Source organism: Saccoglossus kowalevskii, chromosome 19 (assembly GCF_978046115.1).
Source record: "Saccoglossus kowalevskii chromosome 19, keSacKowa6.1, whole genome shotgun sequence".
Taxonomy (NCBI): domain Eukaryota; kingdom Metazoa; phylum Hemichordata; class Enteropneusta; family Harrimaniidae; genus Saccoglossus; species Saccoglossus kowalevskii.
In genome coordinates, this window is record NC_140659.1 from 15550641 (window position 1) to 15694819 (window position 144179).

The 144179-nt window shown below is 34.9% G+C and overlaps 3 protein-coding genes and 1 long non-coding RNA gene across 5 annotated transcripts; 3 read left to right on the forward strand and 1 right to left on the reverse strand.

Moving 5' to 3' along the window:
- Positions 1 to 20566: 20566 nt before the first annotated feature.
- LOC100372756 (RYamide receptor-like) lies at positions 20567 to 65745 on the forward strand. 2 transcript variants are annotated; one of them, XM_085494088.1, is made up of 3 exons: positions 20567 to 20652; positions 45364 to 46476; positions 63478 to 65745. In XM_085494088.1, the coding sequence occupies exons 2-3, from the start codon at positions 45697 to 45699 to the stop codon at positions 63850 to 63852; spliced, it is 1155 nt and encodes a 384-aa protein (XP_085350214.1). In that variant the 5' UTR covers positions 20567 to 20652; positions 45364 to 45696; the 3' UTR covers positions 63853 to 65745. The 2 variants fall into 2 exon arrangements, with proteins under 2 accessions (XP_085350214.1, XP_085350213.1); XM_085494087.1 differs by lacking the exon at positions 20567 to 20652 and adding an exon at positions 35366 to 35476.
- A 23724-nt stretch (positions 65746 to 89469) lies between these two features.
- Positions 89470 to 89802, reverse strand: LOC146730315 (uncharacterized). The gene has a single exon (XM_085493717.1). It carries the CDS (start codon positions 89800 to 89802, stop codon positions 89470 to 89472), a length of 333 nt encoding a protein of 110 aa, XP_085349843.1.
- Positions 89803 to 107035: 17233 nt separating this feature from the next.
- On the forward strand, positions 107036 to 120460 carry LOC144345429 (uncharacterized). The gene is made up of 2 exons (XR_013419360.2): positions 107036 to 107165; positions 120359 to 120460. It is a non-coding gene; the product is annotated as an uncharacterized LOC144345429 (long non-coding RNA).
- A 2470-nt stretch (positions 120461 to 122930) lies between these two features.
- LOC100372605 (RYamide receptor-like) lies at positions 122931 to 130251 on the forward strand. Its single transcript, XM_002731958.2, has 2 exons — positions 122931 to 123909; positions 129815 to 130251. Exons 1-2 carry the CDS (start codon positions 123133 to 123135, stop codon positions 130187 to 130189), a joined length of 1152 nt encoding a protein of 383 aa, XP_002732004.1. The 5' UTR covers positions 122931 to 123132; the 3' UTR covers positions 130190 to 130251.
- Positions 130252 to 144179: the final 13928 nt, after the last annotated feature.

The window sequence follows — 144179 nt, forward strand, 5'->3', positions numbered from 1 at the left end:
AACTTGCACAAGACGATCGGTATTAATGAAAATAATCATCTCTAATCTTTTATATCAAATCACTCATAATTGGATCATTTTAAAAGTAATCTACAGGTAACAGAGAACAGAACTATATATAGCGCGTAAGAAAGAGTGACATCATTTATAAAAAAACTAAAAATTGAGTAGGCAATTACCTTTACATACTTTTTTCCATTATTGCTTATTGCAAAAAACTAAAACATTGATTGGTATATCGGACTTTCTGATTACTTACGATGAAAGACTAATGTGTTTAGTAGCATTAGAACTCATAAATTGACCACGTAACATCACTTGTGTAGCATATGATGTATATTTTTCAGGTTAGATTAATGATTAATATTTTGTTTTACTGTATTCCGTAATAAAGTGATGAATAACAGGTACATTGCGATCATTCAAACACGGAATGCGAACCCACGAAATCAAATCTACGTCACACTAAATTTCCAACGTGTATACTCTTATGGCACTAATCAACCAATGGCTTCTCGTAGCTCAATTTAAATGCCTTGGAAGAACCAATGACATTTTTTAAATATTTTTTTTTCAGGTGCTCGCTGTTTGAGGGCGTGATCATCTGGGTCAAAGGTCAGACCGACATGTTGTCTTTTGTTTACTACTTACCGACTGTGTACCTGTGGGTTTATTCTGTGTGTATTTGGATGTTCTAATCTTGATGTTTTTCCTGTGATTTCTCTAGGTGCAATCCAAATACAGTAGGTGTGTTTTGTTTACCTGAGATTTGCAAGAGTTTGAGCTGGCAAACATGTTTTTTCAGGTGGTTGATTACTGGCATGTTGATTTCCCAGTTTTGGGACATGTTTTCAACTTTGTTCATCATTTTCATATAGCAATCTCGTCATATAATAATATTGTCGTCTATGGAGTTTCAATTAGTGGTATAAGTCTATACTAAACGCGCACAAAAAGTGACGAAATGGACATGCGCAATTAAAATTGCAGATGTCACAAACAATTTAGCGCAGTGAAGAATGTCATTTATATATATATATAATCCCACGATATTTTATCTTAGTTTGATGTCAGCAGAGAGATTACCGCCAGAGTTTTGAATCAATCCAAGCCACAGTCACAGCCGGAATTTGTGAAACGGCGAGGCATTGTTAATCGAACTAGTGGCGCGCGCCTCATATGCTAATTTTCTTCACGCCCCTATTTCTTTATTAATTTCAACCGTTTGTTGTGTTGAATTATAGCCAATAACACCATGACGTGTCTTTCATTCATGAAATAAATCACCAGTTGCAACGCGGTCGCTGATTAGCTATTCGCGCTGTCAGTCATTTGGCCGTAGTATAATACGCGGACACTACGCGACTCAATATCACTTTGGTTCACTGTCACATATGGCAATGATGCTTCAAAAATATCTTGTATTCGCCATATTTAATATCGTATTGGTTGGTAACTACCGATACTCAGTCTCGTAGGATACACTTTCTATACTTTGAGATAATTGACATTTTGTCTAACGACTGAATATTTACCAGGCTATATAATAGGCTGTCAGGAGTCAGCGCCAGGGTCAGCGCTCGTAGATTTTGATGTCCATCTGAATTATGATATCAGTCTTTGAAATTTCACAGAGAATCTATTTTATGTCTATATGAAAGTGCCACTCTGCCATCGCTTCGATCGGAAATTTCCCATGCTAGATTTCGCTTTAATGTTAGGTTTTTAAAAAAAATCCTTTTTTGGATGTTACTATAGCGTCATGTTGTTTTTTGGTAAATTACCCACAATCCTATATTGTTATAGTTACAACTCCGGTGTATAAATTACATGAAGTAAACACTTAGTAAAACTGTCCATACGTATTAATTTAGCATATTTGTGACGTCAATCTCGACGGAACTGTTCGTATTGGGCATGCGCATTAAAAATGTTTAAAAATAAGAATACGCTTGATATAAGAGTCATAACATGGAATGTTTACTGAAGTATCCACGTACTAAGTAGTACATGTTAAGCCGCATGTACAAATTTATTCAGTGTTCCAAATGACCGAGCAAAGGTTTTTAAAGAAACATGCACTTGTCAGAATCCGACAGACAATTATATCCACTTTTTCTTTTTTTCCTCGAGTCAATACAACAGTGTATCATGCCTAGTTTGCAGTACGCTATGGTCTGTTTGAGGGAGTACTGACATTCAGATTTGGTATAATCCTACCAAGTGTATGAATTTTCACGTTCTTTAATCCGATGCTTGCAAATACAACCACGTTTTGAGTTTCAGACAAGATGTCGGTATAAAGAAACACAATGCTGTCGTGCGAGAAGTTAAAAACTTTACATATATCATGAATTGGTAAGCCTTGTCCTTCTGTGTTCGCATGTTTACTCTATTGTTTACCGAGTCCTCCGGTCTATTGAGCGCGACCAGCGTGGGTCACCTCGGACGTTAGGTTCAGTAGTTGAAAATACTGGTCATTGTATACCAACTGCTAATGTATTCCACGGACAAGGTTTGACTGTGAGTTTGTTTAACTGGAATGCAGGTAATGGATTGACAACCACTACATCAATAGGGAAAGTGCTTACTAATATGAACAGTGTATATGACATTAGTTTTAAGTGCACGACACATTTCCAATGTCCCTTGGGCCAAGCGGGTTTGGTACACATTAATAGGATAAGCGATACGTTCAAGACTGTTTAGATTGTTGCTGATTTTTTTGTATTTCGCTCATCTCCACAAATCGCGGCTGGACAAGGTTTGCTTTCGCAAAAAAGGAAAGCTGAAGGTATGTTGAAAACGTTTATTTGTATTTATACGCGCTGACATCGACAGTAACCATGGCACAAGTGATTGCAGCACGCGTGTTGAGCTCGCTGCAAAATATATGTGACACAATGTGTGCCTGTGTTCTGATTTAGTACTATTGAAATATTTTATGGTGGAAAACATGCCAGGATAGAACGTCACATGGACGCTCCTATCTTATTATTGAATACCTTGATTTTCAACTAATTTCACTTTCATTACACAGTAACAGTAACCGGAGGTATCAAATGTTTGAAACAGTGCTACAATAGTCCATTGTATGATTTTTTTCCACAACACACCGAAACTTTCTACATCAAATTATAATGTACTTTTATATTCCGTATCATTAATTCATTGATAAAGTTGGGGTCAAAATAGTGTAAAAAAATATAGGCCAAGGTCTGAAACTATCGTGAAGTCAAGTTCGAATAACAACCATTTATTTCATTGATTGACGTTAATGGGTGTGGTACAACTGTCATTATTTTATACTTGTTATTTCCAATCAGAAATGCAATTACTGCATTCGTTGTTTTAACCTTTGGCGTGACTGCTTTTAAACTTATCTCGTAGAAGTGACTTGATTTTGAGATCAGCGCGATTAGCTGCAATCTGCCGCCGGTACACAGTTTAAGGAATGGCATATCGGACACTTGGTCTATTCAATGGAGCACGGGTGGAATAACAATATCAACAACATTACCAAAACGCTCAACAGCAAAGAGCGGCGACAGCATACGCATTTTTACCGCACCAGAGGTCAATAGATATACTGTTGTGCCGTTCAAAAAGAAAACGTTGTTAGTGGAGGCGAATCTTTAAAGCAAGTGATGGAGAATAATAAATGTGTGCAACGGAATATGATAAATTAGTACAGCAATCGTTGGTTTTAAGAAGCGCTAAACCAAAGTGAAATAAACACAAACTCGTGTATATTTGTGTATAAACAGTGACATCCGTGAATTTGACTATACTAATGTATAAATTACACACGTACGGCGTCCGAGTTGATCGACACGACCACGGTTTGATTCAGAGTCACCCCAAGAATATTCTCTTCAGAAATATGCATGGCATCAATCGTTAAAATACGCAAACGAATCAAAGACACTATATAACGCAACACGATGTGCAACTCATAATCAGAATGCATAAAATATGCGCGTGTACTTCAGTAGAACGCTATGTTGTGTATGTGCAGCTTCGGAGCGGATTAGTAGTGCGCATGCGTAGATATAAATCATTGGACATCGCCGCAACATCAATTGAAGCATGGATAACGGTAAAACGGCAAGTAATTACACTGAGCACAATGCTCAGATCAAGCGAATTCCGATCGTAAATAGGTATACAAGCATCTCGCGTAGTCAACTGAATTAGTAAGGCATGCTCATACGTTTGCAATTGAATGAAAGGGTCAGTGGGTCAATCTACGAGAATATTAAAAACACAAGATATGTTGAAGTCAAGCGAGAGATAGTTGAAGGGAAAGTCTGGGACTAACAGCATGATACTCCCAGATGAAAAAGACCAATAAGTAACGGGGAATACAATTCCTAGTTTTTATAACTAACTTCTCGTTCTATACATACATGTATTCAACTTTTCAATTACTGTACGTCCTCGCCCTTGTATTATCCAACAACAAAATTTGGGTAAAATAGGACATCGAATCAATGATGCAATTCATCGGGGGGGGGGGTAATAGTGACGTTCATCTATGATAGTTGAAACAGTTGGATTTTGAAAAATCTTAGAAAACATAGTCAATGTACTATATGCGTTGTTATCATACGGGTTGCCCGCCTTACATAATGTAACCATGTAGATTTCATCTTATGCAATAACGATAATTAAAGCTCATATAACGACAATTGTCATGGCAATAATCATATATACCTATTTATAATCTTCCCAGTATGACAACAAAATCTCGAAGTGAGACGTAAGGATCCTAGAATTATGATAGGAATATTTAACAGCACCATGTTGCAAAATCACCGACTGTCAAAAATTACGAGATTTGTTCCATGTGCGCGTTCTGACACGTTGCTTACTCTGAAGGTATAAAGTCAGAACATGACGATAGCTGACTCATTTGGCGCTGGCAGCTCATTTTAAATATATATTTGCGACAAAAAATCAATAAAATGTGTAATTAAATGTGTAATTTCATAGACAAAAAATATAAATATATGCAAATTGCAGTTCATCAGAACGTCGGTATTTGACCAATAACCGATATTAAACATCAATAAACTTAGAAATGGTGTTTGGAAATGCGCATGCGTCATGCGAGTCACAAAAAGACCAACCGAGTGAATACAGCCGCTAAAACAACGAGTATGTATTTACAGACACGCTAATTACAATGAATTCTAACCAATACGCACATCGAGGTCTATAATGACGCACGCGTCTTGTTAGTTACAGGGTACTCTGCAAAATTGAGTTCGAATAAGCCGTGAGTCACGACGCAGCTAAAGAAACAATGGAGGATAAGACCAATATGATAACAGAAGAATGCGAACATGCACTTTTTAAAAGTAATTTTACAAAGACGTTTTCTCCCGACTGTGGTAACTGAATTTACGATGTGGCATGCTAATTACGCGAGGATATTGGTTCCTTATTTTATAGCAGTTGAGTTGGTCGTAGTCAGCGTGTATTACTTATTTGGCTACACACTCAATTACGTTGATATTTACAACGATTGACGTAAGCGTGCATGACCTTACGTAAAACCTTTGTCATTCGCATTTTAGATACATAATGCCACCACAAAACAAATGTCGCTGACATTAACATCCCAATAATAAATATGCAAAGGAATGAAAAATTGTCCCAATGCTTCGCCAATGCCGAATTTGAAAGCGTTGAATTCGATTTGAGTTGAATACTTGCTTGTTGTGTATTTCATGCTACGTTTGCCTTCCGATCAAAGTTCATTATACAAATATGTTGTTACGGAATGAATTCATTTGTGTATGATATTGACATTACAATGTTCGTCATAGACTTCAACTCAGTGGTGACTGTGACCAAGTAAAGTAGGCTATTTACAGTATTGATTATACTGCATACACTGACAGTATGGATTAGGGCTCACTATACAACGTCTATTGAATTATGAGTAATGGTGAACCGGCAGGTAATTACTCTGAGCACAATGCTGTGATCAGAAGAATCCTGGTCGTAAATAGGTATATATGCATTGTACGTGTTGAACTAAATTAGTAAGGCATACTCAAACATTTGCATAGGTCAGTGGGTCAATCAGCACTTGTATTACAACAAAAAGATCATAACTATTCTGCATGTTTTAGTTTTAAATCCCCACCCACAAGACAAAACGTTAGTAATATAATGACTACATGTTGCTAAATTGTCGATACTCAGAAATTTTATAGTTAGATCTGTTCGCATTCCATATACGTTCTGACACGTTGGTGAGTTCCTACTTATAGCTTTGTTCAAGGCGTTTCACATTTTATCAGAACACAGACACAACGAAAGTTATACGTTTTTTGATTTTGTTCACTATTATTTCTTTTAGTACTGAGGTTTATCTTACCAAACTAAGTTACGTAAAACGATGATATCGGAGAAACGCACCGTTATGATTAAAGTGGTCATTTAATAAATATGATTTTAAATGAACGTTTTTCCTCTATTGTGATAACCCAAAAAAAAAGAAAAAAAAAAGAAAACTTGATGTGGTATGGTGATATCGTCAAAATGCTGACGTTTATTTATTATATTTTAATATCGCATACCGGCCACATCTGAGTGTGTCGTAGGCAACATTTAGTTCTAATTCATCTACCACGGTGATTTTATCGACATTTAGCGAAAACGTGCAAAGTCTTACGTAACACTTACGTCATTAAAATAAAAGTGCTCATTTCAGATATATAAAACCATTGCAAAGTACATTTCGATGACATTAACATCCCAATAATACCTACGCAACGGAATTACGAATTGTCCTAAATACTTTGCCAATGACGAAGTTGAAAGCAATTTGATTTGAATACTTCCTTGGGGTGAGCTTTATGCTGCGTTTGCCGTTCGATCAGAATCCATCATAAACAGATGCAACACAGAGAATGTAACAAGTAGAATACAGTATGATTCATGCTACACACGGTTTACATGCTATGTGATAATTTGACAGTATGTTTATTGCGTGCAAAATTAAATGTGCTACATGCAGTATGAACTATAATGGTTTAAACATTCAGTATACATTATGGTATTTTGACACTTTTCATTATGCACATACAAACGCTGTAAATAATATACAGTATGCTACATACAAACACTGTAAACAGTATACAGTATGCTACATACAAACACTGTAAACAGTATACAGTATGCTACATACAAACACTGTAAACAATATACAGTATGCTACATACAAACACTGTAAACAGTATACAGTATGCTACATAGAAACACTGTAAACAGTATACAGTATGCTACATACAAACGCTGTAAATAATATACAGTATGCTACATACAAACACTGTAAACAGTATACAGTATGCTACATACAAACACTGTAAACAGTATACAGTATGCTACATACAAACACTGTAAACAATATACAGTATGCTACATACAAACATTGTAAACAGTATGCTACATACAAACACTGTAAACAATATACAGTATGCTACATACAAACATTGTAAACAATATACAGTATGCTACATACAAACATTGTAAACAGTATACAGTATGCTACATACAAACATTGTAAACAGTATGCTACATACAAACACTGTAAACAGTATACAGTATGCTACATACAAACATTGTAAACAGTATGCTACATACAAACAATGTAAACAATATACAGTATGCTACATACAAACATTGTAAACAGTATACAGTATGCTACATACAAACATTGTAAACAGTATGCTACATACAAACACTGTAAACAATATACAGTATTCTACATACAAACACTGTAAACAATATACAGTATGCTACATACAAACACTGTAAACAGTATACAGTATGCTACATACAACACTGTAAACAATATACAGTATGCTACATACAAACACTGTAAACAATATACAGTATGCTACATACAAACACTGTAAACAATATACAGTATGCTACATACAAACACTGTAAACAGTATACAGTTGTTACATACAAACACTGTAAACAATATACAGTATGCTACATACAAACACTGTAAACAGTATACAGTATGCTACATACAAACACTGTAAACAGTATACAGTATGCTACATACAAACATTGTAAACAGTATACAGTATACTACATACAAACACTGTAAACAATATACAATATGCTACATACAAACACTGTAAACAGTATACAGTATGCTACATACAAACACTGTAAACAGTATACAGTATGCTACATACAAACACTGTAAACAATATACAGTATTCTACATACAAACACTGTAAACAGTATACAGTTGTTACATACAAACACTGTAAACAATATACAGTATGCTACATACAAACACTGTAAACAGTATACAGTATGCTACATACAAACACTGTAAACAATATACAGTATGCTACATACAAACACTGTAAACAGTATACAGTATGCTACATACACACACTGTAAACAGTATACAGTATGCTACATACAAACACTGTAAACAATATACAGTATGCTACATACACACACTGTAAACAGTATACAGTATGCTACATACAAACATTGTAAACAGTATACAGTATGCTACATACAAACACTGTAAATAATATACAGTATGCTACATACACACACTGTAAACAGTATACAGTATGCTACATACAAACACTGTAAACAGTATACAGTATGCTACATACAAACACTGTAAACAGTATACAGTATGCTACATACAAACACTGTAAACAGTATACAGTATGCTACATACAAACACTGTAAACAGTATACAGTATGCTACATACAAACACTGTAAACAGTATACAGTATGCTACATACAAACACTGTAAACAATATACAGTATGCTACATACAAACACTGTAAACAATATACAGTATGCTACATACAAACACTGTAAACAATATACAGTATGCTACATACAAACACTGTAAACAATATACAGTATGCTACATAGAAACACTGTAAACAGTATACAGTATGCTACATACAAACACTGTAAACAGTATACAGTATGCTACATACAAACACTGTAAACAGTATACAGTATGCTACATAGAAACACTGTAAACAGTATACAGTATGCTACATACAAACGCTGTAAACAGTATACAGTATGCTACATAGAAACACTGTAAACAATATACAGTATGCTACATACAAACACTGTAAACAATATACAGTATGCTACATACAAACACTGTAAACAATATACAGTATGCTACATACAAACACTGTAAACAGTATACAGTATGCTACATACAAACACTGTAAACAGTATACAGTATGCTACATACAAACACTGTAAACAGTATACAGTATACTACATACAAACATTGTAAACAGTATACAGTATGCTACATACAAACACTGTAAACAGTATACAGTATGCTACATACAAACACTGTAAACAGTATACAGTATGCTAAATACAAACACTGTAAACAGTATACAGTATGCTACATACAAACACTGTAAACAGTATACAGTATGCTACATACAAACATTGTAAACAGTATACAGTATGCTACATACAAACACTGTAAACAGTATACAGTATGCTACATGCAAACACTGTAAACAGTATACAGTATGCTACATAAAAACGTTGTACACAGTATAAAATATGCTACATACAAACACTGTAAACATGCTACATAGAAACACTTTAAACAGTATACAGTATGCTACATAGAAACACTGTAAACAGTATACAGTATGCTACATAGAAACACTGTAAACAGTATACAGTATGCTACATAGAAACACTGTAAACAGTATACAGTATGCTACATAGAAACACTGTAAACAGTATACAGTATGCTACATAGAAACACTGTAAACAGTATACAGTATGCTACATACAAACACTGTAAACAGTATACAGTATGCTACATACAGACACTGTAAACAGTATGCTACATACAAACACTGTAAACAGTATACAGTATGCTACATACAAACATTGTAAACAGTATACAGTATGCTACATAGAAACACTGTAAACAGTATACAGTATGCTACATACAAACACTGTAAACAGTATACAGTATGCTACATACAAACACTGTAAACAGTATGCTACATACAAACACTGTAAACAGTATACAGTATGCTACATACAAACACTGTAAACAGTATACAGTATGCTACATACAAACACTGTAAACAGTATACAGTATGCTACATACAAACACTGTAAACAGTATACAGTATGCTACATGCAAACACTGTAAACAGTATACAGTATGCTACATACAAACACTGTAAACAGTATACAGTTGTTACATACAAACACTGTAAACAGTATACAGTATGCTACATACAAACACTGTAAACAGTATACAGTATGCTACATACAAACACTGTAAACAATATACAGTATGCTGCATACAAACACTGTAAACAGTATACAGTTGTTACATACAAACAATGTAAACAGTATACAGTATGCTACATACAAACACTGTAAACAGTATACAGTATGCTACATACAAACACTGTAAACAGTATACAGTATGCTACATACAAACACTGTAAACAATATACAGTATGCTACATAGAAACACTGTAAACAGTATACAGTATGCTACATACAAACACTGTAAACAGTATACAGTATGCTACATACAAACATTGTAAACAGTATACAGTATGCTACATACAAACACTGTAAACAGTATACAGTATGCTACATAGAAACACTGTAAACAGTATACAGTATGCTACATGCAAACGCTGTAAACAGTATACAGTATGCTACATACAAACACTGTAAACAATATACAGTATGCTACATACAAACACTGTAAACAATATACAGTATGCTACATACAAACATTGTAAACAATATACAGTATGCTACATGCAAACACTGTAAACAATATACAGCATGCTACATGCAAACACTGTAAACAATATAGTATGCTACATACAAACGCTGTAAACAGTATACAGTATGCTACATACAAACACTGTAAATAGTATACAGTATGCTACATACAAACACTGTAAACAGTATACAGTATGCTACATACAAACGCTGTAAACAGTATACAGTATGCTACATAGAAACACTGTAAACAGTATACAGTATGCTACATACAAACACTGTAAACAGTATACAGTATGCTACATAGAAACACTGTAAACAGTATACAGTATGCTACATACAAACACTGTAAACAGTATACAGTATGCTACATACAAACATTGTAAACAGTATACAGTATGCTACATAGAAACACTGTAAACAGTATACAGTATGCTACATACAAACGCTGTAAACAGTATACAGTATGCTACATACAAACACTGTAAACAGTATACAGTATGCTACATAGAAACACTGTAAACAATATACAGCATGCTACATACAAATACTGTAAACAATATTCAGTATGCTACATACAAACACTGTAAACAATATACTGTATGCTACATACAAACATTGTAAACAATATACAGTATGCTACATGCAAACACTGTAAACAATATACAGTATGCTACATGCAAACACTGTAAACAATATACAGTATGCTACATACAAACGCTGTAAACAGTATACAGTATGCTACATACAAACACTGTAAATAGTATACAGTATGCTACATGCAAACACTGTAAACAGTATACAGTATGCTACATACAAACACTGTAAACAGTATACAGTATGCTACATACAAACACTGTAAACAGTATACAGTATGCTACATACAAACACTGTAAACAGTATACAGTATGCTACATACAAACACTGTAAACAGTATACAGAATGCTACATACAAACACTGTAAACAGTATACAGTATGCTACATACAAACACTGTAAACAGTATACAGTATGCTACATACAAACACTGTAAACAGTATACAGTATGCTACATACAAACACTGTAAACAGTATACAGTATGCTACATACAAACACTGTAAACAGTATACAGTATGCTACATACAAACACTGTAAACAGTATACAGTATGCTACATACAAACACTGTAAACAGCATACAGTATGCTACATACACACACTGTAAACAGTATACAGTATGCTACATACAAACGCTGTAAACAGTATACAGTATGCTACATACAAACGCTGTAAACAGTATACAGTATGCTACATACAAACACTGTAAACAGTATACAGTATGCTACATACAAACACTGTAAACAGTATACAGTATGCTACATACAAACGCTGTAAACAGTATACAGTATGCTACATACAAACACTGTAAACAGTATACAGTATGCTACATACATACACTGTAAACAGTATACAGTATGCTACATACAAACGCTGTAAACAGTATTCAGTATGCTACATACAAACGCTGTAAACAGTATACAGTATGCTACATACAAACACTGTAAACATGCTACATACAAACACTGTAAACAGTATACAGTATGCTACATACAAACACTGTAAACAGTATACAGTATGCTACATACAAACACTGTAAACAGTATACAGTATGCTACATACAAACGCCGTAAACAGTATACAGTATGCTACATACAAACGCTGTAAACAGTATACAGTATGCTACATACAAACACTGTAAACAGTATACAGTATGCTACATACAAACACTGTAAACAGTATACAGTATGCTACATACAAACACTGTAAACAGTATACAGTATGCTACATACAAACACTGTAAACAGTATACAGTATGCTACATACAAACACTGTAAACAGTATATAGTATGCTACATACAAACACTGTAAACAGTATACAGTATGCTACATACAAACACTGTAAACAGTATACAGTATGCTACATACAAACATTGTAAACAGTATACAGTATGCTGCATACAAACATTGTAAACAGTATACACTATGCTGCATACAAACACTGTAAACAGTATACAGTATGCTACATACAAACATTGTAAACAGTATACAGTATGCTACATAGAAACACTGTAAACAGTATACAGTATGCTACATACAAACATTGTAAACAGTATACAGTATGCTACATAGAAACACTGTAAACAGTATACAGTATGCTACATAGAAACACTGTAAACAGTATACAGTATGCTACATACAAACGCTGTAAACAGTATACAGTATGCTACATACAAACACTGTAAACAGTATACAGTATGCTACATAGAAACACTGTAAACAATATACAGCATGCTACATACAAATACTGTAAACAATATTCAGTATGCTACATACAAACACTGTAAACAATATACAGTATGCTACATGCAAACACTGTAAACAATATACAGTATGCTACATGCAAACACTGTAAACAATATACAGTATGCTACATACAAACACTGTAAACAGTATACAGTATGCTACATACAAACACTGTAAACAATATACAGTATGCTACATACAAACTCTGTAAACAGTATACAGTATGCTACATACAAACGCTGTAAACAGTATACAGTATGCTACATACAAACACTGTAAACAGTATACAGTATGCTACATACAAACACTGTAAACAGTATACAGTATGCTACATACAAACACTGTAAACAGTATACAGTATGCTACATACAAACACTGTAAACAATATACAGTATGCTACATACAAACACTGTAAACAGTATACAGTATGCTACATACAAACACTGTAAACAGTATACAGTATGCTACATACAAACACTGTAAACAATATACAGTATGCTACATACAAACACTGTAAACAATATACAGTATGCTACATACAAACACTGTAAACAATATACAGTATGCTACATACAAACACTGTAAACAATATACAGTATGCTACATACAAACACTGTAAACAGTATACAGTATGCTACATACAAACACTGTAAACAGTATACAGTATGCTACATACAAACACTGTAAACAGCATACAGTATGCTACGTACACACACTGTAAACAGTATACAGTATGCTACATACAAACGCTGTAAACAGTATACAGTATGCTACATACAAACGCTGTAAACAGTATACAGTATGCTACATACAAACGCTGTAAACAGTATACAGTATGCTACATACAAACGCTGTAAACAGTATACAGTATGCTACATACAAACGCTGTAAACAGTATACAGTATGCTACATACAAACACTGTAAACAGTATACAGTATGCTACATATAAACACTGTAAACAGTATACAGTATGCTACATACAAACGCTGTAAACAGTATACAGTATGCTACATACAAACACTGTAAACAGTATACAGTATGCTACATACAAACGCTGTAAACAGTATACAGTATGCTACATACAAACGCTGTAAACAGTATACAGTATGCTACATACAAACACTGTAAACAGTATACAGTATGCTACATACAAACACTGTAAACAGTATACAGTATGCTACATACAAACGCTGTAAACAGTATACAGTATGCTACATACAAACGCTGTAAACAGTATACAGTATGCTACATACAAACACTGTAAACATGCTACATACAAACACTGTAAACAGTATACAGTATGCTACATACAAACACTGTAAACAGTATACAGTATGCCACATACAAACACTGTAAACAGTATACAGTATGCTACATACACACACTGTAAACAGTATACAGTATGCTACATACAAACACTGTAAACATGCTACATACAAACACTGTAAACAGTATACAGTATGCTACATACTAACACTGTAAACAGTATACAGTATGCTACATACAAACGCTGTAAACAGTATACAGTATGCTACATACAAACGCTGTAAACAGTATACAGTGTGCTACATACAAACACTGTAAACAGTATACAGTATGCTACATACAAACACTGTAAACAGTATACAGTATGCTACATACAAACACTGTAAACAGTATACAGTATGCTACATACAAACACTGTAAACAGTATACAGTATGCTACATACAAACACTGTAAACAGTATACAGTATGCTACATACAAACGCTGTAAACAGTATACAGTATGCTACATACAAACACTGTAAACACTATACAGTATGCTACATACAAACGCTGTAAACAGGATACAGTATGCTACATACAAACGCTGTAAACAGTATACAGTATGCTACATACAAACACTGTAAATATGCTACATACAAACACTGTAAACAGTATACAGTATGCTACATACAAACACTGTAAACAGTATACAGTATGCTACATACAAACACTGTAAACAGTATACAGTATGCTACGTACAAACACTGTAAACAGTATACAGTATGCTACATACAAACGCTGTAAACAGTATACAGTATGCTACATACAAACACTGTAAACAGTATACAGTATGCTACATACAAACACTGTAAACAATATACAGTATGCTACATACAAACACTGTAAACAGTATACAGTATGCTACATACAAACACTGTAAACAGTATACAGTATGCTACATACAAACACTGTAAACAGTATACAGTATGCTACATACAAACACTGTAAACAGTATAAAGTATGCTACATACAAACACTGTAAACAGTATACAGTATGCTACATACAAACACTGTAAACAGTATACAGTATGCTACATAAAAACACTGTAAACAATATACAGTATGCTACATACAAACACTGTAAACAGTATACAGTATGCTATATACAAACACTGTAAACAGTATACAGTATGCTACATAAAAACACTGTAAACAGTATACAGTATGCTACATAAAAACACTGTAAACAGTATACAGTATGCTACATACAAACACTGTAAACAGTATACAGTATGCTACATACAAACACTGTAAACAGTATACAGTATGCTACATACAAACACTGTAAACAATATACAGTATGCTACATACAAACACTGTAAACAGTATACAGTATGCTACATAAAAACACTGTAAACAGTATGCTACATAAAAACACTGTAAACAGTATACAGTATGCTACATACAAACACTGTAAACAGTATACAGTATGCTACATACAAACACTGTAAACAATATACAGTATGCTACATACAAACACTGTAAACAATATACAGTATGCTACATACAAACGCTGTAAACAGTATACAGTATGCTACATACAAACACTGTAAACAGTATACAGTATGCTACATACAAACACTGTAAACAGTATACAGTATGCTACATACAAACACTGTAAACAGTATACAGTATGCTACATACAAACGCTGTAAACAGTATACAGTTGTTACATACAAACGCTGTAAACAGGGCCGGGGAAACTTTTCAAAAAAAGTATGTTGGACAGGAACAACACAAAATATATGAGGAGTGGGTCAAACAAATTCAAAAAAAAAAATGTTGAAGAGAGTTGACCATTTTTCTTGCCGGAGGACAATTTATAAATAGTTGAAGTTTCCCTTCTTTAATCTAATTTAGTCAGGCCTACATGTTAGACTTGTTAGACTGTATTCCGCCATGAAAAAGAAAAGTTTTAAAGTACGTCTTTCTTTAGCTGCGCCCCATGTTCGAGATATTCGTAGAACAGCACGCTCATCATAGAGGGTGTAAATCTGTCTATTCCATTTGTTGTTTCTGTACATTTTTGCTGGTAAGAAGTATTGCATGGCACCGACATCGATGACAGCCTTCAAACATTCAGAACAAAAAATATCTGCAATATCTTTGATAATAAATAATAACTAATATCGCTGCATTTTCGCAAGTAAAATATCAAGTGCTGAGATAGAAACCATATTGTTTACAAATCTAGTTCAATCCAGTTTAGATGTGCTGATGAGAATAGCTGATAGATAAGAAAACATATTGTCATAAGATTATTGTATTTCCATCCACTTACGTATATTGAAGATATACCCTAAGGCGTAAATGAAAAAAAACGCACTTTTATATAGCAAAACAAATTTGATGATATTTTCAGTGAAACGAATTCTATATGAAAATAAATTTTGAATCGAAATATTTACCACCCATGTGCTCGCAATTAATAAAGGTGATATTTTTTAAATCCTGTTTGAAATATATGAATGAATGAATGAAATTTGTATTACCAACAAAACAAAACAATATTAAACATATAAAGTAATTTAATGTAATGCAATGTAATGTAATGTAATGTAATGTAATGTAATGTAATGTAATGTACGTAATAACTATTAATAATTAATGCTTCATATAATATATATCAGAAAATCATTTCAATCAAATAAATTTTCAAATAAAAAAAAAACAAAAAAAAAAAACAAATGTTGAAAGAAAATGTTTAAACTACTTTAAATATGCGTTTGTTTTATCATAGTTTTATGAAAGATTCATTTTTTAGTATAATAATTCCAGATATTGGCTAATTATAATGATTTTTAGAAAATATGTAATGTGTGGAAGAATCAGACGGAAAGTTGTATAAATGAATAAGATTATGTTTAACTATAAAATGGCAAAGTTGTGAAATTAGTTCAATTTTTGGTTCAATAACTTTACAAATTTGATCAATAAAGGTTTTCATATCATATTCTGGTCAATATAGACGCCAAGGCAATTGACTGCGCATATGCCCTCTATCGATGACCCTTGTGATGTGATATCCAGGCTGCCCTCAGTAGCGACCGATCGTTGTGATGCTTTATTTATCGTCTTTTTTATTTTCTCAGCATTAATAGTAACATGGTGAAATCGTCTAGGGTTGTCATACGCGAGTTTAAATCTGATATTGGTGAACAAGTGGTCAAACTCTTCAGAAATATCAGTTGTTTCTGTCATGATTTTTTTGCTGGACAACTAACTAAAATAATTCAATGTATTAGTCATGATCTTTCTGTATGCTTTATAATTGGTTTGTTACCATGGTTTTGTTTTCACCTTAGCATATCTGAGTGAATCATTGAATCATCAACCGACTTTTAAATGGATGTTTTAATTAACTCTTTTAATTAATTTGACCTGCAAATGTTTGCACAAAACCATATAAAATAAGTCATGAAAAGATCGGAGTAATTATACATACATTGGTCGCCATGATATCTCGTTCAAGTCCGCAAGAAACGCGCTTTGCTCGTAAATAGTGTAGTCATATTTCAAGACAGTATCCTCTTTTTAAAAAGCGAATTGTAAACTGTTAAAAATACAAAAAGAAGAAAAAACAAACAAAGCAACAAACAAAACAAAACAAAAATAATCGGCTGCTGTAAGCACGTGATCAATGCCAGTACTGGAATTATCAGTGACTCTTTTAGGGGATGGTTCAACTTGGACAATTTTACGAATTGAGGATAGGATGGTAGTGAGTGGCAGGCGGGGAATCAGTAGAAGTATCAATGTTTACGTCGCAAAGTATAATATAATCAATACCCTTTGCTGACAACTAGTGTAGATATTTATGATATAGGATGATAATCGCTTTGTTGTTTATGCGGGACTCCATGGGTAAAAAATGTAATTAAATTATAGGATGGTAAATTATACCGAGAACAGTTAGAATTAGAATTCACCCATGTATAAGTCAAGCTAGGGAAAAGAAAATTATGTTTTAAGACACTTAAAAAAAGCAACACGTTCGTCGAAATGTGTAGACAGTGAACTGATGTTGAAAAAGATTAAGTTATGTGAGTGATTGGTGAAGTTAGAATGTGAATTGAATTGGTCAACTGAATAAGAACTATGGTTATACATAACAGTCGAAATGTCATATTCTGTATCTCTAATAGCTCAGATTGTAACTCATATATATTCATGTCGCTCGTTGATTTTTATTTTTTATATAGTTTCTTGCGATGTATTACTGTAACACGATAATATTAGGCGCTGGTCGCGAGCCTGGTTATATATTCCGGACAATCAACAGTGAGCATTCAACACAACAGTGGTCAACACAATTCAATTTATAATTACAATAATATTAGTCGTTTGGATTACGTATTTCAGCGTAAACGCTGCGTAGAAACACGGAACGTTCGGTTCGGTTCGACTTACTTACTCGACGCTTCCTACAGGAGTGCAAACTCAACATTGATGCAGTAGTTAAACAATGTAGTTAAAGTCAAGGATTTAAAAACAAATATATTTGAAAGTGTTCCTAGTCCGCTGTGAATTCTTGTCGGATTCTCAATGCTTCTTACGGGAGTGCAAACTCAACTTCGATGCAGTAGTTAAACAATGTAGTTAAAAGCCAATGATTTAAAAACAAATATTTGGGTTTTCTTTCTCCGTTGTCAATCCTTGTCGGAAACTAGGTCAGCCAATTTTTTGCCTGTCAGAGTCAGAATCTCCTCATCGTATTTGCTTTCAAAATGCGTATGTAAAGCCGTCTTTTGTAAACAAATCTCAGCGCATGGGAGGTGACTATTCATAAAGTGACGTCACTTTATGCGCAGTTTGCGAAACTATTCCCAAAATGACGCTACTTTGTAAAAAGTATGTTGACTATTCCCAAAGTGACGTCACTTTATAAGCAGTTTGCGAAACTATTCCCACATCGACGTCAGTTTGTAAATGGGCTGTTTACTTTTCCCAAAGTTACGCAAACCCACATGACTGTATCAATTTGTCCTGGTGCAAATAGTAAACAGTAAACAGTTAAAACGATTCCGTGTATTCAAATGCATATTGTAAACCCAAATTGATGTTTTGTAAATTGCTACTCCTGTATTCATATGCAGATTGTAAATCGCTATGGCTGTATTCATATGCAGATTGTGAATCGCTATGGCTGTATTCATATGCAGATTGTGAATCACTATGGCTGTATTCATATGCAGATTGTAAATCGCTATGGCTGTATTCATATGCAGATTGTAAATCGCTATGGCTGTATTCATATGCAGATTGTAAATCGCTATGGCTGTATTCATATGCAGATTGTAAATCGATATGGCTGTATTCATATGCAGATTGTAAATCTCTATGGCTGTATTCATATGCAGATTGTAAATCGCTATGGCTGTATTTATGTGCAGATTGTAAATCGCTATGGCTGTATTCATATGCAGATTGTAAATCGCATGGCTGTATTCATATGCAGATTGTAAATCGCTATGGCTGTATGCATATGCAGATTGTAAATCGCTATGGCTGTATTCATATGCAGATTGTAAATCGCTATGGCTGTATTCATATGCAGATTGTAAATCGCTAAGGCTGTATTCATATGCAGATTGTAAATCGCTATGGCTGTATTCATATGCAGATTGTAAATCGCTATGGCTGTATGCATATGCAGATTGTAAATCGCTATGGCTGTATTCATGTGCAGATTGTAAATCGCTATGGCTGTATTCATGTGCAGATTGTAAATCGCTATGGCTGTATTCATATGCAGATTGTAAATCGCTAAGGCTGTATTCATATGCAGATTGTAAATCGCTATGGTTGTATTCATATGCAGATTGTAAATCGCTATGGCTGTATTCATGTGCAGATTGTAAATTGCCTTGCTTATCGAAAATCACACATATAAAAGAACTTGACGTAGAATGCTCAACATAACTGTTGTTGGTGTTTACACCCGCAATCACGCTCAAACAGTGTAATTCATGAGTGAACGCAACTTACGTTAGCTTGCCATGAATGTTGAAATGATAGCTATGTAACCTGATCGAGTAACACAAATTAAACATTTCACTATTGGTTAGCTTACTGTAGAAGTAACCAACTGAAGATCCCTCACTCCACCATAACTACCGTACTCGTACTCACCATCCATTAGGTATGGTGTGTAATGTTCACGCATATCTCGTAAGGTCACACAACAGGTATGTCCACTATTTTCTCTCCTTGTCACAAAACTAGCCGGATAATAAACTGCCGACCCCTTTTCATGTGCTGTCTGACCTTCATTCGTGTCTCGGCGGAGCACAACTTACGCGTTGTCATTTTTCAGTGTCAACTCTATAACATCCATACATTTATTCAATACTACGAACACAGCAGAGATTAGTTTTGATAATTTCCGCTGCACGGTGCACTGGACATGAGAATGTCGTATTTTCAATTCATTGCTTGATAGTAATTGATGTGAAAGCTGTACGTACATCTTCGACCTTTTCCTATAATAACTAGCAATTAAAGGAACTGATACGGCAATACTCAACAATTTAAGCCCGACCGCGGATCAGAGCCTAACATAACAGTTTACTGCGAGGCGATCGAGTGGCGACTGTGTCGGGAAAACGTATGTATATATCAGTATATAGAAATATTGTCTAGAATAATGTTCTACTAACTGACGCAAATTTTGAATATAAATCATGTACATATTTATAATATTACACATACCATAATTCGTATATTGCATTCTATGTACTCAATGGCCGTATGTATAATGCTACGATAGTTATAGGTAGGCGAAATATTCGGTTTGATATACCATTTGGTTGCACCGATTTGCTGTGGATCTAAACGTTAAAATTAAGTGTTGGCGTAGTTTACTCTGCCAGTGAATATTTCATTGTAGGTGACTCACGACTGAGTCACATACTTATTATATGTTCTCATATAAGTACATCACAAGTTGGCGTGTAATACGGGTCACTTTAATACATGTCGTCCCGTTTTGTAGTGAGTTGCGCGTTATTGTTGAGTGACGTGGCTATAATCTGTTGCCATGGTGAGGGTCCAAACGTCCAGTTTGTTCACCTAATATATTATCTCCATAGTTGAATATTGTTGTCTTCGTCAAAAGGACCTAAATTTTGTTTTTCACTTTCCAAACTCAAAGCTTTTGTTTATTGCAAAACAATCCAGCAATGTCTGGTTATCATTTGACTGATGACCACGCATTGTTTTCGACTGAATATAATGGGTGTGAATTTCTGAAAATTGTTGCTAGTTAGGCCAACTGAATCTTGAGAATAACAGAATAATACGTCCGTATTACCATGGACAACACAACGCATTGACATTTACAACGCAACTCACCAGACAAATATGGCGCCACCCATAAACATACCGACCCGAGTCAGACACGAACGTCTTCGGAAAGCTCCGGAAATAAGGGGACGTCCCATAAATAAAGTTTGCAGGGGCAAAAGGTAAACCATAGTTATCACAGAATACAACGTATCCCCACAATATATGTTTATTGCGTTGGACATTTTTTGTTTTTCCGCCATTGTAATTATTGAGTAATGACGTCATTGTCATACATTCATCTTAGCCTATAACCCAGGTTTACAAAAGCAATACACTTGATGTTGATTCTACATTCAATTCCATGAACTCAAATCAAACAAATACCAGAAGGAAAACCAGTACTATGTACGGACAGCCGAGCAATTAATTAATTAATTAATTTATACTATATATTAATAATAATATAGTTCGAAAACTGAAAATAAAATAGGCATGGCAAATATTTTGATGCAAAACGTGACAGACAAACAAGAACTGTAGTAATAGACACACTTTGTACTCAATGAAGTAAGATTCGCAGGATAGATATTTTAACATTAATTTTAAAATTAATTCCACTCACGAAAACATTAACATATTTCGTATAATCCACGTCTGCTTCCTGTCTATATAGAAAGGAAATTGAGTGTTAAACACACAACCAGTATGATCTTAAATAGATCAAAACAGCTGCAGTTCGATTTAGCAATATACCGATACTTATCGCTAGTGTGTGAGTTTCAAGGATACTGTCTGCTTTGATTTCACGCATTACAATCGTTAATTATTCGGTTTCCGTTGTGACGCACATATCTTCGATTGTATAGCCTGTCTAAAGTTAATATAACCCTTCAAGTAAAACACGTAGTAATAAAACTTATTGAAACGTATGAGTTGAAAGTACATGGTAGTTTTAACATGTGTAATTACACCCATTAAATGAACCATTCCCCCAGGGTTAAATGTCACGGCAATGCATTCATTAGAGGTGAAAACGGCATGTATTTAGTAATATAACCTATATTACCTAGGGTGGATCTGATACTAGAACGTCACTAGCAGTGCACTATGCATTTGCAATTCTGCGGAACACGGCGCACGTTTAATTACATGTCAGCCACTGTTTTCTAGAGTGTGACTACATTGGAAATCTTCCAGCTACACTCATGAAGATCGACCTATGATTGTCAGTGAATGCAAGGAATAAACACAGATATCCCCCTCTGTTCTGTGTTTATTGACAGGCCTTTCAAGTGATTGCATACTTAAGGAAGCTGTAGAATAATCAGCAGCGAGATCTCTATAAATTGTACTGAGATTTGTGACAGTTATTGATAACACGATCATCGTTAGACCGCAGCTCCACATTCCCCGTGATTTCAACAGTGCGTAGTGGAACGCATAATTTGAATGACCCGCCCATTCTTGACTATGTTTACGAACCTTACCGGGTGTGGTATGTGTGGTATCCTACATGTCACATGTCTCGAACGGACGTGTTATCACTTATTGTTTGATGTGAATAAGCTTTATTATTTATACCATTCAGACTTTCCAAATTTCGTTGAACAATCGAGTGTGATTTAAATACTGGTCGTCATCTTTATTTTTCTACACCCGAAACAACGAGCTAAACCTGAAATCACGTTGCAGTTTTGATGGCGCCCTGGCTGGGTTATTTTGCATGATGATGCATTTTTTTTCATTCCTAAATATTCTCGTTATCCATGCTGAAATACGAGTGTGTCTTATTAGCAGAAGCCAGAAATCACCACTTTTGCAGTTATGATTCCGTGTATATTCGATATTGCAAAAATCAAATTAGTTATGTTATATATATCTGTACTAATAGGATCAGTTAACAATAATACAGATATAATTGGGAATGTAAGGCAGAAACATAATCGGTTGGACAACGTCAATAAGATATTTACTGAAACGTAATGTACGGGAGATCACTCCAGTGGGTATTGAATTGTTATAGAGACGGATTGATGACCCGTTAACCAGGTAAACTGTTAATGTAAATTGATTTTTATTATGAGAGACTTTGAATGAATCAAAACTTTTTTTAACACTCTCTTATGTGTTTTTCTAAAGTAAAGTTAGGCAATATATGATTTCTATCAATTTGCAACAGCTTAGGTGAGTTAGTGCAGAGTATTTTGTCAGTATATGCTTGAGTGACAACTCGTATTTTAAAATGAATCTTGCAGCGGGACATGGAGAATAATTATTTCACAACACATTCTTTTAGAGCAAACTCGTTCACTTTCAATGTGTGATTGACAAGATGTAATTAGATGCATCGCGTTCAAACTGATACTGATGTACATGATTACTCATTTGTGTGACAGTTTGTACTTTCTGGCACCCCAGGGGGTGTGACATTTATCAATTGATCGCTGATAGAAATTTAATCAGTTTGGAATTAGTAATTTTTCTACAAACACAAGTGACATTGAACAAATGCATATGTCATATTAGTAGCTTTAGCTACGGCTGATTTATTTAAATTAAGATAGATTCATTGATTGTTCATCATCATTGTCTTGGATACTCGGCTCGAAATGAATTACAATTGAGAAGTGGTCTAACGTTATGGGAAGAGGGAAAACGTCCGGTTGACATGTCTAAATTTGACGCTCTGTTAGCTTGACGTTCGAGGCAGACGCACGGTAACCCGAATTGCTTGAGGCTACTTAGGGCCATATGGTATTTGGAAATTATCATTAAATATAGTGCAGAACGCTATACACAAAGGATTCGATCAGTAATACCTTGAAGATCACCACTTTCTCATTTCACTAAATTGTTATTAGTATTGATTAACTGTGTCAACAATTGTCTGCCTCCCGTCTCCCCACATGTGCATAATTGGAAATTCAAACATATCTCCCTATTTTCACTACGGAATTAGAAAGGCTATAATGAGAATTCCAACAAAGGATTTTGAATAGCAATAAAAAAATATTGGCATTCTCACGCACTAAACATGCGAATTATATTATTAGTGCATTGAATGTCCAGAAGGTATAGCAGATTTAAAACTAATACTCAAATCCTAAATTGCTTTTGCCCGAGGAGGACATTTTAAAGTGCATTAGTTAAGGTATTGATGAATTGCTAAACACAGGGATAACAAGAATGTTTTATATATATGTATATACATAACATAGAATAGTTGCGTTTTACTTGAGACATATTAAGGTATACGTGTCACCATGTGTTACAGCGTGCCAGGGTGTGTACATCCTACCATATTAGTAAAAAAATCAAATTTCACATATGGTCCGACGCACCTCTACGTTCTCGAATAAATATCAATACTGCTTCTCGCAATACCGCACGTTATCTTCAATATTAGCCGCGAATAATCTTTAGTTATGCTCTCAGGCAGTGCACGACCGAATACCCCATCGCCGTATTCGAAAGCGAGCCATCACACAGACAGGTCTGTTTAAAGCATTCAATCAGAGTAAGTTTTCTTTTGTCATTTATTCATTCATTCTGGTTGACTTTGTTAGATATGAAGTTGAATCAACATTTTCCATTGAATTTGAACAATCCAATGATTGGGTGAATCATTCCACGTGACGAAATTCCTCTTTCAGTACAGCGTTGTACTTCCTCTTGTTGGACCTTGGACAATATGTCCAGTAACATCAAACACAGCCTGCAATATGTCTGTTCTTTTCTTGCAAGTGACATTCTTCTAGCAGATCAGGTTTCAACTTCACATGGTTGTGGCGCTACTTGGCATATATTTCCATCGTAGAACGGGGAGGTGGGGTGAAATCAGCAAACATGGGCAAATCAGGATTTCCATGGAAAACAACTTGAAAACATTTGTAGCTCAATTCCCCATATAATTAATCGTAATTTGCAATGGGACCAAGCGCTGGAAAATATCTTTATTTTTATCATCTCAAAAAAAAAAAAAAAAAATAGACAAGTTGACAGATGTGAGATTGTAATTAAACGAATAAATAATGCCAGTTTATTAAAACGCGACATTGTTGTTGTAGTGGAATTTATAGCCAATAGCAGCAAATCCATTAATTATATTTTCATATGCAAATATGTCTATGTCTATATGTTATAATTATGGTTTCAAATGCATTGATCTAAAGAAATGATCACTGAATTGAATTTGGAGACTAATAACAACGCACATGCACATGCATATGCTCAAATCTGTGGTCGTTTGAATCACGTATTTTTCGAGAATTAGTCAATTTACGACTTCCAACAGTGTTTCATATTACACTTTTTAATGAATCCAAATTAATAATGAATTATTGGTATATATGGTGAGATATCTTTGACGCATTATATAGCATAGTTTCTCAAGAAGTTGATTTAAGTTTTTTGTTGAAAACATAATTTATGTTTTTTTTAACGTTACTAAATTGAACAAATAGTTTGTAGGCATAGACACCATCTTTGATTTCATTACATTTTTAAAAACAATACTAAAATGTTTACATCATCATTAACAGTAAACCTAATTAAGGTTATGCGTAGAACCATATACAATTTATGTCAACTTTTGAGTAATGTTAAGACTATTGCATTTTAGAAAGTACAAATACTGAATTGTCGATTTGCGTAAACTTCTTGGTTGCTAATATCACATCTATTTGTTTGAAATGCAGTTAATATGCAGCCGAACCACATTCTGTAACTGTCGAACAATTTTTCATTCCTGCTTAGCACATACAGCATCTCGCCAAATACACCATTCTTAATACTCGGGCATATGGATTCCCCAAGGGTATGATTTCCCTAGAAGATATAGTGTCTTTATTGAATTCGAAGATCACTTTCACGTGAAATACAGTTATATGCACTTGCCATTAGGCCCTTGCTAATCCGCGCATTATAACAATCCCTGTATTATCTGAATGTGTAAGGCGTTGATTTGTTGTCATGGAAATATCCACGATAATCTCCATTCTAGATATTCCCAGGAACCATGCTTCACTATCTGAATAATCACACACAACACAAAGCCGGATTTATTTGTGAATTCACCTACATAATTATGTTACCATGGCAATCAAACATTAATGACAAATGTTGGATGTTGTTTAATGTATAGTAGTATAGTAGTATTTGGATCTAGTAAAGCATTTAAACCCAGTGATACAGAACAAATATATTACATTTGTTACTGACCTCGAATTAATGTGTAGGATACCCACACACATACAGGGGTCAAAACAGTTCCTATAACACAACGGAAAAACGTCGATTGCATGTTTTCAACAGAACTGACGGAAATGAATAAGCCCAGAATTAATATGACCACTTGTATCGCATACTGCGTCCCCTGTAATAAGTCAATAATTTGAATTAATTTTGAAACATATTTGTCATTTTAATACTTATTCGAGGTAGAAAATATTAGATGCAGCCAACCAGAAATCTTCTTAAACAAGTTAAGCAATTTTTTCACAGTTTATTTGCCTGAATATCTTCTAGCCTATGTATATATATAATCCCCCTGTGCCTTTAAGAAGCTGATAATGGAAAAGCTATTTCGATGACCAGTTTTATCGCTTCTATTCGAAACTTGAATTTCACTAATCCTTCTTCTTAGAAAAACAAATGTTGAATTCAAGGCCAATTATATGGAGTATTGATATATACTTATGCACACAAAGAGGGCGTATATTGAGTGTATCATTACAGACCAAATGTGTACAATGTAGTAATTGCATATGTGAATTTAAGAATACGGTTGGCCAAATAATAACTAAAATAATGAGAATTTAACTAAACCATTGATTGACACCGCGGTGCAGTGTAGCGAGATTGATTCGTCCTACATTGATGCCACATAAACAACATTAACTCTCTCTTATCACGTGGTGACAGCCGAAGATAAATAAAGTGAGTACAATGGTTAGGTTTGACTACTAAAAATAATGCGTTGGTAATATATAATAACCTTTCACTTATTTACTGTTAAAGACGGCCAAAGCACCGCATGGATTATACCACAGACAACCAATAATAGTTAAGTATTGTTACGTCTTGTTAAAATGTATAATCTAGTCGAATCTCACAGGTGTGGTACGTATAACCACCATGTTTATTACAGTTGACATGCACATGGGAAAAATGCATCATGGACCAAATGACATGATTAAACTGGGCAGAGAACATGGTTATATCTTTGTGTTTCCTGGCTATCCCACTGAAATATTATTATAACATGAAACATTATTATGTGTTATTTTCTCTGTACAAACCGTGACACTTGTGAACGAGCTTTATTAGAATAAATAGTATCACGTCAGCTATGAAATACGTTTCCAGAACCTCTAATTATTGTCTCTATCATTACATTATGCTATTGCTATGATACTGTGGATATTTATGCTTCGAATTCGAATATAACATTTTACACAATTCACATGTTAGGTTTTTGTAAATACAACATCCATTGCTAAAGAATTCATCTTATAAACCATGCTAGGACACAGGGAATCAAATAGATAGGCGTATCATCCAAACCATGCTGGAAAACAGAGCTACAACCAGATGGCGTGCTGTTTACAGCATATCATTCTGCATGTATAAAATGTTGATCTATTAATATCTGGTTCAATCTCACGACCTTCAGTCTTCGCTGTGACTATGTCAGTGTATCACATACATGCACCGCTACACCGAATTTACCCAATGGATACACCAGTCGGTATGGTACCGCAGCAATGCATCTGACAATTGTCGATGCATATATTGAATTTCCATCACGCTCTTTGAATGAAAAAAGCCTCCCGCTGAATACACCCCGTCTAAGCTGCAGACCATCACGCAATAGTGTAAAGAAACGTATTTGTACTTTGGAGTATTTAGCAACACGTAGCGCGAAAACTGTCTAGGCGTATCAAGTTTCACGTGAGTACTTTTGACTTAACATCAGCAATGAAAACGCATTACATAAAGTAGAATACACGTAAGTCGTATTTAAAATCCAATTCAGAGACAATCGATCCATACACGCCGCTGTATCATTTAATCGTATTTTTCTAACACTGACAGGGACATTAATCACTATTTTAATTGGCGTAACCTCATAAAACTATACTGACATTTAGTTGCCATGTCTTCGTACATCACACAAATCTAATTATATAATTACCACTTTCCCCTGTGGCGATTGAATCGCATTTGTCAAAACAGAAACGCACAGACACGCAATGATTAAACATCAAACCGAGACGTCGGGTAGACATAGTCATTCAATTCTACATCGGGGATAACAGGATTCTGAATGATTAACCTCCCAGTGAAAATATGCCTCAAAACAGGCAAGCTATAACAAACAAATAAACTATCAATGTTATCACTGTGTTAGTACGACCAACTTGAGTTGAACAACGATATTATGCAGCAATTTGTGTGCATTCATAAAATGGTGTAACATAAGGTAATGTTACGTGGCGTGACACAACTTACACAAGCGACAATTGGGATTAATTAAAATTGAGCGGAAACGCTTTTCTCATCTGGTTCCGTTTCGCCAATAATGTAATTTAGGACATACTGATAAGTTAAAACTATCACATGTTAACACCATGAGTTACATGAACCTTTTGTTATACTATGAGGTTATTACGAGGATACCGAAAAGTATGCACTAAGACAGTACAGCGGGAGTATCATATGTGGTTCGTACTAAATTATAATCAGAATTGTATAGTGTCTTTGAGCAGCACGTAAATGATAGTAGTCTTGTCATCTGTATTGTGTAAACTACAAAGAAAACCAAGGACAAATGCTTTGTACATTTGCTATATGCAACACGTCAAATTGTGTTAACAGCCATAAAACGATAAAACGAACTGACTCCAAAAGTGGATTCAATAAATTCGACGTGACATCAATGTTTTGGTCGGTAGGTCTGACTTCGTATAATGTTCCATTCATCGACCTGTTGCACCTCGAGCTGGTGCAATAAACGGCCTCTAGCGAAGGATTTGTGTACAGGACGCCGTTTGCAGAGTCGATATTGGTCAAATCTGTGGGCGTTCGTCAATACTAATACCGCATTTAACAATTTGTTTACGTTCTAAATGACGTCCGGCTACTCAACCAAACACAAGTGTTCATTCGAAGGACAATGGGTAACTCATATACGTGATTTTGACGTCACAGGCATGCCTCGTTTCCTACTCATTTGATGTGTACAATTTGATGCTGATATATTAATGTATTTGCTTATGTTTAATTGGTCGATGGATACTACGCAGAGCACGGTTAACAGAAGATAGCCATTCAATCGTTTAGGCAAATGTGAAAACAATGTCTATTCCAACATTTTGAAGGATGTCTAAACAACAAACTCACCATGAATCCAGAATCGTGGCGTTTCTGCGTGTTGCTTGCTCGCTCGTGTGTGAGATACAATAGCCCTCAACGCGCTCAAAATTCGAATATTTCGACATTTTTGGATATTATTTGGATATAACGAATGCTGCCCATTATTACATAACAATAGAACGCGGGTGAGATATTCGCTTGAAATGGGGGTGATATTTGCTTTAAATAATAGGCACCTTATTTAACACAAAATAACAGGAATGCGTGTCGTCTTCAATTGACTATATTCCACTTGCCCGAAATAACGACCAGTACGTGGCCATTTGCATTTTTAATTATTATGACTTGAAATGTTTCGTTGTGTAATTACGACCACAAACTACATCTACATAGACAGAACGCCAAAAATGGAATGACCCTTGTCGACTGGCATAGCTAACACAAACAAATTATAATACCCAATCAGATGTATTCGAGGAAGGCTCTCTACTACGCATGCACGCAATGTTATACAGTTGGTGCATCTTACTAGCTCTTAGTCACCAAGGGAACGCCATTACTACAAATGCGTATCTATACTTTCGGGCTATCATTTCATTTCTAACTTTACATGTCATATTCTTATTAGTGCCAGTTTTGCTGAGAAACCCCCACGATACGACCATGTACTGAAGGCTGTTTGTCGACAGAATGTAAACGTGACTAAAGTATTGAACTATGGACGCAGTGACCACTTAAAATATAAGACATGCAAACCTGACTTGAGCCTCGTCTCGTGTTTATCCGGGATTTAATCTCAGTTTAGTGCAATAGAATACAAATAACACCATCTATCGTCACAATATCTATATTTTGCCATCTTATATATTCAACCTGACACCGCCCTCTAGTTTGCATGTAAATATTAGAACAGTAATTGAGATTTCAATACGAGCGTAATAATTTCATTTGCTATTGAATCACGCACAATGGTATTTTGGTGAATATACTGGAAAAAGGAAATTGTATTTTGATTTGTCTAACCAGACATCGCCCAGTGCAGTTAGCAATCAGTGTTATTTAGTTAGAAATATTGATTATTAATAAACAAATATTCATAAGCTGTTTTACTTGTTATATAGCTTATATGTTTTAAAGTGTCATGCGGTGCGTGTTATCTTCATCTGAATGCTCTCAATAATATAATATAGCACTCCGCGTTTTAAGTAGCCAATAACACGACAACATATCAATCAGATACTTAGGGAGACCCACTTAGAAACTAGATCCCATGGATACTTATCAAACCCCTTAAGATTACGATAATTGTTACTTCGGAGTGGATGGTATATAACCCGTACGACAAAGGCGTGGGATAGGTATTATACGTGCTAATATTACAGCTTAACCGACTCCATCCGTCAGTTGGCTAGAAGAACTCGTAAGGCAAGTACTAATTTTAACATGCTACATGTCGCAGAGCATCGACTTTGTTTATTCACATATGTCCAACATGTTTATTCAATTACTCGGTACATGTAATCTGAGTGATGAATGAATGGTATTTTAATTACAATATTATTAATATTTTGAACCTCATGGCAGTGGCAGAAAACACACGAATACATTAATCATATTAGGAATGCTGTTTTTTTAATATTATTATTATTATATGTCTGACATTGAGTATGTTCCCAGTAAAAGCATTGTGTGTGAATTGTAAATTGGATTTTAATGGTATCACCATATTGAAACGGCACATATTAATTTCATAAATAATAAAAATGTGTCGATGTGAGTTTCTAACATTACAAAAATTTTATTTGCCCGTCCCGGTGCAATCATACACTGATACCGAACATATGTTGTTGTTGTATTTGAACCGTATCGAACTGTTTGTTTAAAATTAATGTTGTCACATGATTGTGATACAGCTTTTTTTGGATGGAATATAGTCGAGTGTTACTTTGCGCTCTCGCACCTTATCTTTAATTATTAACCGTGTGATAGTATCATGTCTGTCGTCCAGGGAAATCATTTTAATGTTTCCTTTAAATAAATATCATTTTGTCAATTAGTCAATACTAAAGTGTAACAATAATATAACATAAAATGATAGTAAGGTTATGAATGTTGTTTTACAATAGGACTAAAGGATACAACTGGAAAAAGTGGACGTTTCATCCTTTTTTTTTTCTCTGGATCACATCCAATGTTTACTACTATTGCATCATAATTGTACACAGTATTCTTCGTCATTTAGGCTGTCAAAGTAAACGACTTTGTGATTTCTATTTTTTGTCCGGTATTAATTTTGGAACGCTCTTGCATGGTTACCTAATCATTGGTCATACAATTCGTATTATTGACAATTTTTCATATTCTGTAGAGATTTCTGTTTTGTAAAACAGCAGTTGCCATGACAATAAATGTGGCAGTGCACAGTGGTGTGCAGACGCATTACTACTTATTGCATGTCTAATATTATTTATTTCAAGTTTTCCTTCAAGAAAATAGAGGGCGCCACCCAGTAAGCAACAATGACCATACCGTCTTCCTACGACCCGTAGTCTTGCTTTGATTTTATGAATAATAATATTACTAGCAAGGATGCTTCTAATATGTTATATGTTATTGCGTTTTCTACCTAACCTAACGAGTGCGTGAAATAGAGCGTGAAATCTCTAAAAATGTGTTTCATAACTTGTAAATTCCAGCTTATTGTAGCTGATTAGTTTGTAGCCATCTTATTGCTCCGAAGCACCGAGTGTCGCAGGCATGAGGCGATTCAAAAACCATAAACGTCAAAGGGATCTTGTTTTACTAACCTTTACTACGATATTGCTAACGTTTACTACGATATTACTAACGTTTACTACGATAATACTAACGTTTACTACGATATTAATAACGTTTACTACGATAATACTAACGTTTACTACGATATTACTAACGTTTACTACGATATTACTAACGTTTACTACGATATTACTAACCTTTACTACGATATTACTAACGTTTACTACGATATTACTAACCTTTACTACGATATTACTAACGTTTACTACGATATTACTAACCTTTACTACGATATTACTAACCTTTACTACGATATTACTAACGTTTACTACGATATTACTAACGTTTACTACGATATTACTAACCTTTACTACGATATTACTAACGTTTACATCACGCTCTAATACTCTAAAAGATTTAATTCTGCTTATTGGTGTTTACGTTTTGAATTATACTACTTAAAAAATATTGGTAATATGCCATTTATAGAGTTTTGTAGAACTCCCTTACTTGATTCAGTACCGGCTGTTATGCATATTGTCCGGTTTGATCATTGCTTCATAAGTGTGTTATGTTATTTTATGTGTGCAGATACACAATTAGTGAAGTGAGCAGCGATAATGATCCGGATAAACACGACACGGCACGCCTGATATGTGCGCGGGATACTTGCTGAATTCTCTCAACAGTTATCTGCTCGATCCAGGCAGTACTATGATCACTCCATGTATTGGCTGACCTAATGAAATAGGATTTGAGTCCCGAGTCTTTCCAACGGGCTCTTGAGGAGGACGTTGTACTCTAAGTTTCATTGCCTACACAATCATAATAACCAATAACCCTCATTAATGTAAAACACCACACGTAACTACAACCAGACCATACATAAACACGCAAGAAATTTTACACCGGTACAATAACTATTAAATAATTGTAGGAGCCGCACATGTGCAAAGTTTATGTCTATGTAGGATATCGTGTTGTGCGTCTATCATAGCTAGCTGTGGTGAGAATTGCGTATTATGTATCCATATGTTATGAAACAGTTTATATAGGTGGGGTTGTTTCGGACATTCCTTGACTTATCTTATTTTATCAGGATACGTACAGTACATAATGGTTCCATAGACATTTGACCAACCTGTGGCAATTGTCCAACGGAACACAATCACTCATTTACACACATCTCAGCGCGTAATCAAAAGTCTGTCAAGCATGCCTGGACATATTTCATTAAAAACTCAATCAGGCTGATAGTGCTTTACCTACACCTAATGTCTTAACTCTGACATTGACTCGTGCCCCCAATATTATTAACAATAGATCGTTATACAAAAGGCGTATGGGAAAATCTAAAAGTCCACAAACTTCTTATCGAATGGGCGATGGAATACACGCACTGTTCCTTGATCTATCTTGAACTCGATGTCGGACAATGGCTTTTTAATTCAAATATTGTCCAATCAGGAATCTGAACTTCCCAATCGGGAACTTTTTCAAAGCGAGGCAGCGACGCTTCTGAACATTTAATGCATTGTTGGTAAACTTTAGCGACAATGACCCATTGTACTCATTTCTTTGATCACAAAAAGACGGACGTACAAATAATTCGTCTATAGTAGACGGAGGAATAAAATAAAATATGTCTCTTATGTATAATCAATGACATATGTGATTTTTTATTTCCACGTAACTGTTCACACCTAGTTTAATCACTCGTGAATACGTTTTTAGAATCTCAAACAGTGGGTGACAACTGTGTGTTGTAAAACACGTAAAAACATGGAAACAATTTGACAGTACATTCTAACCCAATATATTAAAATTTAAGGCGAGGCATTTCCTACACATAAAAAAGTAACAGATGAAAAAATTAACTATATACATCAAATAAATTGGAACGATACAACATTCAAAATGCAGCCTGCTGTCTGGTTTGTCAGACTGGGACAACTGAGCATGATGGCAAAAGCCACATTAGCTACGTGTGTGCATTTCAATCTCTCAACTCATTTATTTGTTATAAGCTCATTATAGATTCATAAATATATAAATATTAATGAGAAGGAAGATACCTTCGAAAGCCTATACAAAATCAAACAGTTGCTTGTAGTGCTTTTGGTTAGTTATATTATGAATATTCATTAGGTGGCCATTAGGCAACTCTAGAATATACTGTCCACTTCATTATTTAAATTTTATGAGAACAATGACACTGCACTCTCGCATAATACATGTTCACTGGCTTTAACACGTATTCAATATTGGAACAGGGATGTAATGCCTTACCTCAGAACGAAATCTCTCGATATATAGCGCGTGATAACACCCACAACTGTGATGCGTCGCGTCACATACTGTGTAGATAGAACGGACCAAATCCGTCACACTAGGCCGATAGTCACGAAAACGTCAATTATTTTATTTATAAACAAACTAAGCAACCATTTTAAATATAAACCTCTGCCTATATTGGGTCACCGGCCTGTCAATGGCGCACGTATTGGTTGTGGCCAGTCGACGTCTAAGTGATGAGTGCGGTCGAATGGCAGTTGTTTCTTTAATAATCAGGTAAATACGATGTACATTATTCACATGTAGCGAAGGATTGTAAAATATCATCGGTTGGTGGAATTCAGATCTACGTGCGCATCTCGCTAATGTGATGACCTAATATGAGCTGGTCGGAATATTTTAATGAATACGTGGTTCTGTGCGTTGTGTGTCGCTCATATTCATTTGATTGCTAGATGGATGTCACTATTATACAGCGATAATATTGGATAACAAACTGATCATCTTCATCACTAATATAAAATAAACCAATTGATATATAGTAGCAACCTAGTAATCCTATTTAGAGAATCGATGGCGTTTATAATATTAAGAAGAAACACGTAGAAAATAAGCACAATGTGAAAAAAAAATGAACGTAATGCAGGCTCATATTTCAACATAACATCTAGCCATGTAATTTCGTTCGATGGCTAATATTAAACGGTATTTTAATCCAGCAAATCATATCATGTTCTACAATTGATTATAAGTATATGATGTGTATTCAATCTGCCACAGCCGCTTAGATATCCTTAGTGATAAACTACCACGAGTAATCTACGAACACGAATACAGACAATTAGATTCACTGTGACACACTAAATGTAAATCATCAGTTGTTCCCAATGATATGAGTACGTTGTGATTGTAATTAACACCGGCTCTATAAAGCTATCTATGTCATATGTGACGCAGTGTTATTCCACGAACCACCGTATACCAATATGAGTAAATCTTCAACTCATAATCGAGACACATTTATTCAAGGGGTAAACTAACTTAAAGTTGCAACCACTGGCAGAGAAATTATACTATTTATTACGTAAGCATTGTAAAATAACAAAACGCATAACAAAAAATATTAACGTTTATGAATTACATTACACCATATGACACTCATAACATGTTATTTTTGATATGATTTGTTGTTTATGTACACTGTATGACGTATCATTTTTAGATATTACTAGCATGCCTACGTCACGCAATACACCGATAGCATATGGTTTGCTGCCGTCTTTTTTTTTTCAAGCACCAGTAGTTCAGTGGTCACGTCCGCCACTTTAAACAGACAGTATGTTCTGGGGATATGTGCACGCATGATGTATACTCATTTAGCATGATTCTAGATATGTTCCATTGCATGCCATCACGTGATCTTTGTTGATCAAAGTACACAACTATATGTCTGGCATGGAATATTGTAGCGTTCTTCGTGTATATTCTCTATTTTATGCTCTACACCAACATACAGACATATTAGTTTTTTTGGAAAATGCTATAGTAGTAATATATTGTATGACGTTCCAGTAAACAGCACCATATGACATTATTGTGTTAAGCTCTTTGATGTGCAAAACCTGCTTGAACAGTTTGTTGACACAGTTGATCAAAATTGGTACATATGTCAACACATTTAATAATAGTGATAACAAATATATATAAAATAAAAATTCGATGTTATTGTCACCAGCCTTGATATGTCATGGACAATATGAGTGACTGACAATACCATTTAAAATGAAGTCAGTTTTTAAAATTATCCGGCATGAAAATATTGAAAGCCCAGTTGGTCGAATACGAATGTTATTTTAAGCAATAATGTTATTTTAAGCTGATTACACAAATGCAAATATTTAAATATTCATGACAGGGATTTGTTACTGTATTATGTTATACTACTAACATTCTAACCACAGAAAATAGTTATTTAACAAAATCTAAACATTTTAGATAACTTATACAGTTACTTGTTCACATTATTTTAATATATACGATGTATGTTGATTACATTGGTGACAAAAACTCCAAATACTCTACGTGTTCAATGAATATGAATATATACCGGACAATAACACTCTAATCCTCACATGTTAATTGTAACAAAATTTGTACACCAACAAAATACTGTATATTCTTATTTTCTGACGATACCAATTCCCCCAGCCGCATACCTATAGTGGGGTATAGCTGAAAATAAATATTTAAAACTGACACTACAGGCGGATTTATAAGTATGCTATTTTTTGACACGACACGCAAAGATTTGATAGGTATGAATAAAATATGGTGATGAATCATGCTTAGCCAATTTAACTTGTATTTTCCCATGTACATTTGAGAACAGGAAAGTCAATTTAATTAATTTATTTCTCCTACTAATATATTTTAATATGAATTCCACTAATGATATTAAATAGAACGGAATATGTAAATACCGATAGTGTGGAAATACTTATCATCTGTCAGAACATGAACGAGTACGAAATATAAATAATGACTTTACTTTTGACGTTCACATTCATGTGTGGAGTGCAGTCTTAATGATTCTATCGATTCATAATCATGTCTTCGACACAGAAGTGAGTGTCAGTTTTAAATGATGGGAAATCCGTGCGAAAATACAAAGGTTCCCATTAAAAGGCGATGTTTTAGCATGTTAGATATAAACTCGTTGTCATAATATTTTGGAAACTTGCACATGGCTATAGTATTCACATATCTGTGCCATTTTTTAATAATAAACTGTTTAATTCGCCAGCCTTGAAGTATTTTAAATTATCAGTGTTCCAGTAGTTGTTGGAACACTTTTTGAGTATTTTAAATTGACATTAATTACAATATTGTGTGAATATTTGCCTGTTATTAAAACAGTGTATTGTCACGTGTTACTGTTCATATATTAGTGATACACAGCTGTATACGTTAAGGCGACTTGTTTTATTATATGTCTTGTAATTCGTTTCAAGTGTTAAACACATATATACTCATCGTAAAACGTTTTCTAACACGTCAAGCCGACAAGTCCTGTAGTACAAATATAATTGTCACACATACATTATTTACTATGCGACTTGCTTAATGACGATAGAGCTTTGCTGCATAAACTTGGCTCTGATATACTCTTAAGAAGAAATTTCTCATTTCATTTGTTTTGTATTCTTTTATAATTGCTGATGACTATAGTAATTTGTTGAATGTGTAATGAATTATTTTTTCATGGGTGTTAATATACATGTACATCTAACTGTACATTCAGTAGAAATTCATTACGCATATTGAATCATTAACTTCAAGTTCATTGTTGGTTGTCTTACATTATCTCATTGTATATACAAAGTGTATTATTTAATATAAACACTGATTGTTCTCCCTTTCTATTGTCACGGGCGTTTCCGAAATTTTGACTATGAACGTATAGTCATAATACTGTACAGTACAATTATTTGGGTACAACAATTTTGCTGAAAACAAATTATGTTAATAATTAAGACAAAATTAAACAGCACATTAACAGTCATCGGGTCCTCCAACTTTATATACACAAACTTCATGTTTCGGTGTACTACTTTTTTAACATTACCTTTTGCCTCAACTTTCACCGTAACATCGTACTACAAATGACACGTAATTGTCACAGTAATTGATATAAGCATAAGATACATCGTTTTTGCATGTGACAGTTGCCTTTGCATGAAAATAAAAAAAATAAAATCGTAATTATGTGGTAAATCAAATGGGCGTACGCGAAAAGGTTGTTCACCCTGGCTTACCAGCTGGTTAATTGTATGTACTACAGTTTCAGAACAACATTCAATAATAACATAGTAGATTAATATTATATTATTTTTTTAGTTATTGTTATTAACACAGCTTGCCTGTGCAATCAGTGCACTGTTCGTTATTTTGTGTTAACGGCATAATTACCGATGGCACTCTACTACTTGGCCTGAATATGTTCGGTCAACGCGAACGTGATTTTTCTATCGTGACAGGTTGTCAGGCAAGGGTTGCTTATTATCCTTGCACACCACTAATAAAATATACAACGAGGGCAGGTTTTTAATTTAGTTTACATGCCGAACGCATTGAGGTTTGTCACGCAATGGGAAACATCACAAAGAAGGGAACGTGAAAGTAAAATGAACTTTATACATTCATTTAAATGCGCGGCCAATAAATTTCTCAGAGAGACAAATAACTAGAATTAATCCGTGAAGCGGCACTTTATCGATTCTACAGTTGCACCTAATAAAACGTTATTACTGGCATTTTACGGAAAGACCCCGAAACACGGATGCCGATAAGTGCTACATTTCACGTCACATGTTGTGTGTATATATTGGTAATTAATGACAAGTATTAGGTATTACGTACTTCAAACCAAGGTCCCTGATTAACAGTGAATATTGCTGTATCCAGGCACAGACCCACATTGTTAGTAGAAACCTTGACGTAAATCTACTCACTGAATCATGGAGGATGTGTAACTATTTATCAATCAATGACGCACATTATATTATGAGATAAATAATGTTTACTTATCCACTTATCCACTGCCATACTTTGCAGTAGTATTTCCATGAATCATAGTTTGTATACACTTGTTCAGAAATGTGTGTTGCGTTGATGGAACTGCGGAAATGGTTTCCGAACCACTGAAAAAATAATAATAATAACAGTGCGAACGCGTAATTCTACCGAACACCAAGTACGCGCATAGACATACCATTCACCGACACTCGGTACTGTCTCTTTTCACTGTGACACACTAAATGTAAATCATCATTTTCCGGGAAGTCGTTCGCTCCAAGGCAGGAAATTACAAAGCTAGATGTTATTCAGATTTTAGAAAAACCTGACAATGTTTATTGATTTTGTCACTGTTCACTTCTATATATAAATAATAAGTTAGTGATAGACAATCAATAAATGCTATTGTTTTTATTATTATTATCATCATTATCATCATTATCATCATTATCATATTGAAACTATCAAATTATATTGTATGATAATTGCGTATAAAATATAAACATGTTAATAAACTGACATCACATTCACTGTGGTAATAAGTAGCGTTAATAGACACGTATTATAAAGAAATAGGGTTTTAGTATATTTGTCAATCAATAACGACAGAGTTAGGTTTACAGAGATGCTGGGAAACGTGCTGAAATCAAAACAATGAGATAATCTAGTGAAATTTTGAAATTTCATTCAGACGTATTCAAGGTGATGAAAAAAATTACTGTAACTGTCTGCTTGAACTACATCACTATTGTACACACCAGTAGATACTTCTGATTTAATAACATGACATTGTTTTTTTCCTTATTGGAGCTTGAAGGGCGGTAGTCGTCGCGCCACACATGTGCGACATTTGTGTCCATAAACAATGATCTCCCACAATCCAATGCGCTATTCTAACGGAAATCACAAAAATGGGGATTGACCTGGGCGCGATTTGCACTAATTACAGCCGATGACTCTTCCGATATCTTCCAATCACCTAAAAATACCTAATTAATGCTTGGTAATGACTCAGTTTGTACTCGCTGATCTGCGCAACAGTCAAAGCCGCCATCTTTGTTTATATGAGAACCATGTATCTCGCGCATGCGTGGCGCGACGACTACCGCTCTTTAAATGAGCATGGTCTATGTGTTATTATATTTACAACACCAACAAAGACAACTGCGGCAAATGAGACGACATTTATCATTTTTAAAGACCGACGACTCTCGTTCGTCATAGTTTAATGTAATTGCAGATCACAGAAATATATGAAAATGTATTTTTTTTTAAATTATAATAATCGGCATTCAAATTAAAATTTTGTGAAATTACGAAATTTGTGCCATTTTTTATTACGCGTGAAGGTAAACAATCCAGTTAAAGCACTAACTTGTTTTTTAAGTTTATTGTATTTTTATCGACCTTTAAATAATTAAATTCTATCTCACCTAATAATATTTGAACATGCTGCTTGGTTATAAATTATTCACTGTGCCAGGTGGTATACTTCCACGCCTCAAATTACCTTGATAGTGCGTTCTACCATTTCGAAGCGCTGCGAACAGAGGCGGCAAGATCCGTGAAATATTTTTAATAGTATACATGGCGAGTGATGCATGGGGAGGCAGACATGCTCATTTTCTTCGAAACAAAAGTGACCTCGTTATGTTTACCTTGAGGTACATATTATATTTTATTGATCACTGGTTTGACGTCCTATTGTGTACTCTTCAGTTTATTTGTGTGTATTGTCTGTCAGTCATTATTGTTGTGTTCTTGGGGTTTCTGTTGTAGAATTGTGCCGCGAAGTGCTTGTTAGTCTGTTGGTTTGTTTTGGGGGAATATTTTGGCGTTTAAATATGTGATGTTGTGTAGATCCAGATTGATATATCACTTTTTTCCAAAAATCTGAAATCATTTCATTTATACCATGTTTTAACAATTCGGAAATTTTCGCTTTTTATGTAAACTTGTATTTCCCTGAACAGGAAATCATATGACGTAATCACCAAGCTTATTAGGCGAAGGGGGAGGATGTTTCTAAGTTATTGTCATGGTGCATGTTTATCTCAATCAGCGACTAAATTCAAAATGGCCGCTCTACACCGTCAAAAGTACCCGGATGTAAATACACCGGGGTCAAGCAAAGGTCACGGGAATGGTCTATTCTGTGGTGACAATCGTCATCGGTGAGTGTTTGGTAAACACTGATCGTGGCTTTGACACTATGTAGAATTGCATCACAAAACGACAATTGTGCAAATATCATATTTAAAGTTTTATGTAGTTTACTACAATTTTTTTTTCTGCACGTCTTTCCAGGGCTTGACGAAATCAACATCAGATTAAATTTGTATTATTTATTAACTAGTTCATAGGCCTATAACTTGTTAAACAGTTTTAAAAGTCTTGGTGTTTGTCATATAAACTACTGTATACCGAACCAAATATTCGGCGACCATATTTGATTTTGTATATATTTTCTGTTTTTCTTTGATCTAAGCTCTTTAAATATTACGTTCATTAAATATGTCGATTCCTTGTAAACTCTATTATCATACGGTCAATTGCTTATGTATGTATGTATGTATTCCGTAAAATATACAAGTGACTGAATTCCCATATGTAAATTTGCATTAATTAAAATCAAATAATGTACACAGTGGTTTAACTGCATAACTAATTAAGTAAGTAATTTACGTAATTTCCGGGCATATTTTTAGTAAACCATGTTGTCATATAAGGTAACCCGAATTTCCAATATCATTCTATATTTTAATGAGAAAACTCGCTGTTGCAATTACTGTGAATTGCCCTATTTTTATATAAGTTATTTTTACCATCTGTTTTTTTTATTTTGATTGATATTTGGTGATATTTTAATGACATCGGATTGGATATAATGATACAATTCAAATCTCCTTATTTCGGACATATAATTGAAACTCCCGTCGTCTCTAAAACAGTGAATTCGATGACTTAAATACATAAATGCAAGCGTATGGACGCAGTCTCCCCGTTTGCCAATTTCAAGCTGCATGGTGCAGCATTATCCATTTCACAAAAGTAATCAATTACTGTATGTGCGCATATGACGCGCTGTGTGAGCAAGAAAACGTAAAACATGCGCAATAAACTTTTTAAGTGTAATTGTGGTTCGCGAATTAGCTTCACTGTTTACGTCACCCGACAACCGACTATCTGTCAATGCAGCTAAATAAATCAAACAAAGCGTTAACATGCAGTATTCCATCACACCGTGGAATAAAATCACGCACACGAAGCGCTGTTCATTATCTTATTCAGCTTATTCAATTCATTCGCATTATAAATTCTTGTCTGGAACCGAATGTATGAAAAACAATATAGTGACGTGAATCGTCATTATATGCTGCATATTATGATTAGAGCGGACTTCTTTCTATTGATTTTATAACGATTAATTTCTATCTTAATAATCCTTTGCAAAATACACTGCGTACATTGTCACACGTGCGAGTCAATCCCAAACTCATCGCGCCAATGTTTATGAAACCATTTGATGCAATCAGATTTCAATTTCCCTCAAACTCATCATGTATCCTTGGTATAAAACAAACGACCGTCCTGTCACATTGACTGCTGATTTCTATAGCCATATCTACTAAAGAACATGACACAAAGGCTGTTCATGCCGTTGTTAATTTGGCGGATCTGGTCCGGGTTATGGTACAGGTGATATGCTTACAGGTAGTCTGAATGTCACACTGCTGGCAACAGAGTACGTTCGTCACATTTCGATACTAAATAGTATACTGATCATTTTGTTGTATGAATGCAATATGGCAATATAAGTCAGCCATCTTGTAAGTGATTATTTTCGTCGTGGTAAATGTATTTTCCTGTTTTGGGATTACCAAACCTTATTATATCATATATTTTATCTATACACACACACCCTGAATATATTATTCTAGTGTTTCATCCGAGCCTATCGTCATACAATTACATCCCGATCTGTTTTTATCTGGCGACGTTTTATTAAGTACATATTAACCTTGATTTGAGTGGAATATTGCGAAAAGTAAATTACCATCTGATGCGCACCAACTAAGACGCTACCAACATTAGAAATAATAGTCTGATGAAATAGCGGGATTGCGGGGATTCGTGTAGTTTATAGACGGCTGCACTCATTAACTGTGTTCGTTATCGAGATGGGAATTGTTCGATTTGTGCTCATCGTGGGAACCATGCAGACTTAATGATGTGGTAATGTACACTCCAATAATGAATGCTCTACAATTTTGCAGCAATGCGAATTATGTTGGTGTACGTCGTATTTTTGTGGGCATGAAAACAAAACTTAACGAATTAAAACTAAAATAATCAAGAGATTATTGTTACCAGTTGTAAACTTATAAATTGTCAACCATATATGTGCATGGCAATCATGATTGCATTCATTCGAAACATACACGGAAATAGACAACATGATGACATATTCTTATAGGCTCGTAAGAAGAAGTTCCATTTCTATTATGTGTTACTATTATGAATGGCACGAATCACAGCGACGCATTAGTCCAATTTGCTAATGACGATGAAACCAGAAATAATATTATCATCATTCGACATATTGCCCAGATTGAGTCACTGTGTAGATGTTGCATGACGTAATGACTTAGGTGCATTCAACCTCAATCAAATGCTCCCAAAATTGAATACACAAGCGGAGATGCATGGTTGAATCGCGATGTATAATCAATACATGCATGGGTATATCAAATCGAAAAAAAAATCGTCTTATTCCAAGTAGAAATAATATTATCTATGCGATCAATCAAACGTTGTCATTATCATTATCATTAGCTCGGCGATTTCTGAATGAATAGTACTATAATCAGATGACTTACTCGTGTATACGAAATAATAATTGAATTAGTGGTTATATTATACCAACAAAAATAAGATTAGTATCCATTGTTGTTAAAGTATTGCACGTGCCACGAGCTGCCAATGTGTATTTAAAAAAAATACAGGGTCATGGCTTTTTAATTTGTTCGTGACAGTGATATAGTGGGCGGGAATGGCTGGTAATTGCAATGTTATTATATTATATTTGGCTACAGAATTTGCGACAGTTGTTTGAATTACCACAACGGGATAACAGTTGTATATCGTGCTGCAAGGCATTCATTTCTATAGAATGGTTTATATGTGTGCACATAAGATACACTAGTCGTTCATTTCATTCAATATACGTATCCACAAAGGAATAACCACGTTTCCAAGCAACGATGACTACGGCTCTGATACACTATTTTGAGAGGACGCGTACAGCGTCTATGCTGGTACTAGGGACATGTCACTCAACCTGCCTCATTTCCTGTCCATCTATGTGAATGTCACTGAAATTAAACATTGCATACATATGGTATCCAATTTACCTACATGGTTACGCCATGGAAACATATTTTATGAACGGGAATACATTAAAATGCTTAGAAATCTCGTAAATATTATATCTATATATAAATTTCATCTTCTATTTAGAACGTCAGTTGCAGGCTGTTCAGTTTTCAACTCCGTGTTGAACTCATAACAATTTATACTTTTCACAGATTATTCTGATAAGACTAAGTACAGAATAACAGTGGCAGAAGACAATTTTCATCACCAACGTGCAAGATTCAATCGCCGGAATCCTCAATCAATATCAGAGGCGACGGTAGACCCCCCGGAATATTAACTCCTGTATTATCGCAATTGAATTCACGTGCTCAAAATCTAGAACGATATGTTTCATCTACTTGCGGTTTATTTGTTGTGCTGACGTCACGTTGTATTTCCTTCGTGAGGATTTAATCATTACGATACGTAGTGAGTCGGGCATAAGTGAACAGAGCTTAGTTCCAGCAGATTGTCGCGATAACCTCATCATAGCACAGCCCAATATGGAGACGTCACTTCGGATTGCGCTGCAGCAGTACAACTTTTCCAACTACTCCTTTCTAGACAACGTTACATATGAGATTACTGGAAATGAGAACCAGCAGCAACCTGTAATGGACCTGTATCTACCGATATGGCTGCAAGTTATACTGGCTATATTATATGCATGTACGTCGGCACTCGCTGTTATCGGCAATCTTGTCGTATGTTACATAGTACTTGGAAATCGACGTATGCGTACGGTGACCAACTATTTCATCGTTAATCTAGCCATTAGCGATTTCCTAATGGCAGTAATATGCGTCAATCTGACTTTTTACTACAGTATAAACTTTCACTGGCCGTTTGGGTACGTTATGTGTGCTCTGGTGCAGTATATACAAATGGTATCCGTCTCGATCAGTATATTTACATTGGTTGCTATTAGCTTGGACCGATACGTCGCAATTATACATCCTCTACGACCCAGAATGACCAAGAAACAAGCTTTCATCGTGATAATCATAATCTGGGTGTTAGCAGGTGGGATAAGCCTTCCAGCTGCCATCAACAGTGAAATAGACACCTCGTACAACTCAACGGACATTATTTGCAAGGAAACATGGCAAACTGAAAAACAGCGATCGATTTATACAATCACTCTGATGATCCTACAATACTTTTTGCCACTGGTGATACTTTCTATTACGTATTCCATCATTGGATATGCTATTTGGGGTCGAAAACCACCAGGAGAGAGGGAGAGACACCGAGATGCCAGACAAGCGGAATCTAAGAAAAAGGTAAGTACTTGCTTTTAAATGTGCATTCCAACTTAGTTCCATATGCAGATAACCTCCCACTGCAGGTTAATATGAACACTGAAGAACGATAAAATCAGTTTGTATGGCATTATATCCTGGAATACTGGTACACTGATTCTAGTCTATATTTAGTTTTGTCTAACGCCCAGTTAAAAAATACCCTCATTGTCGTCACTCAAGGCCAATTAACATATTTTAAGCGATTCTTCTAATTTGATTACAATATTTTCTTAGATATGGTTTCTCGTGAAATGCACAAAATTCAAATCACTTTGGATGCCTATAGGGGTCAGTAAAAGGTGCCCTGCAGTTCACGAGAAGTGCGAATGAAGCGAAAGAAAATTTAAAAAAAAACACACACACACACACACATTACACTGATTACAATATCGTTTATTTCTTAAATGCAAGCTGTTACGACAGAATGAGCAATATATCTCAGAGTAAATCCTAATTAATTGAATATTTTAATTTTATTTGGTTAAACATAATAATTTGGACAGTAAATATACATAACGAGATAATATATTTAATTAATATATCTTAAAATTTGTTAATGCAATTTGTCGAGACAGAATATAATGAACAATTGCTTTGTATTAGGCCCCAACTGTGTTATTTTGAATCTGACGTTAATTTTATTCATGAATGCATCTATGATGTCCTGTAACCCAGTCGCCCGTCATTTTGAAAAGCGGCCGACTCCTTGCATTATATTTGAAACTTATTTTATTTCAACTGGATAGACAACAAAATGCAAACTTCGATTAACTAATAATGTTAATAATGAGAGTATTATTATTATTATTATTGTTATAGTAATAAGAATAGAAAGGTTGTACGTATAAATTGACCACAATCTACCATCGATCAATTTAGAGAATAAACCTCTGGCGCTAGATAAACGTAATATTTGTGTGAATGGTGTCTGGCTAAGATATTTATGAAACGTACTTGTATAGCCGAATAGTACATTACACAGCACATTGTTACTGCCACCCAATATATTATACAACAGACTAGTACACTGCCCAGCGCACTGGTATGACCAACTAGTATGTCACACAACATAGTGGTATGACCAACTAGTACATTACACAGCGTACTGTTATGATCGACGAGTACATTACACAACACACTGGTATGACCGACTAGTACATTACACAGCGTACTGGTATGACCGACTAGTACATTATACAACGTACTGGTATGACCGACTAGTACATTACCCAGCACACTTGAATGACCGACTAGTACATTGCACAGTGTACTGGTATGACCGACTAGTACATTATACAACGTACTGGTATGACCGACTAGTACATTGCACAGCACACTGGTATGACCGACTAGTACATTACCCAGCACACTTGTATGACCGTCTAGTACATTACACAATACACTGGTATGACCGACTAGTACATTACACATCGTACTGGTAAGACCAACTGGTACATTATACAACATACTGGTATGAATAACTAATACATTAAACAATGTACCGGTATGACCAACTAATACATTATACAACGTACTGGTATGACCAACTAGTACATTATACAACGTACTTGTATGATCGACTAGTATGTTACACGACACACTGGTATGACCAACTTGTACATTGCATAACGTACTGGTATGACCAACTAGTATGTTACACAATGTACTGGTATGACCAACTAGTACATTACACAACGTACTGGTATGACCGACTAGTGCATTATACAACGTACTGATATGACCGACTAGTACATTGCACAATGTACTGGGATGACTGACTAGTGCATTACACAACGCACTGGTATGGTCGACTAGTGCATTGCACAATGTACTGGGCTGGCCAAATAGTGCATTACACAACGTACATGTGTGATCGATTAGAACATTACACAATGCACTATGATGACCGACTAGTGCATTACACAATGTATTGGGATGACCCACTAGAACATTACACAACGCACTGGTATGACCAACTAGTATGTTACACAATATACTGGTATGATCGACTAGTACATTACATAATATACTTGTATGTCCGACTAGTACATTACACAGCACACTAGTATGACAAACTAGTACATTACACAACGTACTGGTATGACCGACTAGTACATTTTCCAACGTACTGGTATGACTGACTAGTACATTATACAACGTACTGGTATGACCGACTAGTACATTACACAGCACACTGGTATGACCGACTAGTACATTACACAGCATACTGGTATGACCAACTAGTACACTATACAACGTACTGGTATGACCAACTAATACATTAAACAATGTACCGGTATGACCAACTAATACATTATACAACGTACTGGTATGACCAACTAGTACATTATACAACGTACTTGTATGATCGACTATTATGTTACACGACACACTGGTATGACCAACTTGTACATTGCATAACGTACTGGTATGACCAACTAGTATGTTACACAATGTACTGGTATGACAAACTAGTACATTACACAACGTACTGGTATGACCGACTAGTATATTACACAATGTACTGGGATGACCGACTAGTACATTACACAATGTTCTAGACGACCGACTAGTGCATTACACAATGTACTGGGATGACCGTCTAGTGCATTTCACAACGTGCTGGTATGATCGACTAGAACATTACACAATGTACTGGACGACCGACTAGTGCATTACACAATGTACTGGGATGACCGTCAAGTGCATTTCACAACGTGCTGGTATGATCGACTAGAACATTACACAATGTACTGGGATGACTGACTAGTGTATTACACAACGTACTGGTATGGTCGACTAGTGCATTACACAATGTACTGGGCTGGCCGAATAGTGCATAACACAACGTACTGGTATGGTCGATTAGAACATTACACAATGCACTAGGATGACCGACTAGTGCATTACACAATGTATTGGGATGACCCACTGGTACATTACACAACGCACTGGTATGACCAACTAGTATGTTACACAATATACTGGTATGATCGACTAGTACATTACATAATATACTTGTATGACCGACTATTACAATATACAGCACACTAGTATGACAAACTAGTACATTACACAACGTACTGGTATGACCGACTAGTACATTTTACAACGTACTGGTATGACTGACTAGTACATTGCACAATGTACTGGGATGACTGACTAGTGCATTACACAACGCACTGGTATGATCATCTAGTACATTATACAACGTACTGGGATGACCAACTAGCACATTACACAATGTACTGGTATGACCGAATAGTACATTACACAACGTACTGGTATGACTGACTAGTACATTACACAACGTACTGGTATGGCCGACTAGTGCATTATACGACGTACTAGTATGATCGACTAGTGCATTACACAATGTACTGGGATGACCGTCTAGTGTATTACACAACGTACTGGTATGACTGACTAGTACATTACACAACGTACTGGTATGACTGACTAGTGCAATATACAACGTACTAGTATGATCGACTAGCACATAACACAATGTACTGGGATGACCGACTAGTGCATTACACAACGCACTGGTATGATCGACTAGAACATTACACAGTGTACTGGGATGACTAACTAGTGTATTACACAATGTACTGGGTTGACCGTCTAGTGTATTACACAACGTAGTGGTATGACTAACTAGTGCAGTACACAATGTACTGGGATGACTGTCTAGTGTATTACACAACGTACTGGTGTGGTCGACTAGTGCATTGCGCAATGTACTGGGCTGACCGAATAGTGCATTACACAACGTACTGCTAAGATCGATTAAAACATTACACAATGCACTAGGATGACCGACAAGTGCATTACACAATGTATTGGGATGACCCACTAGTACATTGCACAATGCACTAGGATGAACAAATAGTACATTACAAAATATACTGGTGTGACCGACTGTATGTTACACAATATACTGGTATGATCGACTAGTACATTACACAATATACTCGTATGATCGACTCGTACATTACACAATATAATGGTATGATCGACTAGTACATTACACAATGTACTGAGATGGCCAACTAGTACATTACACAATGTACTGGGACGACCGACTAGTGCATTACACAATGTACCGGGATGACCGACTAGTACATTACACAATGTACTCGTATGATCGACTAGTACATTACAAAATATAATGGTATGACCGACTATCACATTACACAATGTACTGGTTTGATCGACTAGTACATTACACAATGTACTGAGATGGCCAACTAGTACATTACACAATGTGCTAGGATGAACAAATAGTACATTACAAAATATACTGGTGTGACCGACTGGTATGTTACACAATATACTGGTATGATCGACTAGTACATTACACAATATACTCGTATGATCGACTAGTACATTACACAATATAATGGTATGATCGACTAGTACATTACACAATGTACTGAGATGGCCAACTAGTACATTACACAATGTACTGGGACGACCGACTAGTGCATTACACAATGTACCGGGATGACCGTCTAGTGCATTACACAACGTACTGGGATGACCGTCTAGTGCATTTCACAACGTGCTGGTATGATCGACTAGAACATTACACAATGTACTGGGATGACTGACTAGTGCATTACACAAAGTACTGGTATGGTCGACTAGTGCATTACACAATGTACTGGGATGACCGTCTAGTACATAACACAATGTACTGGGACGACCGACTAGTACATTACACAATGTGCTGGGTTGACCAACTAGTGCAGTACACAACGTACTGGGATGGTCTACTAGTACATTACATAATGTACTGCGTTGACAAACTAGTGCATTACACAATGTATTGGGATGACCAACTAGTGAATTACACACTGTACTGGGATGACCCACAAGTGAATTACACAATGTACTGGGACGACCAACTCGTGCCTTACACAATGTATTGTGACGTTCCACTAGTACAGTATACGTACTGGTATGATCGATTAGAACATTACACAATATACTATTGGGATGACCAACAAGTGAATTACACACTGTACTGGGATGACCAACAAGTGAATTAGACAATGTACTGGGACGACCAACTCGTGCATTACACAATGTATTGGGATGTTCCACTAGAACAGTATACGTACTGGTATGATCGATTATAACATTACACAATATACTAGGATGACCAACTAGTACATTACACAATGTACTGGGATGACCGACTAGTGCATTACTCAACGTACTGGGATGACTAACTAGTGTAGTACACAATTTACCGGTTTGACCCACTAGTGCAGTACACAACGTACTGGTATGATCCACTAGTACATTACACAATGTACTGGGATGACCGACTAGTACTTTACAAAATGTACTGGGATGACCGACTAGTGCATTTCCAAACGTACTGTTATGATCGACTAGAAAATTACACAATGTACTAGGGTGACCAACTAGTACATTACACAATGTACTGAGATGACCGACTAGTACATTACACAATGTAGTGGGACGATAGACTAGTTAGTGCATTACACGATTTATTGGGATGATCCACTAGTACATTACAAATGTACTAGGATGACCAACTAGTACATTACACAATGTACTTGTATGAACGACTATTACATTACACAGCACACTAGTATGACCAACTAGTACATTACACAACATACTGAGATAAACGACTAGTATAATACTCAACATAGTGAGATGAATGACCAGTAAAATAAACAATGTATTGTTCTGACCGACTAGTACATTACACAACATACTGGGATGAACGACTAGTACATAACTCAACATACTGGGATGAACGACTAGTACATTACTCAACACAATGAGATGAACGACTAGTACATTACTCAACATAGTGAGATAAACGAATAGTACAATACACACTGCATTGTTCTGACCGACTAGTACATTGCACAACATACTGGGATGGACGACTAGTACATTACACAACATACTGGGATGAAAGACTAGTACATTACTCAACATAGTGAGATGAACGACTAGTACATTACTATACATAATGAGATGAACGAATAGTACAATACACACTGCATTGTTCTGATCGACTAGTACATTACACAACATACTGGGATGAATGACTAGTACATTACACAACATACTGGGATGAACGACTAGTACATTACTGAACATAGTGAAATGAACGACTAGTACTTTACTCAACATAGTGAGATGAACGAATAGTACAATACACACTGCATTGTTCTGACCGAATAGTACATTACTCAACATACTGGTATGGTCTACTAGTGCATTACACAACGTACTGGGCTGACCGAATAGTGCATTACACAACGTACTGGTATGATCGATTAGGACATTACAGAATATACTAGGATGACCAACTAGTACATTACATAATGTACTGGGATGACCGACTAGTGCATTACTCAACGTACTGGGATGACTAACTAGTGTATAACACAATTTACTGGTTTGACCCACTAGTGCAGTACACAACGTACTGGTATGGTCGACTAGTACATTACACAACGTACTGGTATGATCCACTAGTACATTACACAATGTACTGGGATGACCGACTAGTACATTACAAAATGTACTGTGATGACCGACTAGTGCATTACCAAACGTACTGTTATGATCGACTAGAAAATTACACAATGTACTAGGGTGACCAACTAGTACATTACACAATGTACTGAGATGACCGACTAGTACATTACACAATGTAGTGGGACGATAGACTAGTTAGTGCATTACACGATTTATTGGGATGATCCACTAATACATTACAAATGTACTAGGATGACCAACTAGTACATTACACAATGTACTTGTATGAACGACTATTACATTACACAGCACACTAGTATGACCAACTAGTACATTACACAACATACTGAGATAAACAACTAGTATATCACTCAACATAGTGAGATGAATGACCAGTAAAATAAACAATGTATTGTTCTGACCGACTAGTACATTACACAACATACTGGGATGAACGACTAGTACATAACTCAACATACTGGGATGAACGACTTGTACATTACTCAACACAATGAGATGAACGACTAGTACATTACTCAACATAGTGAGATAAACGAATAGTACAATACACACCGCATTGTCCTGACCGACTAGTACATTGCACAACATACTGGGATGGACGACTAGTACATTACTCAACATAGTGAGATGAACGACTAGTACATTACACAACATACTGGGATGAAAGACTAGTACATTACTCAACATAGTGAGATGAACGACTAGTACATTACTATACATAATGAGATGAACGAATAGTACAATACACACTGCATTGTTCTGACCGACTAGTACATTACACAACATACTGGGATGAACGACTAGTACATTACACAACATACTGGGATGAACGACTAGTACATTACTCAACATAGCGAGATGAACGACTAGTACATTACGCAAAATACTGGTATGAACGACTAGTACATTACTCAACATAGTGAGATGAACGACTAGTACATTACTCAACATAGTGAGATGAACGACACGTACATTACTCAACATAGTGAGATGAACAAATAGTACAATACACACTGCATTGTTCTGGTCGACTAGTACATTACTCAACATACTGGGATGAACGACTAGTACATTACTCAACATACTGGGGTGAACGACTAGTACATTACTCAACATAGTAAGATGAAATACTAGTACATTACTCAACACAGTGAGATGAATGAATAGTACAATACACACTGCATTGTTCAGATCGACTAGTACATTACACAACATACTGGGATGAACGTCTAGTACATTACACAACATACTGGGATGAACGACTAGTACATTACTGAACATAGTGAAATGAACGACTAGTACTTTACTCAACATAGTGAGATGAACGAATAGTACAATACACACTGCATTGTTCTGACCGACTAGTACATTACTCAACATACTGGTATGGTCTACTAGTGCATTACACAACGTACTGGGCTGACCGAATAGTGCATTACACAACGTACTGGTATGATCGATTATGACATTACAGAATATACTAGGATGACCAACTAGTACATTACACAATGTACTTGTATGAACGACTATTACATTACACAGCACACTAGTATGACCAACTAGTACATTACACAACATACTGAGATAAACAACTAGTATATCACTCAACATAGTGAGATGAATGACCAGTAAAATAAACAATGTATTGTTCTGACCGACTAGTACATTACACAACATACTGGGATGAACGACTAGTACATAACTCAACATACTGGGATGAACGACTAGTACATTACTCAACACAATGAGATGAACGACTAGTACATTACTCAACATAGTGAGATAAACGAATAGTACAATACACACCGCATTGTTCTTACCGACTAGTACATTGCACAACATACTGGGATGGACGACTAGTACATTACTCAACATAGTGAGATGAACGACTAGTACATTACACAACATACTGGGATGAAAGACTAGTACATTACTCAACATAGTGAGATGAACGACTAGTACATTACTATACATAATGAGATGAACGAATAGTACAATACACACTGCATTGTTCTGACCGACTACTGTAGTACATTACACAACATACTGGGATGAACGACTAGTACATTACACAACATACTGGGATGAACGACTAGTACATTACTCAACATAGCGAGATGAACGACTAGTACATTACGCAAAATACTGGTATGAACGACTAGTACATTACTCAACATAGTGAGATGAACGACTAGTACATTACTCAACATAGTGAGATGAACGACAAGTACATTACTCAACATAGTGAGATGAACAAATAGTACAATACACACTGCATTGTTCTGACCGACTAGTACATTACTCAACATACTGGGATGAACGACTAGTACATTACTCAACATACTGGGGTGAACGACTAGTACATTACTCAACATAGTAAGATGAAATACTAGTACATTACTCAACACAGTGAGATGAATGATTAGTACAATACACACTGCATTGTTCAGATCGACTAGTACATTACACAACATACTGGGATGAACGTCTAGTACATTACACAACATACTGGGATGAACGACTAGTACATTACTGAACATAGTGAAATGAACGACTAGTACTTTACTCAACATAGTGAGATGAACGAATAGTACAATACACACTGCATTGTTCTGACCGACTAGTACATTACTCAACATACTGGTATGGTCTACTAGTGCATTACACAACGTACTGGGCTAACCGAATAGTGCATTACACAACGTACTGGTATGATCGATTATGACATTACAGAATATACTAGGATGACCAACTAGTACATTACACAATGTACTGGGATGACCGACTAGTGCACTACTCAACGTACTGGGATGACTAACTAGTGTATTACACAATTTACTGGTTTGACCCACTAGTGCAGTACACAACGTACTGGTATGGTCGACTAGTACATTACACAATGTACTGCGTTGACAAACTAGTGAATTACACAATGTACTGGGATGACCCACTAGTGAATTACACAATGTACTGGAATGACCAACTAGTGCATTACACAATGTATTGGGATGATCCACTAGTACATTACACAATGTACTGGGATGACCGACTAGTACATTACACAATGTACTGGGATGACCGACTAGTGCATTACCAAACGTACTGTTATGATCGACTAGAAAATTACACAATGTACTAGGGTGACCAACTAGTACATTACACAATGTACTGAGATGACCGACTAGTACATTACACAATGTAGTGGGACGATAGACTAGTTAGTGCATTACACGATTTATTGGGATGATCCACTAGTACATTACACAATGTACTAGGATGACCAACTAGTACATTACACAACACACTGGTATGCCCACCTAGTGCATTACACAATGTACTGGTATGAACGACTAGTACATTACACAGCACACTAGTATGACCAACTAGTACATTACACAACATACTGGGATAAACGACTAGTATATTACTCAACATAGTGAGATGAATGACCAGTAAAATAAACAATGCGTTGTTCTGACCGACTAGTACATTACACAACATACTGGGATGAACGACTAGTACATTACACAACATACTGGGATGAACGACTAGTACATTACTCAACATAGTGAGATGAACGACTAGTACATTACACAACATACTGGGATGAACGACTAGTACATTACTCAACAAAGTGAGATGAACGACTAGTACAATACACACTGCATTGTTCTGACCGACTAGTACATTACTCAACATACTGGGATGAACGACTAGTACATTACTCAACATACTGGGGTGAACGACTAGTACATTACTCAACATAATGAGATGAATGAATAGTACAATACACACTGCATTGTTCTGATCGACTAGTACATTACACAACATACTGGGATGAACGACTAGTACATTACACAACATACTGGGATGAACGACTAGTACTTTACTCAACATAGTGAGATGAACGAATAATACAATACACACTGCATTGTTCTGACCGACTAGTACATTACATAACATACTGGGATGAACGACTAGTACATTACTCAATATAGTGAGATGAACGACTAGTACATTACACAACATACTGGGATGAACGACTAGTACATTACTCAACATAGTGGGATGAAAGAATAGTACAATACACACTGCATTGTTCTGACCGACTAGTACATTACACAACATACTGGGATGAACGACTAGTACATTACTCAACATACTGGGATGAACGACTAGTACATTACACAACATACTGGGATGAACGACTAGTACATTACTCAACACAGTGAGATGAATGAATAGTACAATACACAGTGCATTGTTCTGACCGACTAGTACATTACACAACATACTGGGATGAACGACTAGTACATTGCTCAACATAGTGCGATGAACGACTAGTACATTACACAACATACTGGGATGAACGACTAGTACATTACTCAACATTGTGAGATGAACGAATAGTACAATACACACTGCATTGTTCTGACCGACTAGTACATTACTCAACATACTGGGATGAACGACTAGTACATTACTCAACATACTGGGGTGAACGACTAGTACATTACTCAACATAATGAGATGAATGAATAGTACAATACACACTGCATTGTTCTGATCGACTAGTACATTACACAACATACTGGGATGAACGACTAGTACATTACACAACATACTGGGATGAACGACTAGTACTTTACTCAACATAGTGAGATGAACGAATAATACAATACACACTGCATTGTTCTGACCGACTAGTACATTACATAACATACTGGGATGAACGACTAGTACATTACTCAATATAGTGAGATGAACGACTAGTACATTACACAACATACTGGGATGAACGACTAGTACATTACTCAACATAGTGGGATGAAAGAATAGTACAATACACACTGCATTGTTCTGACCGACTAGTACATTACACAACATACTGGGATGAACGACTAGTACATTACTCAACATACTGGGATGAACGACTAGTACATTACACAACATACTGGGATGAACGACTAGTACATTACTCAACACAGTGAGATGAATGAATAGTACAATACACAGTGCATTGTTCTGACCGACTAGTACATTACACAACATACTGGGATGAACGACTAGTACATTGCTCAACATAGTGCGATGAACGACTAGTACATTACACAACATACTGGGATGAACGACTAGTACATTACTCAACATTGTGAGATGAACGAATAGTACAATACACACTGCATTGTTCTGACCGACAAGTACATTACACAACATACTGGGATGAACGACTAGTACATTACTCAATATAGTGAGATGAACGACTAGTACATTACTCAACATAGTGAGATGAACGACGAGTACATTACTCAACATAGTGAGATGAACGACTAGTACATTACTCAACATAGTGAGATGAACGAATAGTACAATACACACTGCATTGTTCTGACCGACTAGTACATTACACAACATACTGGGATGAACGACTAGTACATTACTCAACATAGTGAGATGAACGACTGGTACATTACTCAACATAGTGAGATGAACGACTAGTACATTACTCAACATAGTGAGATGAACGACTAGTACATTACTCAACATGGTAAGATGAACGACTAGTACATTACTCAACACACTGGGATGGTTGACTGGTACATTGCACGAATAGTAAGCCATACGAAGTGTCGCATACGACTTATTTACTACTTCCGTGTCACCGATAATGTTCTAGAACCGTACTGGGTGGAATATTCTAGTTTTTTTAGAGACTGGTTGAATAGGTAATAGAACACTGTAGGAGGCAATAGAAGGTAATGGAACATTCTAGAAATCTGTAGTAAGTTGCAGACTCATTATGTATGCTGGTGTAATGGTCTATTTATAGACAGTGTGGGTATATATAGGGGAGTTGTTCAGCACTGAGATCAGACCGGAGATCTCGTTGAATTGTGTCGGAGTTTAAGTATCTAGTTATCGGAGGTTTGGAGTTTTACCGCGTTATTGTACTTGATGTTTGCAGAGTATAATAATACCAGTACCAGTTGAAACCTCATCTGTTGGCTCCTTGTTCGTATGCTATCATCGCCGCCAGGGAAGTCTTTATGTTACTGTTGCCATTTTTGTATTTGATCCATCACACCTGTACTATACCAATTTACGGTAATATTACGTTGCGTGTGACACGAAGTACTGATATGATTTAAATATTCTTCGCCACCTCAGACACGCTTCCAGTATAAGCCATTGCCTCTCTCCACTGACGAGCAAACGTGTATTCCCAATGTCAGACCCCCCAATATAACCTGTTAAAACAACTACTTGTTTAATTCTGTTTTACGTACCTTATAGAGAAGATTTGACATCATTTCCGCTTTTTTCATGGAGTCTATACATAACAACCAGAGTTATGTTTACATAGTGTCAGGAGTAGTCAGAGCGATGTACATAGACACTTACATGGTTGTGAAAACCTGTCATATGCAATCTATCATGCATCAACTGATATATCAACACTTGGCACGTAATTGTGAAGAAACTAAGCTACGGTGGCTTGTAACAACATATTAATCATGCTGAGTTTGAAAACCTATTAAAAAAGTGTATAAATATATTATTAAAGAAGTCAGTGTTTGCCTAGTGTAGAACATGCGCTTAGTAACTACTCCACACTCATATTTCCTTGTTAAATATCGTTGAAATCAAGCAGTCTAATTGTGCAAGTCTTCCTGTAAGCAGTTACGTTGCCATAGTTATTGACATTAACGACCTTTGCTAGCGATGACCACAGAGGTGATAAATACTGTCCGAGAAAATGTCGGCAATACGGCAATATATCACTGACCGATCGAATATGAGAGTTTGCGCCTGAGCGCAGATCATTTGTCGGACGTTGAGGTGGCAAATGTTCTCCTTCTACAAATACACATATGCCTTTATCCGGGCTGTTACTATGTAGTAATATTCATTACATGCCTCCTCGAAGTTATACAGGAGTTCACAAATATCGCCGTTAAGCAAATCCATCTGAACTTTTGTGAGCGCTGCCATCTTTACCCAACGTTCTTTGCATAGCAACGTTGTGTATAGACAGCAGCGGTACCGGTCAATACACGCTTCAGTGGACTGCACAATTCCCCGGATGTTTCTATACTAAACCATGTATCGAAGGAATGTAATGAACAAGTATTAAAACAGGACGACATGTGTTTGTATACCTAATTGCTCAATTGAAAAACAACAACGCAGTCTATCAAATTTTATCTATTTCAAACAGTATCTACATTGTATATTATGTGATGCCTTTTATTACAAGGATGTATATTTTTTCTTTTAGGAATTCTCGAGAACTAACGTCAATTGCTCGTTGTAAGCGAGAGAACCAAACAATCTGTTTATCCCCCCCCCGCCAATATTGTACCTTTCTATGCCGTCATCGCGTGCCCTTGCGTTCACGTTATTTAGAAAAGTATAATGGCGAAGGAGAATATAACGAACAACATTTATGTGGGACAAGTCGTATTGCTCAACGAGACCTCGGCGGCCATGATTTATTATTCGAGCATGCAACAAACCCATAATGCCATTTTTTGGAAACTTATTGTCTTTACTCGATTAGACCCTACCTACCCTTATATTCATGTGCTATCTTAACATGTGCGGCCCATTTATATGCAATCGTCTGATTGAACAGAACGGCACATAGATGTTCTTACTATTCAGCGATCAGCGATGTACATTTCCTTCTCTGTGATTTAAGTAAGGTCGTACACTTTCTTAAAGTGTCTATAGGAAACGCACATTCAATCAAGTGATAATAGAAAGGCTCATGGACAATACCATCGGTGAAAGTTATGAGCTAAATATATATTCCCGGAACACTGAATGTGTGCAGCTTCCATGAAAAGGTCATTAGCGTGTAATTGACTTAAAAAACAACCCCGGAGTATATACGGTATTGAGCACAAACTAAGAAGTAGGCTCTAATGTCGACAGGCGTAGTGCAGTGAATATGCGAATTCAATAGAGCTTTGTGTTGTATAATAAACATGGATGAAGGATCTTTCGTTACTATAGTGAACAACAATAGCATTCAGCTAAGTGGTTGCCGAGTAGGAAACCATTTAATAGTTCATGATAAGCAATATTGCAAACGTTTACATATCCATGAAGGCACTCGAATAACCACTGGATTATATTTATGCAACTGGCGACGCAACGAAACTGGCAGGGTCGTGACAAGAATGAGTAACGTAATTTAAAACACAGACTTTATAACACAAAATCATAATTAGAAACACAGACTTTATAAATGCACTGACGCAAATGCTAAACTGATTAACTTGCTCAGTTATGCCATGCAAATACCGTAGAACGTTTCGATATCGATTATTTGAACTGATTTATATACAGTCAGCCAAATGATGCAGTCTCCTGTTATACCACGTAAAATAAGACAATCAATAAACGTAAACGCGCTACAATCGGAACGCAGCGCTCGTTAAAATCTCGAGTAAACAAACAAATTACACGCGGCGTATACGTCACACAGAACTCACACGTGACCTATCGTGACAACTGTGGCGCATTAACACAGTTCCAGTTACAAAAGTTTGTTTTAATTCTCAACTAGTTTTTAAAAATATAGAAGCACGTGACTAAATAATGTTGTGTGATGTGATTATAAAATGCCTTGGTCTACCATGATTACTCATATTAGGACTCAGTTCAAATTAACCTATATTGTTGTCAGTCGTTAGGATGACGTGCGTCTGCTGTGTGTCGCGACCATATCCAATTTTAAACATTCATAAACATACGTTTTAAATTGGGATGATTTATCAATTTCGAAAAGATATTTCGGCATGAATAACTAGTGATTATGTTTTATATTCTTCTTTCAGTAATCAGAAAGATATTGACCTAAGTCATGATTACGTATTACTAAATCCGAAAATATCAGTTATCAAAGATCATCTCGCGTATTGCGGAAAATGCGCGGATTGAACCGCAAAAATCATCGAATAATTTGATTTCGAACTTGAATTTCTGTTTTTGTATAGGTCAATGTCGAATTGCCGATTTCCGGGGGGGGGGGGATATGACGTTGGGATACACTTACTCCATTTAAATTTGGGATCACCGAATGAGTATAGCTTATTATTAAGTGCGACGCATAGAACACCTCCATAACATTATCGCGTTCGTCGAATTCTGAGCGACACTGAGACCCTTGTTTGTCCCCTTTTTACGTTCGAATTAACGCATAACGCGTAATCTCGCAGTGAACAGAAAATGGTTTATTGTGTGTTTTCCGTTCATCTTATTCAGTATATACTGTCACGATAATGTGGCTACCAATTGTGACTTCACATTATCTACTGTATTCCAGATTATTGTGTGGCGTACTGGAAACAGCAGTGTGTACGTCAGTCTAGGCCTCGTGTGTATAAGAGCTTTCAAACGAATGCCACAAGCACAGGAATCATTGGTTTCTGTCGTCAAGATTAAGCGAATAATTGTGAATCCGTTGCACACCTGCCTTGTGATATTAGTACTTCTAGTGTCCAGTGAGTCTCAATTACGATGAAAATGTAATGTGCGGTGTCGCTATGCAGGTCCCCTGATTTCCCGAGGGATCGTGAGTTTCCACGTCTAAAGGGAAATTCCGGTAATAATTAATTCCGGATAGTCACTTCCCTCTTGGATATCAAACAGATAAACGATGGCAGCAGTACTGATATGTTACCGTTATTCATATGTTATATATAATCATCGTAATATGCTCGAAGTAACTCTAATGGTCATATACATTTGTTTTAAAGTAGAAGCTGACACCTGAAAATCATGATCACGCCAGTTTCCAAACATCTCGGGGTGGGTCATGAGGCAGTTAGAGTAAGACAACACAATAGATGATTTCCGTTTGTGTATATTTCTACCATGGTAAATTTATGTTGCCAGGGTTCTTGCATTTGGCTGTTGAACCCGATTGATTAATGACCAATATCTTATCTTGTAATCCACGCACGTACTGATCTCGAAGCATTATTGTTATAATTGGGTTCTCAAATATAATAGCAAAAAACTTGTTCAAATTCAGCTGGTAATTTTTTTCAAGCTGGTATAAATTCAAGCAGATGGATGTTAATTCATACAAACAGACTAAAATATCATCAACATATGAAAACGTTGTATTCTATGACGGCGTACATATCTATGCATTGTTCTTAAAAAGCATGTGTATTTTCTTTCCTAAAAATCTGACTAACTTTAAGTTGGCAGTTTTTAATTAGAACACGCCACCAACGGCACGCTATGTAATAAAGCGTGAGTGTGATACGCAGTACGATACATGCAAACTTCTATATTTAAATTATAAAAATGACGACGTTTTTTCGCATAGATCTCTTTATCTCATATAAGGAATTAATGAAATTAAATAAGTTTATTTGTCTGATGTTTTTTTTATTGCTTTCACAGCTTGTCAAGATGTTCGCGTTGATAGTTCTGATATTTGCGTTATGTTATTTACCCATCCACACATTCACCCTGCTTCTGGACTATCATAATGAAATAACGATGTTCCGCTACATAAAAGTGGTCTACTTCGCCGTACATTGGACAGCTATGAGTAACTGTGTCTACAACCCGTTTGTGTACTGTTGGATGAACGCCAAGTTCAGAAATGGGTTTAAATATGTGTTTCGTTTCTTGCCGTGCGTCCATTACACACCCACGGAAAAGGGTCCATTAAGGAGGGTCAGCACATACACAACCCAGGTGGGCAGCTTCAAGATGACACTACGGAAAGAGAACAGTCTATCTCCATATAGCAACGGTGGAATGCATTGCTAAGAACTCGATAATATAATTACACATTACCGACAGCCATATTCCCAAGTGCAGTGGACTACAGAAGAGCATATGGAATTGCCTTTATTTATTTCCTGTTTTAGTACCACCGGACATTTCGACTGCCTGATCTCATCAGACAATATACCGTTGTTGTTATATGTGAGAGGTCTGTTTAAATTTAACAGAATAATTTAGTTTACTGGTGTTTTATTATTTGTAGATTATTTTTATCTACCGTATTTACAGAATCTGCAGCTAAATTACCTGGTTTTTGTTGAAGTGTTATTGGTACCCAGTTTATATTTGATATTTTATGGGTGCAATCAGTTATTTAATATTAGGATAGATTATGACAACTTCATACGCAGGAGGCAACATATATGTTTTGTTATCTGATTATTTGCCAATCTATCCATTTAATTCATAAATGTTATAAATTGATTATGTGTAACAAACTAGTGTTTAACACTCCCTCTGTTGGCTGATAATGACTGTTTATGCCAGGCATCAATTACGCGAACCACTATGCTGTTTCTATAACTACGCCCTCTAGTGTCGGAGCGCTTGTGTGTCGTCAAAACCACGTGAATGGGTGAGGTCAATGTCGTTGAAATCAATACCTGTGTTTGTTTTCTTTTATCCGGACGTCATCTAGAATATAGTTAGGTCTTGTAAATTACCCAATTTTCATTTATGAAGGTCTATATACAGATCAAAACGATATCGACACATGAATAGCTCCCATGTCATCAATTACGTCACACACGCAGTTCATCGCTAGAGGGCATAAGTCAAACTAATTGTTTTGATTGTGAGCGATAATTGACTATAGATTCTGTCATATTGCTCTTTATATCCATAATCAGCGTGGACTTACAACCTGATGCATACTAAATCGTATACATCTAAGAATACAAATGTGACTTATAAGCCCTTACCCACCGATGGGATTACCTGATTAGGAATTGATGCAGGTTTCATGAGCGCTTAACATCGGAGGTTAGCTATACAAACTGAGATTGTCTTGTAGCTATCGGTATGAAATGCAATCAAATGTTAATAAATTGACAAGATATCGTAATTGTCCGACACAGTCACAATAATTCTCTGTAATAGCATATCTCAGAGGGTTATTTGTATTAAAAAGCCCGTTACATATCTATTCTCGTTTCGCTAACACTAATAGCCGTCGCGCAGGGTAAAAACATGTTAAAACAGAAAGGTGGTGATTATATCTATGGGGGGGGGGGGGCTCAACAACACTACTTTGACTAGCATCTACTACTAAAGGTTATTGTGGCAAAGGTCAACGATTCATTTTTACGAGACATTGACTTTTCTTCTTTGTGGTTTCCTGCTACATTCTCACCAGCTATAAATATCCGGGGTAGTAGCTTGCAAAACGACACCTTGGTGCATGGGTTGTTGTTAATCTCAATGTTCATTGTAACCATGTTTGCAACAAAGAGATTTATATCTGTAATTATTCCGTCATATAATCAATATATATATATATATCTATTTTAATTATATTTGTAGCTATGGATACGGTATTTATTGCAAATAATGTACGTGTCTACATATATTGTATGTAAATATGTGTACATCGAAGTGTATTAATTCTTACTATTTACTATATACTATCCTAATGTGACATATACAAAGCCAAACTGTTGCCAGTGATCTTAATTTGTACGATTCAACGAATTATCTCCAGGCTTTATTAGAAATAAATAAATCCGACATCACAGGGTCAAAGGTTAGAGTGAACAAACCCAACGAGGGGGATAAGAATGGTGTATTTTGGTGGCAACATAACACTGGCATACTATATTTGGTTTATACATATGTTTCTGTCACTGTGTATAATATCAGAATAAATTTATAATGTCACACACCTTGCGTTTAATGAAACATGAACAAGTTATTCGTAAAATGTTGAATTCAATTAATGTTCACAATTTGAAATTAAAACTTTAAAAATGAGACAACTGTTCTGCAAGTGAAAGCACATATTTTAATCATCAGTAGGCAGGTACCTATAATATTCTCGTTAACTCTGGACAGACCATCGGGAATTCACTAACAAGATTTGGGAATTCTGTATACATGTCTTAATATACTGTACTAATGAGATGTTCAGGGAAAGTATGTATATGTGTTGATTGCCATTACGTTACACATTGTGCATGCTTGGAATCTATACAAACCTCAATTCATTACATCATGGGAATCTCAATGCGAATGTAATGCATTACTATTATCGGAGTCAAAGCGAGGCTACTTATAAAATTGTGCCTGATTGGCTACCAAACCGTAACACCTAACAGTCAGATCTACCAGAGAGCAGCTTATTTGTTGAAAAGTTTTTTTTTTGCTTGTCGACGTAACAAATCACCGTTGTGTATATGCTCCGACTCGAATGCAAACGTAATGCACAGTGACCCGTGCAAAATCTACCTATGATGGTGAGAATAGAGAATTAGCTCACTGTTCTAACATTACATAGTTGCACAGTCAAGAAGTCTGTTATACAAATAACTTATTATATTATTATTGCATGGTTCAACATTGTTCAGTACAATCAAATAATAATGTATATTTACAACGGACTTGTTGAGGTGCGCACGCGCTTGTTTCCGAACTCAAGATTCTCATAGTTTAAGAAAATAAGACACGCGAACAATTAATCTGTTATTTGATTCATCACTATGCATCACGCTCTTACACACACATACACACCCACCCACACACACACACACATATCTTACTCGAATCCTATTTGTCTCTGTATGTGTTCCCGGCATCGACAAATAAAACATTCACCCTGCTGCGAATCCAATGAACACTAGTGAATAGTCAATGATGCGCTAGGCAAGCATGTATATTGATTTGTAAGAGTTTTACACCCCGACGATCATGTTAACATGCTGTTTGTTGGACAACTATATTGTCCCCCGACTACAATGTATCGTAACATTCTGTGTATACTAGTAAGCAGTCGTCGGATTACTTTTTGCTTTGTTACACCGGCTGAATTAATGTGTAATCACACACGTCTTTCAACATGTCCCCGTGAGTTACTGAGTGCCGTAGTTTTACAGTGATACACAAGGTAGGTGCAACCTACTTTATTTCAAATATGAAACGAACGTTTACCGTGATGGCGTCGACGTTAGAAAACTAAGTTCATAGCGAGAAAATTCCATTCATTTTGACATTTTTAATCATTTCTTGGCTTCACACTTCACACATGGACAAATTGGGAAGATATATAATTAATTATAAGGTAATACAAGGAAACAGCAAAAAATGCACCCTGACATTACACGATCACATCGACCGTCGGTCGGTCGACACACTTACGTCGTTCATTATCTTTGCGGCTTTCACCTGATAATCTCATAGTATCTGTATTATTTCAGTTATATCTATTTGTACATCTGAATCCCTCCAGAGATACTCAAATACAGTGACATGGCCATCCGGTGAGCTACACTTGAAATCGTCAATGTATGAAATTAAAATAAAATCAACTTTACGTTGTGGTAGATTTCGCCTAAATTGGCGGGTGTTTGACATGTTCAGATATTGCTAAGAAAAAATGCTTACTGGGCTACAAAGCTTACGTGATTAAAAGCCATATATTCAGAACTAACCCCACAATCTTTACGCATGAAGAAACAAGCTGAGATGAAAAAAGCATGTTGCTGTCAACATGCTACGTGACGCCACATAATCAATTCGTAACTTGTCACGACAAACCCCGGGGGTGACACTCTGTGTGATCATTATATGCTTCTTTCTCTGAGAATTACTCATAAACTCTTTCAATTTATACTGAATCTGGGAGAAAATTGGGGTGAAAAACACCATCGTTTTTGAAAGTGTAAGAGTCAGAGAGAATAATATACATGTATCTTATTTCTATGTGTGACGGAGTTACACACATGTATTCAAATGTAATAACCTCCAGGAATTATTTGTATATAAATTAAAGAAGACTTTAAAATCACACTACTTCTATTCTGAGAGATAAAGGGAAATACCAGTATTCTAAGTTTGAAAAATACTTCTTTATTTCTGATTTCAAGGCCATTAGACAAAAACGCTCTTTTCCCCTGAGGTCAGAAACGGGGATGGGTATACTATTATTATAGTATTTATTTTCCTATCAAAGCAAACATTCAAAAACGACATACAGTATTATCACTCAAGTACTTGGGTAGATCTGTAAGATGCGCTAACATTGACTCGATTCAGTGGCGCATACGGGAACCTAAATGTCAAGATATGCAATGTTCTGGTAAGTGCCTCTTTCTATTCCATCATGCAGGTCCTTCAAGTTCATACGGCACTCACTGCAGTGTACTCAAAGACGTACTTGTAGCGGCAGAGCATTGGAATAATAAAACTGAATTCAATTACGTCCGTGCTTTGAATTATTTTTCAGATCTACCATTAGTGAGTTTTTTTCGTTCGATCTGGTAAACCGCAAAACAAATTCTGTCATTGTTTTGACAGTGCAAAAGATGAAAAGAAAATGATAGAGTTTGGCCTTTGTAATGACAAGAAACTCCACGTTCGTTTGCGTCCCCTCATTGTTTTACAGATACTATTATATTATCCTGTACGCAACATGTTTATTGTGTGGCTTGTGGCTTTATTTGTTACTACTACGCACTGTGATATTAAACATCATTCTTAAACCATGTTGTCACTACGAAAAGTCACACCGCTCTAACTAACAATAGACAGTAAAAAAAAAAAAAAACATACATGACTTCCGTTCTCTTAGTGTATATATTAGTTAAGCTTCTCTAAAACGGCATGCTATAATGGCAAGCCATCGCGCGAATTTACAAACACGTCTTGAAGTTTGCTTGTTGCGACCAATCACCCGGTGATTGTTGTTTACGGTGTCATCAAATATTAATCTGAATAACTCTCGATGGTAATGATGGATGTAAAGAGAAATGTGAGGGGCGGGGGAGGATACTACAGTTTAAGAATCCAATCCACGCCCAATAGCGTGTTAAGGCAATTGCTTCGATGAATAGTTCCACCTAAGAAACAGGGCCCCCTGTTGAAATAGAAACTGCTACTTAGATAATATTCAACCAAAATATAACGTATTTTTTTTGGTTAAAGTTCATGTACACTGTAATCATCCTCAAACTTTTTTTTCAAAAATATGAATGTAAATGTAAACTTACACATTACACCGGTGATACACCGTCAGTCGATCTACAGCAGCACAGTCAATATGACAGTGACGGATTGACTTTTTTTGCTCAAACATATTGCAGATTTTCGATGATTAAATCATGAAAACGGTACTCAAATTATTTCTAAATATCGCTATTATCGTGATAATATCAAACCAAATTATTTGAATGTTCTCAAACAAATAACAAAATGTACTATATAATAGTACAGTTTGACTTTGGTCACCCTGGATTATAAAGCGCCCCCTATAGAACAATTATATATAATTGAAAATAAATTTCGCCTTAAGTTTCCATTTTGTAACGTTCACTCAAAGTTCCCAGCGCGCATTCCGGATCTGAGATGTAACGTGAATAAACACGCGTGATATTGCGTTTTGATGATGTGTTAATCGACGTCACAAAAGCAACATTTTCTTTCACCGAATATCAGCATTCTGGCATGTTTGCAATTGCCGCCTTGACAAAAGTAGGCGTCTCACTGCAATCTAGCCTTCTACATCCGGGAAAGTGGTCTATTGTCAGTTGATTAATTAAAAGCAAACTTCGCAAACTCGCTCGAGATCTTCCTGCACACAACCGAATAATTGCATTTACCATTCATACTTTTTCGATGACCAGATCCTCCGGGACAGAAATGAGAGACAGAATTTCGTCCAATCGAATATACAATCTTGAAATGAGTGTAGACTTCCTAGCTATCTTAAACTTTGGTACACTCGTTCTTAAAGCGACATAAGGTAACGAAATAATTTATTGGCTAGGGAATCGTTGGTCGGACTAATAATGGCCAAAACCTATCAAACCTATATAATCTCAGAAGGCATTACATCTGAAAAACACTTTCGTGTGGACAGTGTTTGTTTTAGAGTCACGTGACTCCTTAAACTAACAGAAGCAAACATTCACAAAACCCCAAAATACCAACACGGTAAAATTGAAAACCTGAAAATGAAAACAAACTGTTAGACGAAAATAAAGTCGGACGACAGTACAGCATTTTCCGAAGAATTTGGGCCAAATGCTCTTTAAGAATACATAATTTTGATTTCTATCCATCGTTTCAGCTATGGCCACCGACATTTTCTAGCATTTTCTAGCAAGACTATCCCGTCACCTCAAATTAGATTTGAAATGAGTGTGTCTAATTTAAGACAGACCTAGTGAACTGCATTTGAACCATTAGTTTATTACTTTGTATCCGTATACATTCATACATTCCATGGATAGCGCAGCTGTACATTAAAAGAAATATTAAAATTAGTTTGATCAACAATCTCAAATTTCTGATTTAATAAAATTGGGCATATACAGTTTTACTGTTGACCTCGTGACGAAAAGCGTAGTGTCGTTCTCAGTACAAGTTTCACTTAAAAATAACAAAATCTGCCGTTGCTTATTCGTGGTCAGTACGACCTACCCAATTACTATCGGTCTCGAGGCCAAGTCATAAACACGACCAACTATCGCGAGGAATGTCGTGTCGCGTATTCGTATTCGTTTCAAACGTAGTTGTGATAGTTTGGACGTTCGAGCTTACCCTTAATTCAGTTAATCTGTGTCATCAACACTGACCCGAACTCGAAGGGACACAAATAGAGCGCAGAAAATCGGCATTTCATGTTAAAGGCGTTGGTCGTCGCGCAGCGCGTGTTCGAATTTCATGTAAACAAGTCACGTATTTTACACGTGATGTGTACGTCGCTATGAGTCAAATATCGAACAGGATGCGGCGTGTCGACCACCGCCCTTTAAAATAACTTTCATACTCCACAAATTACGAAGCTAGGCAATGGCGTTATGTGAATATCAGATACGTTCCGACACTTTCACGAAAATCGCCAGGAAAGTCATAACCACTTCATGCAAGGACGAAAGAAAAAGTGGGCGCAAGGGTAGTGTCACATTCTGTCCAGTGATTGGTTAATCATAGTTATTTTTTTTTCAAAATAAAAAATATAATACAGCATTTGACATACCTTGAAACATATGGCGTCTTTATGCACATTTTAACAAATGATACCTTCATCCCGACTGAGATTCGGCATCCAGAGAGTAGTGTCGTAATGCCAGGTCAATTTTCAAAAATGTTCGATGTCCATACGTTCTGTTTTTATTGTCCTGATCAATGTCGAAACGCATTTATATTTATTGCGCAATTACTTAATAAAACAAACGCAGAATAAACTTAAGCAGAAATACATCACTTTAATTTTGACGCTGCATCGGACTATGATGGCGGCGCATTTGAATAATTTGCCGTGAAAATACCGAAATTATTATATGTTCACGTGACTCATTAACTAGTTATGTCATGGCTCTTGGTGGTATTGTCTGTACAAGAGAATGATACAGGAGATTTATTATTCAAATATGCGTAACCATAACATTAAACATTATAAATGTTAAAATGCAATTCAAGTTGTTCATCAAATGCCAACTAAAGTCAACTTCAGAAGGGAAAATTTTATCTCATTTGCATAATTTTGCGATAAATACCAATAATTAATGAACAAGCTAATAACTATGAATACCGCACAGTACATATGTAATAATATTATAGTGCGTAACACGTGCGTTATGTCACACTTACTTAGCAGTCATATTACGATTTTTGTAATTGTTGTACATCATCGTTGATTACTGTTGTACTTTACATTTAACATCATTTCTGATCCTTGAGTGGCATCAAAGTGTCAGTATTGAACGACAAGACAATGATAATATATTATATGCGCAGCGAAGACACTAAACGTATGACAGTGGTTACTGCCAAAATGGTAAAGTAGTAAATTACACAACTATGTGTTTTTCAACGCAACGAATGTTGAATACTACATTACATAGTGCTTCAACAATAATGTTAGACAGTCTAAGAAACTTTCTAATCAGCAAACCCATCTGTTAAATAAATTTTCATTCAGTTAATTCAGCACATATATATATATATACGCACATATGCATCGAATTCATGACATAATTCAATACCGTATTCACTCAGAATAATTTAATTGAAACGGTGACGCAGCAATTAAAATTCTCGTCTCGTCATTTTATGCACACGACTTTGTGTCGCCACAACATGGCTTTCCGTGACACAACCTACCAATGTATCTGCGCAATTATGACATACTTGTTATCGAACATAACATGCATGATTAGAGCAACGCAAACTATGCAGACGCGGACAAAACACATAATGTTTACTCCTGCATTTGCCGACAACACCGTCATTTATTTCTTACATTGTAGTTTCACGTCAACATTTTGGAATCAATTTTAGTGTTATAAATTTTCAATTGTAAGGGGGGGGGGGGGTGACGACAATTTAAACACAGTTGCGACTCAATTTCAATTTACAACAGTTCGTTGCTTGAGTTTTAAGCATTTTTCTCTTGTTTTCAATATTTTCATATCTACAGGCATATAACAGTGGTATATTTTATAAGAAACAAATCTTGCTAATCTATATTGCAGAATTCACTTCATGTATATCTTCTTCCATGGCTCGTGTCGATTTGATATAAATCTACAGGTGGATCTAGATTTCCCGAAGTAATCTTCTGCAAAGTCCCCGAGTGAGAACGATTCATATTTTGGAGATAAAAATATTGGCCTGTTGTCATGGCAAATAATAAATACCAAGGGTACAACCAGCCGTATTAAATAAAATATCACTGAATTTTGTAAAATTATTATAACAAACCACAGAAAAAGTCAATCTGAGATTAAAATCTGATGTAGTTAGAAGTGCCAGCCATTTTTTTATGTTGATCACATTGAGTCTAATTAACCACCTATGCAAGCCCTTTTTAGATATTTTTGGCGTCCTCAAATATAACTATAACATTGCACTAACGATGATTAAAATGGCTTCGTTATCGGCTAAGGCGATTGCAACAAATAAGTTTTGATTTCCGAGCGTGTTTGTGCTTTGATATAAGAGTGTATATTATTGTAAATGCACGCGCATTTATACTCAATCATTTGTCATATGTTGCGTATCCAAAAGCCGATGGTCTAGGGAAGTATACTCCTAAAAGTTCCCCAGTAATTCATACTGTTAGCGGCACCAACGTGTATACGTGCATCTAACAGACACACCCATTTTGACATTTGATTACTGACTGCCATACCGACTCGTAATAATAATTTGTTACACGTGTCATGGTCTGAAGGAACACCATACTACCATACACAAGGTTTTGAGAACTCTAACTACTCTGTTCATATTGGCATGGATTCTTTATTTGAAACACTGGAACTCTGAGGGCGTGTATCATGAATCGTGACGGCTAAGTGGCGTCTGAACGTAGTGTACAGTATATTATATACGCGTTATACAAGTCGGATGGTGCCTGTATTGAACACAACACGTCGCTCTGTTATCAATGTCTTTTCATGGATTGCGTTTCTCAAAAAAAACAAACAAAACAAACAAACTACATGTGTTTTTTAAATGCTACGTATATGGCAAGCAACCCAACAATGCGTAATTCTTTCATAAGGACAAAACCATCTAGAATATATTGTCAAATGTTTATTTTTCACTACAGTGGGTCGCAGCTATGTAATTAAGTTACCTATGCGATCCATATGCTGTGGCATATTGCCATTAACATCGCTGACATTATACTTTGTGGCCAATGTCTAATGTACTTTTTCTGATTCCATTTAAACATACGAAACACGCACATGCCATTACAACCTTTCAAGTTAGATACTGCTAGCTTGTACTACACATGTGATACAATTTTATTAAATATAACTACTACTTCAAACTATTCATTGGGAAATCAGGGATTACCATAGAAAGTATCGTGTACCTATTATTATTAATACAATAATTATATGCCACATGAAAGATGATGCGAACGAATAAAAACACTTCCCGGCATCGCTATACCAACAATTATTACAATGCCAGGAATCCGTTCTAAGCAACATACAACATAAAGTGGAATTATTTATATGTACGAGTCATAAAACAGTGCGAGCGTTTATACAAATACATATACATGTCAGTTTAGAAGTAACTAACTAAGCCAATGATTGTTTTCCACTGGGTTAATATATCATGAGTCGACACAACGCAAAGAAACGCAACCCAAAGTACTAGTAACTCAACAACACAGTGCAGCGAAAGGAAACACGGAGCAATGCAACACATCACATCGATCACACCACCCTAGATTGCATCATGTAGAGATGTGACTGCAGACTTTAGTGCAACATGTATACTATATCAAACCGATTTTTTTCAGGACGGTGAAGATAGCGCAAGGAGATGCTATCAGTCATGGTTCATTACCTGAAAAACTATAGATCGATTTTTTCGTGTTCAATCGAAGAATGAAATATTAGTTACATGAAATCTATTGTGCCGGGTATTTTGGAATTGACAGTGATTTATTGAAGCAGGATGTCACTGTACTGTTTAACAAAAATTACAATAAATAGTCACATCTGTTTCCTATGTCTGTGAGAATTGACGCAGTTCAGAATAAATTGTGAAGGCACGTCTACGCAGTACACTGATTGTACATATACATCACAAGTACATACTACATCATCAAGTTAAACCATCCGTGCACCATAAACCGTACTTGTGTAATATAATAAAAAAAAACGTTGACCAAACTAGAAGTTAATCAACCCCGGAATAAGACTAATACAATATTTTTAGGAATACAATGAACTGCATATGAGTATACTTGAGTCCTACTGGCTTCGTTGATTACTTCCTATAGTGAACATAACAAAAAGCTACAATATTGTATGATTGATTTAAATTAGTTGTTGTTTACGTAATTTGAATATGCCTCATATACAAAGCGCTAAGTTTTAAAATTACACTCGTATGGAATTATTGAACAAACGTGTATCTTGAGTGTTTAACAAAAAACGAAAAAAGAACGCTTCAAATTCAAATGGTCATTGATTACGGCAACCTACATAACCTCGTAATCGAAATGTAACTAATGCCGCATAGAGGCAAGCCATGTGCGATGCATAATACGATCGATGAATAATAGTATAAAACATCTTAACCGCTGCACAGATTTAACATTGAAAAGACAGCCAGTTAGATAGCCTGTTATATGTATCACTATTACACCATTTTGGGGTACATACTATTTTATTGAACAATAAATTGTCTAAATGTGACACACAACTCAAGTACTGAACCGTTAAAGACTCAACAAAAAAGATCCATTATCCTTCCACTGTATCTTTAATTGTATTTTGATTTATTTATATTGCGTTTCAAATAAAACAAAACGACTGGATTATCGATAAACCGACTGTTAAATCGTTTGCTCTTAAAGGTTGAATTGGCAATGGCTAAGAAAGTAAAACCTTTCTAAAAATGGATTATATCAACGATTGTAACGAGCCATTACGGGTAGTTGATAATACATAATGTCACCAAATTGTATATCGACGGCACTAAACTAACGATTTGTATACCATACAATCTGAGATTTTTCCCTCTTGGAGACAAATGCGCTAAGTTAATGGACGTTTTATGACTTGCTGGCGGGACGAAATATTAGTGTGTATGAGATCATTACCCGGGGGTAATGTAGAGTACCACTGGCGCTTAAAGTAGAACATACTGCGTGGATCTTATATAACGAGCACAAATACATATATTAACACATATTGCCAGACTCTCTTTAAAATTGAAGCAATTAACAATATATGTCCATTCCATTTACATACAAGGATAATACTATGCTAATTAAGGAAGTGGTTTACATGCAATGTTACTTATTTCAATAAAGAAAATACGAATCTACAAAAACAAGTCTCTGGAATTCTGCGTAATTTATAGGTCACTTATGACGCGGTTGCTTTACAAATGGCCTCCAGCACAATATAGTAAAACAATATGACAAACCGAGTGTGGTAATATTCATAGATGTCTACATTTATGCAAAAAAAGATATTATTAAAAAATATCTTTAAATAAAAAAAAAATGTTTTTTGAATTTAACGTGACGATTTTTTTCTCCATGCTTTGTATATGTGTATGCAAATAAGTATATTTTTCTTTCATTTTTTTATTCATATTTTATATTTTTTATTCGCATATGCGAGCAAAATACATTTATTATTTTATGTTTGCGTATTCAAACAAAATATATTTGTTAATTTTATTGGCATTTAATCTTGAGCTTTGACCTTTGATTGCATTTGGGGGCTGAGAGAGGGCGCACCGATATAATATTTCGTATGCACATTGACTGACTCACTGTGTTGTGTTGTGTTGTGTCAACGTACCGTAAAACAGAATAGACCAAGATGTGCCAGTTGTTTGGTCACATACCCAAATAATAAACTGATTAAGATAAAATATTTAATTTCATATGTAGACGTAGCATAATCAATTATAATACACTTACGATTATATAAATATCGTTTTCAAACATAAATATTTTTTTTAATAGATCAGTTTTTACGAATATTCAACATTCGACTTTCTTACTGATGAAATAATGCAAGGAGGAAAGAACGTTATTAAATATAAAATTTGAAAGCCATTTTCGGAAGATATTCGTACTATTGTACTATTGAACAATTCATACAATTCATACGGTCTAGAATGAGAACTTTATATATAAAATATCGTATCCTTATACCTATAGTCTAAACTAATAAACCAAGGATTTTGTAAAAAAAATACTATCATTAACATTTAAGGTTTTTTGAAGATATAATGAACTGATTGCTAAATACTATATCACTTACAAAGATAATCTTTGATAATACCGAAATCATTCAACTCTGACTGGGAATATATAATATATGGCGTGGTACAATATGTGGAGTAACTTGGAGTGACTTGTAAATGTTAGAAGTAGGTCTGCATGTTTACAACAGGCTCTTACATAACGTAAGAAAACGTTGGAATGTCTAAATATTTGCAAATAGTATTTTAGTAAACTGACAAAACTTTCGAAACTGATAACCTATTGACTTGCCCGATTCGGTCTTTGTTGTTTCAACAAACACATCATTTCCCTTTCAGATACTTTCTTTTGGTAGTCAGTAAACTCGTTCACAGAGAAAAAGCTAGCAACAATTCATTTATTCCACCATTTCAAGTTTAACAAGTAAGGTGTAATGTGTTACTTTCGTGAGTTTTGATTGGGTGATGCAAATGACCAAAGTGAATCTTATAATCGTTTGATGGCGTGCGAAAATCAGTAAATCGTGGTGAAATATATGGTCCTCGGCTGGCGAAGATGTGACGAAGCGAATAGTTGGAAATTAACACCAAGTAGGAGAAAATGGAATATTGCTTTAAAAGTATAAAAAACTTGAGTATAGTATAAATAATACCATCTCGTTTGTCATATTGTGAAATTAATTGAGTTTTCCTTTTTTCTCTAAATTTAGCTGTATGCGAATAATAAAAAGTATCATTCAACGAGGAAGCACAAATCGTTATAATCGGATTGCCGAAATATTAAAAAAATACTTGAAACAGATTTTGCTCTTCAGTGTAGAAAGGTTTCAGTCATCAATGAAGGTAGAATGATATCCACCTACTATGTCTTTATAACGACTAGACACATTTTCATTAAAAAAAAAAACCATATGTTGATATTTTACACGTGGTCACAGTTACATCAACTACATGTTTTGAGAGTGAGATGTAGTATATACTGGGAATAAATGGTAACCATATGATAAAAGTCAGAAGTGACAAGCCAACTTTATTCGCTTCATAGATCAAATCATGTACCTTATTAATACCAACATTAACAATTTGATTTGGAAGGAACCCATATGATGACCTTGCACGACGATAATTATTCATCAGCATTTACACCTTGGTAATATATAACAGATCAGATCGAGATATAGAGATAATAGATCGAGAATTAATGCACACATAATGGTCTAGCAACTGAGAAGTTTTTGTCTAATTTTGCTATTTCATTTAATATACTGGAAGTACAGCTATTATTAGGACAATTATATTCTGATTTTTATATTTTTATTGAAAGCTAGTTTAATCACGTTTAATACAAATCCTGCTAACATGTAATGAGGAAGTGAAAATCAAGTAAACATGCTGACATTTGTGTGGCCCATAATTGGGGTCGTTTTGTTTGAGACTTAATTGTGTTTGTTTATAGTGACAGTGGAAAGCAAATTGCTGGCATGCACCCAGTGTAATGTTATTTAGAACATCCGCAACGGTAAGTGTACTACTCGTAATCTCATCTCATCTCATCCCAAATTTCTTTTGTGATAGCACCATAAATGGTTGATAATCTAGGAACGATATAGACATTTTCGGAGATCAACTTTCCTGATCACCTTCAAATAAATACTTGGATTAGTCTTGTTGTATAATTCGATATGATGTAATATGTTGTCCGTGTTATATTTTTTGCATATACTATACGCAATTGGTTTCGTCACACAAACTCTTGTCGCTATATCAGTGTAAGAAATTCTGTCCAAAGACGGTTTTCGCGAATCGTAGGCGAGATCGGCAATCCCTGTTTACTCCAATATAGAGACTGTGAAGGACGCAGTCAGTGCGTGGTCTAATATCGGCGGTTTGAAGTATGGGTGCGTCACGAATGTATCAAAAAACATTTATTGTAGCAAAACATTTACATTTACTAGCAATATTTATAACAATTAACTATAGTTTAGCTACATTTACGAAAAAAAAATACGTTCACAAAATGACTGTAACGATAGTAAACCCCTATAGACAAAGTTTGAGTTTTCGTGTTGTGTTACTGTCAGTTGAGCAGTACGTGTATAATTACATTCAGTATGTCGATCGTTTCTTTCTCTTTATTTTTTATAGTTGACTGGCAATTTAACGAAGCAATGGTGTTGGACAATTTTAATCTTTCGTATTAATATTTAAAATTCGTATTAAACGTAATCAAATTTATTCAATCTGACTGAATTTGTTGTAATTTTTAATCAGATGTAATTCAATATCAGGTTGCGTATTATCTAAATCTTTATCACACTTCAAAGCATTCCCGATAAAAACAATGCGTATTACAATTACCTGAAATTGAAGTAGATAAACCACGAATGAATTTAATTATTTTTCATTCTGGCTTTATTTTATCAGTAGAAGACATAGCAAATCTTGAGATTATATGTATATGAAATCTAAATCTACATCCCAGAAAATGTATTACAGAAAAGGAATTATTATTGAACATACCCTAATAAAATCCTCTGCCAAAATCTGTTAATCAAAGAGCCGATCACGAAATAATATCAGATTTTTACGAGAATACCGCAAAGTGTGCACGAAGGCAGTTCGGTGATGGTATTGACAGACGCGTGACAGTAAAATGTTAATGAGAGATAACAGCTCGAAATTGCAACGTTTCGCGCTGTGCGACGAGGTTACATTTCCACCACGCGCTAATAGCGTTTGTGTATCAAAAATGAAAACAAAGAAAAACGTTCGAACGTGACGTAAATGTGACGCACATTTTCCACGTAGGGACGGGTGAATTATATTGTTTTTCGTTGACAGATATACAATGATATAAAAACAATAGCGTATTAATTGTGCACCACATCCAGGATCGTACCATCCACATACAATTTAGTGACGTGACGTGAAGAATAAATAAATAAATAAATAAATAAATAAATAAATAAATAAATAAATAAATAAATAAATAAATAAATAAATAAATAAATAAATAAATAAATAAATAAATAAATAAAGCGAAAGTAATCCAAGAAATGAAATCGGTTACATGGAACATGACATTGATAACATCACATGTTTGCCAGCCTGATAAACAGAAAAAAACCCACACAATTAGTTAAAAGGATTACATTCGGGCGCAACATAACAACCTCAGTCACGGTTAAAGTGATGTGTGCACAGTGAATATCAATTTAGCTCAACAGTTCAACATGACCAGCCTGCAACATTTTGTTTTTATTTGGTGACTTACCGGAACAGTAATTGGAAACATATCATTACAACATCAGGTATAAGGTATTATTATTTGTTGTCAAACGGGTGGCACATGTTTATTAACACCGGGCGATTATTAGAGTGACTACTTGCATCGTGAGATATCATCGTCAACCATGTTTATAATACCATGTTTATCATCGGCTACATTGTCTCTGACTAGAGCCAGTGTGTGTATGTCAACCTAACTCAAATAGTTTTTGAGCGGTTTTCAACCAATATTCTTCAAAATAACACCCGTAAGAGCTTTAAACCCGATCATTGGTTTTGGTCCCATGGATTTCTGGTAGGTACATTCGCGCAGAGTAAAGTTATATTTGATGTTTCGCTTCCGGTAGGATTTCACTATGGGTGTTAACTAACCTGAAGCTGGCGCACAACTGATACGTTATTGTTTGTGATCTGCATTTTTGTCAACCGATTTTGGTAGATTATTTATTATGGATGAATAATTTCTTTTCTGTAATACATTTCCTGGGATGTAGATTTAAATCATATTCAATCTTACGATTTGCGAGGTTTCATACAAATTAAATAAAGCCAGAATGAAAATAATTTGACTTATTGGTGTTCAGGCAATTGTTCAATTTCATGCAATAGAAAGACGTATTGTTTTTATCGGGGATGTTTGAAAGCTTGATAAAGATTCAGATAATTCGCATCCCAAATTCAGTCAGCTTCAATAATTTTAATTACGTTGATTACTATGTTTATTGTTAATACGTAAATACACAAATCGAAAGTGTCAGATTCAAACCGTTTTGCAAAGTTTCAAGACTGAATAAACAAAAAACTAAAGACAAATAAGCGACTAAATACAGTTGTAAGCGCATTGGTGAATTTGACACAACACAAAACTCCAACTTTGACAAGTATGTTGGGAACGTTAAAAGGTTATCATTTAGGTACTACCAGATTTCTGTCCGGAAAAGGAATATATTTGATATGTAACTGGTGTATTAAGAAAAAGTCGTACCTTTGCATTGATGTTTTTTTCTTCACATTTGTTAGCGACTTTATTTAATATACTTCTAGAAGGTGAATGTGTGCGCAGTGTCGGTTTTAAAGGGAATATGTATTATTTGCATATAAGTAATTTCTCGATAAATCTACCTGTATGTAATTCCTATAACACCTTTAACATTCTGTTATAACATTCCCATTCACGGTACATTCGGTGGTTATACAACATATAGCTGGAACGCAAAGCTATAAAATGAATACATTATAATATGTAAGTATATGTTACATAGTAGATTAAGTATGGTAAATTACATATAGTACAATATACTCGTCCTAGTTATATATCAGTTTTCTAGTTCAAACTTTAGTGGCCGAGTATAAGTGTATATGTTAGACATCAAACATATATAAATACACATTCACCTTCTATATATATATATATATATATATATATATATATATATATATATATATATATATATATATATATATATATATATATATATATATATATATATATTATTATTGGTAGATAAGGTAGGTAAATGTCGTAATTATATAATAGTCTACCCATTATATATCTGTATTCCCGTACCTACTGTAAAACTGCTGTAGAAGCCTATATATAGTATGAATACATACTACCGATGTACATTCTTATAAGATAGTATGGCTGGTAAGTGGTCAGACTTATTTGTGCATATTTTAATGTGGCGTACATTGTCCCTCTTAGCTACTTTAATTTTGACTTTTATATTATTTAATCAAAGTATAAATTAAATTAAATTGCGATGATCATGAACACTTACTACAAAGACTTGAACAAACATATGTTGCGTGTAATGGTTAGTATTTCTTTAAAGTTAAGTAAAATCGTGATTTATTTTTATTTTATTTTATTTATTATTTTCAGTATTAATGACAGCTTGAAGGTTGCCCTCCTTTGTGACGACACACATTTCCGCGTAGATGGCGCCGTGATACTATTAATGTTCTATACGACAATATTGTTGGTGTTATGCTTTCGGGATTGTTTGACCTTCTTTACATCTCGATCAAATTGCTGCACACAGTGAGGAATTATTTCTAAGCATTGTGTAGACGCCATACATGCATACATACACAATTGAAGTTGTGTTACAGTAGTCAAACTCCGGGTATTGTATTTGTATGGCAATAGCCCAATTCATCCATTATTCTTTTATCATTACACATAGACCAAGCACAAGGCATGAAGATAAATCGATACTATTTATTGATTGATTGATTGATTGATATGAATGATGACATATGAATAATTAGTCATCATACTTTATAACGAGGTGACATACTGCTAATAATAAAATATAAAATATCAGTTGTACAGACATAAATTAATCCTAAATAATTTGGTTGTTACAAATGTATTCTAACTAAATTATGTTCGATTAAAACACCAATAACACTCCAATGCCATGTTCGAATTCTAACTTATCTATAATATAGAATTCTATTGGGGTAAAACAACAAACATTTTGAAATCGTCATGAGTGCAAACACGGCGTAATGAGTGTTTTTAGAATACAAATGCAACAAATGGTTCATTCCTGAGTCTGATGTGATAGGTTCTTTAAAAAAAAATGGATGCTCTATATAGCAAAATCTTATGTAATTGGAGAAAAACCGAAACAAACACACACACACATAAACAATGAAAATATTGTTCCACAAAGCATCGTCATTCTGGTTATGCGTAAATTAATTATATTTTATTAAACTAGCATAACACTGACCACGTAACCGTGAAATAGATAATTTATTCCCATTTATAAACACATGGTGTTTGATTTCCCCTGCGGTGGATACAAGCTGTGAATTTATTTTGTTGTCAATAAACATACTACGACTACTATATATGTCTTGGGGCCATAGTAACTTGTATCACTGATTTTACCATGTATATTACATATTACTCCTTACTGTTTTTATTTTCTACTTTGTTCATATACTCGTTTTTTCATCGTATAACAAAAACATCTATTATTTAGAGTTCAGTTAATATGATTTATGACAGATGTGTATAGAACAGGCGATGGCATACCTGCTGTATATATATATATATATATATATATATATATATATATATATATATATATATATATATACGTCTGAAAACAATATATTATGTGCTATTGGAAACAATCACACTATTCTTGCTATTCGTTTACAGGTACATCCATGTAGGCATTTCTGGACACTGTTTTACGGCTGTGTATATATTTGGAATAGATTCAAATTGTGAAGCCGTATGCCGTAATCACGAGTGTGAAAACGTGTCTATTGTTATAATGAATGAATGTATGTTTGTTTTCTGTCTGTGATTGCATTAACTCCACATAAAATGATTGTCAATACTCGTAACTGTCTGGGGGTTTATTTCGACCATTATATTTACGTTGTTTGTATATGTCCGAGATTCGACTTGTGTATTAACAACTAATCTCTGTCAAACCGTGCTCGTTGCACTATATTTGGAACAGTTCTTTTCTGTACAGTGACTGTAGCGTGACGGGAAGCACGTTTTCCCCGCAGTGGCTAGACGTTTTGCGATGATCGAGAGTTTGAATGGCGCGTTTAAGTGTTATAAGGTTTATGTCTTCGTTTCCCTGGAAACTAACAGTAATATTTGTTTAATGATATTTGTCCAAATTCTATTGTAGGCATTTGTTATAAAGGAATTGTTTTCAGTAATTTGTTTTTCCTTGCTCAGTGCCATTACTCAAATACTTTCAGCGTGTTGTGCTATTTTAAAAAAATCCTCACACTTTGGTAGCATATATCTTTACGTCTGTTACGTCTTTTTGATAAATTGTAGATTTTAATTGGATTTCATCCTGTTTTTTTTGTATACCTGTACATTTGTTGCTTTCTAGACTTGTTCGCTTCGGCCAACGCCCGCAAACCAGAAGTATTGGTGAATTGCATCTCATGTTACAACAATGAACATTGTGAGTATATACTCCCTTCACAATAACCGATCATATATACGGTCTTAATATTTTAACTGATGTCTAAAAACTGGCAGGAATTTTCTTATCGGTAAATTTCTCAACAATTCCTCAAGACAATTCCTCTAAATAATAAAGTTCAATTTGTTTGCTTGGTCCAATCAGAATACATGAATAAACTGCATCGTACAGGACACCTATTGGCCAACCTTGAATCCTATTTATTGTGTTGTGCGCTACACAAATACATACCGTGGCCCATACTTTACGTTGAACTTTGACCCACAGGTAAAGTAAGGTGAAACACATAGGAAATATATGTGTGTCAGTTTTGAATGTGCTGGATATTCCCCCTATGTAATTATATTCCTATACACTATATATGAAATATGTTTGTTTTTTTTCGAAATGCAGTTCCTTGTCCCCTTTGCTATTACCGCTGATTTTCCGTCGCCGGAGTGACTCACATCTCAAACTTTGGTTCCCCCGGGCGTCTCTGATAATTAAATCTGTAGTGTTTTGCCTCGACCCTTTTTCGTTCGGAAACGCAAAGCGACAAGACTTGATTTTCAAGGATGTAGGTCGTTTGAATCGGACGGTTTCTTTTGTTTCGAAGCCTCTGTATGTCTGGAGACATATCAACGTTGTTTTTTGTGAATATACGATATTGATATGCCAATCGGAAATTGTTAACAATTTTACATTGGTACTACGAGTTCGGCGCATCTTTGATTGTATCAATGTTCGCGTCACTGTACGTAATGACGCACACCCACAACATTGACGTGAGCGTCCTACTTGTAAAGATGGCGATAACAGAATTGAAGCGAATAGATTGAAACACAGGTTATATCACTCATAGCGATCGATGATTCGAAAGCTCTCCGGGATATTCATTTCGATGCAATGTGTCTGCATTAAATTTTGCGGTTTTCAATCTATGTGTGAGGAATAATATCGTTGCTGCGACGGCCGACAAATTACTGGAATTCGGCTGGTCTCCTTCTTGATACATTTTTTACTTGTTTGACATTTTATTGGTCGAATTTGCATATGCCATTTAAACACTGACAAATATGTAAAAGGAGTGGGACATAGTCAATATGGGGAATGAGAATCGATACATATACTACAAAATGAAAATAACATAATAACATTAAACTGTTGTGCAAAAGTTATATAGGGAAATTTACAAGTACAAGAACACAAAACAAACGACTGACAAAACAATCCACAAGCAACATTTCCATCCTTGATCGAGTTGGCCAGTACATTGAAACAGCAAGTTTAGTTGACAGCAACATCTTAAAACCGACTTGAAACTCCTAAAATATTGATCACACATACTATATTATTATGTATTGTGTCCCCATTAAAATTATCAAAATGTCAAATAGAAATGATTCGTTAAAATTGAGCCGAAATACTGTGACACATTAATTGGAAGTGGGAATCGGAAAGCCAGTTAGAAAAGGTCTATACAATTGTGAACAAAACATTTCGTGAATATAACTGACGCGAAAGATGCCCATCGCGAAGTCTCTTGTGTATAGTACAAACATGTATAATAAACACAAACTGTAACCTTAACCCGTTAACTTTTGTATTTTTTGTAAAAAAAAATGTCGTGTTCTGTCGATTACATACAAAAAATGTCTTACAAGTTTGACGTTCCAAGCTATTCTCTTGTACATCACAACATAACATGGCTGACACATATATTAATGCATACTATGATCTTGACCTTTTGTCCCGAAAATGTACCCAATTGTTTTGCGTCGCACAGGGAACACGTAGAAAGGATCGGGCGGTTTCTTTTGTTTTGAAGCCTCTAGAAAGTGTCGAGAAACATAGCAACGTTGTATGTAGAAAGGTCTTTTAAATTACACTGGTGTGTATTTGTTTTCAATTTTGAAGGCTCTAGCCGTTTCTCGGCTCTGATGTTATATAACGAACATTCATAAACCCGTGTTTAATAAAACTTTGACCCCCAAGATGTAGTAAGATGAATGCATTGCGAACATTATGTCATTTTTTAATGTGCTGGCTATTTTACCCAATTATGTAGTTGTATAGTACATATTGTATAGTACAAAAATATATTAAACACATAATGTAACCTTGACCTCTGACCTCAAAATGTATAAAGGTCTTATAAATCACATAAGCAACATGTGTGTATCATTTTTGATGGCAATGGAGATTTTTGCCAGAATATTATAAAGTACATACTTTGTTATTTGACCCACTGTCACCAAAAGTTTACTGTGAAGTGTGACATACACAACACAGTGTGAGGTATATATAACATGGGAATACATAATTACACACATACATAATGAGCTGAAGGTCGTACCTGCGCGCCGCTGCTTCTCGCTGGAGCAGTTACATGATATTACAAGTACGATGACACATACATGTAGATTAAATGTACAGTTCATATTATTCCAGGTCAACGTTTCCCTTGTATTATAACAAGGGGTACCATTAATGAAATAATCAGTGATCAGAGAGAAATAAGAAAAGAATGATACACCGCATAGATTTACAATTGACCTTAAGGCAATCGTAAATACAAATTCTAATTGTATAAATGCCATATTGTATATAGTCAATGAACCTTACAGACTCCAGCGTCAATCAAGGATCCCATTATATCCCGGGACATGAGCCATTACTTCCAGCTATATTAATTGTACGATTGTAGGATTAGTTGTACTTCGTGTCTCTTAGAGGTTTAGAATAGATATAAGGTCGCAGGTCACGTCAGCTACTGTAATTAATTTACTACAATGTACACAATGGCGTACATCGTTGCATTAGGCACGTTTGAATAATGACAATGTGACAGGTTCACATACAAAAAAGTTTATACGTGAAATAGCATTGTAACAGTAATTGTTCAGAGCAGACATTAATTTTATCCACGTTTACAATTTATTCAAATCATTATGATATATATTGATATAGAAAAAAACTGTAAATGGAATAAGGTGTATTAAAATGTATTAATTTGTAAACTAATAAATCATGCATCTATCACTGGGGTTTGTTTCACTAATAACTTAATTAATTAAGTGGCATTCCAATTTACATTTGTGCGAGGATCCACATAAACAAACAATGTTGAGATTGTCGATGGTTAATAAGAAATAAACAGAAGAATATGAACTTAAACGGACATCTTAAATCAATATGTGAACCATAAACACTGAGTTAGGTGGCTTTTGTGTTCTTAAAGGTGAGTTTATATAAAAGATAACAAACTCAAAATAAAATGCATTGAGAGATCAAGGCAAACACGTTTATTTTTTTTTCACATATATTATGTTTTAAACTTGTGATTGATGATTTACATATATGCATAGTGAGAAGATTAATTTTCTATTAATAATATACGTTATGAAAATATACGTCATTTCAGAGCATATCGTATGAGGTTTATGTTTTACTCGTAAAACATGTTAGGACTCCCCGATGTATTTTTAAAATTGTTTTTGACTTTCCGGATACTTGATCTTATGCTGAAATATTATATTACCGTTTAGTGTGTATTGTATATTACCTATATATTATATACTAGACACAAATCAGGCGGGGTATAGACTAATTTCATTACTGTTGTACATATACTCATCTCACAGTTATGACGCGCGAACGTGTTAACGTAATATTGCAATTGCTGCCTCGTAAGCAAGTCGATGGAATTGTGGCGCTGCTAGGCTAGACATCATCAGTATTTATACGAACTGTGTAACCAGATTAAGCAATATTAAAGAAGTGTTTCGAATGTGTGTGATATACACGACCATAATAACAGTAATGCAATCTCTATGAATCTGTATTGTTTGATATACATCTTGAGGTGCTGCTGTATTATTTATAGTATGGCAGACCTTATTTACGATGGGTTCATTATTTATCCGTAAGTTAATCTAAAACCTTTTCGCCACGGTTCAAACTTCTACAGTGCGCATTTCAGGGTTATATGTAAGTAATTAATGTATGTTCACACACAGGTACGGATGTTCGTATTCATATCAATCGGTCAAATCATGACAACATTACTTTGGGTGTGTATTGCATCGAATCCACAGCAGCAAATAATGATGATGTTAACAGTATGAAAGAGTGTATTAAGAATGCGGATCACGACTTACTTTATTTTTGTATTACTATTAACATCGTTTTATCGTATTTGCGTTCAATGCGGCTTCAACCAATTGTAGATTATAGTTTACCGCTGAAATGCCCGTGTCACGGAATGGGAAATCGAATTTACAACTCAAGACTTTATCCTCTACATGTACAGTCCTTTTAACGCCTCGGTACATGACAGATTACATTTTGCAATAATAACACGAGAACTAGGTAATAAATCCTAAAAGCCCTCACACTTCAATTCACTGTACAGTTGATTGATACCAGGCTGTGCAATTGTAAGTATATGTATCTCGGCACATAATTTATGTGCTTAAAATTGTATCATATATCAAAAATGCACATAATTTGTTTATAAAATATATTCATTTTCGCACCACGTTACCAAAACAGTCGTAGAAATATGCCGTTTTGCATGGCATTATACATCAGCCTCCAGGGAACAGTTAAATATTTCTTACATATTACAAAACAGTTTTTTTAACGACCATGTTATCATGTGGGTAAACTTATTTTAAGAATAAAAAACGATTGTTAACGAGTTTTATTGGCAACAAGACCCTATTGATTGAGGATGTGATTATATATAACTTGAAGTGTTGATCTAATAATATGGTCGTATAAATTGATCAGTTTTGTTTCACACCTGAATAGTTGTATTAATAATGTATCTAGTTAATACATTGAAGCACAGGTTTATGAATTGGTCACATGTTAATGTAGATGTATACTCGGTCGACATTCATGCAATTTCAAATTGTTATACGAGCTCGTTTCCTTTATTTGTTATTGTAGCAATACTATAGTATGCCTTTCAATGTATTTATCCTCACTTCTCCGGGAAACATAGCAGGGAAATGCCTGCTTCACACATGTTAGATATCATAGCAAAAAAACTACCGACTGTTTTTTTTTAATTATATCACAAATTGTACCAAATATAATACATATGATGTTTGTTGTAAATGTACTTGATAAAAGATCGGTATGGGGGGTCATACCTCACTATCGAATATATAATTACTTTCGTATTATCACCACCAATATACAATATGTCAACATGTCACCTCAGAGTATTTGTTTGATGCGATGTAATATTATACACTCCACAGCGAGCCCGACAGGGTCAAATGGTTAATTGGTATTTTTTTTCCTTTCTGTCAGTATTGAACTAATAATACCAATTTAACTGTCTGGGTCAATAAAATGTTGAATAGACACAATATAACTTGTTCTGTGTAATTCAATTTATTGGCTTATTAATACATTTTTTTTTATTTTTTTTTTATTTACGCCTATCGCCCCTCCCAGGATATAGGCCGTCAACCAGGTTCCTCCAGGCAGAGCGGTCCTGAGCCAGCGTCTCCAGTTCTTTCCATGTGCGGCCCATCTTCTTAACATCTGCCTCCATGTCTCTGCGCCATGAGTTACGAGGCCTTCCCCTCTTCCTTTTTCCTTGAGGATTCCAAGTCAATGCCTGTCTAGTACTATTAGGTATTGGTTTCCGTATGGTGTGGCCAATCCACCGCCATCGTCTCTGCAAGAGCTCTGCCTCAATGGGTTGCTGATGAGCAATCTCCCACAAGTCTTGGTTACTAATTACCTCAGGCCAGAACATTCTGAGGATACGCCTAAGACAAGTATTGATGAAGGTCTGTATTTTCCTAATAATGGCAACAGTAGTTCTCCGTGTTTCTGCACCATATAGGAGGACCGGCTTGACAACTGTGTTGAAGATGCGTATTTTAATATTCCTTGGTAGTTTTGTAGATCGCCATATGTTATTTAGCTGATGGAATGTTCTCCTTGCTTTCCCTATCCTTATTCTCACATCTGCATCTGTCCCACCTTGCTCTTTGTTTGGCTAACATTTAGTCCAAGGCGACCTGACTTATAATATATATGTAATAATATTATACACTCCACAACGAGCCCGACAGGGTCAAATGGTTAATTGGTAGTTTTTTTTCCTTTTTGTCAGTATTGAACTAATAATACCAATTTAACTGTCTGGGTCAATAAAATGTTGAATAGACACAATATAACTTGTTCTGTGCAATTCAATTTATTGGCTTATTAATACATACTTTCTTTTAATGAATAACACCGCCAGCAAATGCTGCTGTTACCAGGCGGCGTTTTCATTATTTAGTTTTATATAAATGATATTTATTTGTTTGAAAGAACAGGGTGAAATAACATTGTTACTGAAAAATACTGTGTTATGTTTGAGCTATTGATAAATGCTTGCTGAGTGCTGACAGGGAGCATTCGGCGTCTGCTCATATGTTGAAGAAAGGTAAATTTAAGGTTGTTCGTGACTGGAAGGGAAACAGTGCGTGATATTACGAAAGGTAATGACGTCATATTCCTTCCGAGCGTAAATGTCGCCATACAAATGATCGCACCCGCCCATTCTTTCACAACAATTTGCTGTTGCACCAAAAAGTGTCGCTCTGAGCGATAGATTGTGCATTGGTATTAAATTTATTTCGATTTCCCTTTAATAAATCCGTGTAATTTTTCACACTTGCTTCAAATTATGGGACACAAAAACAGAATAAAAACTAGGTATCATAGACGCGGAATTTAACAATTGAAAAAGCACAAGCGGCAAAATGTATAATTCTAACCTGAGACAAAATGTATATTGTAAATCTACCCTTAGATATACGCGTTCATTTAGAAAGACTCTGTCATGATAATAACCTAAGCCGGGTGTTATCGTTAGCAGCATTCCTTTCAAACAGGTACGATTATTTTGATAATGGCAATAATTATATATGAACTATATTTTCACACAGACACAAATATAATGATTCCTCCGCCAAATTCACATGGACACGTATTTGTATGTCCAATGGGATGATTTAATTGTAACCATCCACACAAATTGTAGCATACATCTTACCGCACATTTTATCACTGGCTAGTCAATTATGACACGGGTATATTAAATAACACAAGTAACAGAGACACATTTCACATTTTCACATTTTATTATTAGTTGTCATCTAATCATAATATATGTATAAACAAATTATATATGTGGATTCATGAACACGTTACATTATTTACGTTTATCGAGTTATTTTTGAACTATTAAAAAAATCATGTGTACTCCTAATACATGGCTTGAATGGGGGATTAGTTTATAAGCCATCTTAATACACGTAATATTTACAAAGATATGTTTTGTGTAGAGTCGATTTAAACGAGGTATAGTGAGTATATATATCTGCGTTACTACGTTAATATCTAGTCGGAGTACATCTAGGTGTGTTTGTCTAGTGCATGATACGATGCAAATAAACGTACCCGATAAAGCGTGTTTTGAGACTGTGATATTGTAAAGACCAATTTCCATATCTTATTTGACGTATCTCTACCATTATGATAGGACATAGTGATAAAGTGTATTCTTTGAGCTGAAATCACGTCACAGCGATGACCTCCAAGATATTCTTCAAACTTCAGTCCATCTCATCAAGATAACGCACACCCGGATATTGAATAGCAGTGTAATTATCCTGTCATGTGAAGCGTTCATTGATTTATATGAAAAGCAACGTGCACATTCAGGTACAATAGATTGTACTACATCTCTGAAACAAATTGACACTATGCATTGGAATGTACCATGATCTCATTCGAAACAAAAAAATGTGTTCCATACAAAATACAAAAACAAAAACTTTTTTAATTCGCCATGTGTTGAGACAAATGTATTATTGAATAAAAATAGTAATGCTTGATCTAAAATTTTTCACGCACAAAGTACTTTGACCTTTTTTAGATAACAAACTAGTTATTATAAAGTTGTTGATAGCTGAAGAATCTTAATGAACCTGTAATATCGATGTATTATTGCACGATTTATATCTGTAGGCATTTCATTGTTAACATATTTCATTTTTTAATGAGGTGCTGATGTAATATAGAAGAAGTATACATCTCTGAATAGTGAGAAGGACTTGGAACGTGTCGTATACTATACCCCGTTGGATATTCCCGCTAACGTTATCCCGTATTAACATTATACATAACCACACAAGCACTAACTATATTTACTGTTACAATTATACATAATCATTAATTATATCTACTATTACACGTACACATGACCACTACATATATCTATCAATACCAGTGGATTTTATTGACGTCATTGCAGCAGATTATTCGCGATAATGTATCCAATTATTTAGCATCAATGCCCCGTACCATGGATATGAATACAATGTTGTTTTTGAAAACGAATAAAAGAGAAGCTATTCTAAAAGAAGTGAAATTGTTCAATAACAAGTATTTAATACTAAATCAGCATCAAATAAAATGGTCCATTGCCATTAACAATGGATTTCCATATCGAACTCAGACAATCTTGTGAGGGCATCGTTGTCTGCTCTATACGCTAAAGCGCGCTCGGTATTGCGCTCCATCCAGTGCGCGCGCTTTTAAATTCCGCAACTAATAGCGCTCCCGACTAGCGCCCTATATTGTCAATGAAACGAGGTTAACCGAAGGTGATTTATCCAAGCAAATGCTATAAACGAAGTTGAGGTATGTCTACGAGTACAGATAAATGAATTTGTTCTGTTTTTCTAGTGAGTAGTAGTACACGAGATCGACGATACGATATCGATGAAAGACCGACGTGACTTGTATTTCCTCAGTGTCAACTCCCGGTAAATGTCTCAGTCCGGGCACTGTTTGTATAAACAAATGAAAGTATCCATGTTCTCATGTGTCTTTTTTTATTCATAGTCAAATTAAAATCGATGTTGGTTCTCTTTCTATTATGGCTAACACCCTCTAGCTATCCAGCCTTGTTTGTTCGCTAGCTAAGCAAGTAACTTTTGTTTGGCTTCAAAGTATTCGTCAAATTACCGGCCTCCCGTAGAATATGAAAATAACTATTACACAGACAGGACAGTTGCCAATAACATCTACCTTGATGGTTTGAAAACACTATTGGGATGGGGTAACGATACGACTATATACATGTACCCCGGGTACACACCCCTACGCACAGTCGATCCAGCCGGTTCACTGGGGCCAGTGGCGGATCGGGGGGGGGGGGGGATCAGCTCCCCATTAAGGCATAATTAGGGATATATTAAATGTAGACCATTAACGTTTTGGGACAGTGTGTGTGGCTAGTTTAGGGGGGTATTATGGGGCGAGGTCTAGGGTGGATTTTAGTGTGCTTAATGTGTATATTTTGTAGGTCAGTCACAATATCAACCAATTTAATATATATTCTAGCTTGTATATATATGTTTTCAGTGGAAGTACCACGTTTTCGCCGATAGTAATATGGCACTATAGAAAAATATGATTGTAAGCCTCCCCCTTCCAGTATTCATACAGATTCAATAAAATCGATTTTACGATCCCTCCTTACTGTAAAGTAAAAGATGAGTATGACTATATGAGTGCATTTTTGTTTTATTTTGAAAGTGTATTTATTGACTTTATTTGTATTTATTTATTTATTTATTTATTTTTTATTTATATATTTACTTGTACATTTATTATTTTAAAAACCTGTTCAAAGCTATTATATAACATGTATAATATAAGTTACTATAATATCACAGTTTATATCTGTGGTCATGTTTAAATAGTTGTGACATAATATTTGTGATCAGGTTAAAAAGTCATAATGTTATTAATTATTACTAGTATGTTTGCAGTGGCATTTTTATTTCAGGCAGTGATAATTGTGATAATTATTTATTAATTTGTTTATTAACATTCTGAGGAAGAATGTGTCAGTTTTGTGACAATTCTTCATTATGCTGTTGATGTAATATTAAATCTTTCTATATCCTGGTTGTTATATTCTACTGCCTGTAGTTACCTTGCTGTTTAGTCCTGGCAATCATTCATATCATCTGGATTACGCATAGCTCCTCTGCGATTTACGCTCTGTAAATTTTAAGCGAAGCTTGGACCCCCAATACATTTTGCTGGATCCGCTAATGACTGCGGCGATCTAGCGTAACGTAGTGCAAGGCCGTGGCGGACACCGATACGGGTACCAGTCACGGTGTGCCGTTCGCTCGGGTGATCACTACAATGCTATTCCAAACCACATGTCAGTCACTCGTTCACTCGCAATGTAAATAAATTAAATACAATAGTATTTGATGGATTAAAACTAGGTCTGTTCTTAGTTTGCCATACGAGATTGCGGAAAAAATGTCTAAAAGACATTTAAAATTATTCAGATTCACGGACCAGTGACTGTGACACTGTTTCGTTCACTGTGGATTTTGCTGCCGCTTTTTAGTGGCAGCAAATCCACTGGTATTGACAACGCTACAAGATAATAACAATAATGAACTCCCCGCCAACCCAAAATAGTCTCAAGCACACTCAAGCTATTCAACAATTGCGCATTCACAATTATGACAATTGGTGAAGAATTATGCATGTAATTGTACATAATTCCTAGAGGCATCCTCTTTGATTTTTGTCACATGCAATCAATTGCTTCGCCTGCTATTTTTTTAAATAGTCTGTTAAGCTGTTCGTAATGCAATCACAACTGAATCACAACAATATAAATACTCATCTATTAATGTCATGTCAAATATTGAAACGTGTATGTAAGTCTGACTCGCTGTCTTAATGTAAACCAACGACGCATTCGACAAGGACTGTAACTTTCGATATTTTGACCAAAGGGGAAGTTAACTTTGCAATATTTCTAGTTTGTGTATGTGATGGACGAGCGTTTATACGTCACACTAACCGTGCGAACGTCATTATTTCCGATTTGCTAAGGTCTTGATATTATTTTTTGGAAAGACATAAAAGGAAAGGTGATACAAATTAGTGTGACACGCATAGGATATTATAATTATCCCATGATGCATTTCACAACTTTGTATATGAACCCCATACGAAAAAGGATGGTTACACACACGGTAATAAAACACAACGACTATTGACATCAAAAACACATTCATATAATACCGTCAATACCGTCCTGTTTATCGCGTATTCAACCACACAACATAACTTCAATACAGTTATTGGGTTACTAACAATTATACAAACTAGTATTATGAGAGATTATGACTTATACCAATTCATACACAGATGCAAGAGACAAGTTCAAATACGCATACGTAAAAATCCACCCAAAATTGGCTGGCAACGTAATGTATCAAGTATAGATCAAAATAATGGTACATTAATATGTCTCGTTCCGGGGGAGGCACTAGTTTTTGAGTTTAGTAGGGGTGTGTCGCCGGTGTGTCTCCTCATCATAGACCATTTTCACTTTAAGAACCGGATCTTTTATAGACCAAACAGTGATTTTATATATCCATCAGAGACCAAATTGTCCCTAAATTTATTAATTTATAGGTTGAATTTACTAATTCCTCGGACTCATCAATCTGAATGAGTTATCCATCCAAGGGAAATAAGAACAAATCTAGAGTCCTTACATACAGTACTTTTATTTGATTAAAACAAATGTTTTTCGACAAAGAGATCAGGAGAAAACTCGAGAGGTCAGCCACATTGTGGACATTGATAGTATTTTGGATATTTTTTTATTATTTACTGATTATTCCTTGGCCCCCCTGTTCTGAAAAAAAACAAACCCCATCCTAGACCGGCAAACCTGATATTGAACCAAAAGGAAGAAAATCTATACCCCATTCTAGACCAAACAACTAAAAATTACGATCCTAAAGGACGCACGTCCCCATAATGTGATTTGCCTTTGGTGTTCTTCAGTCTTCCAATGATTCCCCATTGTGATTTATGTCGGCATATATTGGCGGCGAAATGGTTAGCATGTTCAACTCACGACGAGATGCTAGTTCCTTAATTCGAGCACAAAACACACACACTCCCTGGGGCTTGGTTCCGAACAACGTGAGACATGAAGGTTACATGGAAAATTATGTAATCTCACGCAATGGTATTATCAGTCAATCAGCCATTTACGTGTCCGTTGATTTTGCCTAAAAAGAGCTGTTCCCTGACAAATTTCACATGCCTTTACAATAACGTTGCATCATGCATCGAACGCCAATAGAACTGCGACAAGTTTTTGTACGAGGTTTTTTTTTTATTTTCAATCATGTTCTAATTTTTGGACAACAAAATGTTTGAGCCACCAACTGCACTATTTCTCTACCACGCTCGATTGTTGGGAATTACCATCTCCTGTACATGATCCCCTTTTCAGGACGATGAGGTGTACAGCAAATCACCCGCGTTCTTTTTAGCCCAGGATTTGTTTGGGGTGTTATTAAATTTTCAGTTGTAATTGGAGTGATATGCATGCTGAATCCAGAGACACATAGTTATTATCCAGGAAAGAGCCACTACCCATGAAACCATACTGTTTCCCCGCCAGATGCTACCTCCTGACAGTCAGATGTGGACCAACCATTTTTATGGGAATGTCGTTGTCATTTACTCCTTCCTGTACCAACACAAGTACCCTCACCACCACATTCTAGGGATATACTCACCGTCCACTTATGGAACTTCTATGAGTGTACGTACACTATTACAAAGACTTAAATCTTCCTGAGTGGATGGTCTTGAGGGAATATCATTGTTATTCCATGTGCTGGAACAAAAATATAGTCTTCAATTAGTAGGCACATTTTTGAGGAAATATCGTTGTTATTCCCTGCAATGGTACACAGATTTAAATATTCCATGATTTTGCAGTCTTTTAAGGGAATGTCATTGTTATTTCCGTCGTTGGTACGAACACTTAAACCTTCCATCAGTGAGTAATATTTTGACTGAATATCGTTGCGATTCCCTGTACTGGTACAAAGACTTAAATCTTCCATCAGCGTATAGTCTTTTGAGAAAATATTCCCTGCAATAAATGAATCACCACCTTCGAGTACATTCATATGTTCATAAGTAGTGTACCTTCCTTGTATGGACTGTTTAGAACTGTCATAATTTCCAGGTTCCCCTGCATCAATGATTAAATCATATGGTAGTTTCTACGTGAAACTGCCCTGACACGAATTATATATTGTTAAGATGGCTACATTTTGATATAAACATGTACCATTCAATAAAACCCACTTGTGCTGTTCCATAGTGCACTGTTTAGGAACAATTAAGTCATCTCTGATTACAACCCCACTGCATCTGGAAACTCTCAGCACTATTACCACACAATAATAAACTACTGTGTATAACACTTACATGTATTGACCCCCTGCTGAGTTAGTATGCACATCAAAAGTGCTTGTAGATATTTGACTTCATACATCGACTGTGTATAATTAGAATTATTGGGGGCAGGGCTTTTATTGACTTTGTTGGGCTGCAGTGAATCCATGGTATTTTTTTTATTGTGGCCCTTCCATTTACTGTCATTTATATGATAGGCACTGTTTGGACCATTCGCTTGATCAATTGAGTTAGCAGTTGCATCTTCATTGAGTAATTTTGTGAATGTGTTGGATGGTGATGTTAGACGGTGATATCTGGGCTCATACTCTAGTATTTAAGTTCTGACCCAAAGACTCAAAATACACAATAGCAATCTCAGCTAACTGAAGTACTGACTTACGGGGGGCCCCGCCTCTGGCTATCAAATCACATACTAAATAAATGTTCAATTAACATCAGATGCATCACATACACTTTACTTTGGTCTATTCAGAGCATGTTATTTCGGACCGTACCTAGCTTGGTAACCAAACCAATATTGCTTCCAACTCATTCTTCAAGTTACGAGCCGATTCATCCATTATTTTACAACAAAGATAGAAGATATCCGATGCTTCCTGGATACCAGATACTTTATATAGTCTGCCAAGTATATTGTACAATATTCTAATCTCATCGGTCAGGCTCGATGGTATCAAGTAGCGATGCTCCCCATATCAATTCAGTATCGCCCGATTTGTGTTTGCTAATATTCCAAACACTAATATTCCAAAATCATTTCATTGCACTCCAAAAGTATTGGAATCCAAAAGTAAAAAAAAAATGTTCACACTTCTGAGAGATATACATGAAAGCTATGTATATAAGTCAATACAGATGAATGATATTGCTAAAAATTGAATGAGTGTCAACTTAAATGTTATTTTCGTAATAGAATACATATCAAAGTAAGTTATTTAAATTGTGACATATCTGGACTATCACAAGCTAAACATAACATATATTCAGCATTTTTAACTTTGCTTTATTTTTGCCGATGAAATGAGCTCGAAAATGCAATGCAATATATACATTTAGATTTCAAAATATTCCCTCATCAATCTTGTTCGGTGGTAAATTTGTATAGTACATGTAATGAACAAACTATTACAACCAATAACGCGATATTCCAACATTAACAGGTAGTTGTTCATGGAGAGGTCTAGGAATTATACATTATACCAGTATTATAGTGTTGGTTTTTGTATAAAGCTTATAAAGTCGAATTTATTTGAATAAATGGAGGAAATACCATGTGGCACAAACAATTTTTTAATACCAAATATTTCATGTAGGAACATAGCTTTTGTTCCCTAAATGACTTTCAGAGTGTTATCTATTCTATATTTCAGAATTACCGAAATTATTTGTGTTTTATTGACACCATTACACCAACTTGCTATGTCTAATTTACACTAATCGGCACAATAGGGGGGGGGCTATCTGAGTGACTAAATTTGATGAGTCCTTCTAACATGCCGTCTGGCCTAAAGAGAATTCTAGAATCTGTACCACTGTGACTTTCAATATATGCTGGCAGCATGGCGATCGTGCTATTTCATAAGTTTGAAGATTATGATTTTGAATAAGTAACAACTCAAGCATTATATTCGTCTATAAGTCTATCATTTCTTGCATTTCAATTCCAATGGTTCTTCTTACATTTCTTACAATATTGTTCTTCATACCCGAGTCACCGACGTCACATATTGTTTTATCGCAATGGCGCATAATGTTAGACAAATGCACATTTTCTTTCAGCCTAAATTTATTATTATAAACTTAAACGTCTTTTTCCTTGTTTGTTAAATGTCCTGTCATTTATTTGTCGACAGGTAATGTTAATCCAAATCCCCTCAGTGAATTGATAGCGATGTTGACATAACATCCGCCAGGGTACATGTCGATAATGTTGTAATATAATCAATAATATCGCGATTGCGTCATATCTGAATATTACTTCGATTAACTACCAATATATAATACACACCAGTTGATCATACCATTCTCATATTACTGCACTACAGAAGACATGCTGTTGGTAGGGTCACGAATGGCATATATGCGTATATGACTGTTTAAAAAGACGTATTTATATCAACGTAAAATTAATTACTTAACTAGACAGGTTTGCTTATCAGCGGTATAGAAATGCAGCAAATCACTAAAAAATAACTACACAGTCCACATATTGCAAATGGGTATGATGAGCACAAAACTGTTAATTGATTAAATGTATCATGTGAAAACTACTTCGCTGCTCCAATGTGTCGAAGCGTGTTTCATTAATAATTCAATTTTGATTAACAGATTATTTTTAATAAAATAACAAATATATATCAGTACAGAATTATTTATGTTTACAATTGTGCATGTGATCAATACATACTTTATATACTATAATATATACTATTGTATCCTATCTTATCCCATCCTCACGATTTCGATTTGTAGCATTGTAGATGAGTCTGGCTTCACAGAAAAGCTTTCAATAAGTACTTAACCTTTTTTAATATCTTATTAGGATTTTATGCTAGGCTTGTCCATCAAGTCGTACAGTTTATTTTTATTTTATAGTTATTTTTTCTTCCGTAATATTTTGTGTATCTAGTTTTCTTGGGAACTACTGCAGATATAGATAGTTGTGTATCCTTGTGCTATTAAATAGTTAGTACATCACTCCATATACTTTATGAGGCAAGCGTATTCTTCAATGGTAAGGAGTAGTGTGATTAATTTGTCCACTAAACGTAAAATCTGATTTATTTTGAATATTTTTTATGGCTCGTTGTAAATGTCTAGAATGGCTTTTTTGTTGTTTTTGTTCTTCTGTTCATTAGTTTTACTAGGGTACTTACTGTTTATTTTATGGGCGAAATGAAAGTGTCTACACTATTGAGATTTAATGAGTTGAATGTTGGAATTTATTTGTATTATTTTCCGTAGGCATAATCTTCACGAGGTCCCCGTGTTAGGAAGACTTCCCCTTATCCCGCTTTTAATTCACTGATACTGTGCACTGATGAACAGCACACTAGACTTAATACTTTTCATCTATGCTATAAGAAAAGAAATGGAGTTGCAATTTCAACCCCAAACTTTGATGATGCAGTCATGTTTAAGAATAAATTTGTTGAAAAAAACGAAAAAACAAAACAAAAATATCATCATATTTAGTTGGATGGCGCGATTGGCTCGAACAATCGTCTCATTTCCATAAATTATTGATATATGAAATGCATAATTGCCTTCCATTATTATTTCTGGTATTATTAAAAGGATTATATAAGTGCACTGGTTTTCTCTTTCATGTGATCATAGCAAGTCATGAAACTCATTGATAATAAGTAATGTTGATAATTCCTACTTGTATAATTGCTTCCAAAATATTTTAAATATGTTTTTTACCAGCGGCGGGTTACCTAATGAGTATGCATTTCGAGAAATCACGATGTGCGTGTGTGCAATGTTTGAAATGGTACACCTTTGAACACAATCAAATCACACGTATAATACATTCTATCCAAGACACTGGAAACATAAAACAGATTGGCAACTGACATGTTTGCACTATATTAAATTGCTGTTTTTGTCTATTTGTATAATATGCTTCTATGTCCCCCAAAAACGCTGAAATACTTTCATATATTTTCAAACCAGATAACAGGAATGGGAGATTTTCAGTTGTGTACAATCGTGTCTGGGTTAATGGGCACATACAAGTGTATATAAGATTCGTTTCACAGCTAAATTCGCTAGTGTTCATAATTGATTAGTGTAGTCCTTTTGGAAAATCATTTTTTATTACTACGAATGAATGTTTCATGGATATGTTTGAGTGTATTATGAATATTCTCATTATTTAGTGATTATATGTTACTAGAAATTGTATTCTTCAAATGCAGCCATTGTATTTTATTGTGGAAGCATTAATTATTTCTCGGTAGCACGTCCCACGCACAGTTAAATGTATTGTAACGTGAAGCGCGTCTGCTGTAGAGTTTGACTCTGGTGTTTCATCTTTTAAAAGTTCTTAAATGTGTCTGTATTTTTGATTATATAGCTTGAATCACCGCATTTATTTATATTTTACTATATTTTTTAATTGTAGCGCTCTTTCCTTGAACAGTTTATCGATTTTTAATACATACTTTATAAATACTCATACAAAGATGCCTGGTGATAGCAATATGTAACTTCTTTATTTTAATTTAAATGTTTATGACTTTGTAGGCGTATATATAATTTACGTTTTCATATTATCCTGAGTATTAGTTTGGGGGATTTTTTTAAAATAAAAATGACATACTGAATTGCCTGAGTGACGAAAACATCGACTTACAAAAATGACCACGCCCATATTGTAGAAACCACGTAAACTTTTGCGAAACCACGCCCAAATTGTAACTCGGTGTTCATTTAACATTTAACCAAATTACGAGTTACATAAATTGTTACTGTTGTCAAACGTCCACATTTAGTAACTCGAATTTTAATTAACAGTTAACCACATTTTGACTATGAATGTTTTTTTGTCCACTTTTCCTTGATATGCTATGGTTTGATATGTTACCTCGTGGGTGGGGGTGGGGGGTCATGATTAGATTGATTCATTCATTGTGTGACGATATCGATTTTCTTTTTTTAGCAAACAGGTTTGTAATTATTGGTTAAAAATGGTATTACCAACACTAATTGTTCTATTGCTTCAATAATTGTAGTTTTCTTGCATGGACATCTTTCAGACGTGTCAATTACGTGACGATATCATTAATGTTTTCATGAATATCTTTGTCATTTGTAGTACAAAATAATATTTTTGACGACTTAAAAACTACTGGCATTCTGAAATGTATTGCCATTATCCTCATAACACTTGTACGTGGGAGCTATTTAAGTATTTTTAACACCAGGTTACTGACAGACTCTGTACTTCACTTATAAATCAAAATATACCGTGTGTATATCATTGCTCGTTGCCTGAAATTCTAACTCAACTTGTTTTCATGACACTACGTGATCTATAGTAAAGTACGACGACTTTTCCTAAAACAATTTATGAGAAGAAGAAAATTTGATTGATTCTATTTCTGACCGGACTAAGGACTAAAGTCAGATCAGAGTCACGGCAGTCTATGTATATAGATGTGCAATAAAGCAATCTGGGTAGATTTATACTTAAAATAGATATAAAGGAGTCAAAAGATTACTATTTAATATACATGTAATTTCCCAACTGATTTATAGTGAGGTTTACGTACTTTACTTGTAAATATAATAACACTAATGCACATATCGTATAAATAATTGACTGTAAATTGTAAAAATATATTCCAGAGAGAATAAAACACTCCTTGACATATGTCTTATTACAATGTTCAAATATGTTTGTCCTGATATTATTATTTTTTTGGAGTAACACGATTCTTTATATAATATTTCAACAAGCGGTTAATTGTTATATTAGTTACTCTAATGATTGTACATCATCAAATATATTGCGATTAAAAATTGACCAAATCAAAGATTCCAAGCAGGGTAATACTATATACACTGTATATCACGCTTCCGAAACTGACTGGTGTGGTCATAAGAAGGAGCAGGCCATGTTTCAAGAAATTGTATACATGTCATGCAGTCGTTTTCTTAGAAGACCAGTAAAGCTAATGGGAATTACGTTAAGGTAGAATACTACAAGTATTTATGTCTTATAGCTCATACAAATGTATTAAATATTAACAATCTTTCATTAGTTATTTTAGTATTCGTCAAAATGTATAGCTTTCAGCAAAATAACAATTTTTACAACTGCGTAACATTAAACTTCGCATGAAAATATATATATAAATAGCTAAAATGCATTTGATTAGGATTCTAACAACCAAACTCTACACTGTGAACAGTCTTTGATGTAGCTTTATTTGTTCGTATTATGTTAATGCAATTTTTGAAATTACCTGTCAGGTGTCAAATAAGATACGTGCATATCATATCATATCATATGTCATATCTGTATTTGAATAAATCGATTTGAGATAACTGAATGACATAACGAATAGGTGTTGTTGTCGCCTGTATATATGCTGGAACTTTTAAAATGCAAAATTTACCTCTTTTTATAAAACACACTCAAATTAATGAGAATAAAACATTTTTCAACATGGTTTCCAACAATAGAATGCATAAATATTTAAATATACTTGGATTGATTGAATTTTTTTTTAAATAAGCATTCCACTTATTTTAAATAGTTTGTCCCCCCAAATAATATTTGCAGATGATATTAAACCAAATACGTGATAACAGAATATTTGAATACTTTGCACGACGGATGTCATCTTATATTCCTGATATAGCAGAATTCGCAAAGTTCTCCCAGAGCGACCGAAATTATGTCTGAGTCCAAGTGAAATAGTGCGATTAGCATATATTTTTCAATGTTGTAGATGTGTTTTTTGCACGAAATATAAACGACTAGAGCATTTCTAATTAATCCTCAATTTAATTAAGTTTTTTTAAATACAATACTTCTGAGTTTAGATAGGTTGACAACACTCCTGGTAAACTCCTGGTGTACACCCAGTTTTTAAAGACTACTGTGTCTGCGAAAATATAATAACATCAACATAAAGTAAGATGAAAAACAATCAGTTTATGTGTTATTTTTATAGCTAAATGCCCGCATGTTTAAATTGTTTGTAACTCGCGTTAACGATAATGGCAACAAGAAATAGGCTCAACAAATGCCTAACACGCACTGGGCAGTCGTAATGAATGGTTCATACTGTAAAATGCTCACTTTCCCAGACATTTCTGAATGATTGCGTGCAGCGTAAAATATTATGCATTGTTGGAAACCTTTCTAAGCTTAGCTTAGCATTCAGACCTTCTATCTTCTACATTCACAAATTTAACTAGATTTTTTCAATTAGAATAATCGTGAAAATTTTCTAGAGGCGTGATATTTCTATAATTGATCACATTTTTCGTATCGCATTTTGCCAGTGTTTCAGCTATTTTTTTCAATATTCCGACTGTTAATCTCCATTTCGAAGACTTATCGTTCTCAGCTCCTAAAAGTAACTGTCACGAATCTTCGTGATAACTATCCTGTAAAGGTATAAATGTCAGAAAAGACTTGACTGGATGATATGTAATAGTACATCCATTGATTATTTAGATTATTATGTAATACGCAAGTCTGTCAATTCACGTAAAATAGCACATGTGTCACAAGTACAGAACTAATGCTAAAAAATCGTCAACAACAAAATCATTGTTCACGGCAAATCTAGCATTGAAGGGACAAGTTAAATGGTCGTTAAATAAAGATACACAGTTGTATATACATATAACAACTTGGTTCCCAAATTTGCTTTATTTTGATATTCATATGATCCGGACATGAACGGGAAATAGTATTTGGTTGCAAGTGCACGTCATATGTTTTGTCACAATAATTAAATACAGTGTGCAACTGGCAGCCATTTTGTTTTTATTCAGGTCAGAGATGTCTCACTAACACATCGCCTGATTCTGTTGAAAGTTTTCACACATGTCAGTACATACTTAGGTTAATATGCTGTAGGTTGTGTTATTCGGTGATTCGATGGAATTTGTCGAATTGTCTGTTATTTAGTCCAACGCAGGGATACAATTACAATGACGAAACGAACACCATCAGTAGAACATAATCTGCATTTTGAAAAGCACTTTTTCAAAACATATTAAATACAGAACTCCTTAATTCCCAACGTATTTTTCACCCTAATGGCATACGGTAAGGTATGTATCCGAATTGACAATGATGGCATGTTTATATTTATACGTATACGATATATTATTAACTTGACATTTGTGTATAGGCGCTCGTTAGTAATACTATATATATATATATATATATATATATATATATATAAATATATGTGTTGCCTGCCACACCACTGTATACCCCATGGAATAAATAAGCGTATTTTGAATATTTGGCAATGTTATTAAATTGTTTCACAAATGAGTTTAATGGTGTACGGTGTAACTGACGCATCAGTAGTTTCTAATCCAATCAAATAAAGTGTGTACTGAACACAAGCTATACAAACTATTCACTGGGCAAAAAACAAAACAAAATATGTATCTGGTCATATACAATAAAGAAAACTGAGATAAAAACAAAATCAAAATACTGTATAGATAGTATTTATGGTAGTGTACTAGACCAAGACAATAGTATGGTGAGGTCTTTTGGAGACACTTGTCTTACTCGAAATATTGGAAGCAATTGGATATTGCGTTGGTAATCATCTTAGCATTAAAGTGGAATGGGTAGACTGTATGAAAATGTGATATCAATGGAATGTAACGCAAACACCCGCCCTAGTAGCCTTCCAGGGTCAAAACAAAACAATGATAGTATCCTTGAAATATATCCGCTTAATGCTGTGACATTTCAGCATGAATTTCAAAAGTTGAGACGAAATTACTTCTTGCTGTAAGAACTCGAAATACTCGTCAAACAAATCCACAAACAAAACTTTAAATCCTCTTAACATAATACTAATCAGGATGGCACGATATCTGTGCACGTGGTGGATACGTTTCACAGGTACGATCAGCATCAATTACAATTGAAATATTTATTAAGTTATATAACGAATCTGTCTTTGCGGAACGTGTTACGTACCATCATCAGCTCATAATACTGCTTACTCACTTTCAATCAGCAAATTTGTCACACATATTTTCCGTTAGAAAAAATAAAAAAGAAACATGTGTACAAACATGCGTTTGATATAGACTGGAGGAGTTATATACATATATTATCTAGCTAGGGCGTACAGTTATTTATGTTTGTGACGAAGTAGGCCCCATAAGATTATGATGAAGCTCACTCACAGTTGTGCTCAAATCTGTTCATTCCGCAGCCGTATGCTACAACGTTGCGGAATGTACCATTCGTGCTTAATATAGCAATACGTCCTACACTGTTGGATATCATCGAGACAATCGCCAATCTGAAGGTATGTTTTGCAATATTACAATTCAATTTATTGATTTATCACACATATCTTCAGTGGTGTGTATACAACTCCACATTTCCCTCTTTCGACCGAAACCTGTAAATCCAATTCTTGTACATGTAGACGCATATGAAAACACACTAAATTGTACATGCACAATTTTAACCGTAAAATCATAACTGCACTACGGTTAGTAACACCGATTTACGTCCATCGTCATTTAACATAATCAAATGGTTACCACAGTTACAAAAATGGGGTGGAAATTGAAAGAGTATTAATCAGTGCATTTTACTTATTGTATCGTAATAATAATGTGCAGTTATATATACTAATGGACCGTCTAGTAATTACATGTACAATTATTTAAGGTATATCGGCGTTTACATATCAATTGTCAAAGCTAGTAATGTTAGCATGACTACCGGGTCACTTACGTATGACTCGTTAAACATACCTCAAATATTAGTATTAAATGCATTTATTTATCTGTCATAACATAGGCATTGCTAGGCTACATATCAAGTCAAGTATGTGAACGATTGCTTACTAATGCATATTAAAGACAAGCGTGCGCAATTTAATTTAATATTTTTGTTTTACTTCGAAAGGTCTATCTACCAATAGATAAACTATTGCGGATTATCTGTGAGAATAATTGCAAGTAATCAGACAGTAAAAAACTCGACTTACATTCTCAAATGGCGTTGAACACTACAGAGGTCACATTGGGGATAGATTGAAGGTAATTGCGTGTCCGTGTTTAGTCTGGTTATTCAGTATAATTACAGCCATTAGATTTCTGATTAATCCCGCTGCTCAATGAAACGACATATCCCAAAATTGGTCGTATTATATAGACATTTGCTGCATATACGAGTCGCGTCCGCTTTAATTTTGATATATGCCGATCGTAAGTACTGGTATTAATAGCGAGACCAAGCCTTTACACTGAATGATCGTTTTTTATGCGTTTCCTATTTTAACTGGTTTAAATTATGTATGTCACCACCTCTCACCTAGAAGATGACTTAAACAATTTTACGCAATTCATTGTGAAACCTAATATGGCTATATCATTATTGCATTTGATATTACCTTGGTGGCACATTCACAATAGTTAACGTTGGCCTGAATCTGATTGAATCGCTATATATACCCACAGTTTACATTATGAGTATTTTGCAACCAATATAATGTCTTGTAATAATACAATTCAGGTACATGTGGTCCAACCGGCACGCACTCAGAGCATATAACATGGTGTGCTAAAATAAAAGCATTAAACATACAAGTTTGAAATCGTATTGTAGAAACGATTAGCTATTTTTTTCATATAGAATTAGTCAGTGGATTTTATCATTAATGCTTCATTCATTTCGTTTTTTTTCTAATTTCGGAATTGCAGCGCTACATTGTATGATAAGTGGACAGCACATTCGGGCGGTCATATAATTCTTTAAAGGTTGGCAGTCGTTGTGCCGCGTTCTGTTCGATATGGGACTCATAGCGACGTATACAACGCTTGTAAAATACATTGTTTATTTACATGAAATTCGAATACGCGCTGCGCGACGACCACCGCGCTTTAACCTATTGAGTATGTAGTAGGTCTGTGGCTTCGTATCTTTTATTTGTGTTTTGCATGTTGCTTCTGTTGAAAAAAAAACATATGTGGTCACGCTTATATCCCTGCTCCCACACCCCTCTTCCTACTGTACATTGCCATGCGTATATACAAATATTCATATTAAAATCTTAAATGGCTTACAGCCAAGTATATTTACATTTTGGACGAATTACGACATACAATAATTAGATATTTTAAAGGTAAGTGTGCTTTGAGTTTTTTTTTTGAGCATCCATGCGGACGATCCAAAGGTACTCAGTTTCTACAGCGTGAAATTAAAACATTTGTAAGTTATTTAAATTAGCCTCGCTGTGCATTCGACAGAAACAAATACCTCTATGTGACGTCGATTTGTGCCAGACATATTAGTGAAAGTAATATAACTTCATTTGTACGTTGATATTGAATATGGATATAATTATCTCATGCTTTACCACTTGGCGTGGGCAGCCACACGTAAACACATGCGTTCACAGTATGACTCACATATGCATGCTGATTTGAAAGGTAACCTATTCGCCGCTTGTTGACGCGCAGTTGAAGTCGCAATATAATCATAATCTATACCGTTCGGGTCTATATAAATTGCCTCCGCTATATTACTGCTTCCAGTATGGGTATGTATACTGAACTTTCCAGGGGTTTAAAAAGTAATTTCAAATAAATTTATACGGAGTGACAAAATCCGCTCTATATATGGCGTGCCCATGGACGAGTTGTACAATTCATTGAATCACGTGTCAAGGTTTGTTTGAATCCACGTACGTCAACGAAACATTGAGTCATAATTATGTTGTTGAACATTTGACACAAATCGTACTGATGGTTTTAAGAAAAAGCAATCAATTCACTCGTTCACTTACCAGCTATTCAGAGCTGTGTAAATTGTGTTTTTTTTTCAGAAACAAATTCGAGGCGCGCCAATTTGTTTTGTGAAATATAAGCTATGACGGAATAGTATATATATTTATTTTGTTCAGTACTATTAGATAAACCTTAACGTACACAGCTGTGTCATCAAGCTGTTAAGTGTGTGTTGCTTTGCAGTGGAAATCCAATGCCGTCCCCGAATGAACTCATCAATCAACCGTAAAATCGAAATGTGCTGGGTTACACACAAAAAAACAGCTCGTCACTGGTGTGTGAATAATTAAAAACACACAAAGATTATTAATTTTGACGAGAAACTCGAAATATGAATTTTAGTTTTTACCTAATGCGCCGCGTATTTATGTGCGCATTCAGTAAGAAAACCAAATCCCCACACTTTTGGTCAGTTATCATGTTTAATGTCGAATTTTTCAAGAGCGCATAGAGTGGGGATTAAAAGGGATAGGTTTTGGGTGTTATGGTTTTTTGCACCTGTTATTCCTGTATAGAATATGTTATCAAGACTTGTCGTCGCACTTTGTGCATAACTCTGATAACAGATATTTCGCAACGTGTATCTACACACAGGCAGATGTAGCGTTGTGACAATTAAAATCACAGAGTTTTATTCTGCATTAACGTGTCTCATTAATGCAGTTAATGTTCGAATAAACATATATACCGTGGATACTAATGCACTAGGCACTACTTGCAATTACTTTGGTGCCGATGTTTACAATAGAATCCGCCAACAATGACGTAATTTGAACTGAGATAATGCTTATAATTAATCAATTTTATTCGAGTAATCACATTGTAATAAGTGCATGTCAAACCTAGTTGTTTGCGCAATTAGTGTTTTTGTTGTTGCAATGAATGTGCGTGTTCAGCATAACAAATTAGGCATATCGATTATAATATCGACATCTTCACTTATTCGACAAAAATAAAGCGTTTCGTTGCATCGACCCCATCGATTGTTTCAAAAATAAGGCCGTTGATTTCAAGTGATTGTTAACATTAACGAAAAAAGACGAAGAGCAGCTTGACTACTTTACTCTATGCAACAGATGTTTACGTCATTTCCTCATGTATATTTTATAGAACTCACTATTTTGGAAATAACGCACATAGCATACACGTGAAACGCGATTTAGCGTACTTATTCCTTCCAAGACAAGATATCTATGACTCTCTATCTACCATCTTTCTACAGAAATTAATTTGAGCTGTCACAAACACATGTTTCCGATTTCCACGTACACGCGTTGCAGGTTACTCGTTTAATGAGTGGTATGTCATTCTCTGTATTCGCCTAGAATTTTGCCCGCAGCGATTACTAGGAAAAATAAGTGCATTTAAAGTTGTTCTAAAAAAATCACAAATTAGACGGAATATGGTATGTTTGACCTTCATTACAATTTTATTGAACACACGGAGCATAATCAGTTCATCATCTCGAATAGCTGACTAACCGCGTTTCTATGAAATATATAAAAAAACACATTAGTTCTATCAATATGCATTATATACTTGGAAGAAAACAATTAGACTGTATGGCTGTTCCCATATTACACTTGAAATCTGACGTTGATTTTACTGATTACATCTTTGGATCTCATTGTTGTATTTTCTCGTGCATTTACACAGCGTCTAACTTTGCTCTGTCGCATCTACACTGACGACAATCGTTTGAACTTACAAAGATAGCAGGCCATATATTGCTTATCCTGCTTACCACAACGGAATACAAGTTATTTTGAAATATCAGTAACATAACTGCATTCATCTTTATGGTAAATATTCAATTGCATCTGAAACGTTCCCTAGAAATGGGCCCTAGAATCCGCAGCCTATTCTCGGTGTTGTCGGGTTCAATCGAGTTGCTTCTAGGGAACGGCAACGCTGTTATAAGTAAAATCATCTCAAATGACAAAATCAATACAGTCGCCGATTAGCGCCATACGACCGGTTGCGTTTTTTGGATTGGCAAAAATGTTTGGGTTCACGAGCGAGCCACCGCAGACGGCAATCATTTTGAACAATTATTGTTTCTCATCTTTCTCCTCTGAAACTAAAATACCGCAAATATCGTAAAGTTCGTCATTATGCGCTATGTCCGTGGCGCAAAAAATATTTTAGCCGATTTCAGTTGACAGAATGATTTAATCCTACTGTATTCAAGCTTCGGGCCGACTTTTAAGCACTGTAAACCGAGGTATATCTTATTCAACCATGGCTTGGGTAATTGCAAACGCGCCCTCGACCAATCAGAGCGACGTATTCAGGCAATTGAAATCCTGGTATAATATAGTAATACAAATGTTTTTACAGGGCAGTGTGTGTAAGAGGACAGTGTGTGTAACATGTCAGGCAAACTATCGGATTTTTAAATTTTGTTGGTGGTTATCGAATTTAATCTGTATTTTAGGCGAGCATCTAATAGAATGACGTTTCAGACAATTTCGCTCACGTATAATTTATAACGACAATTTGCCGGCATTGTTAAGTAACTAATTTTATTTTCAATATGAACAGATGTTGTTGTGATATTAACATGAACTTTGATAATAAAAAACACACTAAAACACATACCGCGCAGTTCGTGTACGGTTGTATTATGTCAATAATTTATATATATACGGATGTTTTTTTTCTGTGCGTATTTGCAGTACGTTAATGCATTTCCGTTGTCAGACATATCTTCTAATTGGTAGACACAAATTGTTTCAAATTTGAACCGACCTAAATTCCATGACAAGGTGAATATATTATTTGTCTAATGACGTGAATCCTTGGTATCGATATTTGTGCTTCTTCGACTTGGATGTGTAGACTCGATATAATGTCTTATGCTGGCCCGAATCTCAATATATTTGCCACACAGACTCTTAAACATATGGTCTCATCAGTTGAGTAAATACATTCCACGAATTGTATCGCTATCTGCGAACTGCTACCGTTTTTTATTTGGATTCAAGATTGGTGTTCAAATGAAAATCAATGTATTCAATAGCAATTTAAATATAAATTGGCCATCATTTTCAACATGGAAAATACTTTCCCAGGATTAGAAAACGGCCATTGCATATGTTCATGTTTTCGACTTAAAGCTTCAAATAACATTGGCTCGTAATATGTTCTTCGATATCGTCAGTAGTGCTACAAGCTCGTTCGGAGTTTTTTCATGACGTACACCGTCAATTGTGGGTGCTTACCCAAATTTGTAGAAAGCGACTTTCATGACAACCAACTACGAACAAGGACGCCAATATGGCGGTTAATTTTGACGAATTAGGATAAAAATAACATGTGACACAGAAACCCGCAAATGGTCTATTCAGTGGCAAGTCGATCGTACATGACAATCAATAACATTGCGCAACTGTATCCGTATTGACAATAATGATTACAGTCTTTCAGTCTACTTGAATCATTGCATGACATTTTCATGCTTGCTGGTGTCGAATAACACGTTAAGCTGAATTGGTGTGGAATATAATCACCTGCTTCACCAGTTTTACACATTGCTGAATGACATTCCTATTAGGTGTCGTATTATATTTTCCGGATTCGGAAAAATCTATACATCTATAATTATTACTCATTCACCATACATCCTGCTGCAATATGTTGTCTGTTACTAAGACGTATTACACTGTATACATCTATCTATAGAATTTAGTGGAAGCAGGTGTGCAGTTGATTGAAACTGCCTTGAAAGCGATTGATGAATAACGAGAAAGTTTGCGTTATGTTGAGAAAAACCTGTAAGTTCGTTTTAAACTATCGATTTACTCGCACTGGTAAAAAAAGTTTACGAATATACGGAATCAGATTAATATTTAATCAAGTATTAAAAATAAAAAAAATAATTACAAATATTATACGCATATTAAAGTACTTTCAAAACATATATGAAGTCGCATAGACCACAATGTCAGTTCCACGCTTACAAACCGAAAATAAATGTCTATAATAGTTCTCCTCATTCGCGCTTAATGTAATAACAGTAATTAAATGCCTTAGCGTGGCCTTTGTTTTTAAATCGTCGTTTCAATTCTGTGTAATTAGAACAGAGCAGGATGTTGTTGAACACATGGTGTCACGTTCATGAAGAATCTATTAAAAGCTGTTGAGCCGATTATAATCGTGTGGCTGCTGCATACCACACTTTATTAAGATAAAGCCTAGCTAATACAAGCACGCATTGTCCCGTAATTAGCTCATATAAACTACCCTCGAAGGACATTGCTATAAGTTCTTATTCTTGAAATAAACATAACAATTTGTTGTTCACTATACTGTATTATAGAAGATTTCTCATGATTGACCCTACAATATTAGAATTATTCAACGAGTGTATTATATTTTTTTGAGCCTTTGGAGAGAAGGAAATGGACATTATTACATTACAGTTTAATAAATCTGATATTGTAAGGTCACGAATATATATGATATTCTGTTTATCCTATATATCCATGTCAACTGCTAAACCACAATGACTTTGTTAACATGTATGCAACATTGTAGAGCGTTCTCACTCATTTTTATAAGCGATCGCCATTAATGAACGCCGATTACCGTTGTTTTGTTTTTCTCGATAAAAAAAATACATTTATAATAGGAGCCATCACTATATTTGCGGTTTGAAGTGTTTGGAGGTATGGAAACATAAATATTAATGTTGAAGTCAATTGAAACCGTAGCTGTTTCACAATCCGTGACGAATCGTCACTAGACATCAGGGGTGAACAAAATTACTGCACGCAGAGAAGTTGAGGTTGGGAAAAATTGAATCAATCGTAACATATACTCGACTTTTAAACACGCGTTTTAATCGACATCGGAAACCAGAAATATTATAATAATTGACGAAACCATCAATATCGCGATATACCAGCTTATTTTGTGTTAGGCAACCATGATGTCAAAAAGATCAATCTGCTTGCAATGACCAATCAGAATACCGGTTTTTTGTCACATGATATAAAGATTTAAAAAAATATTACACTGCTTTATTACACTGAACTGTCACTTATCATCTTAAGCCCACGTTTTTAATTATAATCAACCAGCCAGCCTGTGGATTGTGTAAATATTATAAACAATATGTAATGACAGATGCAAATTACCATAAAACAGTGTTCCACCACACTCAAAACATTTTTCAATTTTTAAGTTAGTTTTGACAAAAAGAAATATTTTATCTGATACTAAATAGTTGCATTAAAATGTCTTGTTGGCTAATTACTTAGTCTAAGTTCTACTTATCGGCGTCCATCGTTTGAGCATTATATGTTTTCCTAATCTATCAAACGACATGTGTTTGTTTGTTAATCACGTTCCTCAATTAGTTATGCTTACATGCACCGAATTGTAAGCGTGCCTACCAGACTGTGTTCAAACCATCCGACACGCGTAATAGGTGCGTATAAACGACGTTACATTTAATTCGAGTAGGTCTATCGCCATATCATTGATTTGATGCGTAGAATAGATTTAATAGATCACCGTTCAGAAGATTCACTCATAAAAACCACCTTTGAATGTTAAAAATGCATTCCCACGTTGTACGATAAGCGGAATACCACTCACTGACCCGTGTAAGAATCACACGTGATTTGTGTTTTACACAGTTCAGGAGAGCTTTTATTATTAACAGAATTCTTAAATTAAATTCAGAAGAATCTCATAAAACAACGTAAGTCATGCAAACATGGGGTCGGATTTCAGGTGATCATACACCACGACCTTGTTCCTGTCAAGACCTACTTCATGCTATAATATTGCAGGATTTATTTCAAAGTTAATGATTTTTCATTTCTTATGGTAATAACAATTATCAGTGGAAAGATTTCTGCACGTTATACTAAGTAGAAGAGCATTTTCAATCGAGTACATGGTATGTCAATAGTAGCATCACTGGAATTGCCTAAGTAGTGATAATAATCTAGAGAGCATTAAACAAAAACTAATTCAAACGCAGAATTTCAGACATTTATCAATGCGGACGGCTGCCTATTAAGCGTGATTAGAAAATAGAAATTGTAGGGTTGATTTATGTTTTACGCGAAAATGCTACATAAATTAGGACACACAAAAACCACCCATTACCTGATTGTGATATATAATTCAAACGCCACGATTCAATATAGTGTCATTACTACACAAAGACGTTGCACTGAGACCAGATTGATCTTAGAGCACTTGTTAATGTATATCACACATAGAGTGCATACGTTGATCATAGATGGGACCCACTCTGAGTTTCATTATTGCGTGTATTGCATCGCCGATAGTCATTTGAAAATGCTGAGTCGGGTGTGATTTTAAGGTACGGTGAAGCCGATGTTAAGTTCGGAGTTAGGCCTATTAAAATATTATCGTTGAGTAGAGGTGGAAACAAAATATCAATAGAAAATATTGGGGTGAACCTGCTTACTGACATTATGTTCATTACAATGGTTTTACAAACGATTTCACAAATGTTTACAATGAAAAAATAATCATAATTATTAAAGTCAGGCTATATAAAATCCAGAATATGTAAATAAATTGTACAAACATTGATGTGTCAAACGCCACAATATGCTGTTAGATTTAAAAAAAAATACTTTATTCAAATTTTAATAAAGTCACCATTTACGTAAAATGCGCCACGTCAGTCACATGACTATATACACGACATACATTTACCACTTGGCATATCTTGATTATAAAATGTGTAACAGTATAACATATTCTGTAGAGTTATGGATCCTTGATATTACGGTTACAGAAATGTCATCTATATAAATTGCCACCATAAAGCGTGTATAACAAACCATCGCAAAAGTGTGCACTAGGCAGGAAAAAACGCGTTGCTAAACTAGTTCATATATGCTTTGCATACTGTCCATAGCTGTATTCAACATTCTTTTACGTGTGAAAAAATCTTTGAGCAACAAATTAGAAATCTTTTATTCCAAAGTAGATATATAGCGGAGAATTGTCCAATCATTATCTGGTCTAATGAAAACATGCCAGATGGAAAAAAGAAAAGATTTGATTCAACCACTGGCTGCCTTTGACATTATATAGGCATAAATCCCATCTACTACTCTAGCCGTAATTACTCGTTGTGTGCAAATGTCAACCGTCTTAGTGCGTGGAGCATTCTATGATGACTGTGCTCGCTTCACAGCTGATAGGTCATCGCATTATACATTCTTCAATAAAATAAACTAGAGTTGTTAATGGAATAACATTGGCTGGCACCAATTCAACAATTCAACGTGTCCCGTGCATAACAAACAAAATTACTGAGTTAAAAAAAATATCGTATTGCCAGGTTTAGACTGGATCGTTTTCTACTGTCATCATCAGCCGCGGTTTTTCAGCAAAGCCTGCATTTGAAGATGTCCATACGTAATATAATTTTTTACATTATCATATTGCAATATAGATTATATATATCATTTTCTTCGAAACGATTATTATCCCGTATTGTCCATGCTATTTTTATGTGTTGAAATTATGTCTGATATTTATCCATACAATAAATAGAGAATGTTTTGTTCATAATGTTGCCGGGATTTACTATATATTTACTAAATATAGTTACTACAGACAGTTTAGCATTTTTTAGTTACTTCTAGATAAAATACAAAGCAATTATCAATGTATTTTTCAATATATAACACGTGTTTATTCAAATGAAGTTGAACTGCTACAGAAATAGTTTATAAACCAAAAGTACTAATAAACTACACCCTTTAATTTCAAATTTAGATTTATTGATGATGTACTAAATGTCCATTTAGCAAAAATTATATTCAGTTGAACTTGAGATTAAAAAGGTAGAAAATCGGCTTCTTCTTTTTGTACTTAGATATGTGCCTTGGGTTTTACTCCTTCATACCATATTATATAGCAAATGATATGATTCTAATTTTACTATTATCAATTCATCACGTCTTTGCACTGAGTCCAGTCTTCCATGCCTATGAGCAACATTTGACAGCTCATTCGATATACCAGAGCTTGTAGTACATGTATACAGTAATGTTTTCTTTTATCGCCACTTTTAATCTAAGGGTTATGCAAAGAACGACTAACATTGATTTCATTTGTCAGATACAAAGAGCTTATGGTTACTACTCGGCGGATGCCTTCGATTCGAAACGTTATCTTACCGATTTGACAACGTAGTGTAGAGTATTTTTCAGTTAAATGTTTTGTTCTTGTGTATTGTTTTTACAATTGTTTTCGGTAGTATGTTTTATGTTTTCTTGTAAATTTCCCCATACAACGTTTGTTTGGTGTGTTGTTTTCCACATCAATGTTTCCTCAGCAGATTTATGAAATGACAACGATACCTCGGAGTTCCTATAAAGCCTACTGCGTTTATTTCGACTGCACATATTCGAACCTTGCTGTCTCAACTACATTAACATGCGCATGCGCATTTACTACTAATACACAATCAAATTACAACGCAATATCTTATTCCGTCAATTTCGCGATCTCAATACGCCACTGTTTGTATTACAATACGTGTCATTGTAATTCATTGTGTTGAAAATTTAGCAAATTCTAGGTCTTTTCCTATGTAGGTCGCCACTTAGAAGATCATCACCCCAAACCAAAGTGACCTGACAATCACAGCTATCAGCTTTGAGATTTCCTCAGATGATCAGTTTTTATGTGTCTGTCAACTCGCGAATTGAACTGTTATTGCTCAAACGATTTTTACGATAAAATCAATATTCTTATAATTTTGGAAACACTCCTGCTTCTAATAATTCTCATATTTGAATTCGATATACATTTTAGTTGTTTCGTCATATTCAACTTTTTTTTCTTGTGCATCTGTTACCAGTGACAGCGATGACCACTCAGAAAGTGCTGGAACCATTATAAAGGATTCTGAACTCGTGTGTTGATCGTTGAACGAAATCAAATACATGGCAGATCCTTTGTCGATTGGAGAAGTATTTGTTGTTCGACACAATTCTTTATATTTGCTAAGTATATTTTTTGGAATATTGACATGGAAATCAGGGTTATTTACTAGGTAGATATAATATAAGGTTATTACGAAGATGCCTCAAAGTATGCACGAAGACAGTACAGCGGTAGTATCAAACGACGCGCATCTGAGTGCATACTTTGAGGTATCTTCGTAATAACCTTATTATTATACACCATTTCCTTTCAAGGATACATCATGGGAATGCCGAAATCCAAAAAGTTTAGAACAGAATCAGCGAATTTCTTCATATGGAGTCCGGTCAAACCCTTGTGGCAGCCATGCTTGTTTTTATTATTAGAGGACGCTTACGCGCGTAATCATTCCATATTTGGAATACGCATTTCCTAATATAGTAGGATGAAAATACATCCGCCGTGTAGATTGAACATTGCTGTAGTGAGGTTTTCCAATGTTCATCAATTCAATTTTTTTTTATTTTGCATTTGTTGGTATTGACAATCAATTTAACCAAAATGAACAATTTATGGACCAGTGGTTGTTCTTATGCTGGAAGTGTAAATCACGGCATGTAATAATTTGCTTAATGATTGTTAATAATATTGATAGTAAAACTGTTTTGGCTACGTCCCATTGTTCATGCCTATACAATGATACACACCTAAGTACTCATAATCATTTTTTCTATTAGGGATTCGAGCCCTATGGGGCGAAACCCTATTGTAATTGCTATGTTTATTATTATTATTTTTCCGCCGTTTTTTGTAACCGCTGTAACTTGAAAAATAATGCTGCGATTGATTTGCTCAATTGCACTTCCGATTTTTTTTGTGGCCCATGTCTAGCAAATATCAATACAATCTTTAGTGGTCATGTGACCGTGGCCGCCATATTGGATTTACTGAACATGACAAAAAAACTTTAAAAATCATCTTCTTAAAAATGGCTTATTCATGTGATTAGAAATTTGCTTTGCAGCACCTATTGCCATAGCTCAAAAAAGTTTCTGAAGCAGATTTTTGAAAAAGCCATCTTGGTTTTAGTAAAAAGTGAAATTACGCTATAACTCATGAACAATTTGCAAGATTTATACAAAAGTTGGCATAAAACATCCCTTCAGTAAGATGATTATGTGTTCATGAAAATATTTACCATTATTCAAGTGGTTTTGGCGGCCATCTTGAATTTATCAAAATAAAGCAAAAAACCTCAAAAAATTATCTTCTTAAAAACTGCCTGCTTGTTTGACAAGAAATTTAGAATATGGCATGTAAATGAATATGTTGATAGCTCTACACAGTTACTGTAGCAGCTATATTTTAAATTGTTTTTGGATTGCACTGCAACAAAATCATGATTGCATAAATTTAAAACAAAAACTACAGTTTTTCTCAACAGCCATTTAATAAAAAATACTTTCCCGATCGAAACTAACCATGAATGATCTTATTAATTTTCGATGGCTTATTTCGACGGCTTTCCCCCTAAATAAAAACTGCTTATGAAGCTTTTCTCATCGAATGTTTTCGCGATGAAAAGTCGGTATCCTGTGCACGGCTCTGTAGACCTTCTAAATTTATATGATGACCCTTTTGACTGCATCAAAAGGAGACTGGGTTTTATTAATAAACGAGATCCGACGTGACCTACTGCACTAAGTCAATAGGATCTCATTACTTAAAAATAAAGAATTAAATCCTGCTACCGTTAAATCAAAACGGGGTATTATTAATCCACGAGACTCTGGCGTGTACACAGCACCACGATCAAATGGGTCTCTTCTTATCTGTAACTAAACCTTGGTATTACTAAGCTACGAAGCCCTGACATGACGCACTGCACTGAGATCAATTTGGTCTTGTGTTAGCTATAAAAAATAGATTTATCGATATCTGACACCTCTGTTCTGTGATTCGATGGGTCATTTGTAATATAATAAAACTTATCATTATGAAGTTTGTGAGACTCTGACATGTCACATTTCACCAAGATCCTTTCAGTTTGTGTTACCTAAAATAAACCTGGGTATTAATAATTCACATGCCCCTCCCCTGACCCACTGCACTTAAGCGCAAAGATCTCATATGTCTTATAAATAAAACTGGATATTATTAATCCATGATGCCCTGACGTGACCCACTCCACTCAGATGCAATTACTTTCTTATCAGCTATAAATTAACCTGGGCAGTGTTGATTCTTGAGCCTCATACTACAACCCACTGCAATTACGAGCAATAATCTCTCGACACTTTTAAATTAAATTATTATTCCATGTGTTCCAGAAAATACAGTAAAGTGAATAGTATTAATCACCAAGGCTCTGAAATGAACATTTTCGTAACTTATAATGAGTCGGGCAATAGTTAATAATCCACCAGGTCTTGCCCAGAGATAGGTTAGTTATTGGACTAGCAAACATTTTTAGAGCTATACCTTCACATATATTTTTTTTATTCTTGTAGGAAACTAACACAGAATCGAAGAATGAAAACATGGTGTCCAAGTTTGGCGTATACTACAGTTATTTATTTGGTATTGGCAATATAATATTGATTTTAACATAATATTTCTCTAGCGTCTATCTGAGTGCTATGTGAAGGTCAAAGTTCATATGATATTGAAATTATCTACCAAAAGTCCTTGTGATTTATGAATGAAATACTGTTACATGTAATGTATTGTTGCCAGATAAAGCAAAAATGCATTTGGTTCATTGGCAGATTACTAACAATTCAAATATTAACTGGAAGTGCTACTGCAAGTTCACACTTGAGTTGGGATATAGGCGGTGCAGCGTATACAATCCATCTCACACTGCCTTTACTTCGCACTGACCAGATATTGGAAGACAGTGAAACCTTAATTGCAGGCTGCTTGTTTCTAAAACTACTGTTCACTAAGCTCCACCAATTATCGTGTCTGTTGTGACACCAGGATAATCGCACTCGTCTATCACTATCTCTAAAAAAACATAATGTCCCTTCAAAGATTGCTGTACAGTAACGATTTGCACTTGGAATGTAAATATAATTGAATTTCTACTTTTGATAATTGACAGCAGCTAACACCTAAACCTTACTTGCCTTTCATTGAGTACCGTTTCTATAATGATTTATAACAGTTTATTGCACTCTAACAATGCATGTCTTTATTTGGGTTCCATTCCTATAATGATTAATAACAGCTCATGGCACCCTAACAATGGGTGCCTTTATTTGGGTTTCATTTCTATAATGATTAATAAAAGCTCATGACACCATCGCAATGCATGCATTTATTCGGGTATTATTCCTATGACGATTATTAACAAACTATTGAACCTAAACAATGCATGTCTTTCTGGTATTATTCCTTTAATTGATTAATAACAGCTCACAAAATCTAAACAAAGCATGTTCTTTTTTGTATAACTCCTATATTGAATATTACCAGATCATAGCACCTAAATAATCAATTCCATTACTTTGGTATTATTCCTATAATGATTAATAACAGTACCTAGACAATGTAATTCATATATTTTGGTAGTATTTCTATAATGATTTTAAAGAGTTATACATTACCTAAACAATACATGCCTTTATTGGGGACCATTCCTATAATGATTATTAGCAATACATAGCAACACCTATCTTAATATGCTTTTATTTATTTTGATATAATTCCTATATTGATTAATAACAGCTCGCGACATCTAAACAATGCGTGCCTATATTTTTCTGCCATTCTTATACTGGTTATTGAATGTTCATAGCAACTGAATAATATATGCCAATATTTTGGTATCAACTCCACATTCAATTCTTTTCTGACAACTCAATTGTCTTCATTTCTATATTAAAAATACAAATATAACAAGATAAAAAACACTTTCTTTTGAATGATGCGAAACCATCTGTATGACAAATGAATAAAAGATTATCGAAAACAAGTCATAAAAAAGTTCGATATATTAGTTATCCCACATACTAAACAATACCCGCTGCTAATGTCATTATAAGTGTACTCATAATAAAAAATATTCTATAACGAAGTCCACAATTTCAAACTAAATTGCAAGTAAATGATTGTGTTTATTTTAATGTATTAACTTATATTGAGATTAGACTATTAGTATATTCTTAAATGAACTATTGACTTTAATCTAAGTGACATTGGAAATGGAACACACAAGCTGTATATGTAATTATTTCAGTAGGAATGTCACACCAATATCATACATGTTTTGAGTAAGTAGGAAGTAATTACCTTGATGTGTTGGCGGTAATAATTGTCTACTGAATTTATTGTCGGCTTGCTCAATATCACTATGCGATAACCTCATATCTACACCTCTTATACCGTACAATATTAGAATGGTACCAAAATATCGCATGATAAAAGTGATGTACGAGTACATCTCAATGTCGGGTATTGCTGCGTCGTGAAATTTAGCTGTAAAATGGGATCCCTTAATAAAAAAAAAACAATCAAGCAATGCCAGAATATCCGTCGACTTTTGGTTTATCACGATTTAAAAAAAAAGTTTGGTGGTCACATCACTGACACGATTGCTACATAATATAAGAACAATGTGACGTATAGAGGCGCATGATATATAGAATACCATGGAAACACCACAAATATGCTAGCGGAGGCAATAAGACATTCATTGAGGCGTACTCAATATGTGCGTTCTTTGATTCGATCACAATTAATGGTTCACCGATTCTTCGTATTTGTCGTGATACTCATCCAATCTATGCAGCTATAGAGAATACGCAAAATCACGCCACTCACTGCCGACGTGGGCATGACAACCAATAGTCACGTTTACTTACCCCTGACAAACTCATCTGAAAATATGCCAATTCAAGACGCCATTGTACATGTGAGCTGGTAAATGTGAATTTCCAAAAACAAAATGCATTCAACATTATATGGTTACGTTCCTTCCGGTCCTTATGCTAATTTAGAGTATTTTCTATATTTGTTTGCAGATTGTTCTGACAAGGTCAACACGCCCCGAGAAAAAAACGGAGTTCGTAAGTAGACGTTGTATGCAGGGCTCGTGGATGTACTCTATCACTGTCATACCACTGCCAGTGCGATTACAACGTCAGTTTTCAAATTGCGAACGGTAATATACATCGTAACTTCACCTTGCCAGTTCTGCGTCATCACTGTAACATATTGGCTTTCTGAGCTGAGAAACTTGAACTTCTAGACTTGTATTGTTTTTGAAAAAAATAATAATATGGCAATGTCATACCGGAAAGCTGTCAACGCTAATATCACGGATGTACTATCGTTACACAATACTACCGAAGATAATTCTGTAGTTGTCTTTCAAGAGCCGCCCATGATGGAGTACTATCAGCCGCTGTGGTTGCAAGTTATACTCGCGATACTCTACGCATGTACATCGTTACTAGCCGTTATCGGTAATCTTGTAGTGTGTTACATCGTACTCGGGAACCCGCGTATGCGTACGGTGACCAACTATTTCATCGTCAACCTGGCTATCAGTGACATTCTCATGGCTGTATTGTGCGTTAATCTTACGTTTTACTACAGTATCAATTTTCACTGGCCGTTTGGATTTGTTATGTGTGCATTGGTTCAGTACGTTCAAATGGTATCCGTCTCGATCAGTATATTTACATTGGTTGCTATTAGCCTAGACCGCTACGTCGCGATTATACACCCCCTACGACCGAGAATGACCCGCAAACAAGCTTTCATTATAATGATTATAATTTGGGTGTTAGCAGGTGGTATCAGTCTTCCTGCAGGCATCAACAGTAAAATAGACACTCATTCAAATTCATCGACCATAGTATGCAAGGAAACATGGCCAACCAACATACAACGATCAATTTATACAATCACTCTGATGATCTTACAATATTTTTTGCCACTGGTGATACTTTCTATCACGTATTCCATCATTGGATATGCTATTTGGGGTCGAAAACCACCAGGAGAGAGGGAGAGACACAGAGATGCCAGACAAGCGGAATCCAAGAAAAAGGTAACGCACCTGTCTTATGGTAACTAATTCATTTACCACTAAGCACCACAGCAACATTAGGTTCATTGTTAAGGGTGATACATGCCCAGGAATGCACATAGACACCTGTCTTCATCTGTCCAGATGTTTTGTGTTACTGGTGCAAATGATAATTTAGTAGGATTGCCCAGTCATTCACGGAAACTCACAATTATGATTATTTAAAAGTGCAATTGTTGCAGTATTTCATTGATATGTTCCCCAGGTCATGGTTGCAATCGGTTTGTATAAGTCATCAATTGTCTATTTACATAATCATCCGATGCCCCATACATATATATTCGATATTTGAATGAGACTCATATTGATAGTGGTCTTTTGTCGCTTATAAGCCAATTTGTCTTACTGTTATTGTTTATCGTTTTTTTTTTTCAATTGTCTCTGAGAGGTATACTCAGAGTTATTGTTTGTGTTAGAATAATTCACAGAAACACTTATTTTAAAATTAACAACCTGAAGTTCAATTGTACTAAAATTGATGTGTAACCTACATTATTAATCATTAAAAATAATTGTCTGCGGTTTTTGTTTGTTTTGGTCGATGTAAGCCAGCGTCCATTCAGTCATCTCTCTTAACTCAGTATAACCCCTTTACAGCAGCGTGGCACAATGATCTTGAAATATTTCGAGTATCTCCGCCGATATCTCACTTTCAGTCTATAGGGAGTTGTACAAGTCTGGCCGACAGTATTATAATTTGACACGACGCAATAATCGAAAGCCGTTGGCAATTATAAAATCAATTCAATTCGACAAAATAACAGATTCCTTACATACAACATTATTGATCCATATCTTAATTGACTACTGTGATGTGAACCGACCACTAAATTCTAGTTTTACGTCTCTCAATTATAAAGTCATATAATGCTCAAATACGACGTTATAGACAAATACACGCTAATCGATGACAGTCATTTAAATTGCTATTTAATAGACTACTTTGCATAATTAGATTAATGTCAGATTGATGGCGTCCAATGTGTGCTGTTTAGCTGTTTGATGAGGAATATAGATAATACGTCATAGTCATAGATAGTTACGTCATTTATAACGTAGTAAATACCAAGAGGTCCATTCCAAACCACTTCTATTAACAGACGTACGATCATTTACTAGCGTTTTAACTGTTTAACGTTCCGAGGAAAGTGACGTATTTAGCAGGAGTTACGTGCGGTTTAGCGACCCAAATCCCGGAAAAAACGTCAAACAGATCATTTTTGTCACAATTATCGCGCAGGTGAGTGTTTAATAAACATGTTATTTATTGGTGATATTCTTGTTTGCGTGATATGTGGAAATAGTTTACTGGTGGAGAAACCATAGCTCTTCCATGTCAGTAAAATTCTAATATCTAAACTTTAAGGTTACCAAATCTATAAGAAATGACCATTACAACAACGAAAGACCAAAACAAGAAATGCTTTTGACCCACAGTTTTGTCTGTCATATTTCAGTAACCTTGGTATTCCCAATGGGCTATCAAAAAGCAAAATAAAGCAATTTTAATTTTGTTTGCGTTTGTTAAATTATAGAGTCCAGAATAAAATAAAAATTCTTTACGAATTTAAATAATACTATAAATAACATTATATTCATGTCTTAATGCACATAACAAGGCCATGATAATTATTGCATCAGCATGTTTAATTAACGAGTACTAAGTCTAACAAGGTGAAAAAATAAATTTAATTTATTAAAGCAAAATTATAGAAAGTCGACGATATCTATATTGCCATAATGAATTCTACATTGACTAATGTAATATATTATATAACTAATAACAAAAAAATTCTCTTTTTATAAAACATCCGAATGTAATATTATACTATGAGTACGACTCAAATACAATATATCGGGTTTGTTTAAAAGTAGTCGTGATTGTATCAATAGTGACAAACCAATGTTCACAAAAGATCATATTAAACAATATATATCAATTATACAATTTGAAACTCAATTTCGTTGCATGAATTGTAACCCTCATCACCAGTCGAGATCGATCATACTCTTCACTATAGGGTAGGTTGAGATCCTACCATGGAAACTATTCAAATTTAAGATTTATATTAATTTATCCAGCCACTTATGTCCGGATCCAAACTGAATTACATGAAAATAAAACACACTCTTTATAAATGTGTTCAGCGATATAGTTGTATCGTTGACAACCTAAGTAAAATACGTAATATTTGGATTGAAAATAATTCAATAGGAAAACATGTTATATGAATAGTCGTGATCAATTGATAGTAAACGTAAGCCACCGGATGTTAGACATTTTTTTAATCAAAATACACTTAACCTAAATTTGAGTTGCAATTCAATAGTAGAAGTTATTAAATACATCCATACACATTATAAAAAGCAACAGTGTTCTTCAGTACCATCAAATGTAGGACGAACAATACACCATAGCACTAAACCAACCATACCTTAAAGTATCCCTATACATGTTTTTGTGCAATAAATATTCATTGAAATTGCGTGTCCAATATAATTGGTTTTGTCAATGAAGATAATGATACGAGGTGTAGAATATATAATGGCGTGTTTTCACTCCGATCTTGTTTCAACTCGTGAATTGCCAGGAGTCATTATTTCTAATCCAAATATGTTCGATAATTTAAATCGTCACGGAGCTATGAGAAATAACATCATTCAATGTTTTGTCCCTGAAAGTCGAGTTTTATATATTCAATCGCAATATAGCTTAGAGTGGCTGGCAGTTTCCATGCAAAACAACTATTTACATTTTCTTCAAAGTAGATTTGCACGGATTGCATACTGTTTAGTTTCAAATTCACCGACTAGATTTTCATTTTGCAATTACTTTTAGAATACGTAACCTTAGTATTACTACAGACAATGTTTGAAATCAATTTGCACAATACTTTTTAGGTAACACCATATAGTACATAATGTGATCATACAACTGAAACTCTTAATAGTTACATAAGAGTGTATTCTAAAAATTAATTGTAATACATAATTTCACATTTATGATTTTAGAATCGGTGCGCTGCTTTGGTATGTTCAAAGCTGCATATAGTAATTTAGTATGTATCGTGCGTTGGAATACATCAGTATATTCATTGATGAAGTAATGCACGACCACTCACACCTGCGAACCCACGTAATGCAATATATTGTGAATAAATAAACTGATTTCCTGTAAGTGCCTCATATATAGGATGATATAAATCACAGACTTAAAGTAAATTCCTTTCGAACAAAGAAAATCGTAGACTCCCAAAGCCATCGTTGATCATATCAATGGTTTCGTGTGTGTTGTCAATTTTATTAAAGGTCTCAGTGTATGCTGCCATAAAAATGTCACATTAATTTACGTAATCGTTTTAATCTGAAATGATTAAAAAATTCATAAATGTATGCTTAATAAACAAAGATTACTCATTGGGTTGATATTCATTCTGTTGTCAATTAATTTGCACAATATAAACTGACACAAATAACTAAACTAACCGCAGCCTTGTGTATTTAATTTCAATGCAATGACATGTACTGTAATTTCATATGAACACTCGTAATTTCGACATAAATTACGGCGAATAAAAATGTGGACATATCGCGGAACCATGTTCAAAAACCGGAAGTCACATGACAACTATTGTAATTATTTTTTCATTAACTTGAGTATAGCATTCGTCATGTATTATGATTATATCCATTGACGCTTGTTAGCGGGACTTCATACATAACCCACACACTATCTCGTGCGTTGATTCCTATCAATACAATAAACAGAATATTATTACCAGATGGCCAGAAATGTAATTTTGTGAGGCTCAATATGTTGACCTAATTAGAAATAGAATAACAACTTGGATTTCATTTTGGTAAAGCTATTAAAAACGTAAAAAATCATAATTGAACAAAAAGTACGAATGATCATCCGGATTCCAAATGACAACGTTGAGTAGTTAATTATGCCAAAGTTAAACCTTTTGATCCTTTTAAATGTTAGCACAAATCATCTATGGCACATGGTGAATATTCGGCTATAAATGCTTCTCTTATTTATTTGTATTTTTCCAATTATTGCCTATTGAATGTTTATGTTGTATAATTTCTGTGTTGCTCATTTGCATCATCAAGATACAGGGCCAAGCATGTTATATGTTAGGGCCTTAGCTTTATTGTTTGACGGGAAACAAATAACCAATAAATGATTTGAGGTTAGCTTTCCCACTGCGTGGTGAATGGCACTGATGTGTGTTGGTCAATATTAGTTGAAGTCGACGCATATCTACAAGGCAGAATTCGATACGTCGAAACAATCTCTCAACTAACAAACTGCTCTCTAATTGGTCTGACTATTATGTGTTAGGGTTTGGTAGCCAATCAGATACAATACTGTAAGTAGCTTCGCATTGACACCACAACAGCTTTATTAGCATATAGTATGTGTATTTCGGTGTGTTGGGCAGATGCCACAAACTGTGAATATAATAATTATAGATGTCAATTTAAATAGGTATGCTGTTTAAAAAGTTAATTGACTAGATGGGATGTAGCTGATTATGTAAATTCATTCAATATTAGGCACATAAACTAATTAAAGATACATAAATATAATATAATATACAGAAATCTAACACTCATAGAACCAACAGATAAAAAAAAACACTTACATCTGGGGATTTTTGAGTAGGCTTTCCACTCTCTTATATATATATATATATATATATATATATATATATATATATATATATATATATATATATATATATATATATATATATATATATAAATTCCTTTAGATAAATGATGAATTAGATAGATGTATGGCCCCATAGTGATAGTTATTTGGAAAGTAAATGATCTTCTCTGTGACATAAGGATAATAGAAAAAAAGAATAACTTGAATATATACTTGAACAATTAATATGTATGTTGCGGATTAGTCAGTACATATGTTGATTTGGAAAATGTCTTGCTCCGCTATTTTAATTATGCATAAACATAATTACTAGATATACGCTACAGGAAAGGATGAATTTATGTGTGAGCATATAGGTGAAGTGACATGATGTGCCATGTAACCTGATTAGTATGCATAAATTCAATAAAAGGACAATTATTCCACATATGGAGATTCAAACAACTGGCAAAATATCACGTGGGTGTTGGTATTCAGAAAGTCTCTTGTCTTACCATGCGACATAATTGACTATGCAAAATCACACGAATGTCTAACAAATATTGTTTCAAAACTGAAAAGCTACCACAAAAAAACAGACATTTTCTATGACGGATTGCATATGCTAGTAATATTTCGCAACATAACTTCGGATGTGATTTTTTTCATTCTATTACAAACTCATTCCTGTTTTCGTGCGATCTTACAAAAAGATGTTCGAAATCTTTACATCATCAAAAGTTATATAGTAACAATCTATCGCGTTATTTAATAACACTTAGGCCGGCGCAGTCGGGCGATTTATTTGTTTTTGTAGTTTACATTTATCGAACCGACTGCGCCAGTCTCAACAACAATGTACAATGGTACGCAATTTCTGCATTGTATTTCCAAAAACTATGCAAATTGGATAACACCTTCCCTCGCACATATTTTTATGTTAGTGTGTATGCACTGCCATGTATGATTTCAGTCATAAGAGGTTATACACATATACCATTCTTTGATATGGAGGTATAGTGAATTTAGAAGATACACCACAAATATCAACAAGCGTGGAGTAAATGTTATGTTATAGATAATGTTAAATCTATGTTATAGATGAAAATAAATGGGTCAGTCAAATAACTGTCGTTTTGTATCGTCTATTTATATCTTATTATTGTAATGTGTTCTTAACATCTATCTCTGTTATCTCCACAGCTTGTCAAGATGTTTGCGCTGATAGTGTTGATATTTGCTTTGTGTTATTTACCCATCCACACTTTCAACTTACTGTTGGACTACCAGCCTGATATTGGACATTTCCACTACTTAAAAGTGGTTTATTTTGCAGTACATTGGACGGCAATGAGTAACTGTGTCTACAATCCTTTCGTATATTGCTGGATGAATGCCAAGTTCAGAAACGGATTTAAATACGTATTTCGTTTCTTACCGTGTGTTCGCTACTATACACCAAAAGTGAAGAAACCTTTGAAAAGAATTAACACTTACTCCACACAGATGGGAAGTGTTAATGTGACAATACGCAAAGAGATCTGTTTAGCTACATATAATAAAGGTGGTGCTCAATAATGACGCTTTGCTACCTTGCCTGCGACATGTGAAATACAGCGATGCAAGCAACGAACAGTAAATTTGGGAAATTATCAACTTGTTCCTCGCAATCTTATTTCAAACACGGGATCTGATTTTTAAATTCGAATTCACCACTCTGATTGTCGTTCATACAATGGCCACCGAACATACAATGTTGGACAACAAACAATTTGTGGACATGTGATCATTCCATCATTCGCAGTTAGGTATTGTTCTGGATTTAGTTTATTGAAGATGACAATTATGTTTATATGATTGGTGAAAGTACTCCCCGTTAAAAATATATGGAATTTATGAACTATTATTTTCGCTTAGACGAGTTTCTAGGTATACGGTCTATGAAGTGTGTCTGCACCCTTACGCTTAGATCTGCTGTGGATTATCGATTAAGATATACATATTGAACGGATCATTTAAATTTCACGTGTTGTAAGCAAAAAAGTTCAATAAAACCCTATACTATTTTTGGAAATGTGTACATTTCTGAGGAGGTTTTTTCAGCCAATATATCGTATTTTTTTTATTTCGTCATAGTATGCGCCGATCATTACTACTCATTGTAATGTTGCACAGTTGTGAATGCATATTTTGTTCACAACATTGCGATGCGTTGCAGAAACAGAAACTTGATTGAACTTAAAACTGGATAATGGGAACAGAATGCGACTACAATATGTTATAATGTAGTAGTTAAACAGTATTAAGGTGTTTGAAATCAACATAGATTCAATTTTAACGGTACGTATTTGGATTGAATGCTTATTCGAAATTGGATATTTGTAATATAAGAACTCGTGATTTTTACTATTTTCAGTTTTGTTTGTTGATGTATTTTCAAAGCTGTTTGACGTATATGAAAAGAGAACAATAGATTGAATATGTGCCTCTTATTGTATAATTACGTGTATCGTCTGTCAGACTCGCATAAATGAATAAAGGTTTATTATCAAAATCCAAACCCATTTACAAAAACATCCATTTAAGAACACGTCTTCACAATTATTGTTCATAAGCCACATACGATTTTCAGAGCCTGGAGAAGTCGCTGATGATTTTCGTTGAACATGACGAAGCCTAGTAGGGAAAACATATTCCTCTCATATACCAATTTATTTATTTATTTATTTATTTATTTATTCATTTATTTATTTATTTATTTATTTATTTATTTATTTATTTATTTATTTATTTATTTATTTATTTATTTATTTATTTATTTATTTATTTATTTATTTATTTATTTATTTATTTATTTATTTACCCGAGGAACATCGAGCGCGCTCCTAATCAGTGTCTAACAAATAAAAACTCGGTGCATTGAATAAAATTGACATGAATGACCTTCCTACTTAAATTATGAAGGGTTCTTTAACAACATGAACTTGCGCTGTGAGTGGGTTAGACGCACAGTGATATCACCATCATTATATAAATCCCTAACGGCGTCATACTGAATTATGAGACGGGTCTTTGCAAGATGATATGTGAGACGAGGCTTTTAGACCTTTGTCAATGTGACGCTTTTGGAATATATTATTGTTGTTGTATGTAACCACCATCAGAATTAAACAAATTTAGTTCAATTTGAAGACTTTTTTGTTGAATTTACTGCAAATCCTTCAATTTTAACTGGCATTTAATTTAATTATATTAAGCAATTTCGCTGGGTTTTAAATTCACGGACTAGGCAGGGAGTCAATGAGTTGTCTTAATATCATATATGTTCACGTCAATTTAATTTAGATAATGTTATTAAACGACAAAAATAGTAAAAATTAAATACCCGAAAATAATTAATGAGTTTACTGTATTTGCGAATAGTAGTTTACATTGTTGTGTAAATTTAAAGCTATGATATAAATTATCATAGTGGTGAATACGATCTGTCTCATTACGCTGTCATTCCCCAAAATATTTCTAATATCAAACGTGTCCACAGCACTGCAGGAAACCTTTAGTCTTCAAGTGTGTCTTTTCATTCAATGACAGCATTTATTAGAACTATACACGTAAAACCATCGAAACTATGGAAACAATAAAATACACATATGATCAATATTTCAAAAATAAATATCTAATATACTACTACTATTCACGCTTTATAATAATTCTAACAAGCTTACGCTTTCACATGATCGGATCGATATCTGAACATTATATTATAATATTTCTAATCATGTTTTAGACTACATTTTAATTTCATATCAATTAGATCACAATAACACATACATTCACGTGGTTTATCGAAGGAAAAGATGTAATCGTCACGTAATTTCCGTTAAGTAATAATAATGTCAATCAGTTTAATAGTCACGAATTTGATTCTATCATTGCTAAATAGAATTGATCCACAAAGACTACGTATTGTGAGGCAATGACAAATCAAGAAAAAAACGGAAGGAAACGACCAAAAAACTGAAAATCAGTCGCTATGACAACACCTTAACACCGTGAAACTGCATGCAATTACGTAATTTTCCTGCTGTTGCTGTGGATGGCAATACTAAGCAGATGACATGTACATGACTGAAATGCACACAATATAAGGACAATTTACCTCTGTGATTGCCATCTGTCGCGCACAATTCCGTATCCGTGCAGATGGCTTGAGTCGTGGTAAATATGACAAATAAAGCTTGAAGTAGTACGCCTCCTGGCCAGGATTAACAGTAGATCAGCAAAGACATATACATTTTACTTTAATGGATCAATAGAGTAACGCATGCCAATAACTAACTGTATGCAATGAAATATCATACAAAGGAAATTCAATTACAACATTTGGGTAGAAGTATCTTCACCAACAATTATCGTTCTTAAACGAACATTAGGTTGTAGAATGACTGCTTATCAATACGCGGAAACTAACCAGGCTAAAAAGTGACAAATGGTGTATTAACAATTAAAACGAAACTAGCCTCTTCTAAATGGTTAATACTAGTATGTGTACTTTATCTCATATATCATGGCAGTTTACAGTGTAATAAAGCAATGTAATTATTGTCTTTATCCGATACACCATGCATATGACAGTCAGTGTAATAAAACAGTGTAGTATGTGTCATTATATCTATACCATGTAATAAACATCTGATTGGTCGATGCATTGACCTTTGACATCATGATCAAGTTGACTATCGCTAAATAAGCTGATATAAGGTAATGGTGCTTTATTGATATTACCAATTATTATATCAATTTAAATATTTCTCATTAGTTTTATATCGAGTAAAACGTCGCATATAAAGCCGCATGACGTCATTTCAAATTCTTCCAACCTTAACCATGGTTTTAATTCTCTCTAAAATTAATAATTATGTTCCCAATGCATCCGTAAATATAGTAAATTATCTCTATTTCCTAATCGCAATAGACTACACTAATCACTACACTCGTTTAAAATATTACACACCTTTATTAAATCTGATATTGTGGAATATTATCTTTATAACCTATATAACACGTAATGAACACCCATGCAAACAGATCGAACTATTGACATATTGGCAGACTGTCACAAAAAAACACTAATATCACAATATGTTGGAGGTGTTAAACAATATGTTTTGCGTTAGTATTACGATTTATATTAAATCCGATTTCAACTGTGACGCCTGTGCTATTAAAAGCCGGTTATATTTGAGACGCCATTTCAATTTCTCCTAACGTCAGTTCCGTTGCGCACAGAAACGGATCGTAAAAAAGTCCCGGTTTGAATATTCTCAAGAAAATAGTACTTACTATACCCATTCATCTCCTAAACTCTTTTTATAATTATTGATCCAAAAAATAACTATGCGCTTCGTTACATTACTATGTTGAAACCTTTGAAAATTTAATTTGTAGCTCAGCAATACCAGCGGTTCGAAACAAATGAAATTGACTACTATTCTGATATTTTTAGCGCATTGAGGAAATTGAGGATGTAATCTATATAACAATATAAATAATATACAAACACGTTTATAACGTTGTTCATATCCAGAGGCGCGTGATGGTTAGTCAAGATGGCATGTTTGTTACAAAATAACTATTTACATATATTTAAATCAAAGCCTTATTCTGCACGAATTTTGGATACTTGCAGCGTGCAACATGTGTTTGGAGATTCAATACAAACAACTATGTGAAGCTTATCCAAGAAACATCTGCTATAATATTGTCTCAATAAGGATCTATTGTCAAACGGGTGGCGCATATTTATAAATACAGACTCGCGAATAGTATGATTTTTTATATAATTAGAGTACGCCAAACTGATTTTATTTGATTATATGTATTATGTCTAGTCGCTAATTTCTTTCGGTTCAGTCGAACTAAAATACAAGCGATCTCACTATCCAAGTGTTGAACTGGTGTTGATGTAGTTGTGATAAAGCAGGAGGGTCGTCACCTGAGCACGCGCGGGAATTGAGTCCCAAGGGACGATAACAACACGCGCTTAAAAACGAAAAGGCTCATGGGTAGTCGCTTGTTTGTAAACAATGACTCGCTCTGGTCATCTGACGCATGCGCAGGTGACGACTCCCCCGCTTTAATGTGTAAGTGGCATCATGCGATAAAAACATATCTATTAGCGTACATACATCAACATTTGTGGCTTGCAACAAAGCATCACCAAGTCCTAAAGTGGCGACCATTTTGACATTCGATTCTTGTATGTCATGTTTGTTACCAAAGGTTGTCCGGTTCATACTTATATTCACATTCAATGAGTATGAGTATGGTGTTATTAGGGGTCGTTAAATATTTTTTCTGTATCTGTCAATTTAATTAATAAATTTCAACCGACAACTGTTGTGATAGATATTTTTATTTAGTCTCGTGGTATTCCGAACGTGTGTGTTCTCATCGCAGACGTGTGAATCGCTGAATACTGTATAACGGCCGTATACCTCAGATATACTGGTAGTCACCAGTTCAAAATGACGTCACACGAGTGAAGAATGCCGGATATGATGTCGTTATTGGGACAATAACTCAATGATAACGTTCTACTATAAATTGCTTGATTTGTATCGAATATATGATGAGACCACTAGAAAAAACTGTGGACGCAAGGTGTATGGGATCCAAACGCCGGTTCCAACGTCGCTGTCGCGAATCACCTATGTAATTTAACATGTTGTTACCCAATGTCTGGTACGTAGACGATTTAGAAACCAAATTTTATTGAATACAAATGCTAAAAATGTCGAATACACAACGTTGTGTGTGAATGTAAATGTACATTATTAATATGTTGGCGAATCCTGGCGAGCTGTACGATCGATCCGACACTCGAAGCGAAAGATAAACATTGTGCCACCTAAAACTAACAGAAATATTCATATTTTATATTTATTGTTAAATTATTTTGTTTACATTAAAAGTAAGAGTATTTTTTATTTAAATTTGACAGATTTAAAAGTAGTCCTGGCCCCGTTTCGGAATATTGATTTAATTGGATCACGTACCTATAGTGTGACGTCACAAGTGTTATTACCCAATCAGCACAACAAGCTATTTTAGCGATGCAACCCAAACGATTTTTTCAGAAATACTACACTTGTATACAAGATTGTTCGAAACACAACGTGTATACCCGATATATGTAAATATTGGCTGTGTGGTCATGCGGACACATAACATATAAAGCGCGATTAAAAGTGCATTTCTGGTTAAGAAGCTTGAATTTAGCGACTCTCAAACAAATAATACGTCTCAACTAAAATACAAAAAAAATCAGAAGAACAGATTTGTAAAACAGAGTATTCAAACAATGTGTTAGCAAACAATAGCAGCGGATGCAACGTCGTCTTATGTGCAGCACTATTTTAAAACAAAATGCGTAACAGTTGTTATGGATTCGAAACCGCTGACGCCATTTTACAAAAGTGGTCTTAACAACTAAATACGTCAACACATATTTTGTTCAGCAGTATCATTATTATTTAGTTTTACTCTAAATATACTTTTCATGTGGATCTAACTAAGCACGCCTCAACGAATAATTGTCATCTTCTGTGATAACATTGTTGCCGAAAGTGGGTGTACACTCTACACTACTGTTCCCGTGACTTTAGTTAGGTAAAATCTGAGTGCGAGAAAATATACTCTCTGATACCTATGTTTTGTCCTCATTTCCACCGAGCGGCGCATATGTTACGGTGCCTGTACGGATCATAACAGTAGTACATGTATTAGTTTAATTTGTGTTGTTACAATAATTAATACGTTGTTATAAAATTACCATTATCAACATTAAGTGCTCGTTTCAGGGTTTGACTATTAGTAATTCGGGGGATCAGAATTGAAAAAAATAATGCACTGAGAAAAAGCAAGGAACAAAAAAAAATGCGCAAAATCAAGTAGAATAAAAAAACAATTTATCCAGTTTGTCTGCTATCACCCCATCCAGAGTATCAAATTGTCCAACCCTGATACTCGATATCGTCAATGGTAATTCAAATATTTCAGTTATGCGCTCTACGCATCGTACATAATTACCAACTACGTTATTTAGTCTACATATTTATTTTTAACCATTGGCCATACGTTATGAAGGCCACTAAACTAAATGTTCAACATGTGTTCTTCAATGTGAATGTGTACTGTTTAACCGCCCTTGAAATTCCACATGTTATTGCATTTTTTTTTCAGATTAGTCGTCATGGTCACATGACTCTCACATTGTAATTGAAGTATCAGGATAGAAACCTTGGCACTTATATTATGTTAACTGTTTGCCATGATTTCTATCATGGCGACTTAACCAAAGCGCTGTCTTAGCTGGCTTAATTAATTTAGCATTAACCCAGTTGTGACAAAATACTAACACTAAATTAAAAAAAAATATGCTAATATCAGTATGTGAAATGGCCAGGCAAGTGCCGCCAGATGGGGTTCATTTTTGAGCCAAAATGTATGTAATAGTACAAACGTGCCTGAACCTGGCCATACAATTCATCCTTTCTGTCAAAAAGAGACATTTTTAGCAAATTGTTTGAAATTGCGTATCATGTTTTGCATTCCGGCTGTGGGGAAAAGGGTAAAAAGTTTTGGCGACACTTTTTCAGAGGGTGGATGTGGGGAGGGTATGTAGCCCAACGTCCACATATGTTTCACGACTCTAGTTTTGGAGTAGTTGTTGTATGAACTTTAATTTTTCCACATCATGTGCGTTGATGTGGTAGATACTAGGCTTGATATTTTAATTCCGCGAAAAAAGTATGTATGAAATAAATAAGATAACAGATTCGTCAATATATGCAAAAAAAAATGCAAAAAAATATTAATTATTCTACATCAGACCTTACATTATTGGTATTTGAAATATTTGGCAAATACCAATATATGAAGTAATATTGACATAATTGCTAACATTCCAATTCTGAAACATGTGTGACAACCAGAAATAATTAGATGAACTGTTATGTCACCACAGTCATTTTTATCTGTGACATGCGGTAAATACGATGACTGGGCTTATTGAATTCAAATGAAGATACGTAACTCGGCTATGACTTAAATTATATACGAACATGCATGCAACAGCGTATATAAATTGTAATATATAGGAATAAAATTGAGGAATTGAGACGAATGAGTTTCAAGAGTACAATCAAGTTGAAGGAGTACTAAGCTTTAAACACAACAAATTATGAACCGCGTTAGCTTAAAATCCTATAGCCAGTACATCGCGCTGCCAGACAGCGCTTTTTATCGAAATTCGTGTTTAATTTACACATATAAGTCTACAGAGGAAACATACTGAGGTATATAGGTATATGTTGTACAATAACATTCAAATGTTCCCTTCTAAGACGCGCTAAGTGGTACTAAGCAAATAAACACTATCGTCATAGCATTTCATAAAAGTTAATTATAGCAGGGGAATACTGTTATATGTCACTGCTATTTCATGCAGATATATTGTGAAGAGTTAATTGCAATTAAACCACTTATAAATGTTTTATATTACAAACATAGTATTCCGCTACACACCATGCTTTACATTGGTACTGGTCGCACTGAATATGCCGATTGATTAATTAAAATAATAATGATTAATGAATCGTAATTATTTTTCGATGAATGTGACTGAATTAGAATTCAGAATCAGAAAGTTTTAATTGTAGTGTGGCTGTCGTTATCAACATTTTGTAATAACTTTTATTCTTCATTATTGGTATTGTTAGTCCAACCTTCATCTCACAAAGAGCAAATAAAATGAGCACGGCAGATTCGGAAAAACACCAGGAAACGACGACAAAACATGAATTCCGTCGCTATGACAACACCTCAAAATCGTGAGACTGCATACAATTACGTAATTTACCTGCTGTTGCTGTGGACGAAATTCGTGAGCAGAGAGCACGTACAGAGCTGAAACAATCACGATATAAGAACACAACTAAATGCTACAATTACCGCCTATAAAGTGTTATTTCGTTTGTGTGCAGATGGCCTGGGTAGCGGTAAATAAAATAAATATTGCTTGAAGTAGTACGCCTCCTGGCTAGTATCAACAGTAGAGCGAAAAAGACGCGTACTTTCAACTGTTGGTACAATCTAGGAGTCATGTATCCATTAACCAGTTGTAAGCAATACTATAATAACATGCACATGGTGTCCGATTTAATCGTTTGTATAGCAGTATATCTACCAATAACTACCGTTCTTCGACGAATACTAGGCTGTGTATCGACACTTTAATTTAAACGCGGAGACTGAGTAATACAAATTGAGCCACAAAGTGTACCAGTATATAAACGAATCACACTTTGAGCACTTCATTTATTCACTTACATTACATTAAACAAACTCGTATTCCGAACGGGTGAGTCAAGTAGTTTTATATTCACGTGCTAAATATGACGTCATTGATGAATACGGGGGGGGTATATATTATCATAAGCGTGACATATGGAACATATATCCTTCAAGGTTATAGGTGAACCAGTATTACCACGTACACGAATAATTAAAAAACAACTGATTCAAACGCAGTAAAGACACACTGGGATAATAAAATATAAGTAACAATCTCAAGTAAAAAACCCTTCACATGATGGCGCTGTTACGTTTAGGGGATTAGTTTTTTTAGGAGTCTATTGCAACATAAAAAAACAACATAAAATTGAACCTCATGCATGTGATTTTGAATTGACGATTATAATATGTCAAGGTTATTCATAAAATTGCTTATCATATTCCACTGCCACACTACGAGCATAGAGTGTGGTGTTATTAGAGGTCATCGGATATTATCGCGTATCTGTCAATCAAATCAATGCATTTCAACGGACAGATGTCACATATGCATTGAGATAGATGCGTGACATTAACCCGATTGTTGAATCGTGTAATTTCAGCGATAGAAGCCATATGGATATTCATAAAATACAAGCTAGTTATACGAGTGTGTGACCCCCCCCCCCAGCTATGTAATATTCATTCGAAAAATTATAGCCAGGGGGCCACATGACATACGTTGTGCAACGAACATTATAAATGATGCAATTATATTTTGGTGGCGAACCATCAAATATGTGTTTTCGATAACAATATGACCATTAATAGAACAGTGTTAGCACAATTATAGACGCATTATAGAGATAAGGCTTTGCGATGCGATTGGTCGATGGTTAAATACGTAGCATAGCAGTAGTAAACACATTTTTGTTTTGGTATATTCACTATACATGCAACTGCATCACCTAAGCGCTTTCTATACTAACTCCACGAGTCCACGATGTTATTCAGGCTACATACATACATAGCAAGGGTGGCGCTGGACCCTAATTTTACTTAATCGACGCGAGATAGATATGAATTGTATCATTGTATAACATGTTTATAAATGTTCTTAAACATTTTACTATAAACACGTGGTTTCCAATGTATTATAAACAGGCTGTAAAAGTAACTAGATTAGTAAATCGTGATTGGCATTGAAACAGTTTCCAAGAATCATTAACAATTTATAATAAAACAACATAAATCATTGTTTAACATTCTTAAATTCGGGGTGGACTTTACTTTTCCATGACCGATCTGCTTGAGGATTTAGAATGTGAAAACCAACGATTTCATCTAGAATTAGCACACGTATTAGTCTGGATGTTTATCGAAACGGGATATATAAGTTGAATGATATGTGTTAGTGATTATATTGAAAAAAATAATTGTAAAAAGTTTTCTCAAGATAACAGTTGATCATTGAAGCTACAATTGAAATAAAATGGAATACTCGTTGTTGATGGTGTAAAGTAAATTTGAATCAAATTCAGTGAAATATATTTCAATATGAGCAGTTATAAATATGAAAAATTGTGAATTACAATAAAATATCTTGCTGGGAACAGTTTTTGATACAGCACCTATTTAATTAAACTTGTGGTCGAATTACACATAAATGTCCCATGTAAAGAGAACACATACTGATATATTTGGAATATTTGGTTAACGAATGAATTGTTAATATAATATATTGTTCGACGGTATTGAATTACATGTTTCCGTATAAAATTCCCATATTGTAAATAAACATCTATGATGTCTGTTTCTAAATCTCTATCGTCATGGCTGTTGTAAAAACGTTCAATCACAGCGGGGAGTTGTGATGTTGTCACTGATGTATCCGGAAGCTGTTTATGTAGACAAAGCATAGTCGGTAAATTACATTTGACTATACGATAGTAAATAGCAAAGTAAATATGGCGCCGACACGATAATGCAATGATTGCTGTGATAGATGAATCGAAATTGTATTTTGGTGAATTTGTCTTTTTTTAGAATTTGCAACTTCGTCAATAAATTGTCACCTGACCAATATGTTAGTTTGTTTTGATTTTCAGAATTAGAAAAAAAAATAGTAAGAAAACCACTATTCATGTTAATTGCAGCATAATTATGACAACATGTGATAGTAATCTATCAGCGGAATACCGATACATTTTCCTGAGAATGTCATTTTGTGATCTTGTCAACTGTTATATCACGAATACATTAAATGAACAGTCAATACGAATAGAATGCGACAATGGGATAATTAAATCAATAACCAACGTAAATGTTGAAGAATATGAAATTTGCCTAATAACAGATGACATTTTTTTATCTTGCTGTAAAAGTGCAATAAACTTTTCTGTTCGATCTCGTAATAGTGTGACTGCAAGTAAAATCAAACGCTGTATATCAGTTCAAGTTCCGGGATCTGTAACTACATATGTTTAACTTTACGCTACAACTAACGATGAGACAATGGAAAGTGCCGATTTATATCATAATATTTTACCCAGAAAATATAGATATTTAAATTTAAATATATTTAATTAAATACAATTATTCTAATTACACTCATGTTAACATTTTTTAAATCAAAATAACAAATGTGAAAATAGGGAAAATAATTGATGTTGCAGTAAAAATTGGTTATACTAATTTTCCCCCCCATTTTAAAATCACTTTAAGTGATATATACTTAAACACAGAGATGTTTTTGCATATAACACATTATGTAAAGTGTTCACTTTCGAAACACGTATTGAAAAGTGTTTTCACCGGGAACATGTATTGAAAAGTGCCTATAATCACAACACTTTTATAAGTGCTTTTACTAGACACATATTTCGTAAAGTGCTTAATATGTCCACGACACGTAGACAAGTAATTTCACTAGACACTTATTTTTAAAAGAGTTTCCACCTAAAGATATAGTGAACAAGTCTTTATCATTGCAACATTTTGAAAAGTGCTTATACGCAAAACACCGACTAGTGGAGCAGATAAGTCTGATTTTTTGGTAGAATCGTTCATTTGGTGATACAAGCATGATATTTGGTGTGAACTTACGTTAGATGTCACTCTGACAGGAAAAAGTGCTAGCCATGCAAAATTTCAAGATGGCGGCTATTTTTTCAAGATGGCCGCCAAAACTTGGAAAAACTATAAAAAAACATAACAATCGTTAGTTCTTTATGCCTTGGTGTGAAATAACTGGTGAATTTGACCACCATAGTTAATTTCTTGGTTCATTAGGTGGATGTTTTGTGCTATTGAAAAGAGTTATAATCACCGACTACGATGGATCCGAAAAATTGGGTCAAAAAGGTCACTGCTCTGGTGAAAACTTCAGCTGACTGAGATTAGCAAAATATTTAGCTGTTGCCCCTGAAAAGGACTGCTAATGCCGGGGTGGCAAAGATGTCGAGCTCTTTTTGTCTGAAAAATGCCCCAATGGCTTGCGAACCACAAAACCTCTGGCAGTCAAGTCCCACCCTAGTCTTCCCGTGGTGGGGGTGATTCTGCAGATAGTGGTGGTGCGAATGGCGGGTCCTGGCCTATTCAGTAATTCTAAACTAGAAAGAGCACAGAAGAGGAGAGTTCGACCAAGTACATCAGGTGACAGAGATGAAGACCGTCCAATAAGACCCAAAACCTCAAACCCTCAAAAACTGTAGTGCTTCTTGTGCGACGAAATGGATGAAATATCAAATCTAAGAAAAGCAATGACAATGCAGCTAAATGAAAGGGTCAACCAATGTGCCAGGACTTTAAACCGTGGAAAACTCCTGGCAAAGTTAAGCGCTGGAGACGTTGTTGCCCAGGAGCTAAAGTATCATCCACAATGCTTGGCAGGCTTATACAATGACGAAAGAGCGCATCTTAATGCACTTCAACAAGAGGGGAATTCGAACACACAAGGAAATGAGTTGTTTCCTGTTGCCTTTTCAGAACTTCTAATCTATATAATGGAAAGCAAAGTCACAAACACCGAAGCAGCACCTGCTATAATTAGACTGGCTGATCTAGCCACACTGTACAAGCGTTGATTAGAGCAGCTTGGTGTAGATTCGCCAAATGTCAACTCAACCAGGTTAAAGGAACAGTTACTCAGTAGGATTCCTGAGCTTGAAGCCAACAAAAAAGGGCGGGATGTTATTTTAGCATTCAAGGATGATGTAGGCACAGTTCTTTCCGATGCCAGCAAATATGGTGAGGCTATTCATTTGGCTAAAGCTGCAGATATCATTCGAAAGGAAATACTAAGTCACAAGACTAAATTCAGCACAGAGTTCACAGAAGGGTTTGGAGAGGAAGCTATTCCACCCGCTCTACTTCAATTTGTATGTAGCATTGAACATGGTGTTGATATCAAATCACATCTGACACATGGTGTGGTGAATTCAGATATAGCTATAGCACAACTTTTGCAGTACAACTGCTACTCCAAGTATCAAAAGGACGGAGCCAAAATTCACAGGCATTCAAAAGCCCGAGAGACACCATTTGCTGTATATGTTGGAAAGAAAGTATTTGCCAAGACACGAAAAAGGGAATTAATTGACAAACTTCATGAAAATGGAATCAGCATATCATATGACAGAGTGCTGGAAATATCAAACCAGTTAGGTGAACGAGTTGTGAGCCAATATGTTGAAGATGAGTTGTGTGTCCACCGAAGTTGAGAAAGGGGTTGTTCACCACATCCGCTGTAGATAACATAGACCACAATCCAACTGCCACTACCGCTAGTACATCCACAATTTCAGTTTTGGTTCCTGATTCTCAACATGGAGCTGACCATTTTCACACTGGTACGGTCAATCAGAGAAGGGAACTTTTCGCTTTATCGGGAATCACTCTCAGAACTGATACCATATTTCTTTGCCAACAACAACGTCAATTATGCTAGATGGCTTCCAATTCATCTTCCAGATATGCTGTGCCTGGAGAAGCAACACCTAGAAGTCGCAAAAGAATTCCATGCGGGAAATTTTGTCATTCACAAATCGGACAGGAACTTCTCTGCAGTGGCTATTGACCAAGCCCATGAACAGAACAATGCTGTCATCAAAGGGGATGGCAGAGCTATCGGCCTGACAAAGGATCCATCGGCTCTTCGAAGACGGATGGTTGCCGGACCAGAAATAAGCCAATTGGTAGCGAATTATGAAGCAGCATCAGGGAGTAAAGACAT

What these genes read in the sequence shown, in the direction of transcription:
- LOC100372756 (XM_085494088.1), top strand. Translation starts at nt 45,697, where the DNA reads ATGGAGACGTCACTTCGGATTGCGCTGCAGCAGTACAACTTTTCCAAC. An exon ending in AAGCGGAATCTAAGAAAAAG is followed by an intron (nt 46,477 to 63,477) that starts GTAAGTACTTGC and finishes TTGCTTTCACAG; the next exon opens with CTTGTCAAGATGTTCGCGTT.
- LOC100372605 (XM_002731958.2), top strand. Translation starts at nt 123,133, where the DNA reads ATGGCAATGTCATACCGGAAAGCTGTCAACGCTAATATCACGGATGTA. An exon ending in AAGCGGAATCCAAGAAAAAG is followed by an intron (nt 123,910 to 129,814) that starts GTAACGCACCTG and finishes TTATCTCCACAG; the next exon opens with CTTGTCAAGATGTTTGCGCT.
- LOC146730315 (XM_085493717.1), bottom strand. Translation starts at nt 89,802, where the DNA reads ATGTTCTGGCCTGAGGTAATTAGTAACCAAGACTTGTGGGAGATTGCT.